Genomic DNA, 144,179 nt, shown 5'->3' with positions numbered 1-144,179 from the left:
TTAATGATTTGTTGTGTCATATAAGTTTAGACCATTGGATTAAATGAAAAACTATTTGTGAGATTGTACTAGCAGTTCTTTGAACAAATTAAGAGTTTTTATTCAAGAAGACTAACGGTGGCTCAGTGGCTAAGACACTGAGCTTGTCAATCAGAAAGGTAGGCAGTGGAGAGGAGGAGCTAATATCACGATGAGATGGTTGTGTGGTCTCAATGCTCTGAGACCACAGCCAACACTTTTGCCACTGGGTGGTCCAAACGGACCTAACCCGTCACAAAGAGACGGTGAACAGGAAGAATATGTCTTGCTGATCTCGGGGATATCGCAAAATCCTCGAAAGAAGCAAGAGAAGTTCTTCAAGCCAGTGACAAAAATCCAGCCAAGGCTGACAAAGTTGGGGCGGCTTCAAAACGGAAGGATACGGAAAGAGAAAGTGTTTCCAGCTGGTGAGGAATTTTTATTGTTTTAAAAAAGAGACTGTCTATAAAAACTCAAAAACCAATTTGAATTAAAGAATAGAAGAATCAAGCGGTGGAATTGAATCAAATGGTTTTGGACAGTGGTTATCTTACTTTTTAAATGTTATTTACATGGATCGAAAATATACAAACCTTTTGAAATGGATGGATTAAGTTTTCTTCTACTACTTTCTCTTTGTGACTCTCTGTAATTTACAGACTAAAGTTTTCCTCTTTTATTGCTTTGGATATTTTTCTAATTCATTTAAAGATTGGACCTCTTTTTCTAATTTGATATACAACAAAGATACAAAAAGAAACTCTTTAATAGTGTTTCTGCTCCGGAGGCTGGGAGGTATTGTTGATCAGAGTTTTGTGTATTCAAAATGGAATGTTTTTTCTTTCTTTTGTGGATTGCTTTGACTTGGCGCCACAAGGCTTTAATGTTTAGCTACAGACTGATAAGAGCGCACAGATGTCCCTTGAAGTATGTTTTCAACCAGAGAGAAGTCAGAGCAGTGTTCTTTGTGAATCTATGCTTTAATTTTGTTGATCTTTCAAGCTAGAGTAGCTGTGTTTGTCAGAATGACACAATCCCAAGGAAAAATAGAGGTCTTGACTTTGCAAAATATATTTTCAGAACTACAGAAATTATCAAATATAGTAGAGAAAAAACTGGAATACCTAGAATACATAACAAGAAAATAAGATGAAAAAATTGAAAATGTTCATCAAATGGAAAACAGGGTGATTGAAACTCAAAAACCCCGAAGTGGAAAATGAATATAAAGAGACTAAACCTGCTGATATCTATGGTAATTGGTTTGTTCCTGAAAATGAAAGGAATGGAATACAGAAAGAGGAATTAAATGGATAGGAAATCTATTTCAAAGGTCAAGATATAGAAGAAGATAAAATTAAAGAACCTATGGATTTAAAGAAAGAAATTCCACTAGCAAAAGTTTTGATAACACTGCTGACAATCAAAGACAAACTGAATAAGGAAACAGAAAGAGGGCATATGAGAGATCTTATAAGCAAGGAGTTGCTAAGAGAAGTCCATACAAAGCTAATCAAGAAGATGACTAGAGGATTGGTACCACAAATGGCAGAAGATATGAGATTGTTTTGTTATTGAAAAGATACAGGTTGATATAACTTAAAGCTAGTTAAACTTAGTGAAATTTAGTGATAATAGATATAGTTAAAGAAATAATTGATAATGATAATAATGTATACAATGTATAGTGTTATGATAAGTAATAATTGGATATGAATATTGAATGGTACCCATGAAAGGAAGATTAGAAATCCTTTTGGATTATATACAAAGGTTAATAAAAAAGAACTAAGTTAGATATAGCTAAGTTTTGATTACTAGGGGGAAAATGTTATGATACAGGATATAGTCAAATAAAGGAGGGATAATGATGACAACCTATATATATATGTATGGATACAATATAAGGAAACTGGATGAAAATTGCTAACAGTGATCTGGAAAGGAGGATTAGAAAAGTTTATTACTAAATATTATGGATGTTTAGCTAGAATGGGACATAAGCATTCAGTGTTATTGGAGGATTTTAGAAATATTAAATGAAATGCCAGTATGTGGTTATGTATTAAATCTTGGTATATTTTATGATGAAGGACGTTTAAACAATTATAGTCAAATAAAAATAGAGGTATAAGGGTAACGTATAAATATCAGAGTTAAAATACTATGGCAGAAGATATAAGATTGTTTTGTTATTGGAGAGATACAGGTTGATGGATGGAAGAATATAACTTAAAACTAGTTAAACTTAGTGAAATTTAGTGATAATAGATATCATTAAATAAATTAATGATAATAATGTATACAATGTGTAGTGTTATGATAAGTAATAATTGGATATGAATATTGAATGGTACCCATGAAAGGAAGATTAGAAATCCTTTTGGATTTTATACAAAGATTAATAAAAAAAGAATTAAGTTAGATTCAGTTAAGTTTTGATTATTAGGGGGAAATCTGTTATGATACAGGATATAGTCAAATAAAGGAGGGATAATGATGACAACCTATATATATGTATGAATATAATATAAGGAAACTAGATGAAAATTGCCAACAGTGATTTGGAAAGGAGGATTAGAAAAGTTTGTTATTAAATATTATGGATGTTTAGCTAGAATAGGACATAAGGATTCAGTGTTATTGGAGGATTTTAGAAATATTAAATGAAATGCCAGTAGGTGGTTATGTATTAAATCTTGGTATATTTTATGATGGACGTTTAAATAATTATAGTCAAATAAAAATTGAGGTATAAGGGTAACATGTATAAATATTTGAGTTAAAATACTTGAATTAATATGAATTATGCTTGATGACTGTGGAAGAGATGCATGAAAACCTTTTGTAACCAACTGATACACTTTCTACAGTATGTAAAGAAGGAAGATTTTATGTGTTGTGTTTATTTTGAAAATAAAAATAAATTCTATTTAAAAAGAAAAGAAAAGAAAGGTGGGCAGTTTGGCAGTTCAAATCCCTAGTGCCGCACACTTGTCCCAGTTTCTACCAACCGAGCAGTTCGAAAGCATGTAAAAAATGGAAGTAGAAAAATAGGAACCACTTTGGTGGGAAGGTAACAGTGTTCCGTGCCCCTTTGGCATTTAGTCATGCCAGCCACATGACCACGGAGATATCTTCGGACAGCGCTGGCTCAGCTTTAAAACAGAGATGAGCACTGTCCCTTAGAGTTGGGAACGTCTAGCATATGTATATATGCAAGGGGAACCTTTACCTTTTATTCAAAAAGCAAATGAACAAGCTCAAATTATCCTATTTTGGATACATTATGGCATGACCCAGCTCCCTTAAGAAAGTCGTAAGGCTTGGGCAGAGGGAAGAAAAGAGGATGACTAGAAGGAGAAAGGATGTACTTGGTTACAATTGGGGGAGGGTGAGAGAGAGAGACTTTGGAAGCCATCACCCTGGAGAGGTAGAGTTGACTGTTACCAACAATATGACATTTAACAGTCAGACTAGCTATGAGTGTATGTGTGTATCGATATATTAAAGGTGAAGTTTAGAACTTTAATTTTTCAAATGTAACTTGCTTTTTCTATAAAATCATTATTACCTCCGAGTAAATACAAAACGTCCGGGGAAGCGAAAGCAAACTTTATTGTATCTATGGAGATACTAAAACCGCATAGCTCAAGAAACAAATCTGCCATTTGCTTAGGAAATTTCTCTTTTAAAAATTCAAGTTTTTTTTAAACAAATGTTCCCTTTTGCTCTAATGCTTTGGAAATGGGCACACGGGTCGGCGACGCCTTGCAAAGGAAACCACGTCAGTAAATAAATAGAATCCGCTCGCTCGACTGTTCCCAATTTTACAGATTGAGAAAGGCGACTTGTTCTCTAGTTTCCTGGAAATATATTTATGGAGAGCAGCAAGGGTTAAAACCATGGATCAATTCAGGTTAGCTAGAGCGGTTAGCTTCTTCCGATTCTGGGCTAGAAATGATTCAATTCCTGTCGTTTCTTTTTGCAGTCCCGCCCTAAATAATTTCCAACGCAGATTCTGAGCGTCGCGAAATCCGACCTCTCCTTGTGTTTGGAGTTGGGAGGTCTCAAAATCAAGCCATCTTTGGGCGGAGAAATGAGGTCAGAAGCTGAGCGTTTGGAGGAGTGGCCAGGTGTAAAATAGCAAAGAGGGATGGGAAAGCTTTCCCATCTTGTGCATGGAAGTATACTAGTGCGATACGCTCTGCGCACTCAAGGATGGATAAAACAAAATATTAAGAACAGAGGATGCAGGGCCGTCGGATCTATTATAGCGGAGAAAAATCACCCTGCATTGAGGACGTTTAATGCGGGATTTCTCAACCTCAAAAACTTCAACTCTCGGAATTCACCAGCGCCAACGCTGGTTTGGGGAATTTGGGGGATTCGCTTCATGAGATCAACACATCATAAAGTTTTTAAAGTCGAGAAACCCTGCTTTAATACAAGAAACTCTTATCACTCCATCACACCCCAGAAACTTTTGCCATTCATCAGCTACAGTATTTCACTTAAAAATACCGGATCTGTTTTCAGAGCCTTTAAGTCGTGGCCAGGAAATCAAGCTTTTTTTAAAAATAATGTTGAGTGAGTGCAAGAATGTATTTTATCCCATCATTACAAATTTATTGTATTTATTTATTTATAATTGAATTTATATTGCCGCCTATTCGCCCTTGGTGACTCAAGATGGCTTACAAAGTATAAAACCCCATTTAAAACAGTAGAATAATAAAAAGACTCCAATAAATTAATATAATAAAATCACCTCCCACCCCACGACAGCAGATCACATGAGCCATTTAATGGGCTCCTTCCCGCTCTGGGTTCCCCAGGCCCACTGGCAGAACCAGGTCTTCAATGCCTTCTGAAAGAGAATTAGAGTGGGGGCCATTCTAATCTCTGGGAATGATGTTCCAGAGAGGGAGCCGCCACAGAGAAGGCCCTTCTTCTGGGTCCCAACAGATGTATCTCCCTGGGGGATGGGATCCCCAGCATTCCCTGGCTCCCCACTCTAATGGGTCAGGTAGATGTGACAGGCAAGAGATGGCCCCTCAGATTACCTGGTCCCAAGCCATGAAGGGCTTTAAAGGTGACAACCAGCACCTTGAATTGCACCCAGAAGCAATTTGGCAGCCAATGCAGCTCCTACAGGAGAAGTATACATGTGCACACCAGGGTCTGCACAAAACCATGTGGGCCACCGCATTTTGCACCAACAGGAACTTCCAGATGCTCTTCAAGGGCAGCCCCATGTATTGAAGGTAAATTGAAGTCCCTTCTCTCAAAGGAAATTAAGGCACAGCTTTGAAGGCAAAGATGAGGCCCAGGGCAGGTTTATGTCCAAATCCTATGACTATCACTAAGTGTTGTATCTTATGATTTATCTATTTTTATGATGACTGATCATGACTTATCACTTACAGCTTTTATATACACTGAGAGTTTATGCACCAAAGACAAGCTCCTTGTGTGTCTAATTGCATTTGACCAACAAAGAATTATATTCTATTCAGATATCCTCTGGTTAATCTATTAAATGCCAGAGCTGTTGGGAACTGCATCATCATGTTCATCCCAGATTGGGACCAGATAAGTTTCTGGATGCAAAGATGTACTGTATGCAACTTCCCTAATGAGGTGGTAGCTTGCCATCAGTTGAGCAGCCAGGAGCCTAAGTTGCTTTGGGGAATACAGGGCTAAATTAAGTACAAGTATTCCTTGACCTACAGCAATTTGGTTAGTGATTATTCAAAGATACAATAGCACTGAAAAAGTGACTTGTGACTATTTTTCACACATGACCATTGGAGCATTCCCATGGTCAACTGACTCATATTTATGATGGTTTCAGTGTTCCAGAGTCATATGATCACCTTTTGCTACCTTCTGACAAGCAAAATCAATAGGGAAGCCAGATTCACTTTACAACTGTGTTACTAAACAACTGAAGCGGTTCACTTAACAACTGTGGGGAGAAAGGTTATAAAATGGGAGAAACTTACTTAACTGTCTAAGAAAATGCTTTAAAAGGTTTACTTCTGATTCCATTTTGGTAAAGTTCAGGGAATGATATGAAACCTTCCGGTCTTGTGGTGCTTTCATCTTGACCCATTTGTGAAACTTTATGTGAGATACTTCATCCATCCTAGCCCTTCAGTGATTTCTTAACACTAATATTTTCTTTTAAAGGTAATCCACAAAGGTTTTTTTTTAATGAAATATCCATGAAGTATCCAAATTATAAATCCATTTGTAGGTAACACTTCATCTGTAAATATGTAACTCATCCTTATTCATACCTTCATTTAGGTCCAGCCTTTGATGACACTGGAAATGCACAGTCTCTGCATTGATGGAAGGATATCATGCAGGATGGATATTATGCAACCTTCCTTTTCTTTGGTAAGGTAATTTGAATTCTAAGTTTTTGAACTTGGGAAATATTAAGTGCTATTTTGAGTGATTCTTAATCCATATTGGTTTGGAAGCTTGGCTGTAGTGGAATGTGTTAAAAGGAAAGTCGTATCTTTAAAAGAAAGACATAACTAAAGCAATCAACTATTTCTGGATTTTCTCCCCTATGTATTCCTCTGGAGAGATAATGTATCTTGGGACAATTTCCTCACCCTCCTTTTATTTAGCTATTTTTGCTTTAAGATCTCCATACAGTTTTGAAATGGCTTTTTGTTTCATCCTCACAACAGTGGTTGTTAACTGATAATGATCAATTGATGTGCTATGTTGACTAGTTAAAGAAGGAATTATTGCATTACCATTGTCTTTGTCATGTATGTCAAAGGTTCTCAGATGGTATAGCATTGTGACCCCTCTAAAATAATAAATGGTTTTGTGTGGCAAACTCTCTCCACCCCAGCAATTAAAAAAATACTTAATTTCAGACTGCATTCTGATAGATCTGCCTGGACAAGCCACAGTTGTATATTGAGGCAGTGATCCAGAACTAAATATGCTAGCCAGTACATCTAATCTGGATTATTATCCGAATTTATTCTCTGGACACTTAGAGGCTTTTTACCTTCTTTCTGGGATGTGTTATAGCCTGCTGCTGAGTCTGGTCTAGGCAGTTTAAGGGTTGAATCTCTTCTACTTCTTGGACGAAGGTGATACCTGCTCAGGATGCCTAGAATGGGTGCACAGGCTCTGTGGCTAGGAATCAGCATAGTCATCCTCGCCATTTTTAGGCACAAAATGGCCTCAAAATGGCCAAAAAAGGCATGTGCCAGCTGGTCTTCGGATTTCCGGCACTCCGGCATGTGCATGTGCACTCGGTGCCAAAAACGTTTGCCATCACTGTCCTATGGAATGTACAGTTTGGGAACCACTGCAATAAAGGATGATTTTTTAAAAATAAATGGGAAGAGGTAATTGGCTAGAATTACAGAGAAGGTGAGTGGATGTGTCTGATTTAGTAAGCTATTGGCAACAGACTTTGGTATACATCTAATTTTTATAATTTGAAATTTGAAATTATGATTAATGGGCTTTCCAGTCAATCTTATGCCAATTTGGATGGCATAGAGAACCAAACCAAACCATTGTCTGCCTTAATAGTGGGTTTCGTGAGTTTTTAAAGCTGGCGGGAATGTTTGAACTTTTGAGAATGGGTCACAATGCGCTCAGAAGTTGGCAGATGTGAGTAAATTACCCATTTAGACAAAAGACAAAATAGTAACATTATTTTCTGACAGTCTGGAATATTTCTGCTATTCTCCTCCTAAGACATTTTCAACCCCATTGCCAACTAAAACTTTTGTTTATAGTTTCATAGCATTCATAAGGTGACCAGATTTTCAGATTGGTAAAGAGGGACACCTTTGACTGGGGGGGGGGGGGGGTTGATTAAAAATTTTATACAGCGGAACAAAAATTTTCATATAACGCAAAAATAGTATTGTATTGTAATTTTTTTAAATTTCAACATAATTACAATTTACAAATACAAGTTGTAACAATTGCCAAACATCAAAATTTTGATTGCGTGACCATGAGGATGCTGCAACGGTCGCTAAGTATGAAAATGGTCGCTAAGTGTGAAAAATGGTCATCAGTCACTTTTTTCAATGCCATTGTAACTTTGGTCACTAAGCCCATTATACCACCTTTCTTGCCACAGTTCTTAAGTGAATAACTGCAGCTGATAAGTTAGTAACATAAGTGAATCTGGTTTCCCCATTTGACTTTGTCAAAAGGCAATTAAAATGATCCCAGGACACTGAAACTATCATAAATACGAATCTGTTGCCAAACATCAAAATTTTGATCGCGTGACCATGAGGATGCTGCAACGGTCACTAAGTATGAAAATGGTTGCTAAGTGTGAAAAATGGTCATCAGTAACTTTTTTTTTTTGGCATTGTAACTTTGGTCACTAAGCCCATTATACCACCTTTCTTGCCACAGTTCTTAAGTGAATAACTGTAGCTGGTATTTTATGTTTTGGATAGAATCTTTTTTTAAACAGCCTAAGACAATTTAAAAAAAGAATCCACACAGAATAAATTGAAGTAAAATATTTCAAACTATTCTTTCTATGCACAATATATTTCAAAGTATTGTGCATAGAATTTTTAAAAATGGTTTTACTTCAATTTATTTTGGATAGAATCTTTTTTTAAATAGTCTAAGACAATTTAAAAGAGAATCCACATAGAATAAATTTTAAAAAATCCTATGCACAATAAATAAAATATTATTTTAAAATACATTAAAAAAAATAAAAGAAAAAAACCCAGCTCACTTACCAGCAGGCACAAGTGAGCACTCCAAGTCAATCCAGAATGATGTAGATGTTAATACAAAGAACTGAGCAAATTAAAATTGTGAAATTAGTCAGGGAAATATTTTTCAAAGAAACTTTGCCACCATTTTTTCCACACGAGCCGACCTCCAACCTCCATGCCCCTCCCCTCCGGAAAATCCAGGAAGTAACACTCACGGCTTCTCTAGCCAAGTATTTCCTGCAGCTCTATGGTACTTGGTCATTTTTTCTTATAAAATGAGGTAAAAGGGGCGCGGGGTGGTGGTGTCTGTTTTCTTGCTTTAATGTTTTAATATCTTCAATGAAAGTACTGAGATAGAGAGCCCCGGTTAGGATTTTTAAGCAAATCCACTGGGCTTTCAACATGAAGCCAGAAAATCGGGACTTTTTAAAAATGCCCCGGGACACGGGACAAATTGTTTGAAATCGGGACGTCTGGTCACCTTAAGCATTCACCCCCCTCCAAAAAAAACCCTATCACTTGGATCTCTATGCGGCCCAGAATTGACACGCATTTTGTACTATTTAATTCAGAAGTGTCAAAATCAAGGCCCGGGGCCCGGATCTGGTTCGCAGGGTGCTTAGATCTGGCCCGCAGGACTGCCCTGGAAACATAGAAGGACTGGCCCACAATGCCTCTGCCAGTGAAAACGGAGCTCAGGAGGGCTGCATGCGGTCCACCCAAACTGTTTTCGCTGGTAGAGGGTTGCAGGAGGCCGTAACAGCCGAAAACGGATCTCGTGAACCCGTTTTTCCTGGCAGAGTGCTCACGCCTCCACAGGCACCCCCAACACAAGTGACCACACCCACCCTGGCCATGCTCCCCTCCCCAGGCACCCCCTAAGATCAAATACAACCCTGATGCAGCCCTCAATGAAATCGAGTTTGACACCCCTGAATTAAATTAATTAAACATATATATTTTTTAAAAGAAAAATAGCTGGAGATAAGCTGCAGATATCATCAGGCACATCAGTGTTCACAACAATCATATTGCAGGTTCCCTGTGTAAACTGATGATATTTTTCAAGTCCAAAGTACTTTACCACTTCTTGGCAAACAGAACTGTTTTGGTGCCAGCTATTAACATTGCAAATATGCCACTCTCCCTATGTCAATAGTCTTCCTTGGTTGTCAGTTACAATGTCTAAAGTTCTACCACCTTTTGGGTACAAGCCGCCATCCAACTATAGTTAGTGGTTTGTTCTTGCTTGAAATAAATTCATTGAAATGCAATACTGTAGCATTTTATTCGTAGCATCTTATTCATGAGTAATAGAAATTGCACTGATTGTGACTAAGCATGATCCAGTCCACTGAATCAGAACACATTTTGAAGGTTAACCCTGTGACTGCATTTATACATTGACCTCGCTATTTAAATAAATCACTATTGTTGGATTTATACACATGGTTAAGCCAAATCTTTTCTGATCTGTTATCTCTTTCCCCTGCCCGGCTCCACTGGTCATTCAAGAAGATAATATTTTTTTGTTTTTCAGTTCCACCAGTTTGTGAACCAGTGGTTGAGATAATCTGGAAATCGATTCTACATCTGACAGATACTCCAGTTGAGAAAAATATCATTATCTCAGTAATTGGATTAGTAGAAGCTTAATTTGGTGAGTGATTTAATTCATTTTCTTGGTCTGCGCAATGCTGAGAGTCAAACTAACCAAATGACTCTGTCTGCTAGATCAGGTCTGCATTAGAAAGCCCATTCTGTTCAAGCTTATCATATAGGTAGTTCTTAATTACCATTTAGCAAGCATTTGAAGTTACAGCAGCGTTAAATGAATAGCACTTATGCCCAATAGCTGAAATTATGGCCCTTGCAACACCTCCACAGCAGAGGTGGGCCGTGCCTGGTTCAGATGAACTGGTAGTGGTATTTTGGCCCAGTGACGTGCAGTCAGGGGAGGCAGAGCCTCACCACTGTCATCATGAAAAGAAAAAAAATGTAAAAGGAAAAAGGCAAGAGCTGAGGTCAGGATGAGCTAGTTGCTGCCAGAGTCACAGTGAATGACTCTGCTTAACTGTTTAAAAAAGCCTCTAAAAAAGCACCCTCTACAGGAGAAGGCAGGAGACGTGCCTCATCTAGTCTGACTTTAGGCGTTTTATGATCACTCGAGCAGAGTTAAGGAAGGGCTAAAAGCCGAAAAATTCCTGACATAGATGAGGCACGTCGTTCTCCTGCCTCCTCCTGTAGAGGGCACTTTTTTAGAGGCTTTTTAAAACAGTTAAGCACTAAGCAGAGTCATCCATGATGACTCTGGCAGCAACTAGCTTAGCCTGACCACAACTCTTGCCTTTTTCCTTTTACGTTTTTTTTTTTTCTTTTCATGATGGCAGGCAAGAGCAGAGTTGAAATCCTCTCTGAAACAGCTGGAAAAAGTACGTATGGGTCAGAGAGAGGGGGAGGAATTCAAACTTCATCCTCCTGGTGCAGGGCTTTGGGCAAAGGCTGGAGGGAACTTCTCTCCCTCCCCAAGTGTAGTTTGATTGCAGGCAGAGCCACATTGTCTTTTCAAACCTGTAATCAGTGAAGCTGGGCTGGATCCTTCCGGGGCTGGGGGAAAGTGTGTATGCTCCAGTACGGTTCTTTGACTGGCTTCCTGCCTCCTCCTGTGGTCTCCTTGCCTCCGTCCAATCCAACTTCGTGTGTGTGTGTGTGTGCGTGTGTGCGTGTTTGAGAGGGGGGAGGGAGGAGGGGAAGGGAAAAGAAAAAGGAAGAAGGAAACTTATTTCACAAAGGAGAAAAACAAATGCTGTCATTTTAAATCGGAACTGAGCATGCCTGGCTGTGGAATTCTGTCTAAAAAAATTTATGTCAGTGCCTCACCAGCCATAAACCTCACCGCACGTCACTGTTTTAGCCTGGGTCGCAGAACCAGCAGCGACCCAGGCTGGCCACGCCCCTGAACCAGTTTCCCAGTCACCGTTGTTGGCATGTTGTTTAGTAGTGTGTGTGTGTGCACAGTTCACTGTAAATTTTTCTGCACATGCGTGAAGAACTGGGAGCAACTCACCTCTGCTCCACAGTCAATGATCAAAATTTGGTCACCTCGAATCCCACCACACTTACAACTGCAGGGGCACTTCAACTCACCCCTGCTACTTATTTCCCCCTGATCACTGTACTATTGGCTCCAGTGTACAGTTGTATTCTTTGACAGCAGGGGCAGTGCAGTAGAGGTCTGAGACTGCTAAAATCCCCTTGTCACGTGATAGCAAACCTATGGTACGTGTGCCTGAAGTGGCACATTGAGCCATGTTGCCTGGCACGTGCAGCATCGCCCGTTCCTCTTCTGGGTTTTTGGCCCCCATGCTTGCGCGATGATCACCTGGCTTTCGTGCGTGCGACAGTGACCGAAACTGGAAGAGCTGGTATTCCGTTTTCCAGCATGGGCATGCGTACCAGCAAGTTGATCATCACGCATGCATGCATGCCAGTAACTGGAGACTAGCTGCCCACTGCGCATACGCTCATTTGAAACCGGAAGAGTTCATTTTCCCGGCTCATGCATGCCCCCTGGGCAGCTCCTCTTCTGGGTTGGGTCCCAGACAAGCGTGTGTGCGTGCTCCCTTTTCAGCACTTGGTGCCGAAAAGGTTTGCCATCCCTGCCCTAGCCTCTACTTTAACACCAGTACCAGTATCACCACTGAGGCCAAGTGATACCAATATGCAAGGTGTCCATAAAGATAGCAATGGGAGGAGAGATGGACAGGTGTGGGGAGTTCAAAAGGAGGCAGTTCCTTCTTGCTGAGGGCTGGGAAGGGCTATCCGTGAATGCTTTGGTTCAGGTTGGATCCTTACTTAATGGCTGTTGGCTTTGATTAACAATGGTAATTGATTTCTGTCACTAAGTGATATGGTTATGTAATGTCACACTTTACAGCTACATTGTTTAGCAATGAAAATTGTGGTCCTAATTACTGTTGTTTATCAAGGACTATCTATATTTATATTATAGACTATCTATATTATAGCAAAAGCTGCTCTTAAACCAGTTATGCATGTGTACAAATCCAGAACGTAAGTGGCTATTTGCAGGCTATGTTTTCATCTAACATTAGCACTAAGTGAATTTATCTGCCTTTGCTTTCATAAGATTCCTTTTGTTTTACTGTTACTTTTGTAACTTCAGATACCTCAAGTTGGCACACTACGCTGAGCCATGTTTAAGTTTGTTTTGGGTGTAGTGCTGTCTGTAAATCAGGCAACAGTTTAGTAACCATGGTTTGTGAATTAACATTATATAGGCCACAAGGTCTGTGCAGTAAATTATGGTTAAAAGTAGGAATATGCAACACTTTTCAAGTCTAATGATTCTGATTGGAAGTGACCTCTTTCACTTATAATTTGAGCTAGTTCTATCACTCTCTGAAATGATCAACTCAACTGCTTCCTACTCAGAAAAAGGATGTTTTGAAATCAAATTTAAATGTTTGCAACTCTCTAGTTAAAATGTTTGGTGCAATCTCTGAACCACTGTCTTGTTGTAACAGATGCCAGGAGAAAATGTGAGCTACAAGTCTTCTTTGTCAGAATGATGTTAACAAGAGCAGAACTTGAGCAGATGGTGGCCGAGGGACCTCTTCTGAAACTGGAGCACGAGAGTGGGAGCTGGCAACTTCACACTGGTACTTCCTGCCAAACTGAGCCCTGTCTCCTCAAGCAAGGGCCAGCAACTATACAAGTGCATGGAGTGTGGGAAGGGCTTTGGCCAGAGTTCACACTTGATGCACCACCTGGGGACACACTCAGGAGAGAAACCTTACCAGTGTATAGATTGCCCCAAGGCCTTCACACAGTTGTCAAACCTGCAGCAGCATCAGTGAATGCACACAGTGGAACGTCCCTGTGCCTGTGATTTCTGCGGCAAATGCTTCTCCTGGAATTCCAACCTGGCTCAACACTGGTGCCTCCGTATGGGCCAAAAGCTTTATGCTTGCATACACAGTGCGGCAAACATTTTTGTGAGACTGCTCAGCTTCTGGAGCACTTAGCACTTGCTCCCAGTATTGGAAACGCTTCGGCTGCAGCTCTCACCTGATCCACCACCAGCGCCTCCCACAATGATCAGCAGCATTCTGTTGGCATCCATTGCGGCAAACGGTTCTGTAACAGCAGTCCGCTCCTGGCACATTAGAGCAGCCGTATGCCTGTCACAGTGCCAGAAACGCTTCAGCCGCAGCTGTCACTTAGCCTACCGCCGGTGCCTCCACACTGCCATTATGGAAAGACAGAGAGGAGGAGAGTTGAAGGGCTCCTCTTTCCACTTGCCCCACTCTACTCCCTGCAAGTAGGCTTTACCAATTAGTGGAAAAACCTGGTCAAATTGGGGAAGATGCTATGTAAGCATTTCCCTTTTATTCCTTAATCACTGGAACTGTGGAACCTGCAGGCAATTTCTAGTTAACCATAAGCTTTACAAGCTTTACCTTGCTTGTTGGATAACAAGCCACCCCCAGGAAGAATAAATTCAGTAGTCCGTTTTTCCCTTTCCAGTTCTGTTTCCTGATGCAAACTATTGCCTGCAAGTAATAGCCCAGGGGGAAAAACTTTCTAGAGGTGGCTAAGCAGCCAGATTATTTGAGTGCTTGCACAGGTTTACGTACTTTGCAGCTGGCAGCTTTGGAGCCCTGGGAGCAGGTCCTGAGTTAGTGAGGCAGCTAACCCATATTTGTTAAGACACAAGTTGAAAAAAGGGGGAATTCTGATATTACAATGCTTCAGGGAATCTAAAGAACAGCCTACTCTGTTAGCAAGCTGAGCCTGTTCGTTGTACAGGTGGAAGGAGATATACAAATGCACAGAAAGGGGTGAACTATGACATTTGTTAAACTCTGAAAAAGCTGCAGGAGGAAAAATGCCATTGTTGTTGCAAATCCTATAGTGTGGTCTCTGGGCCAAGGTCCTCTTATGTTACATAGGCTAGAGCAGTGATGGCAAACCTTTTCAGCACCAAATGCCCAAAGGGGAGTGCTTCGCGTGCATGCGGTGCGCGTGTGCACGTACTTGTCTAGGATGCAACCTGGAAGAGAAGCTTCCCAGGGGGCAAGCGTGCACCGGAAAATGAATTTTACGGTGCGTGCACGCACCCCAGCCAGCAAATCATCTGGTTACTGCTGTGCATGCACACATGCCACTCAGCTGGCCAGCACGCATGGACGTGCTGGAAAACAGAAGACCAGCTGTTCCAGTTTCCAGCACTGCTGCGCTCACAAAGGTCAACTGATCATCGCAAGCGCATGAGTGCCTGAACATAGAAAAGGAATGGGTGCTGCCACCCATGCCAGGCAATGTGGATCCATGTGCCACTTCGGACACGGATGCCATAGGTTTGCCATCATGGGGCTAGAGAGTTGGCAGAGATAGTGGTTTCCATAGTTGTGGTCAAGGCCCTGGGGAAGAAATGAGCACTGGTATGCTTGGAGGAAATACCCAGACAAGCATGGATCTTCTCTGTAAGGCTGGTATTTCCTGTTGACAAAGGACATAACTTGAGATATTTTTGAACATCAACCAGCCATAACACAGTTTTAAACAGTAAGTAAAGGGTACTTAAGATGAAAACAATATGGAATCCTTTTTGACTTTTGATCAAATGTTCTGCATACAGAAGGTCTGTAGGGCAGCAACCTGGTCCTCACTGTTCCCATTCATCAGACATTATAAGCTCGATGCATTTGCCTCGGCTGAGGCAGCCTTTAGCAAAAAGGTACTCCAGAAAGTGCAAACAAACCTGGGGGTCAGGACCAGAACACAGTTCATCCTTAGGACAAGCCGGCTTTGGTATGTGGATTCTCACATCAACACATCGGAGAAAGGGTGTTTGTCTTACCTGACATGCTCCTCAATGAGTTGACATGATTATCCAACCCCACTCCAGCTACCGTCTGGTCCTGAGTCCAGGGGTGGGACGGGACAACAAGAATAAGGAGTATGAGAAATCATCTGCTACGTTTTCATTAAACTGGGAGTTAGCCAGGAGAGGTGTGATAGAAAAAAGGTTAATAGATTCAGTCTCTAAAAGGAAGAAGGCGGAGTCAAACTCCCAAAACTTTAACCTTAGGCTGTCTACTGTTCACCTCGCCTCTTTCCTAAGGGGTCTGTAAGGGGAATGCATAAGCACACAACCGTGCCTTCCTTCCCCGTCCTAATATTCCCTTGTATTCGTATTCATTTCATGGATTCATAATCATGTCTATACTTACAGTATATCTGTTATCTAATTCATGTTTGACAAAATAAATAAATAAATATTAAAAGGTAAAAAAAAAATACTGATATGGGCAGCCATGGAGCGGCTGCCTGCTGAAGCAACAATTCTTCCAGTGTGTAGATATGCAGTTGGACCGAATGGGTTTGCTTTGTTCTTGTATAAATCATCCCCAAGTAAAGGAGGATGGGCTGAAAAATGGGAGGAGAGGGTGGGATTATTTTTCACTAGGGCTTCTTTTTGGGGTAGGCTTATATTAGGTTCAACCCCACAAAAAAGGCTAGGGCTTATTTTCTGGGTAGGTTGTATTTTTGGGAAAACAATATTATTATACAGTAGTATAAGTCAAAAGAGCAATATACATCTGATGTTTGATGATTTTTTAATATTGTTTTAATTATTTGTGATGTTCCATTGGCCGGGGATAATAAGTACTGCAAGCTTAACATTCCTTTTCAGTGTTCTAAGAACTAATATTATTTACAGTTTTCATGTCTGACTACACTATTTTTCGGAATATAAAATGCACTGGAGTATAAGACACAACTTAATTTTGGGGGAGCAAAACAAGAAAAAAAAATTCTGCCTCTGCCTACCAGCATCTATCAGTATTAATCTGGCTAGCATCCTTATAACCAACAGCGGGTGGAATATCCCCAGTCAGCTGTTCCAGGCTGCAGGGATTGCCATACATCATCGCCGCCTCTGTGCCTTGCATTTTTGGGTGGTTCCAGGCGGCAGGGATCCTCACTTCCACTTGGATTTTGATAACAAACTTTTCATCCATTTAAAACAAACACTGTCAGAAGGCAGCGGATCAGAACCAAAGGCGTTCCAGGCGGTGGAGATCATGGCAAATGCCTTACACCTCCTTTGCAGTGCCTGCTTCGCCAAACGAGTCCCAACCCCCTGTGCTTCCCACGGCCATTTCGGGAAGCAGCAAAGGCGTAGGTGCTGGGAAGCCTGTCAATGTGTTTATGAGATGGTTGTGTCCAGAAGGACTAAAGTGCTGTGTCTCTATTGGGCTTGCTGCAAGAAATCCAGGCTTTCAATGCCTATGGTTATAGATAGGAAGATGGGGCATCTTGGGAATGGAGCCTTCGGTGCCAAATACCTCTTCTGCCCCCATGAAAATCATACCCCACTCCACCCCAGCCCTCCAGTTAAATGCACATAGGGTGATAGGGTTTGTTTTAAATGGATAAAAACCTTATCAAAATCCAAGTGGAAGTGAGGATTCCTGCCTCCTGGAACCACTCGAAAATGCGACGTGTGGATCGGGTGGGTGGGGCCACATTCGGAGTATAAGATATACCCACATTTTCACTCTCTTTTGGAGTAAAAAGATGCGTCTTATACTCCAAAAAATATTGTTTTGGCTAAAAACATTGGAGCTCCCCCAGAGTTGCTGCTAATGTGGTAGTTTTAAATCTAAGAGAAAAACATAATAATAATAGTAATGTATGACATGCTTAATTGGATTGATGGTGGAATGGTGGCGATGATGATGGTTAACGTGGGAACACAAAAGGAGTGAACTTTTAAGACATCTTTAATAATTACCATTACAAATCACAGTATCCCATATTTACGCCTTTTAATATATTTATATTCTAATATAAATTAGAACAAAATGTGCAGTTTGGTAAGCAGAAGGAAAATGAGACTATAACAATAAAGATTTGGACATCAGGGGCAAAGTTTTTAGAAGTTAGCTTTGACTGCTGGGGGGTCAAATAATTGCATTACAATTGCAGGGTATCTCTAGTGCAGGCAAACCATCTCAGCATCATATTCTAACTTTTGCTTTTTTATGGCTTTGATAATTTCCCTTGCTTTCCCAGGCAACTTATCACTTCGTCATTTCTGATTTTGTCAACCCAACATAATATGCAACAGCTGTATAGAATTTGGAAAATGCTTTGAGACTGAAATTGTAAAATATGTAATTTAACCACTAGAGGGCACTGGGAATTGGCGTGTATAAACAAACTGCATTTGGAAGGAGAAAATAACAGTCAAGGCCCTTGTGTTTTAAACTTTGTAACTTTAAAATGTGTGGACTTCAACTCCCAGAAGCCCTCAGCCAGCATACCAGCAGAGGAATTCTGGATGTTGAAATCCACTCATCTTAAAGTTGCCAAGTTTGAAAAACAATGGTCAAAACTAAAGCTAGATGGTCCTTAGTTACTACTTACCATATTTTTCGGAGTATAAGACCCCTCCAAAAAAGATGTGAAAATCTGAGTGCATCTTATACACTGAATACAACATTTGTGGCCTCCCTAAACCCCACTCCGCGCATCTAGTTTTTCGCAAAATGGATACGCAGGGGGTTTGGTAGACATGCAAAGTGCTCCTGGGGACTGGGGAGGGCAAAAATGAGCAAAAAATTGGCCCATTTCTCACAAAAAATGGGGCTATTTTTGCCCTCCCAAGCCCCCAGGAGCACTCTGCAGGCCTTCCAAATTCTCTGCAGACCCTGTTTTTTGCACACACACAAAAGGTCCGTTTTCATGAAAAATGGGCTGTTTTTTGCTCGGTTTTTGCCCTTCCCAGCCCCCGGGAGTACTCTACACTCTACAGGCCTCCCGCACCCTCTGCATGCCCCCCCTTTTTTTTTGCAAAAACAGGCCCATTTCTCACCTCCCAAACCCCCCCCCCCAATTGCATTTTTGCCCTCCCCTGCCTCCAGGAGCACTTTGCAGGCCTCTCAAAGTCTCTGCACACCCCTTTTTTACAAAAACGGGTGTGCAGAGGATTTGGGAGGCCTGCAGAGTGCTCCTGGGGGCAGGGGAGGGCAAAAAAAATTTTTTTTTCAATTTATCTCTTTGAAATCTTGATATGTCTTATACTCCAATGTGACTTATAGTCCGAAAAATGGTAAGTACTGATGAGTCCACAGTGGAATAAACCCTGTTCACCTGCTCTACACATAGTGTGCCTCAATCTTTCTCTATCCTACTATATGAAACACTGCTTGTCATGGACCTCATACCTTACCCAATGAAAAGAGTAGCAAATTAAGAGTTCATCAAATCTGGAATACAAGGAGACTAGTGGGTGAGCAGATGCTTCTTGAAAGCTCCTTAAGAAGGTAGAAAACTTTTATCTGTTCCTAAAATTACAGCACAGGTATATGCACTGCCATGCCCCCTGTGAACACCAAAGATGCATTTACCTGTTTAATATTCATTGACAAATCCTCCATGAATTTGTTAAAACACAGCAAAAAATAAGTCTACTACATCTGTTCTGCAAAATGAAGACAGCCAGTAGATGGCAGCAAAATTATAGAACATTGTTCATATATTTGCCCAAAGTACAGTAATCCTCAATTTATGACCAATCACTTAGCAATCATTCAAGATTATGACAACTGCCCCCCATGGTCATATGATTGCATTTTGAGTGGTTAGCAAACTACGCACTTTTACAACCCTTTGCAGCATTCCATGACTGCCATGTGTACTTCTGCTCCTCTAGTTACAATTTTTTTTTGCTGGAAATTGACATTTATTCCTGGTTTTCACCCAAAAACTGCCGATTGTGGACAATGGATTTGATTAACCACAGAATTCACTAAAACCATAATGTTTACCATGTGACTGTTGTATCCGCTTAATGACTGCCACAAAAATAATCATAAAATTGGATGTGGTCATATAGTTACTTAATGACCAACCCATATTACAACTGCAATTCTAGTTTCAATTATGGATGCATATCAAGGACTATCTGTATTTGTTGTCTCAATGATTGCCTCCTAGGTCTAGAAGCTTTAGTAGCCCTAGAAATGGCTTTTCACTAAATAATATCTCAGCAATTGTAGGAAATGAAATATCAGGATGTTCTCAGCTCAGAGTGTACATATGTAACTAGAGATAAGATGCATTCATTCCCATTCCTATTCTTCAGAAGTTAACTTCTAAAGAAAGTATGGAGATTCTTAGTCATCCAGGTAATGGTTGTCCCAAAGGTGGTTTTTCAGTAGACAACTGGACTTTGTTTTTTTTCTTTGAAGACATTTTGCTTTTCATCCAAGAAGCTTCTTCAGCTCTGATTGGATGGTTGAAATGGAAGGATTTATATTCCTTACAGACAGCAGGTCATTTGCATTCTTTTAGAAAATCGGTGAGACCACCTGGAGGTTTATCTGTGTCCTCAGGATCACTGAAGTAGCATCACTACCAGATGGATTCATAACTGGCTGACCAATCGCACTCAATGTTTAATTGTTAATGGAACTGCATCTACATGGAGGGAATTATGCTGTGGGGTACACCAAGGCTATGTTTTAGGCCCAGTACTCTTCAACACTTCAACCACAATTTGGATAAGGGGATAGATGGAGAACTTATCAAATTTGCAATTGACACTAAGCTGGCAGGAATAGCCAACACTCCAGAAGATAAGCTTAAGATACAGAAGGATCTTGCCAGACTTGTACATTGGATGCTATCTAACAAAAAGAAATTCAATGGTGAAAAAAGTAAGGTTCTACATTTAGGCAAGAAAAATCAAATGCAGAGATATAGGTGGTACCTGGCTCAACAGTAGTAACCGTGAGAGAGATCTAGCGCAAAATCACTTAAATATGAGCCATCAGTGGGCTGCAGCTGCCAAATAAGCCAACACGGTTCTAGACTGCATTAACAGAGGGATAGAATCAAGATCACATGAAGTGTGAATACCACTTTATAATTACTTAATAAGGCCACACTTGGAATATCACATCTAGTTTTGGGCACCATGATGTAAAAAAGATGTTGAGACTCTAGAAAGAGTGCTGAGAAGAACAACAAAGATGATTAGGGGACTAGAGGCAAGAATGGCAGCTGGAATTGGGCATATCTAGTTTAATGAAAATAAGGACTAGGGTTGACATAATAGCAGTGTTCTAATATCTCAGGGATTGCCTACACATTTTGAATGCTCCAACACTGAAAACATTGGACAACCATTTGTCTGAAATGGTATAGAGTTTCCTGCCTGAGCAGGGGGTTGGACTAGAAGCTCTCCAAGGTCCCTTCCAAGCTATTCCGTTCCATTCTATTTCTCTTCTCCTTTCCTTTTCCTTTCCTTTCCATTTCACAAGTAGTCCTCAACCTATGACCACAATTGAGCCCAAAACTTCCATTGCTAAGCAAGGAAGTTGTAAAGTAAGTTTTGTCCCATTTTATGATCTTTTTTATCACAGTTGTTAAGCGAATCACTGCTGTTTCTAAATGAATCATGCAGTGATTCATCTTTAAGTGAATCTAGCTTCCCCATTGGTTTTGCTTGATGGAAGCCAATGTAGGGGTTCAAATAGTGATCACATGGCCCCAGGACAGAGCAACTGTCACAAATATATGGCATAATTTTAATCTCAACCCCATGGGAATGCTGCAATGGTCATAAGTGTAAAAACTGATCATAAATCACTTTTTCAGTGTCATTGTAATTTTGAATAGTCATTAAATGAATGTTATTTCCCCCCTCAAATATGCAATATTTGTCTTCATTAGGCAGCTATCCCTGGTTCTGATCATTATCTATTGATTTGCTTCCTGTTTGGCTTAAAGCATACATTAAAAATCCTGTGAGATTTCAGATGGACATAAGAAGTAAGGTATGGTTGCAAGATTATTTTCTGGTTTTAGTGGCATGATCCTACATATATACATTTCTACTCAAAATTCCCACAGAATTCAATGGAGCCATCAAGTATCAAATGTCAGCTTAAAACTGTCAGCTTAAAACTGTCAGCAATATCTTTTGGCAATGCTTAGCTGATCTCCAAACGCTAAACCGGGTCAAAACAGATTAATATTTGGGTGGGACATTATCAAGAAACCGAAGAAGTGTAGCCTAAGCTGAAAAATTGAAAACTATTATTTAAGGAGTCAGTGACAAACACTTTTGTAGAATTTCCCTTTTTTTCCAAATAATTTGGGTGGGACATTATCAAGAAACCGAAGAAGTGTAGTCTAAGCTGAAAAATTGAAAACTATTATTTAAGGAGTCAGTGACAAACATTTTTGTAGAATTTCCTTTTTTTTCCAAATAATTTTAATGAAGACTATAATTACAATAATAAAAACTGATACAAACTAAAAGAAAGATTGCAAAATAGAAAGGAGTAAGAGATGGAAAGGAAAAAAAAATAGGAATGACATAAAAATAGAAAGAAAAATAAGAACATAATAAAGAAAAAAGAGAAATATATAAATAAATTACTTCCAACCTTCATCACAACAATTATAAACAATTTTATTAACTTATCGCATTTTCTTAAAATGTAACAAAGGATCTTTTCTTCCCAAATCCCATCTTTTTCTGTAAACAAATCCATAAAGCACCATCAGTTCAGTCCTGGTATCAGCCAAAGGCTATTAAAAGTTACCAGAAATAAAAACATAACTATGTTAAGCTTGAGCAAATAAACCAACCTTATATTCCTTTTACTTCTTAAATCTTAATCTTTAGTTCAAATAATGTCATAGAATTTGATTTCATTTCTTCTTTGTCCTCTCTAATAAGATTCTTCAAAGCTTTAACGTCTCTTTTGTAAAAACCAATATAAAAAAATGATCAGGTTGTTCTCATGGTTTATTCTTTGCACGTTCTTTTTAATTATTAAAACATCAGTCAGTTTCTTTCATATGTCCAATGTATCATCTTTTTCCATTTCATTCATGTAGAATGTCATTTTAAGTCCATTTTCAATTCAGTCTTTGTCTTATCAGATAAAACTTGTTATTCTTTGATAACATCTTTTAGAGATAGTCTAATGATAGAGACATATATCATTGTCGATATTAATAACAACTTCTTTTTTGCATTTAAATTTGTATTTATAAGAATATAAAATAGAAAAGATAAAACTAATGAGAAATTAGGGGAGGAGAAAAGAGAAAAGGAGAAAGTATAGGTAGAAGGGGAAAGGGGTGGAAGGCATTGATTTCTGACTCTTTAGCACAGTAGAAGATAATATTACACCCTCAGCTTTTTACTTTTACACAGTAATATATACTAGCCATTTCTATAACAACAAGCATATCTAATCAGCAAAACCAAAACCAGTTTCATTTTTCCGATCACAAGCACAAAATTGAGAAGCAGTTTCCAAATAGAAACAATTATGTTCATTTCTTTCAATAAAGAAATGAAGTAAACTATCTCTATTTTTTCTTACTGTGGGAAATAATATATATTTCTGTTTACACTTATTAATCCTTATAGATTATTATCATTTACATTAACAGAATTTACTACACTTACAGATTCTTTAACTAAAATCAGTAAATTCTAATACACCTTCTTTTTGCCCCTATTAACATTCATATTTTCGAATTCATTTTCAATAATATTTTACAAGCATTAGGAATTACTCTAGCATCTTATATGAACAAAAGCATTTTCAAACCCATGAACACAAAACTACATTAGAGTTTTCTTTCTTTAATTAAATATATCAAACTGGAAAAATCCATCCTAACTCTGATTAACTCATTAAATTGTTGAATCGCTCTATCTCTAGTGCATTAATAGACAGTGCAGTGTCTCTAGTGCAGTAATCGACAGATCCATTTGGGGGATTCAAAGGGTTTTCCAGCAAGTGTAGGGGGATGCAAGTGGTTTTCTAGCTTGGACCAAGGCAAATGGGGGGAGAAACAAACCCCAGAGAGGAAACTCAACATGAACACTTCCTCCCTCCCTCCCTCTCTCTTTCTCCCTTCCCTTCCTCCAATTGGTTGGTGGCCAACTGTCTCCTGAGCCCAAATGCCCAGGGTAGCAATAGCAATAGCAATAGCAGTTAGACTTATATACCACTTCATAGGGCTTTGAACCCTCTCTAAGCGGTTTACAGAGTCAGCATATTGCCCCCAACAATCCGGGTCCTCATTTTACCCACCTCAGAAGGATGGAAGGCTGAGTCAACCTTGAGCCGGTGAGATTTGAACAGCCGAACTGCTGAATTGCAGTCAGCTGAAATAGCCTGCAGTGCTGCACTCTAACCACTGCGCCACCTCGGCTGAGCAGTATTTCGCCGAATGGCCCTTGACAAAAGTTGTGGGGCTGAAGAGGCTGTGGCCCATTTGCCCATTTGAACAGCTAGGGTCATTTCAACAGAGCAGAAATGGTAGGGGTTAATGGCTGTGGGCGGAACCCTGGGAACACATAAGGGGTGGCGAAGGGTATGAGACGAACAGTCCTAGACCACCTCACAAAGAACTAGTCCAATTACATCCTGTATGGAGTCAGAGATAAAGCCTAAAAGGTTAAGAACAACAAGCTAATTCAGAGTACAGAGAGTTTACCATGGGAAAATAGAACAGAATGTTTTGCAAAGCAATGCCTTCTCACAAAAGCTATAGCTTTTGACAAAAGCTATAGCTGATTTTCCTCAAGCACAATATTGAGCTCCATGCACCCCCACTAAAGTTCTTACGGCAGACTTGCTTAGCCCCCCTAAGCAGGATAAGGAAGAGGAAAAAGAGCAAAGAGCCAGGGAAACAGTTAAAGAACCTGCTAAAAAGTGGCAGTCCTCTCAGAAAAACAGTCCTTCCCCAGACAAGGCAATGAACGAGAGGGGGATGTATTAATAGAGAAGTTTCACTGGAAGCCAGTAAAGCATCTTCCCTCTAATTTCAACAATCACATTGCTTATTACAAACACAACAGATTGCTCTTTGAATCCATATGAACAGACTTAATTGTGGATGTTGGAATACCAAGAGTGCTATATTAAATTCCCTAAGCCAGCTTCTTTATTGTCACAGGGGTCTGACTGATCTCCACTGCTGTGGAGTGGAATTCCTCTCTTTTTGTGGATTTCCTTGATTTTAAGCAGACCTTTGGTTCAATATCCAAGGATACCCTCTGGGAGAAATTAAAATGCACCACTATCGATAAACGCCTCCTTTTTCTCATACAAAAATTGTATTCTACCTTGAAAGTGAGGTGTAATCCTTAAGGGACTTTAATTGGCCCAGTAAGGGTACAAAAAAGGGGCAGGGCAGGGTTGCATCATGTCCCTGTCTCTTTTTAACTTCTGTATCAACCCCCTGATCAATCTCTTACAGAACCCGGATCTGTATCCTCCTAACCTAGCACAACAAAAAATTCCAATTCTCCTATATACCGATGCTGCTGCTATTATTTCACAAACTCCTGTAGGACTGAACAGAGAAATTAGGGCAACACCTGACGATTGCAGGCAGAACAAGTTGGTCCTTAACTTCGATAAAAATTTTTTTTAGTTTTTGCTAAAAGACCTAGCCAATACTCTTGGAAAATAGAAGGACGTAGTTTAGAACAGGTTAGAACATTTAGATACCTTGGGGTGATTTTCCACTCACAAAGAACATGGAAGGTGCACCTGGATCATACATTACAAACAGCCAATAGGTCCTCAAATGCAATTAAACATTTCTTTTACACAGGCGGAGGTCAGTTAGTACCTGCTGCCTTAAAACTTTTTGAGGCCAAAACATCGAGGCCAATTCTATATGGGAAACAAACAAGAATCCTTGCAAAGAAAAACTTGCTAGAAACCATACAAACTTAATTCCTGCGAGCGATCATAGCTGCACCCAAATGAACTCAAATGCCCAATTAAGAATTGAGACAGGTATGCCTCAAATTCAGGTAAGAGCCTGGAAGATGATGATCATTTATTGGCTTAAAATGCATTTCTTTCCAGAGGGACTGTCAGTTCCTGGATTTTCAGTTTGCCTGAAGGAGCAGTTTTTCGAAGGAGACAAAATGGTCTCAAAAGAAGGCCAAAGTCAGCTGGCGAGTGTGCACATGTGCACTGGCCAGCTGACAGGGCAGCACTTTGCATGCAAGATATCTAAATGACCTGATCTTCCCAAAACAAAGAATAGCTTTCTTCAGAGCCAGATTTAACATTCTCCCCCTCAGCACTCTTCCAGGGCAGGTATAAGAGAACACCAACAGCAGAACGGGTATGTATATGTGGCAAAGGAAAAGTTGAAGATATCTCATGTTTTATTGTACTGTGAGTTATACAGAGTTTATAGGTCAGCATATATTCTCCCCTTATTAGAGAGATTGCCAGGAAGGGCAGACAATTTTTATGTAGGCTTTCTCCTCCAGGACTCAAACCCATCTACCACGCATGCAGTGGCAAAATTCTGTGTTGCTGCAATATCCACAAGAAAATAATTGGTTACAGAATTATAGCTATCAACTTGTACCAACTTTTTGGAGATAACCTCTAACAATTTTTGGAACATTTTATTTACTCACATACTTAGCAGTTTTTCACCTACGTAAACTAGGGAGTGGCCCTAACAGTTTGAAAACCTGTATTTTCTTAACAGGGATGTTATCCACTATTAATGTCAGAACTATTTTTTAAATATATTGTAAAAAATGATGTCTATTGCTGAGCTATGACCGTAATAAAGATATATACTATTCTATTCATTAAATTTAAGTCACTCTTATTCTCATGGAATAAAACCTTTCTCTTCTCTGAAACGTCTATCAAAGTATCTCTTTTCTCAAGGAATTCTCAATCTTAATATCCAGGAAGGAAAAAATCCCAAACTGGTCCTCTTTTCCTTTCGGTATAATATTTAATTTATTCAAAAAGAGTTAAAATATAAAACACCAAAATATTTAAAAGAAAAAAAGACAAAAGAATAAAAATACAATAAACAAGAAATTTTAAAAAGTGTCTTTAAAAAAGTCTAATACATATACACATAATATCCACCTTAGTTGAATGCTGATAGATATAATACAACAATGTTAATTTTCCACCCCTTGAAAACAGGCAAAAAGAATTTTACTGGACCTTTGGTCATTTGGAAGAAAGGTTTTAAAGGGTTTTGAGTGTTGAGGTGAAAGGCTGCTTGGAAAGAAGATGAGTACCTCTACATTTTAACTTTAAAAGCCTAAGAGGTGAAAGAGAGTATGTGTGTCTCTGTGTGAATGCGCTTGAGGAAAAAAATATATCTTTCTGCCACAACTGGATCTTGTTGCCTCTGTGCCCTTCCCAGCCACAGAAAGGATCTGGTCTACCAACAGAGCCTGGAAAGTATAGAAGGTCAGGACAGAGTGCAAGACCGCCTGTGAAGAAAGGGAGAGAGTGTGTGGAAAGGGGTTGAAAGGCAAGTGAGAAGTTCACTCTAGGGCAACTGGCTGAGCATCACTGAGAGCAGACCCCTATCCTGGAAAGGAGGTACCCATACTCTAAGTAATTTTGGCAGACAGAGTCCTCCAAGGCCATTTGTCTGAAAAACTGAGGGGCTGACCACAGGTTAGACGGTACCGGTGCGGGTACCGGTGGGGGTAGTGTAGTCTGAGGTTGTGAGGGATCCAAGTAAAAGAAAAGAGAGTGGAGCCCTAGACTCTTGTCGTGGACAGTGGGAAGAGCAGACCAGAAAATGGGAAGCTCAGAATCTAGGATCCCACTGAAATCTCCCCAAGGGAGACAGATGGAGGCCTGGGTCGGGACAAATTGCCCGTCCATGCAGGAATGAGGAAGACGTGCATGGACAACATATGTGAGAAATGGGCTCCATTTGATGAAGCAAGAAAAACCAATTTGGCTCAATAAAAAGAAAAGGGAAAATATATAAATGGGAACGTTGGGTTTTTTCTTTGTTTGTCTCTTTTTCTGTTTTCCATGCAAACATGTGGAATGTTTATTAACATTTGTGTCTTCCCTAATTTAATTGAGATTTATGGGGGGAATGACTCAGTGGTCATTTTCTTAGAACCTATTATGTAGGTGTGGCCTGTTTTGTGGGAGTGGCCAACTTGGAAAATTTGGTGAAACTCACTTAATAACGTCTCGCTTAGCAACCAAAATTTTGGGCTCAATTGTGGTCATAAGTACTCTTTCTTTTTCTTTCTTTTTCTTTCTTTCTTTCATCTCTTTCTCCCCCTTTCATTTTTTCTTTCTTTTTTCTTTCTTCCTTCCTTTTTTTCTTTCTCTCTCTCTATGTCTATCTGTTTCTCTATCTCTCTGTCTCTGTGTGTCTGTTCGTCTCTCTCTGATTTCCCCCCCCTCTCTCTCTCTCTCTCTCACACACACACACTTTGGTCATTTTGTTGAGTGTTCCAATCACATTTGAAACACTCAACAACTGGCCTGCATTTATGTTTTTTTGCAGCATTCTGCAGTCATAGGACCAAACTCCTTGCCTCCTGTTCCTTCTTCGGCTGCTGCACAAGCCCACGTGGCAAGCGCTACCCTCTTCTCTCTGACAGCCACCTCATTTCCAATGGAGGGGGTGGGGAATCCATGCATTTTCCTCCCTCTGCATTGATTTCCCATCCCCTATTGGTAATGAGGCAGCTGTTGGCGGAACAAGCCTGGTGCAGACAGGCAGGGCAAGTGAGTGGTGACTGGGGAGGTAGCGGGAGCGAGCAAGAGGCAGGCAATGGGAGGGATGTTCCAGTATGTGGCATCTGGAAAAATGAGTACCGGAAGGCACACTAAATTTGACCAACAGGTACACACGTACCAGTACATACCCCCTGAAACCCACTCCTGGAATGACCAGTGTGTGTGTCTGTGTGTGTGTGTGTCTAAGTCTTTTTGTGTCCTTAAGGTAATTGCAACTATTAAATGTCTCTGATCCCTAGAGATATGGATTTTAAATTATTAGAAAAGAGTTAAAAGCATTGAAAAGAAAGAAAATGACTTTACTCAGTTTGGTCTGGCCACCTTGTACTTTTAAGAAAAGCCCAAGTTTATGAGGAAACATTTTAAGTTCATTTACAAGAAAAATTTTCATTCTTGCATTTATTGTATATTTAAATGATTTCATCTGTCCATCCCTTTTCTGAAGCATGTGAATCCAGGTTTTTCCCCAATCTGTTCTGCCTCCATATTGTTGAAACCGCATTTTCTGTTTAATAACTGTAGCACTGATGTGTTTTTCTTTTCAAACTCTGCCCGCAAGCCATCTACCCACCCCTACTCCATTTCCCCATCTCTTATTCCCCTACAATGCCTTTCCTCACCCACAAATGGAAGAGGGGATCCTGTTGTCATGTCTTTCAGCTCTGTGCAGATGATTCTGCAGCTTGTGAAAGCAGAGCACATGGATCCAAATGCAGCCTTCAGAGAAAACCTTGCATTCATTGAACCAGGATTTGTGTTGGATCCAGCCCTCCACTTAAAAGCCATCACAGCAACCAGAGTGGAGCAGACCTTCCTAAGCGTAACTGATTAGCCTTAACACCAAGCATTCCATCTGGCAGACATGAAAGAAAGGACCCTGAGATGGACAAGTAAAGACCGAAAGATTCTTTTCAATCCCCAGAGGAAAGCTGGAAAGACTATGGGGGAGAGTGGAAATTAATTGTAAAGTTTTCTTTCTGTACTTCATTCATAATTGTAACTGATCAGTTAAATGGATTCTTGGAGTGATTTTATTCAGGAGTGGTTGTCACAGCAAGTTCTGAACACATTGGAGTTCTATCTGGTGGTAGGGAAATTTGTCCAGCATTTTTATATTGCCTGCATTGTCAAAGTAGCTGCATACACATGCACACACACACAGAGAGACCCCCATTCAGAATTAGACTGAGATTATTCACTTACCTCCCCACAAAGTTTCTCCTAGGTTGATTTTTGCTTGTGGCATTAAAGCACCCATTCCTCTCCTAGAAGAATGAAATAGCCTGGGAAATATTACAAAAGGCAGAATATTATATTTCCCTGGATGAGAAATGGAGAAACATGTTTTAGGCAGGAAACAGACTCACTCTTAATAGCCCCTCTACCTTTGTCAATGGGCCATTAAGGCCCGAGTCAATCTATTCTACATAACAAAGATCTACCCACTTCAGGCAGAGCCATTTCATTGTCCTTCATTGCACCACCCACCAAGTTTCAATCAAACTTAGCACACAGAAAACCTACAAAGCTAGCTATGACCCCTGACAGCAATCAATCAGGATACTCTTCCTGTGCCCCAGGGCATAAAACCCAGGGATTTTCAGCATCTCTGCCCCCCTTTTTTTTCCAAAATCTTCAAGGTATGTGATCCCCTTTTCACCAAAGAGCTCCAAGGCATGTGATCCATCTTTCCAAACAGCCTCCATGTTTCCAGTGTCTTTTACCCCACTTGGAACTGAACCCAGATGGACATTTGTTCCAACACTATCTTTCCTCTCCCAAAACAGATAAAATTATTCCTCAACTAAATCTCATAAGTCCATTTTCCATGCTTCTTCAAGTTTCTTTAAAAAGAAAAACCCACTTGCTACTTATCTGCTCAGAGAGCTCTCTGATATTGTACAGGATTGAGCGTCAGGAAGATGTATGAAGTTGACTCTGCTATTTCTAAGTCCATGTTTCTTTGAATCTTTTTCACAGATGTTGTTTCTGACTCCATATTTATTGCTTTGAAAACAAGTTCCTTCTGTGGGCTTAAAATATTTACAGTCAGCTTCTTAAAAAATGTTTTCCACAGTCTTTATGAGTTCATCAAACCTTTTAGAAAAAAATTCAGGTAAAAATTGCATGTTTGCTAGACAGTTTCTTCCCTCTCCGCTCCCCAAGTGTCAGTCTCCTCCTCCTCTCTGTAATCTGATATATCAGTGACGGCAGACCTTTTTGGCACCGAGTGCCCAAACCAGAATGTGCGTGCATATGCACGCCGGCCAGCTGGTCTTGTGGTCACTTTTTGGCCATTTTGGGGCTGTTTTTGGCCCAGAAAACAGCCTGTTTTGGGGGGCTTTTGGGGGGATGTTTTTCAGCTTTTTTCCAGCGCTCTGGCACCCACAAAGACCAGCCAAGCAACCAGAAGAGCAACTGGCAATGGTGTGTGTGCCACAGAGAGGGCTCTCCATGCCACTTCTGGCACATGTGCCACAGGTTCGCCTTCATGGTGATTCGTTGTTGCTCAGCGGAGTAGATAAGAGCAGAGAATACACAAAAAGAACAAAGGAGATATTTTCTGACTATTTTGATCCAAATACCTTTTGCAGGTTAATAAAATGCAGATTCTCTGCAGTGAATAGTCAATAATATATAATTCAAATATAAACACTTTCACCATTCAGAAGCACATGTCCTGCTTCCATACAGAAAAGCTGCCAATCATCCAAATAAGTCAAAGAGAGAGGGGCAGAAAAAACCGTGGCACGACAAAACCACGGTCCACTAAAGCACGCCCGATTAAAGCGCGTCGCTGACGTCATCAGCAGCGCGACGACAAGGACCGCAGAGAAAAAAGGGTACATAAAGGTAAGGGTTAGGTTAAGGGTTAGGGTTAGGTTTAGGGTTACATTAAGCGTTAGGGTTAGGTTTAGGGTTAGGTTAAGGGTTAGCGTTAGGTTTAGCGTTAGGTTAAGGGTTAGGGTTAGGTTTAGGGTTAGGTTAAGGGTTAGGGTTAGGGTTAGGTTTAGGGTTAGGTTTGGGGGGGTTAGGTTTAGTTTTACGCGTTAATTTTACCTTTACCGCTCACAGCGTGCTTTTTTTGTCGCACTGTGATGACGTCAGGTACGCGGTTTCGTCGAGCGCGCTTTAGACGACCGCGGTTTTGTGGTGGAACCGAAAAAACAGATAAAATCTAGCAGGGAGTTGAAATAAAACAGCACTCATCCAGTCAATTAACATTTAAAGATAAAGAACAAAAGTAAAAGTTTAAAAGGGGAAATTAAGTCCTCAGCATGTTTACAAAAACATTCTATCTATAGGAAGTGATGTAAAAAGATTATTAACTTTCCAGTGCTTCCACAAGAAGCAGCAATCTTCAAGATTCCCCTTCCTGGGTGGGTCCACAGCCATCCAAAAGTTATCTTGGATCATTCCTAAATGCTTCCATTCAAATCCAGGGGGCAAGATTACCAAAGAATCAGTTCTGGCAGCAAATGCAGCTGATTGTAAGAAGAAAAAAAAGTCCCTAACCCTTCAGCAACTACCTCGAGGAACAGTCCCAAACTTGTCCTCTTGAGAGTTGTATATTTTCTTGGAACTCAGTTGCACTGGGAGGGTTTAAATTAAAAGATACTCCACGGTTCCTTATTTTAGCAACCCTCTTCATTGTTGTTTAGCCATAAAGAAACCTCAAAAATGGCACAAGTCTTCAAAAAGGAGTAACAGGCTGTGACTAAAAAGATCCTCTTTTAGCAAATAAAGGTAATAATCCCATAAAATGGTTAAAAAAATGAAAGGCACAACTTATTGTCTATTTGAAAAATAAATTCCAAAATGACTGCTTTTTCAGCCACAATGTAATTGCAGCTCCACCCGCCAACTGAATGATTCAATAGCTGCTCTGAAACACAACTCCCAAGGCTTCCTGCAGAATATACAGATCTTGGGGGTGATTCTAGGACTTTCCCGTAATCCTACAGGATTATATAAACTAAAGGAATGCCTTCTGTTAATAAATGGAAAAAGCCACATTCCAGAGAAACAAGCTTTCCAGGGCTTGTCATCAGTCAGCCATCTCAATAGGAAGCCCATTATTAATTTCTGATCCCTTGTTTGAAAGTATCCTTCAGTATAACCTCTAACTGAATTTAGCTTTCGTTGTTTGTTTTGACCTAGTAGACTAATAAAAAAATAGGTTGCCTATTTAACAGCGGTATTTGAGCCACCTTGGAACTCCAAAGATGCTCTTCACAGAAGTGGTGGTCTCAAGTTGAGCAGAAGACACACCAGTGCACGGATCCTCACCAGTGTGCTTCCTTGGGCCTGGCTTTCTCTGTGCCACTGCCGGGCATTGCAAGGCAAGCAGGACAGAGGCTCGAGCTGGCAAGGAAGAACATGACAGCTGCAGCTTTCTAGCTGTGATGTTGGCTGGCGGGAAGGCATTGCCTTCGCCCTATCCTATTCCAGCTCCTTTCAGGTTATGGCTCTTCCATGGTGGGGGGGAGGACATTGCAGGGATTATGAGGTACCCCACATGCTCACCAAAGCTGTGATTGATAAGCAAGAGGGTGGCAGTGGTGGGGGCACACTAGCGTCCTCCACAGACAATGGTGTAGGAATCTTGGTGTAGAGAGGGGGGAGAAAAGAGAGAAAGGGGAAAGAGACAGAAAGGAATGTGTGTGTGTGTGTGTGTGTGTGAGAGAGAGAGAGGCGGGGGGGGGGAGAGGGAAGGGCCAAAAAGAAAAGAGGAAAGTTGAAATCAAACCTTTTCAACTCTGGCAATAGGCTGGACTGGCATTCTGCCCATTGGGGGATGACTTGCTGCCTGGCCACAGGGTGCAGCGGCCTCTCACTCTCTCTGTTTGGTGAGTTATCCTCTGTAGCTAATTGTCCTGTACAGGATAGTTGCCAGGGAGATTTGTCTTGCGGGGAAGCACCTGCACAAGGCACTGGGAGATATGGGGTGGGGGAAGAATCAACAGTGAAGGCACACCCATGCAGTGGGCTGGGAGCCATGGTAGGTCAGATGAGTTGAATTAGCTACATACGTTTAGTTTCATCCTAATCACTACCTAATTACATTTGTGCCCACCTTCAGTTTCATCTTTCACAAGAAGATATTGACATTTGATCTGATCCTGAAATTTCAGCCTCAGGACAGCTACCAAGAAGACTAGCTGTCTATTTTTCAGTCCTCTATTAGTTACTTTCTGGGCTACAATAGTATTGGCTTCATAGATACTTTTATACCAGAATGTAAAAGAAAGACATCTAAGCAAATATGAGTTGCAAATGAAGGTAAACTTTTGTACCAAATCAAAGTATATATCCAAACTGGGAGCTGTAGATTGTTTATGACAGCACTGGTTTCTCATCCTCATCCTTTACTATGATCCATCAGAATCATAGTAAACAGTAAAACTGGGAGAAATAAGAATTTTGCAGAGTTAACTAAAACTCTCAGGATTGGGCCATATATAGCATGCAAGGGTCATCTCTGAACTGTGAAAAGTTCCCCCCTTATTCTTAGCAAAAGTTTAACAAAAGGTGAAGGACCTCCTGTTCTTTAAAACATTGTCTTCCCCAGTCAGGTAACTAAGCAAGTAGAATTCAGCTGACATATTCAAAGATAGCTATAGTTCTCACCCTTTGTCTTCTTTGTTTGACCAGGGTTCAAAAAAGTCAACATCTCAATGCATATCTCAAAAAAGGGGAGGGCTTTGATTGCATGGCTATGACTCCCACCTTCCTTTTTGACCCCCTTTCTAACATTCCTATTTGACTTCAAAGGAGGAAGGACTGTAGATAGATTCTCCCTGCTCCCCTGAGACTTTCTTTCTCTGTAGAAAAGCCTTATCTGCTAAGTTTTCCCAGGCTTGATTCTACAAGTTGAATTTGAGTGCTTGGTTGACAGATGGTTGTTATTTTCTCCATTTTCTACCATACTCCGCCCCACTTTTAGTGAATGGTTGGCATGTCTCCAAGCCTTCCACTAGGTTTTGATATCTGTTTATCAGATAGAATTGTCTGGATCAGTTCCATAAAGAAAAAACAGAAAACCAGCAACTCGATGCTGTTTCCCTGACTAGTGTTGAATTACATTTCTGAATGGCTGTAGCATAAGGTATCAGTGAGTGAATCTCATATTAGCATTTCTCATCTTTCCAGTCAAACTAATGTTTAGCTATGATTACAGAGTTTTCACTGTTCCACAGCTAAACCTTGAGACTTTCCATTATTCACTTTGCAGCTTAAATTTCCTTTCTTTGGTGCTAGGAAAAAGAGGTTTTGAAAAAGTAAATAACTGAATGCTTCCCACCTTCAAATTCTTGCATTAGGACTGCCCCCAATTCAATATTAAGTGCAGCAACATATAAAAACAAATAGAAGATTGAAGTTTGGCCCACTTAACACGAGGTGATTAACAAAACAAAAAAAATCCAATTCTTGAAAGCCGTTTTGGCTTTCAGAATCCAAGGAACCTTGCTAGGTTTGCTTTTTGAGTTAAATATGTGATTGATTTTGTTTTTGTGGAACAAAAAGGTATAGAAGTATACACAGGCCAAAATACCTGGGAAGTTCTAGGGACCACCTTGGTTGTTGAAGATTATATCTATTTGAATGCAGGTACCTCCTCTTTTAATTTAATTTGACTAGTCATGTTGCCAAAATAAGTGGTCAGAATTACCCAGTTGGCAGAATTAATAGATAAAACAACTTCTTTGACTAGAAATAAGATTCTTTCATTATAGCAAATGTTTTTAACAAAAAGCAACGTAAATTGTATCACAGTCCAAATAGGTTTCATAATATGTACTTTTGTCCCTGCCTGGTAGGATTTTATCCATTATTCTTTAGGTGGTTACAGGAGTGCCATGATAATAAAGAGACTGAAATGTTGGAAAGGCTTTTTTTCTCTAATCAGATAACTCAACTCCAATCTTATTTGCCAGAACCCTTTGGTTAACTAGACAGATAATTGGGGCCATTTAACAGACCTTATAAAACTTCTACTCTGGAAACAGGGCGACTGTCACTATGTAGTTCAATGACACCTAAAAAAATCTTACGGTACCCTTTGCACCTTTTTCAATGTGTGTAGCTCTTTCTGGACTAAGTGAGATGTTGATTTAGATTTTGCATTACCAATGCCTGCTCTGTGTTCCACCAGGCACAAGTCTGGCTTGGTTTCCTCTAAAAACACTTCTGAGGTGGCTTTGTGTTTTAGAATGATCCTAGGACTTTTGTCTTGAAAACTTTTTTTAAAAAAATGTAACATAAGAATATATGGTCTGGTTCAAATCACCAGCATGTATGCTAAAAGAAGTTCAATTACCATATTATTTTTTGGAGTATGAGACACACTTTTTTTCCCTCAAAAAAGAGGCTGAAAATCTGGGTGATTCTTATACACTGAATACAGCATTTTTTTGCCTCTTGAAACCCCACCCCCTTCACCAAAATGGCTCTGCATAGCCTTTAGGGGGCTTTCAGAGTACTCCTGGGGCTGGAGAGGGCAGAAATGAGAAAAAAATGGGCCATTGGATATGAGAGATAGCTAACTGCAGTTTTATGGCTCTTGGTTCTACCAGCCTCCCTAAGGATAGTCCCAAAAGGGAAATGATCATGCAGAGAATTGTGGATGGTGAGCACTAATTGCCACTGCTTGTTTGGGGATTAATTAAAAAAAAGCCTCCAGATATTTCTTAGTCTGGAGTGTAAATAAGCTCTAAGGGAGGACTTTTCGTACATGCTTCCCCTTTTACTCAAGTAGCAGTTGACTAATTAACTAAACTTGGATGCTGTTAAAAAGTTAACAACTTCTGTTGACAGCATCACACAACCAGGTGCATCCCTGGAGACCCCAGAGGCAATTGGCCTTCAAGACTTGGACAGTTGCCATTGTGGCTCCTCCTCTTTATAATTAATAAAGCTTTCAAAGCAAAATTATTATGCATTGCTGAGGCATGAAAACATGAGTTAATGCCTACTGGCATTCCTTTGTGAATGGGAGCCCCACATGCTCTTCCTGAAAGACCTGATGGGATGGGCTGATATAACTGGGGAGAGGCAATTGCTTAAGTAACTAAGTGCCCATGCCAGGTAAGATCATTCTGAACATTACCAACACTTTTAATTGAACCCAAAAGCAAACTGCTAACTAACATAGCTTGTAGAGCTATATGCACTAATATAGCTTGTAGAGCTATATGCACTGATATAAGCACATAAATGCCCATGACCCACATTTTGTACTAGCTAAATATTCCAAATGATCTTCACATAAAGCACATTCCAGTAATCCATGAAAGAGGTGATCAGGCATGAGTGATTGAGCTAGAACCGTATAATCCAGAATGGGCACAATTGGCACACAAGCTTAAGCCACTAATGCCATCTGCTCATCAAGCAGGAGTCATTAGTTCAGAAGGACTCCCCCATATCATGCACTGGGTATAACCGGGGCAGTGCTCCTTTACCCAGAAAGCTGCTGAATCTTGCCAGAGTGGAGCTGAAGCCTTTGTTCTCCATCCAGATATCAACAGACTCCAGGAAATGAGACAGGACATCAACACATCACTTACTTTACCAAGAGATGGAGATATACAGCTGGGTATCATCAGCATACTGATGATACTATAGCCCATAGCTATAGATGACCGCATCCAGAAATTAAATAGGAGTAGAGGAAATACAGAACTCTATGGCAACCCACAATGTAGGGGTCAAGGGCAAGATCTCTTAAGTAACTCAAGGCAGCAAATATACATAATTCTCCTTCCTTCTATTTTGCCCACAACTACCTGTGAAGTGGGTGGGTTGAGCTGAGAGGGTGACTGGTCCCAAAACACCCAGCCCACTTTCATGACTTAAAAGTCCCCTGGTTTTTAGGCCAGCATCTCAATCCATACACACCAAACTGTCTCTCCAATGTCCCAAAGGTTTAGAAACCCTGCTCCATGCAGTCATTCAACTGCCTTTTAAAGCCATCTGAGCAACTGGTCATCTCTATTGTAACATGCCACTAAAATCCATAAGCACACACAGGCTGGGGTTGGCTTTCATCCAGGATTTGAAATAGACCAGAGGTTATATGATTATGGTAAATCACAATTGGAAACTATATGTTTTACCTATACTGACTGCAACTACCGTTCGTGCGATATATGAAATGAAACCATGTAGCTTATTTGTACTTTCATGGGTTTGTCTATGGGACATGTGCCAAAAACCAGAATTGCAAAGCCCAGGGAGCTATAAGTAAATACATCAGAAGTTGGTTAAAAAAAATCCCATGATTATGTTGCTCCCTGTTTGGTCAACAAAATAGATATATAACAAGCTATGGTTAGTGGAATGTATGAAGCAAGACATTTTTAATGGACTTGGCTGATGGTTGAAAGATCTTGGATTGCAAAGTAGGGGATGGATGGTCTGCAAAATAATATTTTCTGTATCCAGTAACATTTTATTATAGACATACTGCCTGACATATAAATCTTCTGGTAATGGAGCAGATACTCAAATGTGTTTGTTTTATTTTACTATTATAATTATCTAAGCAAAATCAAGATGCCTCCATTTGTTGAGTATGAAGCTAAGGGCACATTCTTCTCTGCCTGCTCAATCCATTGCTTCTATAACTAGCACTGAATCTGAATTTCTTTAAAAAAAAAAAACACCCACCAACCTCTCCCTGTGAGGAAAGAATGGCAAGCAGATGGTGATATGACTGGCAGAACCCAATCTGTTCATTTGGAAAAAAAACAGATTGCATTTTTCCACCCGCATGGCAGGAGTGATTCCCTAAAAAGAAGCTCTCTGCCTCTGTTTTGATTCCACAGGCATGCAAACATAAAACACTACTTAATGTCAATTAACATATAAGATGTTTGTGATATGCCCAATATCACTGAATTGCCAGCAACACAAGCTGAGGTATATTGAGATCTGCAGTTTAAAATATATATAGTTAGAAAACTTCTATTACTGATGTAGTCCAAATGCTATATCTTATCACTGCCTTCCAGGATCTCAGGTCCCCAACCTCTGCTCTTTGATATCCCAATAAGTGGATTCTTTTTTCATGCTTTTCCATGCTGTAGAGATAGTCCTCAACTTACCATCACAATTGAGCCCAAAATTTTTGTGGCTAAGCAAGAGAGTTATTAAAAGTTTTGTCCCGTGTAATAACCTCTCTTGCCACAGTTGTTAAGTGAATCACTGCAGCTGTTAAGTTGGTAATGCAGTTAGTAAATGAATTTGGCTTTCTCATTTGACTTTGTCAGTAGATCACAAAAGACAATCATGTGAATCACTGTGAATGTCATAAAAAGATGCCAGTAAACAAATGTCCATATTTTGATCACATGAATATGGGAATGCTACAACAGTCCTAAGTGTGAAAAATATCGTGTCACTTTTTCAATGCTGTTGTAATGTTAATGATCGTTATATGAATAATTGTAAATTGAAAACAACTAGCATGTGGCCTCAAAAAAAGCCACTGTTTTAAGACTCCATCTACAGCAATTTCTTCACAGTCTTACTATGCTAAAATTCAGACAGATTCACACATTGCTTTATCCTAGTTAGAAAAAGAAAACAAAATAGAAAGGTGTCACTTTCTCAACAAAATAAAACCAAACTGTCTTCAAAATACAAGTCAATAATACATTAACTGCAAACAGAGAATATTGTGCTTTAAATAGAACAGAATATCTGTAGGTCAGGATTGAACTGAAAGGGTCCTTGGTGCTCTCTTAGCTTGACTGTTTTCTTGCCCATCTGTAAGAAAACCAAGCTCAAAGAGGACCAAGGACCCCACAATGTTGTGCTTATTTGTTGCTGCAGTCATATCTATGAACTGCCTCGTTGGAACAAGGCAAGTGTTCATGAAGTGTCCCATATGTAGCCAGATATTTCTGGGAGATTATATCCCACTCCAGCACTTGTTATTCAAGTGACATATTGTCATGTATTTAAAGATTCAGCCACCATTTCCCAGTATTAAGCTATTACATTGCCTTAGAGTAGGTCAGCCTATTAGTCCAACAAGATTAATGTGGGAAGGAGAAGCCGAAGTCGCAACGACATGACGTGCGATCTCAATGCTATGAGATAGCTGTTGGTACTTTTGCCCCTGGGTGGTCCAAACGGACCTAAACCGTCTCACAGAGACGGTGAACAGGAAGAATACATTTTGCTGATCACAGGGACATCGCAAAGTCTCTGACCCAAGAGAAGCTCTTCAAGCCAGTGATAAAAAATCCAGCCAAATGGCTGATGAAGTCAGGGCGGCTCCAAAATGGAAGGATATGGAAAGAGAAAGTGTTTTCAGCTGGTGAGGAATTTTTACTGTTTTAAAAGTGACTGCCTATAAAAAAAACTAATTTAAATTGGAGAACAGAAGAAATAAGCAGCGGAATTAAATTTGGACTGGTTTTGAACAGTGGGTTATCCTACCTTTTAAATGCTATCTTTACTGATGGAATTTATGCAAGCCTCTTAAAATGAACAGATTAAGTTTCCTTCTTCTATTTTTTTTTCTTTGACTATTCTGTGTAATCTATGGACTAAAATTCTCCTCTTTCATTACCGTGGGTGTTTTTCTAACTCATTTAAGAATTGGATCTTTTTTTAAACTTGAAATACAAAAAGATACAAAAAGAAACAAAGAAATGGTAACATTGTAACATTGTAACACTGCTACTCGGAGACTAGAGGTTTGTGTATTGGAAACAAAATACTTTTTTCACTGATTATCCTGGCTTGGCACTTCAAGGACTCAAAGTTTGTTTATAGAGAGTGATAAGAAGAAGAAGAAAAGCACACAGATGTTCCTTTGAAGTAGATTTTTAACCAGAGAAAGCTGAAATGTTATTGCGATGCTTAATTCTGTTAAAATCTTCTAAGCTAGAGCAGCAGTGTCAGCTGGAAATCATGGTGCAATTTCAACACCAGAAAGAAGTTCTAAGTCTGCAAAAGATATTCTCAGAAATACAGAAATTATCAAATACAAGTGAAAGGATAGAGAAGTTGGATTACTTAGTGCATCTAACAGCAAAATATGATGGAGAAGTTGAAGATGTTCATCAAATGGAAAAAGTGGCAGTTAAAATCCAAAAAATCGAAGAGGAAAATGAATATAAAGAAATTAAAATTGTTGATATTTATGGTGATTGGTTTGTTTCTGAAAATGGAAAAAATGGAATACTGAAAGAGGAATTAAATGGAGGGGAAACCTACCCCAGATGGGAAGTTACAGAAGAGGAAAAAATAAAAGAATTTATGGATTTAAAGGGAGAAATCTTATTAGCAATAGTTTTGATAAACCACCAACAATCAAAGATAAACTGATTAAGGAAATAGAAGGGCATCAAAATTACATGAGATATTTTATAAGCAAAGAGTTGCTAAGAGGAGTCCATACAAAGTTGATTAAGGAGATTTTTAGAGGACTGACACCACAAATGGCAGAAGATATGACACTGTTTTGTTACTGGAAAGATACAGGTTGATAGATGGAAGAATATAATTTAAAACTAGCTAAACTTAGCGAAATTTAGTGATAATAAAGATAGTTAAATAAATAATTGATAATGATAATAATGTATACAATGTGTAGTATTATGATAAGTAATAACTGGATATGAATATTGAATGGTACCCATGAAAGAAGATTAGAAACCCTTTTGGATTGTATATAAAGGTTAATAATAAATAAAAAGAATTAAGTTAGATTTAGTTAAGTCTTGATTACTAGAGGGAAAATGATATGATGCAGGATATAGTCAAATAAAGGAGGGATAATGATAATAATGTATATATATGTATGGGTACAACATAAGGAAATGGGATGTAAATTGTAAACAGTGATTTGGAAAGAAGGATAGAAAACTTTGTTATTAAATATTATGGATGTTAGCTAGGACATAAGGATTTAGTGTCAATGGAGGATTTTAGAAAATAGTAAATGAAATGCCAGTATGTGGTTATGTATTAAATCTTGGTATATTTTATGATGAAGGATGTTTAAACAATTATAGTCAAATGAAAATGGAGGTATGATGACGGTAACATGTATAAATATCTGAGTTAAAATACTTGAGTTAATATGAATTATGCTTGATGACTGTGGAAGAGATGCACGAAAGTCTTTTGTAACCAACTGATACACTTTCTACAGTATGTAAAAAAGAGAAGATTTTATGTGTTGTGTTTGTTTTGAAAATAAAAAAAACTTTAAAAAAAAGATTAATGTGATCCACTTTTTCTGGAGAATCCTGTTTTGGATTCCAGTCATAGGGCATTCCCAGTCCTGCTGACACATCATTTAACTGATAAAATCAAGGATTCAACTTATGACTCCTAGCATGCAAAGCAAATGCTGTACCATTGCACTACAGGCAGACTAGAGAGAGCCATTGGACACTCTCCATCTCTGCCCTTCTACAGCAGACTGCATGGTCTGCCCGCAGTGGCACTATCCCTTGTAGAATCTACAGTGGTAGCCTCGAAGACTTTGCCTTTCTAGTTTGCAAGATACCACAGCAGATATTTTTCCAGATTAAAGGACTCAAAGTAAGCCTTGATGCCACCTATCTCCATAAGCCTCAAGGGTTGGATCAAGCAGCAAAAAAGACCCAGATGTCCTAGACAGTATGAGGCTGCATGGAGGTTTCTGAAGTAGGATCTCCTTTCCAGGCTGTAACTGAGTTTTCCCCAGTAGCTTCTCCCTTCCAGGTTACCAGACGACTTTCTGCCTGGCTCGGATCTCCTGTCTTCCAACCACTGATGGTGCTCTCAGCAGTCGGCTCCCCTGTTTTCCAGGCCACAGGAGCAGGAATGATGCTTGCCTCGGCAGCAGGAGCAACCGTGGTGGCAACATTTGCTTTTTCCTTCCAGTCAGCTGGCGAGGAGGATGTGACAAGAGCCCCGGGAGCATCTGATGGGCCCCCTTTCCAGGCAGTGTGAGTGGTCATGTGACGCTCCAGCAGAGTACGATGAGAGAAGTATTTGTTGCAGATGCAGCACTGGAAGCGTTCAGGGCGGTGGGTGCGCATGTGCACATTGAGGGAGCTCTTCTGGGTGAAGCGCTTGCAGCAGATGGAGCACTGGAAGGCACGCACGCCAGTGTGGGTCACCATGTGCTTGAGCAGATAGTCTCGCAGTGAGAAGGAACGCCAGCAAATGCTGCACTGATGGGGCTTCTCACCTAGAAAAGGAACAGCACAGAAGGTCAGTTGAGGGCCAAATTTTCATTTCTTAACAAAAAAAAATTGCTCTCCAATGGAGGAGGGAGGGGAGAAACCAACTGGCACCCCAACTGTAATGATCCCAAAGCATCCCCAGATTATGGAGGGAGGCCTGTTAAACTTTTGTTTGCTTTATCACATCTATTTTTTTTAACTTATGTCCCAGTGCAAAAGAAACACAAAAAAGACAGATTTGTTCTTTCCAAGAATTCCATTGAAATTACTGCATTACGCTTGGGAACTCAGAAAAATAAAGATTCTCCTCATAGCTATAAAGAGCTGCTTTGTCTGTTTTGCAAAGCAGAGATCCTTTCACTAAATAGAGTAACAAAGCAGGCATTGTAATTATCTCTAAGACAATGACTCACAATGTATACTGTACAGTATACAGGTTGTTCCTCTACCTATCATAATTCTGGAAGGCCCAGAATCTTGGATGTTGAATGAAGTAGTTATTAAGTGAAATGCCACATGACCACTTTGGTCAACTACTGCAATCCAGACTCTCCCAGTTGTGGTCATTAAACAGCTATGTGTGTTTTAAGTGGAGTGCTAAGAAGAGGGCTTGAGTCTCCTGGGCGCTGTGAGCTGGGAAGAGGGTTTGGGCCTCCCATCTCAGCTGGGAGGCTTGGAGAGAATGATCACAAATACGATGGAAATTGCTAGTGTTTTTGCCATATTTGAGGTCCATTCTTCTAGCATGTCAGAGAATTTATCCTCCCTGTATGGGGGAGAAAATACAACCATGCATAAAATCCTTTGGTGCACTGGGGGAACAGATCACTGTAAAACGGCATGATGTTTTACAATGGCTAGAAATGTTTCCCCATTCTAAGGTTGTTGTGACTGCAAAACATCATTAAACAACTGGTCATTACATTGAGGACTACCTGTATTGCCATCAGGTAACTTGGCTGTTAAAAAGGTACTAAATGGACAAATTTTCTTGGCAAGTGGTTGCCATTGCTTGCTTCCTAGGGCTGAGAGAGACTGGTTCAGGGACACCCATGTCTAATAGGGTTCCTCATTCTTCACCTATTAGATCAAATGGGCCCTCTTTGTTTGAACCAACCATAGTGGCTTATCTTAAAATCAAAACTAAATCCATCAACAGTAGTCACCAAAAGTTTGCCTAAAGTTAGTTAAAAATTAAATTAAATTACTACATTTAGCTGAAGTGGTAAAAAGGAGAAAATCAATTTAGGAAAGGGTTTTTAGCCAAACATTGTGTTTTATTTGGGACACATTCACTTTTTGTTTTAACTGTACCCATTTCCCTTTTGCCCCATCCCTATGTGGTTTGTTAATATGTTCCACAAAACCATGTCTGATGGCTCTCAATTTATGGAATTTCTACACAAAATAACTAGTATTGTTCATTTGGTTCCCTGCAACCCAAGCATTTAAATCCCCAGTACCAGTTTTCCAGCAGGATGTCAGTGGAGGAGGAAAATTCAAAACACTGGCAGGAAAAGACATTGCAGCAATTGCAAGAAACCAGATTTTTCTCACTCTGAAGCTTCTTGCATTTCCTCCTTTCACTCAACCTTTTTCCTTAAAACGTTTATTATCAAAACAGCCAATCCTACTGTCTTTCCATGATCATTTGTATTTCAACAGTAAGAAAAAGATTTGAGTCAGGTGTGACTTGGTCAATTTTAGTTTCTCATTTTTATTTCCTAACTTTCATCCATCTGCACATTATTATAGGCAGTCCTCAACTTACGACCACAATTAACTCAAAATTTCTATTGCTAAGCAATATAATTGAGTTTTGAACAATTGTTAAGTGAGTAACAGGGACATTAAGTGAATCTAACTTCACCATTGACTTTTGTTGTCAGGTCGTAGGTCACATGACCCCAGGACATTGCAACCATTATAAATATATGCCAGTTGCCAAGTGCACAAATGTTGATCATGCAACAAGGATGCAACAATAATTGTAAAATGGTCACTGAGTCATTTCTTGCAGTGCCATTATAACTTTGAATGGTCAGTAAAAGAATGGATCTAAGTCAAGGACTACCATATTTTTTGGAGTATAAGACGCACCAAGATTTTGAAGAGACAAATTAAAAAAAAAGTTTTTGGACTCTGCAGATCTCCCAAAAATGGCCAGTTTTTTGCAAAAATGGATAGCGGCTTATAATACACTTCTGGGGGGGGGGGGGGAATGGCTCATTATTTGCTCATTTTTGCCCTCCCCAGCCCGCAGGAGCACCCTAGAAGCCTCCTAAAGGCCATTTTTGCAAAGGGGGCGGGGTTTTGGGAGGCCAAAAATGCTGTATTCAGTGCATATAAAATGCACCCAGATTTTCAGCCTCTTTTTTGAAGGAAAAAGGTGTGTCTTATGCTCCGAAAAATACGGTACCTGTATTGGTATGAGCGTTTGGTTTTTTATAGTTATTGTTTATTGGTCTTGTATGCCGCCTACTCCCGAAGGACTCCGGGTGGCTTACAATAAAAAGGGGAAGGGGAAAAATAGACAAAACAACAATTTAAAATACACAACATTCATAGTTACCGTGAGGCTGGATACTTCAACAGCCCCCCGGCCTGCCAGAGCAGCCAGGACTTAGTGGCTTTGCAGAAGGCTGGGAGAGTAGTAAGGGTCCAGATCTCCACGGGAAGTTCGTTCCAGAGGGCTGGAGCTGCAACAGAGAAGGCTCTCCCCCGGGGAGTCACCAGCCGACATTGGCTGGCAGATGGGATCCGGAGGAGGCCTAGTCTGTGCGATCTGATCGGTCTTTGGGAGGCAATTGGCAGGAGGCGGTCTCTCAGGTACCCAGATCCGATGCCATGTAGGGCTTTATAAGTAACGACTAGCACCTTGAAGTGAGTCCGGAGACTAATGGGTAGCCAGTACAGCTCGCGGAGGATAGGTATAACGTGGGTGTACCTGGGTGCACCCACAATCGCTTGCGCGGCTGCGTTCTGGACTAGCTGAAGTCTTCGAACACTCTTTAAGGGCAGCCCCATGTAGAGCGTGTTACAGTAATGTAATTAAAACATCTGTGGCCCTATTTGTATTTTTGTGTGCATTTTTCCTAGCTGCACTTATAACTTTTATTGGAAATGAGCAGGAAATGTTCTTTCTTTCTAGTGCAATGTTTCTCATCCTGAGTAACATTAAGATTTGTGGATTTTAATTCTCAGAAATCTCCTGCCAGCTTATGACTGCTGCTGAATTCTGGAAATTAAAGTCCACAAAAATTAGCTATCCAGGTTGAGAACCATTGCTCTAGTCTGATCTCAGCTCCTTGTGTCTGCCTCCATTTACTATTCTCTCAAAATAGTAGGAAAAAAGTGACCTTGTTCAACCACCAAACAGTGATATTTTCTGAGGCTCAGCCTTGTTCTTTCCCAGCACTGACAACCCACCTCCCTGGTTTACTGATTTCATTACCAGAGTGGATGAACATATGTTTGGTGTAGTTCTTCCGAGAGCTGAACGTTTTCTGGCAGTGGCTACATTGATAGGAAGGTTCCAAGCAGCGGGACGTTCCTGGCTGTTGGCTCTGCTGCTCTCCACCATGAAGAGCACTGGTAACCATTGTGTTGGGGCTGAGCTGGACCATATTGCTGGCACCTGAGTCCTGCTGTTGCTGCTGCTGCTGCTGCTGAATACTGTAGAAGGTCTGGGCTACTCCACCAGGCTGGGGCAGGTGGAACTGGAAGATGCTGGTATTACTGGTGACGGTGCTGGTATTAGTGACTTCTGCCTTGAGCTCCCGCTGGATGCCTAGGGAGGAGACAAAGGTCAAGGCCTCAGGCCCACCACCGCTGCTTCGGGGTGGAAACCCAGAGGTGGAGCCACTTAGGTCTTGCTTGAATTCTCCTGTTAAGTTCCTCAGGTTGGAAGCCTCTACGTTGCAATCAGGATGGAATTTATCTCTATCTCGAGAGGTGGAAACTGTAGCCTCTTCCCCACTTTCTTCTCCCTGCCAGGATGGGATGAAGGACTCGGAAAAGACATCCTGGTTTCCAAAGAAATCCTGACCTTCCGGGGTGGCATAATCCAAGTGAAGGCTCTCCTTCCGGTCGGGTCCACTGCTAACCCCAGAGTCCTTTGCCTGATCACTGAAGTCAGCAGCAAAGGGGCCACTCCCACTGCATTCAGCAAAGCAGCTCAGTTTGGCCTCTCTTTCTGCCTCCGACCCCTCTGGGCCTTCCCCACTGCCTTCCTCTTCATCTTTGATGATCACTGGCATTGTCTCAGACAGCTGAAGCCTCACTGGCTGGCGCTGCTTGCGACTATGGCAACTGGGGGCAGATTCAGTGGAGTGCAGGTAGGAACCTCCTGCATCTCCTTCACTTATGGACCCCTCGCAGGCAGCTGTCCTAGCTTCTCTGTGCTGGGAGGACAGCAAGTCTCGCAATTTATAACGCACCTCTGAGGCACAAAGCAGCTTTGGGGGTTCAAGGTGGGCAGAGTCAAGGTCACCTGGTCGCGAGAGGCTGCCAATGACCTCTTTGGGTTGTTGCTCCTGGGGCTTGCCGGGCAGAACTCTGGGAAGAGATAAGGGTACCGCTGGAGCAACAGTGGGGGGTTTCGGGCTGCGATTCTGAGAGATGATCTGGGTGCATTCGTCAATGACAGTCTTGATTTGCAAGATGGAAGCAGCGGTGAGGATCTGCAGAGCTTCAGACTGGGCTACGACCAGAGAGCCACTATACATAAACTCCACCAGCTGACGCACTACCTGGCTGGGGACCACAGGGGGTACCTCAATCTCTGAATAGCCCAACAACAGTTTATCATGGAAAAAGGGGCTGCCAGCAGCCAGCACACACCGGTGAGCTCGCAGGGTGGCCTCCTGGATGTGCACTGTCACATCACAGAAATGACCACCTAGACGTTGCCCATTCAGGGTCTCCAGAAGAGACTTGCTGAAGTTCTGCAAATGAATGTAATGGACAGCTTCGGCCATTCTGTCTTGTATCCCACACTGGAATCTTTACAGCTCTAGAGCCTTCAAAATATACTCTGCATCATAAATAAGGATGCCAGGGAAGAGAATCTCTAATAGAAACCCTGCAACAACACTGGAGAGAAAGAAATGGTTAGAGATGCCTCAGAAACTAACATTAATTCGGCAATCATAAATCAAGGATAGGATGATAGCAATAGCATTTAGATTTATATACCACTTCACAATGCTTTACAGCCCTATATAAATGGTTTATAGAGCCAGCATCTTGTCCCCAACAATCTGGATCTTCATTTTACCAACCTCGGACAATCAGAAAAGGGACAGTATAGACTGCAGTTGGATAGTGAGTGGGCAAGAGATTCATAAGGGACCCTTCCTGTTTCACACACTGTAAAAGAGTCAAAGATGTGAAGAGGGAATTGTGTTAATGTAGATTTACATTAAAATAGAATTAGCTTAGTTTGTGTTATCCATGTGGTAAGGCTGACATGGTAAAACAGGATCTTGTTCTGTAATTATGGGCACAGCTTAATGCCTGAGACATTTTATCTGATCTTGAAAAGCTAAGCAATTAATATTTGGATGGCAGAAAAGTCCAGAATTATAGACTGGAATGAGAGATCGAAACAACATTCCAGAAGAACACAATATCAAGCAGCATTTGTATTTCTGCTTAGGCAAATGCATGAAGCCACCAGTCATTATTTCACTCAAAAAAGACTTCATTAACAGAGATAAATAGCTCATTGGCTTGTTGGTCACACATCCCTCACTGAGATTCTACATGCGGGAATTTCCAATTTTTTTGGGGGTGGGTGGGAGGAATTGATGATTCAGTCTGCAATGCAAAGAGGAAGTCCCAGCTTCCAACTTTAGCATCTCTAAATAAAAGAGACCAGGCAAGGAATAATGATAACGTTGCCCAAACAGTCATTAACAAAAAATTCAATTTTGCTTTTTCCAATTCTAGTTTTGCTTTGATGGGAATTTGCTAGGTTGTTCTCTCATCAATGAGGCTTTGCAGAGAGAAAAGACAGAAAGGCATCAGACCTTGCCATAACCTTGAATATCAAGTGTGGTAGAAGGTTTTTTTTTTTTTTTTTTGAAAACCTACTATTTCATTTTGTATGCAAATTTAACAAACACCCTATCATATGTAAATCTATACCCCAAAATGCACACAACAATAAAAATCTAAGAAGTTTGCACTCATGTACTGTCAGTATGGATGAAAAGTAGGGCAAATACTGCAAAATAGTTACAGTAAATAAATAATAAGTACAAACCTTCCTTCTCAAGCTTGCTATCTCCAGATGTATGAAGACAATGCAACTATAAGAAAACCTAGCAGTTGTATTTCCAACACATATTGAGGACATCCAGGCAAAACTGCAACATATAAAATCAGTTTGTTTAAAAATACAGGCAACAAGACAATTGTAGATAGAATTGTTACACAAATGTGAGAGAGTTAACTGAAATCTTATTGAGGTAAAGCATTAACCTAACTAGAGGGGCTATTATGAGATGATTTCAAGTCCAGTTAAAAATAGAGATGTCTTAAAAGTTAACCCCAGAAAAAAAAATTTGTGGGTAACTACAGTGAAATGAAGAATACTTTTCCGCCTACTTAAAAAGAAACTGATACTCTGCCTAATCTTGTCTATAGAAAAAAAGAGAGACAGTCTGCCAGGAAAGTCACCAGGAATAACTCTGAAATGCTGGGTCTAATTAAAGTCCTGACTTACTTTTTTTATGCACAGAAAGTTTCTATCTCTGGAAGCTGTGTTTGGGCCTTACTATCCTGCTTCAGCATGTGTGTGTTTGTGTGTGTGTGTGCGCGCGCCAAGGGTGGGTTCCTGCTAGTTCTAACCTCTTCTAGAGAATAAGTTCCACAAATCTACCTTGCCGTTTAGAACTGGTTCCAGCTCCATTCCCCCACCCATCCGTACCATGCTTGCCCCGCCTGCGGCACCCACTAATTAGGTGGCTCACCAATCGCCCCACCCACCTCTAAGAGTCCTATCTAAACCTTAAAGTCTTAAAGCTGTCAGGTCTGAACACCCCTGGGTTTTTTTTTCTAAAGGGTTAGTGGTGTAAGGGTTTTGTAACTTGACAGCTATTAAGACTTGCGTGCTTCAAATGCCAGAGTTTCTGAGCCAACATTTTGGTTGCTAAGCAAGAGTGTTGTTAAGTGAGTTTCACCAAATTTTACAAGTTGGCCACACCCACCCACATGACTGCCAAGCCACTCCCACTCAGTCACATGGCCGGCAAGCCACTCCCACAAAGCAGGCCACACCTACAGAAGAGGTTCTAAAAAAATTTGAAACCCACCACTGGTGTGTGTGTGTGTGTGCGTGTGTGGGCACACGCGCGCGTGCGCACCGCGCACACACACACACACACAAACAAATAAAAAATTGACATTGGCACAAAATGGTCCTGAATCTCAATGGGAGGAGTTATTGGATTTCCAGCTTTGGTTAATGACACAGTGGCTAAGATGCTGAGCTTGTTGATCAGAAAGGTCGGCGGTTCAAACCCTTAGTTGGCAAGGGGTTGGACTAGATGACCTCCAAGGTCCCTCCCAACTCAGTTACTATTAAAATATGCTCTTCGCTGACTGAGAGCTAAGCGCTTTTTTCTCATGATTGCACGAGCTCCGAGTCTGAGCTCTGCCTCCGCATCCGCCTCAGGTCTCCAACCACAACCTCTGAAGCTCTGCCGCGCCTATGTCAAGGGAAGCCAGCCGTCCGGGGTCCCGATCCCTCAGTACCTGTACCTGGGAACAGAACCGGCATGGGCTTTGGGAATAAAGAGGCGTGGCGACGACCCAGTGGGCGGGGCTTATGCTGGAGGTGGAGCCCCGCACACCTACCTTCCCGGTCTGCAGCGCGGACCATCCACTCCAACAGGCTTTCTACGGCGATCTCCTTCCGCGCACTGTACGTCGCCGCCTTCCTGGCACTTCCGCACCGTGCCGTGTTAGCGGGGCGCGTATCCGTAGAGACAAAAAAGTGTAGAGTAGACTCCCTAATCTGAGAATCTTCATTGTTGACTACAATTCCCAGCATCCATCGGCACACAACAGTTGGGATCTATGGCCGTAGAGAAAAGGAAGATAAGGCTGGCACCGCCTTAAGGCGGTGCTGCATAAAGCGCAGATTCCGCTTTTCTTTGTCAAGAAGGACAGGAAAATGCAGGTAACGCAGCAGGCGCTTCCTTTCTTCGCAAACGAGTATAAGCCGTTCCAGAAACTTTTGTCACAATAATTCTTAATCGAATGGAAATGTTAGCCCACACTGGCTTTGAAGGTACCTGCCCATGCCAGTCTTCCGGAATTTACCGCCCTCCAAATATATCGACTACTATTGCAATGATGAACTTGCCCCTGTTATTGGTGGGAATTGTAAATTAAAACCTGTGACGGGCATAATTTTATGGAAGGGTGCGAAAATAGACCGACCCTCTAGATGGGATTTCTTTTCCTGTCTCCGAGTTTGCTCAATTTTATCTCAAACTACAAACAGAATTGGGGGGGGGGGGAATTAAAATTATTTAAATAACTTCCCCAAAAGCAGAGAGAGAGACAAAACCGTTCCTTTCTTGAAACTATAAGAAACTCCTCTCCCTTCCCCAGATTAAAATATTCTTTAATCTTAATATTAAGAGAGGCAGGATTATTTCCCCAAAGGAAAAATGGAGAAACATCCTGTTAAAGGCAGAAAGCAGCCCCAGTATTTTCTAATAGCATCAAGCAAAAGGCTCAAGTCTTTAGTGATGGATACTTTGTATCTATTAAGAAAGACTCTGACAATCTATCCGTAAACAAAATGCCCTGTAACACAGCTCTCTCTTAATCTGGGATTAAAAATTTGGGATTAATCTCATGGGATTAAGAATTTACATTTCCCCACCCAAATTCTAAAGACAGGACATGATCTACAGGACATAATAGGATTAACCCATTGAAATAGTAAAAGAAACAGGGCTCGCTACATTGTGCAACCCCCCTGGAGCATCTCAATCACAAAAACTCAGAAACCTATAAAGATCCATTCTCTCATTCAGCCATTTTGTCTGCCATCCCAGAAACATTGCTGCTATCACTGAAGTTTCTGAAAACCAAATAAACCGTTCCTTGCAGTCAGTCTCCATTTTAATTCCAGTGCAATTCTTCCGTCTTGGAATGTAAGCGAACTTTTCTTCCCATAAAACAAATCTGTAAAGAAGGGGAAACCTATATTTTTTTTATTTCAAGCTACCAGATCAACTAAATAGAAAAATCCCAACATTGTGTGCTCCCACATTAAATTGTGGAAAACCTAAGACCCAAGCATTGATATCTACCATAGTTATTTGAACCGATAGTATAGCTTGGTAATCAGGCCAAGAATGTATTTATTTATTTATAAATACAGCCTTAGTCTGATTTCCAAGATACACCATCAACCCAAACAGCAACCCTATCAAATAATTTAGATTGGGAAAGAGGGGAAATCTATGTCAATCACCCTAGCGTTATCTTTTGGCCAGATAGCTGGCTATTTATTGGAAACTGGTGTGGAGAAGCCAATGTCACACAGCATCAAGAAAAAACAAAACTTTTATTTCCCTACAGAAGTAGGTCACTTCTGAGTTTCATGCCCAAGGAGCACCCAAGAAGTCAGACGCAATTATTTTTATACAATTCATTGCAGGAAACAAAAGTAAGAGAATTACTGATTGGTTTACATTTTTTACACAAAATAAAAGGTGGAAGCTGTCCCTTGGTAGTGAGGGTGGGAAAAGAGGACTGGGAGAATAGTTTGCTGCTCAATAATATCTGATTAAAATTTCAGGTTTCAGGTTTCAATCTTGTTTCATACAGGCAGCTTTATATTTCTTTCCAAATATCCAGAATTTTGATACTACAAGATACAATTTTATACCAAAAGGAAAACTATTTCAAACAAAAGGAAAATAAAACATTGGGAGGGAAGAAGAATAATTCTTTTAAATATTTTAAATGTTTTAAATATAAGAAAGAGAAACAAGAGATACAATATATTCCAAATTAAACAATACATTACGATGTACCCCTTTAAGAACAGGGGAACTGGCAATTGGCACTATATATTTTTTGTTGTGTGTGCATATATGTGTATTTCTCAGAGAGATTTTTATTAATGCTATTCAGGTCAAATATCAGTGGTCTGGGGGACAGTTCTAAAGAAGTGGTTGAAGTATTAGACTACATTAACCTGAGTCCTAGTTCTGCCTTAGGCATGAAGCCAGTTGCCTGACCTTTGGCCAATCACTTCCTCTTACACAGACAAATCACCTTTGAAAAATGGATGGATAAGGTTAGTCAATTGTCCGGAGGGGGGTAGGGAGAAGGCACACAGTAAAAAAAAAAATCATTGCAATTGAGTTTTTGTCAGCTTCTGCTTTGCTGCTGCTTCAGCTGCCATGAAACGGGAGGGGGGGGGCGTGTATGTGGGAGGGTTTTAATTGATGTGCTGGAGGTCTGCTGCAGGAATGTTCTAGGATGTTCCAGTCGTTGGGGTTTACGCATGCGTACGTGTTTCCCGCCTGCATCAACGGCCTTCACATTCCATCTTGGCCTGTCTTTTTGAAGTTATCTCACACCTGACATTTGAAGGACTTATGATTGGACTGGAGCTTTGATCCTAAGGGGGGGAACGGGCTTTGCCATATATCAATTGCTTTCGCGCCATATTATTCAGATCTTGCTTCACTACTGCTCGCTTACCATTTATAATTAGTAAAAGTACTTTGGATTTCCAACCCATGGAGTCTCTTGGTCTTCTTTCCTAATTATGGAATGGAGTGGGGCGTGACAAGAAGCAAGATCTGAATAATATCCCTTTCCAGGAGATTTACGTCTACCGAGAAGGGACATAATGTCTTCTCCGACCAGAGAAGAGGAAGGCGCCGTGGGAGGGACGGATTCCAGTGAACTGGGACCTCCCGACCTTTCTTTACACCAGCCCAGCCCGTCTGACCGACCTCTGCACGAAGATTTATTTCAACTACAAATTTCCAATCAGCCTGAGCCTTCCCCCCTACCCCGTTGGTCAACTTCAGTGGGGCAAAGAGAAATAGAGACAAGCTGGAATGCTGGACTCACCCAGAGACCACCTCAACAAACTTCGCTGGAGCCAGGGGCCGTGAGGAAACCTCAGGCGGGTGATTTCCCTGACTATTGGAGCCAAAGAGGCGATGAAGCTGGATGGAGAAATTATCAACACCAGGGCCCCGTGAGAAAACCACAGCGGAGTGAGTTACCTGATTATTGGGGTCAAACATTTTTGGAGGACAGGAGGGGGGAGGAGGAAAGAGACTGGAGAAGTTGGCAACGTCACCCACGCCAAGATTCTCCCCCACCCCCCCCTCGGCCTGTATCACCCCCTGCGGCTAGAGGTTTTGCTGATCAAAGGGGACCTCCCCCCCAGGCCCCCCCTCGACGACATCGGATGGCTAAAATTCCTCCCTTGCCTGTGCGTTTTAATGGTGCTTCAGCCACCCTTCCCTCCTTTCTTATGCAAGTCTTTAACTACATGGAAATATATGGGCGGGACTTTGAATCTGACACTTTAAGGGTCAGAATGGTCCTTTTATCTTTGGATGGTGAAGCGGCTACGTGGTCAACGGCTTTGCATATGTCTGGTTCTCCCCTCTTGGGGAATTTCAACCGTTTTATGGCGGCTTTCCGCCAACGTTTTGATGACCCGTTAACTGAGAAGCGGAACAAATTAAAGTTTTTAACATTTGACCAAGACGATAGACCAGTCGCCCAATACATCCAGGAATTTCAATGTCTGTCTCAGTACATGAGAGGCTGGGGGGAGGACGCACTTCTGGACAGATTTGCTGAAGGCTTAGACGCTGACATTTATCAACAATGTGTCAATCGTAACCTGCCGAGGCGTTTAATCACTTGGTTTGAACATGCTGCTGACGCTGAGCTTGACTTAATTCGTCTGCGTTATGCCACTGAAGAAAAAAGGAAGCGAAAAGAAAGGGCTGCCAAGTCCCTCCCCCCTCCTACTACTCAAGCGCTTTCCAAACGCCGAGGCGACGCGAGGGAGCCCCCTTCTGTCTCCTCCCGACCTTTAACATGTTTTCGCTGTGGGAAGCTTGGGCACACCGCCCCCCTCTGTCGGGCGAAATCACCCCTCTCTGCCCAACCCCCTCCCAGACGTGAGGAGAAACCTGCCAGAGGCTCTGAAAAGAAAAAGAGGGAAACGGCTTTCGCTGGGGAAACCAACCCCCCTCCTCTTCCCCAACCTTTGAAGGATGACGCGGATGCTAACTCCTCTTCTTCTGATGACTCAGATGACGACACTTCACCTCACTGGGTGAGTTCAAACAAGGGGCCCCTTCTACTCCCTATTGAATTAAAAGTTCCTCCTGAGGGGACACCTGCCACCCTCCTAGCATTACTGGATTCCGGCTGTTCCCGGTCCATGATCAACCCAGCCATGGTTGAGAAATTAGGCCTCAAATTGCGCACTTTGAAAACCCCTATTGTTTTTTGCCAGATAGACGGATCGGTTGCGGGGGGGGGGGCCCGCCCGTTTTTTTACTGAGCCTTTGGAAATGAAAATGGGTACCCACACTGAATTAATCTCTTTTGTGGTCGCACCTGGCATGGACAGACCACTTATTTTGGGCATCCCGTGGCTCCGGAAGTGGAACCCTCACATAAATTGGCGGACAGGCCGCTTGCGTATTCGCTCCAAAGTGCCTCCAGTGGGGGAGGGCTCTCCAAACCAACCTGACGTCACTAACGTTCCTGAAGTAGCCGCTAGGGGGCAGGAGAGGATTGCAGGAGAGGAGAAAATTCCGAAAGAATATTTGGATCTTAAGGAAGTCTTCAGCGAGCAATCTTCGGACATTCTGCCCCCCCACAGGCCTACTGACTGCTCCATTGACATTTTGCCCGGGGTCAAACTCCCAAAACCCCGCATTTACTCCATGTCACCCAGGGAAATGGAGGAGATGCGTTCTTTCATTGACAAAAATTTGAAACGTGGTTTCATTGAACCGGCCCGACCCAAGGTGGCGGCCCCTGTGCTGTTTCGTGAGAAGAAAGATGGGTCTCTTCGTTTATGTTGTGACTTTAGGAACCTTAACGCCATATGTTCTCAAAACCTCTACCCACTCCCATTGATGAAGGACTTATTGGCGCAACTGGGGAAGGGCCGCATCTTCACAAAATTGGACCTGCGTGAAGCGTACTATAGGGTTCGCATTAAGGAGGGGGACGAATGGAAGACCGCCTTTAACTGCCCTCTTGGTTGTTTCCAGTTCCGGGTCATGCCTTTTGGCCTACAGGGGGCTCCTGCTGTATTCATGCAGTTTATTAATGAGATCCTGCACGATCATCTCTATAAGGGCGTTATCGTATATCTGGATGATATCCTCATTTATACCCGCTCTCACGACCACCACGTCAATCTGGTGCGCACTGTTTTGAAAAAACTCCGTGCAGCCAACTTGTATGCCAATTGTCTAAGTGTGAGTTTCACCAAACTACTATTGACTATCTGGGCTACCGTATCTCCCCTCATGGAGTTGAAATGGACCCTAAGAAGGTAAAGGCCGTCACTGAATGGGACGCTCCCAAAACTCGTAAACAACTGCAACAATTTTTGGGTTTCGCTAATTTCTACCGTCAATTTATTCCCTCTTTTGCCGACATTGCTCTCCCTATTACTAATTTGCTCAAAACTAAAGGCGACCCAAAACCTAAACCCAGTAAGCCTTTGGACTGGACCATGGAATGCCAGGCGGCGTTCGAAAAGCTTAAACGCCTTTTTGCCGCTGAACCAGTTCTTAAACATCCTGACCTCAACCAACCCTTCGTTGTCCAAGCTGATGCCAGTGATGTCGCAGTTGGGGCTGTTCTGCTACAAGCCAATGACCAGGGTACCTTACAGCCTTGCGCGTACACCTCACGTAAACTCACTGACACGGAACGACGCTGGGCGGTCTGGGAGAAAGAGGCGTTTGCAGTTCGTTGGGCCCTCGCTACTTGGCGCCACTTCCTTGAAGGCTCTAAACACCCTTTTGAGGTGTGGACTGACCACAAAAATTTGGAGGCGTTGCGCACGCCTCGCCGTCTCTCCCCAAAGCAGATGCGTTGGGCCCAATATTTTAACCGTTTCAATTTCACTCTGAAGTATATCCCGGGTGGAAAGAATTTCATGGCCGATGCTTTGTCCCGGTTACCTCAGTATAATTGTTCCAAGCTTAGTATCGTCCAACCGCTCTTGGCGGCTCCGGTGCTCACACGTCACCAGACCAAGGCCCAAAAGGACGTGCCTCACGACCTGCTTTCTGACCTCAAAGCAGCTCTCCCTCAAGACGACTGGTTCCTGAACCATCGGGACGAATGCACCATGAGAGACGATCTTCCGTGGATTGGAGCTAAATTATACATCCCCGCTTCCTTACGTCTTGTGGTCCTTCGTCGCGCTCATGACTCCAGGATGGCGGGTCATTTTGGATTCGTGAAAACTTTGCACCTCGTGAAGAGACAATTCTGGTGGCCCTCTTTAAAAAAGGACATTGAACTTTATGTCTCCAGTTGCCCGGTTTGCGCTACCGCCAAAAAACCTCCGGGGAAACCACACGGACTTCTACAGTCCGTCGCCCGCCCCATTGCCCCGTGGAAGGAGATTTCTATGGACTTTATTGTGGACCTTCCCGAGAGCCAGGGGCACACGGTTATCTGGGTGGTTACTGATTTGTTCTCCAAGCAAGTTCACTTCGTGCCTTGCCACAAGATTCCTTCCGCCAAGGCCTTGGCTAAGCTCTTCCTTTCCCACATATACCGCTTGCATGGCGTTCCCGACCGTATTATCTCCGATCGTGGAGTCCAATTCACCTCCAAGTTTTGGAAGGAGTTCCTCACGCGTATTGGCTCCGCCCAGGGCCTTAGCTCCGCCTACCATCCTCAGACTAATGGCGGCTGTGAACGTACTAATTCCGTCCTTGAACAATATTTACGTTGTTTCATCAATTATCAACAGGACGATTGGGTGGACTTGTTACCACACGCTGAAGTGGCCTATAACAATTCGGTTCACTCCAGCACTGGGTTCACCCCTTTCAGGGTCGTTTATGGCCATGATTTTGTTCCTATCCCCGAACTACCTACGGCCCAGCCTCAGGTTCCTTCCGTGGCGGACTGGAGTGAACGTCTCAGTCGCCTTTGGCCCCTCACTCGTTCCACCTTGGACGCAGCCCACAAGGCTCATAAGAAGCAGGCTGATAGGAAACGCTCTCAGCCTTATGAGTACCACGTTGGTGATTTAGTGTATTTGTCTACGAAATTCTTGCATACCACACAGAAGTCTAAGAAGTTGGGTCCCAAGTATGTTGGCCCTTTCCCGATTTTGAAAGTTATCAATCCTGTTTCGGTTCGTTTGCAATTGCCCAAACATCTTAATCGGATCCATCCGGTATTCCATATCAACCTCATCAAGCCAGTACGGGTGTCTGACCTGCGGCCCGCAGATGACCCTCCGCCTGCTCCGTTGCTTGTTGATGGGGAACGTCATTTTGAAGTCCGGGACATTCTGGATTCCCGCAGGCACCGCAATCGCATCCAATACCTTGTGGCTTGGAAACATTTTCCCCCCTCCCACACGGAATGGGTTGATAAGTCCCACGTTCGTGCTCCCCGCTTGCTTCGGAAATTTTATGTTGCTTATCCCGACAAGCCTTGACTTTTCTCCTTTCCCTCTCTTGTTTCTTTGTTGTTTGTCTGTTTTGTTCTGTGTTGTCTGTTTTGTTTATTTTTTCTTCCAGGCCTGCAAGCCTTTTTCCGGGGGACGGCCGGATGTCAGCTTCTGCTTTGCTGCTGCTTCAGCTGCCATGAAACGGGAGGGGGGGGCGTGTATGTGGGAGGGTTTTAATTGATGTGCTGGAGGTCTGCTGCAGGAATGTTCTAGGATGTTCCAGTCGTTGGGGTTTACGCATGCGTACGTGTTTCCCGCCTGCATCAACGGCCTTCACATTCCATCTTGGCCTGTCTTTTTGAAGTTATCTCACACCTGACATTTGAAGGACTTATGATTGGACTGGAGCTTTGATCCTAAGGGGGGGAACGGGCTTTGCCATATATCAATTGCTTTCGCGCCATATTATTCAGATCTTGCTTCACTACTGCTCGCTTACCATTTATAATTAGTAAAAGTACTTTGGATTTCCAACCCATGGAGTCTCTTGGTCTTCTTTCCTAATTATGGAATGGAGTGGGGCGTGACAGTTTTAGGCACAAACTTTTCATAGTTCCCATCTCTTGATATTTTATGGGAATTTTTTATCCTGGCAAATAGTCCCAAAGAAAATAATACTCTTTGGGGGAAAAAATGGGAGTGCTGTGCATCTGATTTAAAGTTTTAAAAATTATTCCCGTCTTTAAAAAAAATAATGTAAGCTATCTCTAGCTCTTATGGAGTCTATCTCTGTTGCCAAGATACTTGGAAACTGCAAAATATTTCAGCCTGGTAAAGGTAGGATTTTTTGTTTTGTTTTACCATACTAAATGTAAGATTTATTTATTTATTTATCACATTTATATGGCTGCTCACCTCACAAAAAGCAATCCTTTTGACATACAACAATCTATAAAACATTAATTATGTAAAACCAAAATATTAAAAATGAAAAGCACTATAAAAATGTAAAATATATAAACCGCATGAGAAAGTGGAAAGAGATCAATCACAAAGGAACCATTTAAGAATGTTTCTGGTTTCTTGGGACCCCCAGGCCTGGTGACACAACCGGACCTTAAGGGACTTCCAAAATAATAACAGGGTTGGGGCTAACCTGACTTTGGGAGAAGAATGTTACATAGGGAACCCCTACATTGTGGGACTGTCCCTGAGAGATAATACAGATCTAATGGAGCAGGTTCATGTACCCTGGTCCCATGCCATGAAAGACTTTAAAGGTTGAAACCAGCATCTTGATTGGATCCAGAAATTGTTGGAGAAATAACCAGATCCTCCATTTCCAAATGAGGAATATTGGTTTCTAAGTTAAATAACTGCTAAATAACAACAAAACACAGCGAAATCTCAGAAAAAAACCCCACAAGAGTATTAAAATATAAGTAGGTTAATATGGATAAACAAATACATACAGCGTTCAACCTGCTTTGTTTTTATAGGAGGTATGGGCATAATACTACTTTGCCATACTTGGCAGTTAAAGCGAACCTTTAATTAAGTCAAAGTTGACTCTTGTATTTTTATTGGCTTGAAGAAGTCTGTTGTAATGCCAAACATTGCATGCTTAATCCTCATTTTGAGAAATCATGTTATATTGCTTAATCTTAATCTTTGTCTCATCCCCAAGAACTAACAAGAGGCAACTTTAGGGTTCTTATCTGTGCATGACCTTATGGTTTAAAGAGAGTCGAATGCTGTGATAAAAAAAAAGAAATAACAGGTGTTTCAGAATCAAGAACTACCATTGCCAGATTACTTCAGACATGTTTACCTAATCCTCTTGAAAGCAAGGGGAAAGAAGAGTCACTTAGTTTTCTGTTATGTTCCATAAGTATATTATCCTAGAGCAGGGCTGTCAAACTCCCGGCCTATGGGCTGGATGCATCATGCTCTGGCCACACCCAGTTTAGTGAAGGGGAAAAAAGGTTCCAATATGTGATGATACCATGATGATGTCAGTTTGATAACCCTGGTCCTACAGGTTAATTATAGGTTAATTAAAACAGCAGGTGATTCATAGATCCTATTGCATGGTAAGTAAAAAGATGGTGCCAAAAGGTTTCTGATCAAAAACATGTGCAGGTTTTTGAAGTACTGAAGAAAATATCAAAATGCATGTATGAATAAAACAAGATACAACAATTAAGATGGATAAAGGCCATTGGTGTTGGCTCTTCCAATTCTGAGATGAGCAATTCAGATCAAAATCAGGAAAGAGTGATTTCACTTTTGAAAAGTTTTATCTTGATTATCACCAATTGTGCAAGCATAATAAATCTGTTTCAATATTTATCTGAATAAGATTAAAGGGGAATATAAATCAATGCACATGTTCGAATAATTTTACAGTCCACTTGGCTCATTTCCAAAGCCCCTTGCTATTGTAAGGAGAACATGTTACCCTTTTTCAATACTAGAGCAAACATCTTCAGGTCATAAAATAGTGTGGAGGAAAACTGATTTGTATCAAAGAAAGAAGTGCATTGCCATTGTAAGGCTTTTACAAGTCTACACTAATCTGGTTAGCCTTTACCCATCTAATATTAACTTGAGGTTAGCTATTTACTGTAGCTATTTGCCCTTCAAAATAGACTAAGTCAGAAAGAGACACTGGAAGAATTCCAAGAATGATACTTTCATGTTCTTAGGTGCAATAGAGAATTTTGAAACCTGCCTAATTTTCTGTCTGTTCCATCTTACAGTAAAAAAGGATCCAGGCATGGTTATCTTGAGTTGTCTCAATCTCAGTCTCTCAATCAATTGTGTAATTGTTTCTCCAAGACCCTCCTAAATGGCTCTTTCATATATTTCTCATGGTCCAAAATACTTTACAATCCCACATACAAATGTATACTTTGCCCAAAATAGAGTCATAGCAGGGTCAAACATCTTCTGATGCTTTCAACCCACCAGGATCTTTTCTTCCCTCTGACTGCCATCATCTGGTTGCATTACTGATGAGAACACCAGAAATACCTCCATGAGAAGAAGTGGGATTTCTTCTTTGCATGATAAATCATTAGAAGCTGGGTTCGTTTAAGGAAGCTATATAGTGGAAAATTCAGAACAGGCCAGACAAAGTCCTTAGCACACCAACTGTTTTGGAACCTTGAAATATTACACTGGTGGCCATCTATTTTGTTGACTTTAAAATGGAATTAATCAAATGCAGAGAGGTTAAGACTTGATGAGAGCTATCATGGGGGCTAGAAAACCCACATTTAAAATCATAGGCTCCATCAGCCTCTAATATAGCAAAAACAAAGCAAAATCAACAAATTGCCAATTATTAAAAAAAAACAGATGCCCTAAGAATCAGGGTTTTTTTTAGGCCTCGCCACCAGAAGCAGCATATGTTCTATGCATTACTTCCAATTTTTATTTTTGGTTGAAAGACCACCTTTCCACACTCCATCTTCCTGAAGGCGTTGGAAAGCAGTTTTCAAAGTGCTCTGAGGTGAGGTCATTCTGGAAGGTCAATAGGACAGTTTTGCTTTCTCTGAATTGATTTATGGAGAATCATTTACTAGTAATAAGATTGATGTTCTTGATTTTAGAGGCAACCTTGCCTGGACTTTTTCAAGCAGAATCTCTTCTAGTTTTTTCTCCTCAGGTCTACTACTAACCCATCCAATAACAGGAAGCATTCAAAGGGGACACTTCTCTTATGAGCAATCAATTCAGAAAAAGAATATCACCATGAACAATGAATTTGGTGAATGTTATCATTCTGAAACTATCGTCCAAATGCATGAACAGGATAGAAGTACAGAATTTTAAACTATTTTCTGGGAAATAAGTAATTCGCTTCCACTATTTTTCCCAAAAGTCTTGCTGTAGCTATCAATCTACTTTTCTCCTCTCTCTTCTATCACCTTTCTCCTTTTTGGACCTGATGTCCAAACTGCTTCTCAGCTTCTCTCCCCCCACCCCACCAAGTGAACTTTCAGCTCTTTATAACATATTGACTCAGAAACATATAGAAGAGCCCAATTTTGGTTAGAAATGCAAATATATTTGATATGCATTCTCCATTATATGCCTGCTTACTCTCATGTAATCCCTTTCTCTTCAAGGAATGTAAATGATGATATCCATTTGACTCTTGGCAGTTTTATGGCTCAGATCTTTCCACATCATCTGATCTTGCACTACTTCTTTGAGTTTTTCTTTGCTGAGGTTGGTGTCCGTTTTGATGGTGTCCAGCCACTGTGTTCTTTGGCAGCCTGATTTCCTTTTAATGCTAGGTTTTCCAAACATTATTGCTTTCCAGTCCTTATTTGTTAGTCAACTTTCCTATCCAATCATGAATGTAAATATTTACAATAATTCTCTTCTTGCTAATTATCCCATTGCTGGATGGAGGATTTCAAAGGGCAGGAGATGGGGACAGCTCTACAAACACGTTTATCATGAGTTCAGTTCTATAAACCTTCTTTACTGTTTGTATTCACCTGGTTGTCTGGAATTGCATCTTTCTGATGCTATAAAGCAAAGAAACCTGAAGTAAAATCATAAGCACTGTTGCGGTCACATGATTTCCACATAATAATCATTTTACTTAAAAACCAATTATCAGAACCAATCTAAACAAAGACTAATATTAATATATCTTTTCCCTCTATTTTCAACAATCTAAATTATCTAAATATTACCATGTTAATAATTTTAATTAATAATGTACCCATTTCATTCTTTTGCAACAATGAATCAAGATTCATAACAAAATAATAAAAAGAAAAAAGAGCATGTCTTACAGGAAAAAAATCCTCTCTTCCTACAATCTCTAGCCGAGGTGGCGCAGTGGTTAGAGTGCAGTACTGCAGGCCACTTCAGCTGACTGTTATCTGCAGTTCGGGGGTTCAAATCTCACTGGCTCAAGGTTGACTCAGCCTTCCATCCTTTCGAGGTGGGTGAAATGAGGACCCAGACTGTGGGGGCAATATGCCGACTCTGTAAACCGCTTAGAGAGGGCTGAAAACCCTATGAAGCGGTATATAAGTCTAACTGCTATTGCTATTGCTACCTCTATTTAGCTACCAATACATTTTAAAAGAAGCAGACATTATGATCTCTGGAACTTTTAAAATATATTGCTCACTGAGCTTTCGTTAGCCACGGCTAACATCATCAGAGACTAAAAGCCATTAAAGCGATACCTGCCTTTATATAATGTTAATCAATTTGGCCATTGCGCCCATGATAGGCCCATCCACCTGCCTCCCACCTGTGATTAGCTTTGTCGTTTTTACATCAGGCATTTTAATCAATGCTCCTATTCCTTCCTCCTTATTGAACACAGCTTGGGCTGTTCCTCCCCAGAGGAGGATATGGGTGTGTGTGTGCCTGTGTGTCTGTGTGTGTGTGAGATGGCTTAGTGGTTAAAGACACTAAACGTGACAGCTGGAGAGCTGACATTCTGCATTCGAGATACATAAAGATATATAATATGTATATTTTGTGTGTGTGTGTGTATATATATATATATATAGCAATAGCAATAGCAGTTAGACTTATATACCGCTTCATAGGGCTTTCAGTCCTCTCTAAGCGGTTTACAGAGTCAGCATATTGCCCCCACAGTCTGGGTCCTCATTTCACCCATTTCGGAAGGATGGAAGGCTGAGTCAACCTTGAGCCGGTGAGATTTGAACCGCTGAACTGCAGATAACAGTCAGCTGAAGTGGCCTGCAGTCCTGCACCCTAACCACTGCACCACCTCGGCTCTATATGTATATCTGCACGTGTGTGTGTAATCTGTCTGTCTGTCTGTCTGTCTGTCTGTCTGTCTGTCTGTCTATCTATCTATCTATCTATCTATCTATCTATCTATCTATCTATCTATCTATCTATCTATCTATCCTGTTTCCCCCCCCCCCCAAATAAGACCTCCCTAGATAATAAGCTCAATCAGGCTTTTGAGCACATGTGCTAAAACACCATTTGTCGGCTGTGACCAGGGGGCCTTTTGCCCAGGTTCGCCTGGTGCATCAGTTGCGACCCTATCTGGACCGGGAGGCACTTCGAATGGTCACTCATGCCCTCATCACCTCAAGGCTCAATTAATGCAACATGCTCTACATGGGGCTGCCTTTGAAGAGTGTTTGGAGACTACAGTTGGTCGAGAATGCAGCCGCACGAGCGATATCGGGTATACCTCGCTACACCCATGTTATACCTATCCTCCGCGAGCTGCACTGGCTCCCTATTGGTCTCCGGACATGCTACAAGGTGCTAGTCATTACCTTTAAAGCCCTACATGGCCTTGGACCTGGATATCTGCGAGACCGCCTCCTGCTACATACCTCCCAATGGCCGATAAGAACTCACAGACTGGGCTTCCTCCGGGTGCCGTCGACTGGACAATGCCGGCTGGCGGCCCCTCGGGGGAGAGCCTTCTCTATAGCTGCTCCGCCCTGTGGAACAATCTACCCGCAGAGATCCGGACCCTTCCCACTCTTGCGGCCTTCCAAAAAGCCATCAAAACCTGGCTGTTTCAGCAGGCCTGGGGCTGTTGACCCATGAATGAAGTCCAGCCCCCAGCTAAGTTGAGTGTATGGTGTGTTCCTTTTAAATTGTTCTCGTCTTTCCCCTATTTTTTATTTTATTTTTATCTTGTATTTGTAAGCCGCCCGGAGTCCTACGGGATTGGGCGGCATATAAGATTATTAAATTACGAATTACGAATTATAAGTCCTCTCTGAAAAATATTGCAACACAACAGGAGCCATGAGGTGACTACGGTTGCTGCCTCCTGAACCTCAAAAATAATAAGACCACCCCAAAAATAAGGCCAAGCACTTATTTTGGGGGTCAAAAGAAAATAAGATCCTGTCTTATTTTTGGGGAAACACAATATGATATCTATCTATCTATCTATCTATCTATCTATCTATCTATCTATCTATCTATCTATCTCTATCCATCCATCCATCCATCCATCCATTCATTCATCCTATCTATCTATATCTGTTGTAAACCTCTAGAATTACTTAGGTGAGATGTATGGTTTAGAAATTTAATAAATAAACAGTGTGGGAAAGACTTTGTGCTTTTGGTACTAATACTTGGATAAACAATAAAGTACATTCTTGAATATAGCATCTTACCCCAGTCAGTGCAGAGAGATAAGCACCACTTAACCTCCAGGGTGTAAATGTACTCCCTACACTACAAGCTTCAACTAGTTGAGTCGGAGACACCCAAATCATTCAAATATGTGTATATCCTAAAGGTAACTCCTAAATTGTGTAGTTAACTATGTTTTAACCAGAGAATTAATATCTATTTGGAAATTCTATATATCTTTTGTTTAGGGTATTTCCTTTATTAGAAAATGCCTCAGTGATGACTGTGTAATAAAATTTTGTTCCACTTTTGACTGATCTGGAAAAAACCCAAACATATTCATCAGATAACAAATACTGTCTTTGTACTGAACCATTTTAATGGACTCTGGCTTCTCTAGGAGAAACATCCATAGGAAAGAAAACATATGTATGTATAGATTTATATTTGACTCATAGAATATATGATCAGCTTCTGAGTGCCACACTGTATGGACTTTGTTACACTTGCAACATGGTTTTTTGAGATTTCACTGATTAACTAACATGGATTTTCTTGTATTTTAATTAGCCTTATTTCTCTTTTTCTTTCAAAAGTATTTCAAATGTATTCCTTTCAAATAATTTGCCATAAGCATTCATCTTCAAGAAGAATGTAAAAAAGTTCTTTTCTTTTTAGTGTTTGATACATTGTAAATAAAATACATTTGCTTTATTTCCTTGAACAAAACAATTATTTGACCCCAGTATTGGGAAAAGCACTGTCAGTGTATGCTCATTCTGATGTTTTTCTCTTGTAAATGTTTCTTTTACTTTTATTCAGAAAACAATGCTCTTTTTATTCAGAATACAATGCGATTTTCAATTCTTATGCTGACATATTATTGGATTTTCCTAATCTAATCAGCACTTACTTTTAAATATATTTTTTGCCCAAACTATAAAAAGAAGTGTTAGTTATATTCCACGTTCTTTATCTTGTAAAAGGGAATCCTTCCAGTATACCAAGGCATGAACCTAGAACGACATTTCACCATAATCTATATAATGAAAGTAAAAGTATATGCCGTCCTAGTGACTGACAGTATATTTCTGGCATCAGTTTGACAACATTGAAGTAATATATAATAATATTACGGTAATTTGACATGATGGAATAGCTTATAATTGTATTTAATGAATTTATAGGCCGCCCAATCCCAGAGGACTCCGGGCAGCTATAATATGCTCCTTGGAAAGGAAATTTCACAATTATATATTGGGTGCTGTTAATCTTTCCTGGACTCAGGGGTATTGCACTTGATCATCCGTGTTCTTGACATTTCATCAGTTGCAATCTACATGGGGCTGCTTTTGAATGTTATCCAGAAGCTTAAACTGGAGTAATAGGCAGCCATTTGAATTGTGATGTCAGCATCTAGATTTGTCTATGTAACTTTGATACTCCAAGAGTTGCACTGCCTGCCTCTTGGCTTCTTGGTGAAATTTAAGGGTCTGGTTTTTACTCTTATAGCTTTGCATGACTCAGGGCCTGATTATCTCCAAGATCACTTCCCCCTGGAATGAATCTGCCCCTGGAATGTAAGATCTGAAGAGCAGTCCCGCTACATAAATTTCATCTTCAAGGACACCATAGTTTGGTTTTCTCAGTAGTGTCACTCCTTCTGTGGAATATTTTGTCCCCGTGTACATTGATCACCAGTTCCCTAATGAGCTTCCATAGAGAAATGAAAGACTGCTTTAGGAGACAGTATGCAGGGAATTTTAAATTTGGAGTCTGTTCCCATGTGCTGTGCTGTTATACTTTAGACATTGTTTGTTTGTTGTTTTTCTAAATCTTTCTTCCTTATGCCACTTAGTACATTTTGGGATGGTGTGATAGAAATGTCCCCAGTGAATAACTAAAAAAACATTTTAACCTTTTAAAAGGATTTAAAATTATAGCATAAAGATTTTAGCAATAAAGGACTGTAAGACAAATGCACATAGTCCTCAACTTACAGCCATTTATTTAGTGATCATTCAAAGTTATAAAATCTCTGAAAAAAATCCCTAGATCACATCTTTCAATGATCCTGGAGTACTGGGAAACTATCCGATGACTGGAAAAGGGCTGATGTGTTTCCTATCTTAAAAAAAGAAAAAAGTGGATCCAGGTGTAGGAAGTTATCACCCAGCCCTCTCACAGAAAAATGAAATATCCTAGGAAACATTGAAAAGGTAGAATATTTCTCTGGATGTGAAAAGGAAGAAACATGTTTTAAAAGACAGAATAGCTCCCTGTAGCTTCCTGCCCATCCCCACTTTGTCAATGGGCCATTAAGAAGACCAAGCTAGTCCACTTTACATAATAAAGAGTTCTCCCCTTCAGCTCCAGGGGGTGGGATTAAGGTATGATAATATTGACCCTTTACCCAACTCCCCACATGGCATCTGAGAACTCAACCAAACCTGGATTCAAAACTCAGCCTAGAGAGTTGCCCCTGCATGGCTCCATGGGAGTCTGACAACCAATCAGAACACAAGCTCAAGATCAAAGGCCAGAGAGGGCATAAAACCAGGGACTCAGCTTCTCTTCCTGGCTTCCCTTCTTTTTTTCCACCAACATTGAAGCATGTGATCACCTTTTCTGTTCAGGACTCAAGCCATGTGGTCATGTCTACCAATAAACCATCTTTCCAAGCAGCCTCTATGTCTCCAGTACTTTTTCCCCACTTGGAGCCGAACCCAGAAGGACATTTCAATGATCCTGGATCCTGGGAAACTATCCGATGACTGGAAAAGGGCTAATGTGTTTCCTATCTTCAAAAAAGAAAAAAGTGGATCCAGGAAACTACAGACTTAGCCTGACATTAATACTTATGAAGATTCTGAAAACATAATCAAGTAACGAATCTGCAAACACTGGGAGGCAACTAATGTCATAACCGGAAGTCATCATGGGTTTGTGAGAAACAGATCATCCCAGATAAATTTATTGCATTCTTTGGCAATGTGCCAAATTAGTGAACTAGTGAAATGCTGTCCATATAATTTACTTTGACTTTAATAAAGCATTTGATAAAGTAGACCACAACCTACTACTTTATAAGATAGAAAAATGTGGGTTAAACAGTATCCAACACAGATGAATTCGTAATTAGCTGACCAACTGCACTCAATATATAATCCTTATTGGCACTATGTCTACATGGAAGGAAGTATGCAGTGGGCTACCCCAAGTCTCAGGCCTAGTACTTTTCAATATCTTTATCAATGATTTAGACCATGGGATAGTAAGGGAACCCATCACATTTGCAGATGACACCAAGCTGGCAGAAATAACCAACACTCCAGAAGATACAGAAGAATCTTGAGAGACTTGAACACTGGGCCCCATATAACAAAATGAAACTCAATGGTGAAAAAAGCAGGGTTCTACATTTAGACAGGAAAAACCAATGCACAGGTATAGAATAGGTAGCACCTAGCTCAATAGTAGTAACCGAGAAGGATCTTTGTCCCAATAGACAATCAATTAAATATGAGCCAACAGTGTGCTGCAGCTGCCAAAAAGCTAGCACAGTCCTAGGCTGCCTTAACAGAGAGGTACAATGAAGATTACATGAAGTGCAAGTAGTCCTTGATTTACAACAGTTCACTTAGTGACCATTTGACGTTACAACAGCACTGAAAAAAGTGACATTTTTTATAATAACTATTGCAACATCCCCATGATCATATGATTTACATTTGGATGCTTAACAAATAACTCACATTTATGGTGGTTGCATCTGGGGTCATCTGATCACCTTTTGCAACCTTCTGGCGAAGAAGTCAACGGGGAAGCCAGATTCATTTAACAATTATGTTACTAACTTAATAACTGCAGTGATTCACTTAACAAATGTGGAAAGAAAAATTGTACCCACTTAACAAATCCATTTAACAAATCAGTCACTTAGCAACATCAATTTTGGACTCAACTGTGGTTGTAAGTTAAGGATTACCGGTATGAGTACCACTTTATAATGCCTTGATAAGACCACACTTCAAATATTGCATCCAGTTTTGATTTGTCTGAAATGGTAATGAAAGGTCGTAAAATTGGATACAGCTTACTTAACCACCTTGCTTATCAATGGAAATTCTGTTCCAAGTGTGTATTACCTGTACTTTACCTTAAAGATCACATGTGTTTTGCAAAATATATTGTTTGAATAGCATTGAAAAATAACAGAGAGCAAAACCAGTTGGAATCCACAACAGTTTGGCTTTTTGTCAAATGGAGAAGGAACTGAATGAACTTTTTTGCAATGTTGTGCTTGAAATGCATTCAAGTTTTTTGGAAAGATGTGGACAAGGAAAACTATTATGAAGGTGAATTGTTAAGATCCCCATTAATTAACCAGGACATTTTCATTCAGGCTTTGTTTTAACCCTCAGGTGAGTAGACCCATGCTATCCTCAGCAAAGAACTAGACAAGAATCCAAGAAAGCATTTGATGAGGGTTAAAATTTACTGGCAGGCACCCAAGGACGCTTCTGCAAGGGAGGAGAAGGAAGGGGGGAGGAGCAAAAAGCTCTCCCTTCATTGCTATTTGTTTTCATTCTACACAACTGCCAGCGTGTGCCTGTTGCTTCCAGAGTGCTGGATCTCACCAGTGTGTAGACATGCTTCATTTTTATACAATTTTGCTGGGGGGTTTGATCCTTGTCCCTCTCCTGGCCAATATTTTTTTGCCTTATCTTTGGCTGGACCTACGCTTTTTTTTCTCTCTCTTGTGGTCGGGATACAAATCTCAAAAGAGTTTGCAGCGTAATCCACCATTTACCTTCCTGGACTCTTTTTTACACAAGGTCCTGAAACATCCAGAGAAGCCTTTCATTCTCTTTGAAGATGAAATTTATTCCTATCATGACATTGACAAACGTAGCAATCAAATGGCTAGAGTGCTGAAGGACTATGTGAGGCTGAAAGAAGGGGAAACCATGGCTGTTTTCTTGAAGAATATCCCTGCCTATATCTGGATCTGGATGGGCTTGGAGAAGATCGGCTGCACCATGGCATGCATCAATTATAACATCCGATTAAAATCTTTGTTGCATGTGTTGAAAACCTGCAATGCCAAAGTGCTTCTGACAACCCCAGGTGAGCTAAACCAAGCAGTTATGTCTACTGGTAATGAAATGTATATTTTCACTATGGCTCAGAGGCTGCTTGATTTCAGATCTCTCAAGAGTGGGGAATCACAGTGATCTTTGATCTTCGTGTTTGCTTTAATGAGCTCCTTTGTATTATACACATATATCTGACTCAGCAGCTGCATTTGTTTCCTGATTCTGTAAAGTTGTAAAAAAAGGATTCCCATCTGAAGAATAATCAAGGGTATACAGTTCAGTTCAAAATCTCTAGGGATTCTAGAAATTGAATTCTCCTTACCGTCTGAGTTAATTCACTTTGCCTAGAATTTACTCCATCTCAGTTTTGTGACAGAAAAGATAGCAGATGAAGATGTTTTCTCTTTTACCCTGGTTTTGATCTGATTTCACCACCTACTTGTTTACTTTCAAGTTTTGTGCAGTAGGCTGCTGAATTCAAAACCTTAGTTAGCTATCAAACTATTTGCTCTTTTTCAAAAGAATGATTCAATAACTTAAAACTTGTTTCATATATATATATATATATATATATATATATATATATATATATATATATATATATATATATATATATATATATATTTGTTATATTTGTGCTGATAAATCAATAAAGGAATAAATAAAAGATATATATGTAAGTATGTATGTATGTATGTATGTATGTATGTATGTATGTATGTATGTATTTCTTCATGGGGAAAAAACAGTGAAGTTCATGGAAAGAGAAAAGAAAAAAAAATACTGTGAAAGCAATTTAGAAAACATTTTGCCTGAAAATAAAAGAGAGCAATTTAATATTTCAACTTAATGCCAAAAAAAAAAAAAAGTAGAAATGAATGTAACAGAAAGAAAGAACACTAATAATGTTTTGCAATCTCATCTGAATAGACCATTACCACAATAACATGCCTTTTCCTATTTGCAAGAAGCTATAACCAAACATGTCTGGACATTTTTCCGCTGTCAAATTCTTTTCATCTCCTGCCTGAGGGGGAGACAAGGAAGTCTTCAGGGGGATACTTACGTAACAGTACATCAGTGCTCCAAGTGTATAGATCCTTGCTATTGCTTCTGCTGATCAGACGAGCTGATGTATTTCTGGCTGGGCAGAGATATTTCAAACTTTGGATGAAGCAATTTTCCTTTTTAATCCATGATGTTTGGAAAGCCAGTTTCCTAACAGTGAGAACCACCACTCACCCACTCCCAGGTCTCTGGACTTATGTATCTAAAAGTAAATTATTCATGCAGTGACAAGATGCAAAATACCATGCTTTTCTTTTTATTTTTGATAGGTGAATGGCCCTGATGTGAGGTCCCTTATGCCAGTGGTCCCCAACCTTTTTATCGCCGCGGACCAGTCAGCCTTTGATAATTTTACCGTGGCCCGCTGAGCGCGCGCAGGGGTGGGGGGGCGTTGTTCGCGATGAAACATTGATTGTTTATATATCAGATTGTTTTGATTAAACAACTTTTATTTTATTGTATTTAAACATGCCTTACAAAATAAAATACAATTACATAAATATAAAGTGCAAGGCTACGCTACTAGCGCTGTCAATGCTAGCCCTACGTAACTGCGCAGGCGCTCTTAGGTTTTTTTCAGGAATCGGCCAGCGCTGAAGCGCTGAAAAGGAATGAGAAGGGCGGCGCTGGACACAGGGGGGCGGTGGGCCGCTGGTGACGTCAGAGTGCCACCAGCGGTCCAGTAACACCCCTTGTGCCAGTTAGCCCTAATTTGCATACAGAAAGAAACTATGGCCCCCGGCCGCTGCAGCGATCATGGCCCCTGGCCGCTGCAGCGATCATGGCCCCCGGCCGCTGCAGCGATCATGGCCCCCGGCCGCTGCGCGGCCCGGTGCCAGGTACTCCACGGCCCGGCACCGGTCCGCGGACCGGGGGTTGGGGATCACTGCCTTATGCAATGTCCCTACAGGAGATAACGATCACATCATATATACTCTTATTAGAATTAGGACTCTTCCTCATGGTCATATTAGCTTTCGTTCCTGCATTCCTTGAATAAGGAGATAAGTATGCTGACATAAAGGGTGTTGCCCTGATAGCTTAGCTCAGGGGTTTCCACAGGCACCAACAAAATGAAATGAGGGCTGTGAGGAAAGTGACTCTGAGGGGTCCTTGGTGCTCTCAGAGTTTGGTTGTTGTTTTTTCACTACCCAAATTAGGTAACATCATCAGTGCTACTAAGCATTATGGATGGCACTGATGATGTTATCTAGTTTGGGTAATAAAGCATCTGCAGAAAACAAGCAAGCTTAGGGAGCACCAGGGACCTCTCATTTGAACTCTGAGCTACAAATATTCTCCTTTATTGGTACCATTTATGGGCCTCAAACACTTCAGAAAGCACGCAAACGGGGAAAATTTGCTTGCAGGCACACTTCCACTATTGGCACTGATGAAGTTACCTAGTTTGGGTATGAAATGTTTACAAGAAAACAGCTAAGCTGAGAGAGCACCAAAGGTTTAAACTCTGAGCTACAAATATTCTCTTTACTGATTCCTTTTACATCTATTGGATACATGTTCAAAAAGGACAGAGTTTTGATCATTCCATCACATCCGCTATTTTAATGTGAGTCCTATTTCTGACCTTGTTCTGCCTCAGCGATAAGTAAGGCAACTGATAATACCCTTCAGACCTAAATCTGGAATAATCCATATTATTGGACAATTGGTCAATTGGCTTGTCTGCATTTCCTTCCCATTCCACATTACCTGCCAGTGGAAAAAACAACTCACCATTTGATGAAGTAATTTGAGTGACTTTGGACCAATGCTAAGGGTTCCTTTCAGCTTTCTCCCATAGCATTATCTGAAATGCTTCTATCTAGACAGTTTTGAAATGGCCCAAAGCAAATGTCAGAATTCACTAGTCAAAAAAGTGTCCTCACGCAGGCTTTGGCTGAGTAGTCTGGAGTAAGCGAGTAGCACCTTCTCTGCAGATTGTGCTCAACTTCTCTGATAGGCACAGCAGAAGATGTGCCACTTCAAGGAGCACAGTACTTGGTGTAATATAAGTTCCTTTCACTATAATAACTTGTAGACACAATTCTCATGTCTATGATATGAACTTTGTGGCTAATAAAATGTGTTGTCCTTATAGGTCTGAAAATGAATATTCTGAAAATGATGGCCTGTGATGGGATTTTGCTGCTTTAAGGGATTGCAGTCTGATGCTGCTGTCAATCTTATTGACAGGAAGTCAACAGATATTTCCAAATTCTCAATTTGGTCTGTCTTGACAAGACTTGGGTTCAGGTGCAGAATATGACTTTGCTAGATAATTTTTGTGTATGTGAAATAATAAGATAGAGCCACTTAAAACAGTTAATTGCCATCAATCAACATGGTTGCCCCGCTCCTTCTTTATAATGGGATTCTTTAGCCTAGCCTTCCCATATTTTGATAGACTCTTGTCTTGCATTTTTCATCCTTGAAGTTGGGCTACTGCTGATTGTTGAGAAAGCTAGCATCTCTTCCCTGAGAAAGTATGATTTCCAACTTTTCCTCAGATCCATTCATGTTCCAACACATCCTTCCCACACTCCAAAGTAACCTCAGCTTTGGAGATCAAAGTTGAAGCATGATACAACCTTAAGGATTGGTTCAGGAATGCATACTGCAGTGACATGCAGTCAGGGGAGGCAGAGCCTCACCACTGTCAACATGAAAAAAATGTAAAAGGAAAAAGGCAAGAGCTGAGGTCAGGCTGAGCTAGTTGCTGCCAGAGTCACAGTGGATGACTGCTTAGTGCTTAACTGTTTAAAAATGCCTCTAAAAAAGCGCCCTCTACAGGAAAAGGCAGGAGAATGAGGTGCCTCATCTACTCTGACTTTAGGCATTTTATGATCACACGAGCAGAGTTAAGCAAGGGTTAAAAGCCGAAAAATTCCTGACATAGATGAGGCACATCGTTCTCCTGCCTCCTCCTGTAGATGGTGCTTTTTTAGAGGCTTTTTAAAACAGTTAAGCAGAGTCATCCATGGTGACTCTGGCAGCAACTAGCTCAGCCTGACCTCAGCTTTTGCCTTTTTTCTTTTACATCTTTTTTCTTTTCATGATGGCAGGCAAGAGCAGAGTTGAAATCCTCTCTGAAACAGCTGGAAAAGGTACATGTGGGTTGGAGGCAGGGGGAGGAATTCAAACTTCATCCTCCTGGTGCAGGGCTTTGGGCAAAGGCTGGAGGGAAGTGCTCTCCCTCCCCAAGTGTAGTTTGATTGCTGGCAGAGCCACGTTGTCTTTTCAAACCTGTAATCAGTGAAGCTGGGCTGGATCCTTCCGGGGCTTGGGGAAAGTGTGTGTGCTCCAGTATGGCTCTTTGACTGGCTTCCTGCCTCCTCCTGTGGTCTCCCTGACTCCCTCCAATCCAACTTTGTGTGTGTGTTTGTGTGTGTGTTTGAGAGCGGGGAGGGAGGGAGAGAGGGAAGAAGGAGGGGAAGGGAGAAGAAAAAGAAAAAGAATGAAGGAAACTTATTTTGCAAAGGAGAAAAACAAATGCTGTTGTTTTAAATCGAAACTGAGCATGACTGGCTGTGGAATTCTGGGAGTTGAAGTCCACAAGTCTAAAAAAATTTGTGTCAGTGCCTCACCAGCCATAAACCTCACTGCACATCACTGGCATACTGTACCTACTCTAATCTTCCTTTAAATACAGGGACCTCTTTTGTTTCTTCACAAATATTATACTACTATACTTGGGTATAATAATAAGCTGCTGCCAAACTAGCCAGGTATGGCCACCTCCCTGAACGTGGGTTGGTGGTGATAGTACTGCTATGTTATAAAATATATTACAGGTGGCAGATGCATATTTGGTGCTTCCTGCAACATCTGGTTGCCCAAATCATTGTCTAAGGACTAGAAGGGCAGTTCTTTTGAATGACTGTAAATATCTAACGTAAAAAAGCTCTGAAAACTTCCTTAATTTTAGATATATTTTAAAATAATTCAAAATATAGCAACATAAAGTAAAAACTGAACTGTCTAATGCTTTTAATACAAAATTTATCTGGTAGTTGGCGAGCAAAAAACACTTTGGAGGAATGTTTTCTATACTTTGCCATCACTCGGAACCTCTACAATTACATTGACCAGAGATAATGGATTTACTGAAGTGGTGGAATTATATTTCTAGAATACTGCCATATAATCCTAATATTGTAAGAATGTAAATAGGAAAATGCACACTCCTGCAGTTGAGAAAGTTAATTATAATTCATTCTAGTGGAATGGAAGGGCATCCAGAATTAAATAAACCAATAGAGTTGATAATGTCCTTAAAAACTTTTAAGTCTTGATTCTAATTCAGTGAAACACTACAGGAAACCTCTGTGAAAAAGAGGCCTGAATCTCCTAACTCATAAAACTGCAAGAGTGATTCAGTCAAGAAGCAATTAGACATTGTGATATATGGAAAGGCAATTCAGAAAGATTTGAATTGATTTATCTATAACCAACAACTAAAACCAAGAATTTGCCCATGATTCATTCATGAGCTATGAAATAAACAAGCTCAACTCAAGTGGAATTTTAATTTATTATTGCTTGCCTATGTGCAGAATAATGTAATTAGCAAAATAAGGGTAGGAAATAAGATCTTCATTCTTCTTTTCAGATTTTAAAAATGCAATTGAAGATGTTCTGCCTGATTTAAAAGATGAAGGGTTACAAGTTTTCTATCTCAGTGATGATTCCCCCTCTGATGGTGTAGAGGCATTACTTGGACAGATTAAACTGAGTTCAGATGAACCTGTGCCTGCTTCCTACAGAGCCAATGTCACAATTAATTCTATATCTCTGTACATTTTTACTTCTGGAACCACAGGTAAGAAGAAACAATTTTGGAATGTGCTAACTGTCTGAATGACTAAAGAGAAAGTCTAGGAATCTCTGAATATCTCTCTATTTGAAGACTGGTTTGTCCATATTCAAGAAGAATGAAACAGTTGTGCATTATGTCAAGTGAAAAATAGCATTACCTTGGCAATCTGCAGTGCAGGACCATATCTGAAACTCTTTTTTGCAACTTTTAAAATAACCTCTACCTACTTGCTTTCTGTCATTCTGAGATAGGAAACACAAAAACTTGACTTCAAATAGGCTTAATATAATATAATTTATTTAAAAACTACCTGAAAAAAATCCCTCTCAAGATAAGGGAAATTCTCTGCTATAAAATCACAATCATCACCATCAACAGACTGTGGCCTTGAGTTACCCACAAAATCTTAAATGACTATATAGATGATGTTAATTAAAGCATTATCAAATCTCCTTTCAGCTAAGCTTGACCCCTGGTGATTATATGGAATCTTGCTGTTGTTTTCTTAGCAACTTACATAAGTAGTTTGCCAGGATCTTTTTGGCACATTCTAAGATTCTTTTACATCTCTGGTGGTCTCCCATTCAATTCAATTAGTAATTAGGACTTATGCATTTTAGCTTTTTGGAACGTCAAGATTGAATAGGTGCTGCTCCATAGCTAGAATGTTCCTTATGTTCCCTTCCTTTTCTTTTAAGGACTACCAAAAGCTGCTATCATCAACCAAATGAAGCTGCTCATGATATCCAATTTATTTTTCTTATGTGACATCAATGCCAAGGATATTATCTACACTCCGTTGCCACTGTACCATTCGGCTGCGCTTCTTGTTGGAATTGGAGGATGCATAGATGTTGGTATGTACCACCTATGCATCAATAAGTACATGAGCACTGTACTTATTGTACAGTGCAAGTAATACAAGTAGGGGGAAAGAAAGGAAGAGAGTTAGAATACATGAATAGTTTGTTTAACTTATTTTTAAAAAATGATTTGTAAGTTGTTTTGACTCAGAAATCTCTGATTACTGGATTGTCTAAACATGGATAATGAAAAAGAAAGAAATATGTTGTACACTTTTCATTTCATATACCTAAATACGGAATTAATAAACAAATATAGTCCAAATAGGAAAAATGGTCAAAACAGCATCAAAAATGAAGGACACCACTCACATTCTGGATCATCCCAATCAGGTTTCTTCCAGAAGTATTTAGATTACAAATTCCCAGAATCTGCAAACTAAATATCTAATCCCACAATTTGAAAAAAAAAATGAAAAAGAAAAAGAGGGGGAGAGAATTTAAATGTGAAAAAAATGTGCCTTCAGGAAAACACAATGAGTCATTTGTTCAGAGTAATCAACAAACAAAAACACAGGATTTGATTTTTCAAAAGTATTCTTTAGTGGCCATATTTTATTTGGAAGAAATAACAGCTGTCAGATCTGCAAAATGCTTATCATTCCTTCAACCCACACTGGTTTTCTAATGAAAACAATCTTCTATTTGGAATTCATTCTTCAAGATACTGTTTTTAGCACTGAGTCGAGGAGATGGTGGTTTTTCGCAGGCCTAAAATATAGGAGAAATTCCAAATCCCATACTTTAATTTAATTTGATGGTATTTAAGTCTGTTGTTCCACTTGTTCCACTTTTTGATTGGAACATATTTTTTTCTGTTGCTTCATTATATTATGACATACAACCTTATTTGTTTTGTTTTTTTTCATAAGGAGCTACATGTGTTTTAGGGTCGAAGTTCTCTGTTTCAAATTTCTGGAATGACTGCAGGCGATATCAGGTTTCTGTAATCCAATATGTGGGCGAAACAATGCGCTATTTATGTAATGCACCAAAGGTAATCAGAAAAGGCATATAAGTAAAGTAATAAATAGATTAATGAATAAATAAATTTGGTGAGTGGGATAGGAAGAAGAAGAGATGAAGAATTTCAAAGAATGAAAATGAATCATTCTGCCATTTTCCTTGTACCTTGGGAATATAACTTTATTATGCATACATAAATACTCAATTTACATATTAACTTCTGCATTCATACATTCCTGAAAACCCTGCCCTTTCTAATCTCACAACTTGGAAATTAGGCTTTAAACTACCTCCAATGACCTCAGTAGAGATTTATTTTGAAGACCTATTGTGTCTGTTATTTGTTTTGAGGAACAATCTTTCAGTCTCCAATAGCACCTTTGTTCAAAAATGCCCCTCCAGCTACCTTGAGGCCTTGACATTTCTCCCTTGATCACAATGGAGTTCTCTTTTAAAATAACATTGTACTTTACACCTACAGTTTTGGGGTGGGGGTTAGGGGATAAGGATTAGTCCTTAGGAGGGGAGGAGAACCTATGCAGCTATAAGCTTGAAGGAGTATATTTACAATTTTGCCTAAAAATATATCTTCTTTGCAGTCAGATGCTGGTATGAAAGAAGAGGGAGAGGTAGTGTTCAAATTGTGATATAAGTCACGATGGTTGTAAACTGAGTCACTATATGATTTTATGATTTTATGATCTTTTCCATAGCATTGCTAAGCAAATGGCAAACCCATGGCTTACTTTAGGACAGTTTTTGCAAGAAACTGGCAGTAAACCTTGATTTCTGGGAAAACTGTTGTAAATCATGGTCATGTAACCATGGTTTACTGCAAGCAGCCATAAATATGAACTAATAAGTCAGTGCCCAAAATTTGGTCATATGACCAAGGGGTGCAGATAATAAGTAGCTTTTGGGGAGTCTGTTGTAACTTAAAATGGTCATCAAACAACTGGTTGTAAGTGGAGGACAAGCTGTATTTTCTTTTGGCTCAGACTAAAAAATGTAGGAGGCAGGGAGAATGGGTGAGATCTTAAAGAATGGTTGGAACTTGATGGGAATCTAATAGAAAGCACAGAATTTCTCATATGCTGCATTCAAACTGCAGGCATAAGATTTTCCGGTCTTGATCTATGTCCACCAAACATCACTGCAACCATTCCAGCCAATTTAGAATTAGGGTGTGCAATATGCATGTGCAAAAAGTTACTAGCAAAGTCACCTAATATGGTGCATGTTTTTCCTATGCACCCTTACCTACCGTAATGTAGCAATCAAGCCAAGATGTTTTAGGAATAAAAAGAATAATGTTTGACTCCTATTTAGCATAGATGACAAAGAAAGTATATATTAATAAACGTTATTGAATGCTGTAAAGATTCTCTTGTTAATCCTTCTCTTGCAGAAGGACAATGATCGTGATCATAGTGTGAGACTGGCCCTAGGCAATGGCATGAGGAAAGAGGTCTGGAAAGAATTTCTGTGTCGATTTGGATGCCTGAAGATCTATGAGTTCTATGGAGCTACAGAAGGCAATCTTGGCTTTATTAACTACATTGGGAAAGTTGGAGCTATAGGAAGAATTAGCTACCTCTATAAGGTAACGAAATTAAACTGGGATGTTGCAGACATATTAATGAGAATCTAGGAAGTTGATGGATTAAAATACAATCCCAGTTACCATTGCAGCATCTTCAATTTAGAATTATTGCTTGAACTTTGATTCTTATAATTCAAGTCTCCTTGAAGATTATAAGAATTGTTTTGTCCGGAAAAGTGATATATTACTTTTCTGATGTTAGATCTGGCTGAACCCACCTTTTCAATATCTATATCAGTGTTTCTTGGCAACTTTAAGATGGATGGACTGATTGTGGAATTCTGGGAGTTGAAGTCTACCCATCTTAAAACTGCCAAGGTTAAGAAACATAGTACGTGGATGCTAAAAGAAGCTTTTAGTTTTAAATGGACAAAGTATTGTTTGAAATGCAATATACGTGACATACATGTTACGAAATATCAGTCTTGGCAACTGAAGTATTCCCAGTATGGGGCCATCTTCCTACATGATGAAATAATACTGTTGAGCATAATCATAATCTAGAGCAGTGGTTCCCAACCTTTTTTTTGGCCATGCCCCACCTAAGGATCTCTAAAATCCTGATGCCTCCCCCCCCCTCATGACCTATAATTCTTACTTTACTCAAAAAGTGAATTCTACTCATGTGGAGGAAGCCTAAAAGGCCATTAATTTGGTTTAAATAAGGTTCAAATTGCCCCCATTAAAAATTAAATTGCCCCCCTGTGGGCCGTGGGCCCTGCATTGAGGTTGTCATATTTATACACAACTAAATATAACCATCTCTCTTTTTCCAGTTATCTCTTATTTTTGGCAGGAATATTTGCAGGGCCGGATTTAGATGAAAAGAGGCCCTAGGCTATTCCACTTATGAGGCCCTTTCACCTCCCATTTTTAAGTTTGTAAATTACATGAGGGACAATAAAATATATCATTACTGTGATATATCAATATATATCAATATATATATAGCTGGCCTCCCGACGGAGGGCGGCTCTGCTCTGCGGCAAAGGCAGCGAGGCCAGCCGCCTCCCTTGCTGCGCTCAGCTGCCCGGCTCGGCCCCCTTGCCCTTACCTGCCTGGCCGCTGGTGGGCTCCACGTCAATGGGGCGGCTACTGGGAGCAGCCGCGCCTCTCGCCCGACCGCCGGTGCCAGGAACGTGGGCAGGCTCCCCAACTGCCGCGGCGCTGGAACAATTCTTAACCAATACATTTTTATGTTTGTTTATTAGTCATTTGCGTAGAATTTCTCCTTATTTTTGGTTCAGTGTTTTAGTGTTCACTGTTTTTAGAATAGTGTAATTTTAATTTTGCTAACAATTTGAATGTAGGCCCCTCTTGATCTTGAGGTCCTAAGCTGAAGCCTAGTTAGCCTATAGGAAAATCCACCCCTGAATATTTGTTTGTTTATATTTCATATAACTAAACCACCCATCTCCCTTTAAGAGGGACTCTTTATGTTAATAAGATCTTAATAGGTTAGTTTAATCTCTATAAATAATAATGATTTTTTAATAGCCCCAAATTTCCAACAACCCTGTAGCAGTATGTCAGCTTCCAGAACTGAAGTCAAGCATATTTGAAGCACAACTAAATCATTGGGATAATATATTATACCACATAATAATATTTAACATTTGTTTACACTGAAATGTGTTACTGACCCTCCATAATCACTATAACAATTCTGTAAAGGATACAATATTATTATTTCAGACAAATAGATAACAAACATGAAAAAGGAAAATGAGATTTGAATCAAACACCTTGTGATTAGTAGCTTGAGGTCTTTGAGATAATATTATATAGATCCATCAATTATGATTTCCTATTCTGGCTTCATGGCTTATCTTTGCTTCTACTTGCTTTAGTTAAATTATTTGGGCAAATGTGACAGGAGAACTGGGATACAATTATACCTACACCAGTGATAAGACCATGATTATGGAAAGGGGCACTTTGTTCCATTAAAGGAGTGACATCCCTATTTGGAAGAACCCAGAGAGAGAGTTTTTAACTCCATGATCTGAACCAATATTATTATCATATTATGTTATGGAATAAAGCCCAGCCTTCCATGAGTCATGGTGAGATTTCACACATCTTTGATACATTGTTCCACCTCCTCCTCCTCCTCCTCCTCCTCCTCCTCCTCCTCCTCCTCCTCCTCCTCCTCCTCCTCCTCCTCCTCCTCCCAAATTATTAGCCATTATAGCAGCTCTTACATTGATGTACAAGTTATTGTTAATGATCACAACCAAGATCTTTTCTGGTGTAAAGCTTCCAAACTATGATTTTTACATCTTGCTGTTTAAATATAATGTTTTAGATTTAGATTTAGATTTTAATAGCATTTATAGGCCGCCCTTTTCCCTGAGGGGACTCAGGGCGGCTTACAATAACAAGGAAGGGGAGTGAAGACAAAACATAAAAAGAAATGTGCAATAACTGAAAAATACTAAAAACACAACATTCTCTCAGCATTCGGGAGGGGCGGAAGAGTTTATCCCCAGGCCTGACGGGCTAGCCAGATCTTGAGGGCTGTACGGAAGGCCTGGACTGTGGTCAGGGTACGAATCTCCACGGGGAGATTGTTCCATAGCGTCGGAGCAGCAGCTGAGAAGGCTCTCCTCCGGGTAGTCGCCAGTCGGCACTGACTGGCGGATGGAATACGGAGGAGGCCCGCTCTATGCGATCTGATGGGACGCAGGGAGGTTATTGGCAGAAGGCGGTCTCTCAAATAGTCAGATCCACTACCATGGAGCGCTTTATGGGTGGTAAGTAAGACCTTGAATTGCACCCGGAGATCCACAGGCAGCCAGCGCAGCTCGCGGAGGATAGGTGTTATGTGGGCGAACCGAGGTGCGCCCACAATCACTCGCGCGGCCGCGTTCTGTACTAGCTGAAGTCTCCGGGTGCTCTTCAAGGGCAGCCCCATGTAGAGCACGTTGCAGTATTCCAGCTTAGAGATCACAAGGGCTCGAGTGACTGTCGTGAGAGCCTCCCGATTCAGGTAGGGCCGCAACTGGCGCACCAGGCGAACCTGGGCAAATGCCCCCCTGGTCACAGCCGATAGATGGTGATCAAAACTCAGCTGTGGATCCAGGAGGACTCCCAAGTTGCGGACCCTATCTGAGGGGTATAAATTTTGTCCCCCCAGCCTGATTGATGGTACGGTGGTCAAATTATTGGGAGGAAAACACAACAGCCACTCGGTCTTGTCTGGGTTGAGCACCAGTTTGTTTGCTCTCATCCAGTCTTTAACAGCTTCCAGACCCTGTTCCATCACGTCCACCGCTTCATTGAGTTGGCACGGGGCGGACAGATACAGTTGAGTATCGTCCGCATATTGGTGATACTTTATCCCGTGCCTCCGAATGATCTCGCCCAGCGGTTTCATGTATATGTTAAATAGGAGGGGGGACAAGACCGACCCCTGTGGCACCCCACATGTTAGGGGCCTCGGGGACGATCTCTGCCCACCCACCAACACCGACTGCGACCTGTCCGAGAGGTAGGAGGAGAACCACTGCAAAACAGTGCCGCCCACTCCCACCTCCCGCAGTCGTCGCAGAAGGATACCATGGTCGATGGTATCGAAAGCCGCTGAGAGGTCAAGGAGAACCAGGATGGACGCAAAGCCTCCATCCCTAGCTCTCCAGAGATCATCGGTCAATGCGACCAAAGCAGTTTCTGTGCTGTAACCTGGTCGGAAGCCGGACTGGAAGGGGTCAAGATAGTTTGCTTCCTCCAAGGTACGCTGAAGCTGGAGGGCCACCACTTTCTCAACAACCTTCCCCACATAGGGAAGGTTGGAGACTGGACGGTAGTTATTAAGAATAGCTGGATCCAGAGACGGTTTCTTCAGAAGGGGTCTCACCACCGCTGCCTTAAGCTCGGTGGGAAAATGCCCCTCCCGAAGAGATGCCACAGCAACCGCTTGGATCCAGCCTCGTGTCACCTCACTGCTGTTGGCAACCAGCCAGGAGGGACACGGGTCCAGTACACAAGTGGAGGTACTCACAGCTCGCATAGCCTTGTCCACATCCCCAGAGGCAACTTCCTGAAACTCAACCCAGAGATGGTTTGCCAAGTCTTTCCCCTGTGTCTCAGCTGGCTCTGCAAGAGTGGAGTCCAGGTCCGCTCGAAACCGGGCAACTTTGTCCGCCAAGAACTGAACATACTCCTCAGCCTTACCCTGTAAGGGGTCCCCCGTCTCCCTCCTATTTAGGAGGGAGCGGGTTATCCTAAACAGGGCGGCTGGGCGGGACTCGGCGGACGCTACCAAGGAGGCAATGTATGTTCTTTTTGCCGATCTTAGAGCGCGAGTATACTCCTTGGTGCATGCTGTTACAAGTGCCCGGTTCAATTCGGACCTGTCTAATCTCCACAGGTGCTCTAGGCGTTTCCTCCGGCGCTTTATCTCCCGGAGCTCCTCGGTGAACCAAGGAGGCCTCCGGGGGCCGCTGACCCGGAGGGGCCGTAGTGGCGCAATCCGGTTTAGAGACCCCGAAGCTGCCGAGTGCCAGGCAGCGACAAGGGTCTCAACCGAACTGTGGGCGAGAGTATCTGGAATAACCCCAAGCTCCGTCTGGAACCTAATGGGGTCCATCAGTCGCTTGGGGCGGAACCACCTGGTCGGTTCCTCCTCCCTACGGTGGGGGTTTGGCCTCCGGAAGTCTAGCCTCAGTAGGCAGTGGTCTGACCATGACAGGGGTATGATCTCATTACCCCTCAAACCAAGATCGTAACTCCACTGCTCCGAGAGGAATACGAGGTCGAGCGTGTGACCCGCTGAGTGGGTTGGGCCTCGAATTACCTGAGTCAAGCCCATGGCTGTCATGGAAGCCATGAACTCCTGCGCTCCGTCAGAGCGTTCACCGAGCGAAGGCAAGTTGAAATCCCCCAGAACTATAAGTCTAGGGAACTCAGCTGCCAGCTCGGCTACTGACTCGAGGAGCGAGGGGAGGGCTGCTGCAACGCAGTTGGGAGGCAGGTACGTAAGCAGCAGACCCACTTGACCCTTGAGGTCCAGCTTCACCAGCAGGGACTCACACCCGACAAGCTCCGGAGCAGGGATCCTACGAGGTACTAAAGACTCCCGGACTACAATAGCCACACCGCCACCCCTTCCCTGGGCTCTCGGCTGGTGTAGCACCTGAAATCCGGCTGGGCACATCTCTACGAGGGGGACTCCTCCCTCCGTGCCCAGCCATGTTTCAGTAATACATGCCAGGTCTGCGCCCTCATCAGTTATCAAGTCCCGGATGAGGGGGGCCTTATGAACCACAGACCTGGCATTTAGCGACAGCAGCCTGAGACCAGGGTCCTGATCACTCGCGCCATCTGACCTTGGAGTGGGACTCCTAGGGCCGGAAGGAGGGATCTCTGTAATATAGCGAACCCTCCTTCCCCAATGATGGCCTGCCCTAAAGTCCCCGCCGTATCTGCCTCTCCCTGTTATGACCGCAATGCTCCGACCCTCACCCGTGGATATAGCCCCCCCAACCACCCCAATGGTGGTTTTCCGGTTGAAGGGCAACTTTGTTCTCTCCCCGCCCCCCCCCCCAATCTTTTAACCGGTCCAGATTAGACTCTGGATTGGTTTCATTCTATCATACTGGATGTTGGTTACATCTTCCAGGTTTTTTTGTCATCAGCAGATTTGATAAACAGCTCATGAATTTGGTTAATCCAATCATTCATAAAAAAATTAACAAATATTGGCCCAAAACAGAACCCAGTAGGACCCTACCGCTTTCTGCTCTTTACATGCAAGTATGAAGCCAAGGTGGCGCAGTGGTTAAATGCAGCACTGCAGGCTACTGCTAGATCAGCAGGTCAGCGGTTCAAATCTCACCGGCTCAGGGTTGACTCAGCCTTCCATCCTTCCGAGGTGGGTAAAATGAGGACCCAGATTGTTGGGGGCAATATGCTGACTCTCTGTAAACCGCTTAGAGAGGCCTGAAAGGCCTATGAAGCGGTATATAAGTCTACTGCTATTGCTATTGCTATGAATGCTGAATCTCTGAGGTTAAGAAGACTCTGAATTGGTCTCATTCTATCATTTTGGATGTTGGTTGCATCTTCCAGTTTTTTTTGTCATCAGCAGATTTGATAAGCAGCTCATAGTTAATCCAATCATTCATAAAAAGATTGACTAATATTGGCCCAAAACAGAAAGTAGTAGGACTACCACTTTCTGTTCTTTACATGCAAATATGAATGCTGAATCTCTGAAGTTAAGAAATCAGGTAAATATATACACAACATTCTCTTTATTTTCTTTTATGAAGACATAGGACAATCATTTGTCTGAAATAATGTAGGGTTTCTTGGTTGAGCCGAGGGTTCAAGGTCCTTTCCAATTCTGTTGTTCTATTTTGTTATTTATCTGCCAATGTAATTGCTTTATTAAAGAAGAGACAATATTCTGGGGAATATCATGTTGATTCCTAGCAATCCTGACATTGTTTTCAAGATGCTTACAAAAGCCCTGTTTTATCATCTGCTCTAACAACTATTTAGATATTGTGTTAGGTCACTGGCTGATGATTATTGGAATCCTTTTTCTTGAATGAGGTGACAGAGTTCCTCTGGCGCCTTTGCAGTCCCAGGTTTTTTGCAAGTGGTTTGTCATTGCCTTTATCCTACACTTGAAAGACAATAACTGTCTGAAGTTATCCAGTTGATTTCCATTATTAAGGAATAGGTCACATATTAAAGAGTTCTCTCTTTTTTAAACTGGCCTTTCTAAAATTCATGGCATGTATTTAACTGAATATGTGCATATGTGTGTCTGTGTGTGTAATGTATATGTATATGTGTGTGTGTGTGTATGTGTGTGTGTGTGTGTGTGTATATATATATATATATATATAATTGCTAATTTTAATATATACATATATAAAATGTATATATTTAATGTATATATATGTGTGTGCGCGTGTGTGTATGTATATATATATTTGCTGATTTTAATATATACATATATAAAATATACATTTAATGTATGTGTGCGTGTATGTTTTGCATTTTTTGATGATAAATAAATGAAGGGAGATTAATATAGATCTATTACAATCTATTTAGCTCTCATCAGCTAGCCATACCCTTATCAGCTGAGCCTGGGGAATAATTAGATGTTTTGTCAAGGCACCTGGTATGCCCAAATATGGGAGGGAGCATACTGTATATATATATATACGTGTACGTGTTTGTGTACGTGTACGTGTACGTATACGTATACGTATACGTATACACATACATACATACATACATACATACATACATACATACATATATATATATATATATATATATATATATATTAGATTTTTTTTTTTTACAACCCCCGGTATGCCCAAATATGGGAGGAAGATCACTACTTCCATTCTCTGTCCTTTGGCTCGTCACAAGAGACCATCCAGGCAGAAACCCAATATTTTTACTTTTTGTTACATTTTGTTGTATTTGTGCTGATAAATAAATAAAGAGAGACTAGTATAGATCTATTTCAAGCTATTTAGCTCTCATCAGCTATCTGATCCCAGTAAGGGTATGGTTAGCTGATGAGAGCTAAATAGTTTGAAATAGATCTATACTAGTCTCCCTTTATTTATTTATCCCTTTATTTATTTATCAATATATATTTACAATATATATATCAGCAATTCTAACAAGAATTTATTTGTATTTGACAAAATTAAAACAGATGTTGAAAGGGTTTAAAAGTTTATATCATAGTCATGCCATTCTTTTTTGAAACTTCAGTTATCTGCTTTAAATCTTCATCTACCACTTGTGATTGATTTGATTATCTATAGCAGATTTCAAGTAAGCTACCCCCTCTATTAGGTTATTTTAACCCATATGTTACCATCAGGAAGTGTAACCATAAAATCAAATGTTCTACCACTGGAATTTATCCATCATATTTCCGTGATCCTTGTTATATCATATTTGATTTTGTGCCTTATGACAGTGGTCCCCAACCTTTTTATCGCCGCGGACCAGTCAGCCTGTGATAATTTTACCGTGGCCCGCTGAGCGCGCGCAGGGGTGGGGGTGGGGGTGTAAAAAAACTCCCAGCCCGGAGTACCCCTTTAAGTAATCCATATTTCAGTAAACTGATCTACCGTCAGGCTGTTGCTTGTAAACTGGACTAACTATTTCTAGTTAATTTCTAACTATTTGAATGGAAGATTATATGCTTATAGTTTCTATTCTTTTGTTAACACACAACCACATTTTTATTCTTCTACAGACACCATTTTTAATTACCAGGATAGTACACCAATGACAGCACCATGATCAGAAAATGTTAAATGTTGCATTATTTTCAATATGTATTTGTAAATATATGCCAAATAGATTGCAATCGCTTTCTGGACTTCCTTTAAATTTGCAGGTAAATGCTGCAATAGATATATAGCTCCCATCAGATTGATGATCACCCAAAAATGTTATTCATTGAATTCACTGTGAATCCTTTCTTAGTAAGTGCATTCAAGCCAGCCTACTACTAGCTGGTAGCCTCTCTGTCCATTCACCAAATTATCTGGGACAAGGGTGTCAGAGTGACATCGAAAATGTCAAGGTAATAGCCATGACTATGAAATTAAAAGCCTATTTATTCTTTTATTTGCATCACATAAAAACCAAGATGGTTCCCATCTTGAATTTTTCTAAATACATCCTACATACAACCATGATGCAGGAGTTTTCATTCAGCAAGAAAAAGGAACCGGTGACTTGAGCCAAGTCAACATCTGGAAATCTTATCCCAGTCATATCCAACCTAGCTTATTTTTTGAGATCACCTCAAGGCGAGCTGGAGCGGGACGCGCTGCGCCACGAGTTGGAGAGCTTGGAGAGGCTGAGCGCGCAACTTGGAGAGCTGCATCTCCGCCGCCTGGAGCCCGAGCTGGCCCGGCGGCAGCAGCAGCTGGAGGGGCTGTGGGCCGACTGCGCCGCTCTGGAGGCGCTGCTGGAGCAGCTCCTGGCCGAGCACGAAGGGCTGCAGGAAGCGCGCAAGCAGCGGCCAGCAGCGCTGCTGTCTGCCCCGCGCGTCCTCCGGGCAGGGCGCTCCGAGAAGCGGCAGCTGGCCTCCGACTACGCGCTGGTGGTGAGCTGGAGCTGTGCACAGAGCCTGGAGCGATACGAGGCCAAGTTGCGGGCGATGCAGGAGCTGGAAGGGGGCCGCCTGGGCCAAGAGGACCTGCGCAAGCTGCGCGCGCAGAACCAGGAGAGCCGCCGGCGCCTCGAGGAGCTGTGGCGCCGCTGCCGGGAGCTTTGCGCGCTGGGCGAGCGGCTGGAAGAGGAGCGGCTGGCGCAGCAGGAGAGCCACGGCGCCCAGCTGCAGGGATCATGGCCCCCGGCCGCTGCGCGGCCCGGTGCCAGGTACTCCGCGGCCCGGCACCGGTCCGCGGACCGGGGGTTGGGGACCACTGCCTTATGACACTCAGCTCGTTTTGCTTGTTACCTATAGAGTACTTTGTTCTTTTGTATAGAGTTATTTGAGACAATTGGATAGTCTCCCTAAGTTCAATTTCCTTTTTCCTTTGCCCCTTTATTAATCTAATCACTTTCCAATTGTTTTGCTTTGTGTTCAGTTTATTACTTGCCACTGTATTACTCATCAATGACCTTATTACTCCACCCTTTAGTTTAGTTTGAAACCCTTCAGATCGGGTTAGCCAGTTGTTTTCCAAAAACATATCATATTTTTTGCACAGTAAGATGCACTGGATCCTAAGATGCACCTACCTTTTGGTGAGGAAAACAACAACAATAAAACAATCTGCCTCCCAGCATCCATTGGTATTCATCTGGCTAGCATCCTTGCAGCAAAACAGTAAACAGCCTGGTCAGCTTCAGCACATTATTGCAGTCTGATTTAGCATGAGCAGCTGATTGGCAGTTGGATCGGCCTCCCAGAATACTGCCGATCAGCTGTTCCAGGCTATGAGGATTGCTGCTGCCCATTGCCACTGCCTTTCGTCACTTCCGTGCATCCCATTTTCGACCTCTACATGCCCCGTGTTTGGCCTCTGCATGCTCTATTGTTGGCCTCTGCACACCCAGACATACTCTGCATGTCCCATTTTAGGTCCATTCCAGCTGGTGGGGGCTACTACTGCTGCCTATCACCACCACCTATCACCAATGCCACCAATTGCTGCCGCCATCTATCGCTGGCGGCAAACGGTGGCTGCAATAGGCGGAAGCGGTGGTGATCGTGACATGATGCATCCAGCCCATGGGAGTTTGACAGCCCTGCTTTAGAAGGAAAGTAGAAGATGGAAATTAATTCAATCTTCTGAATGAGGATCTTCTTTTTTTTTCTTTTCCTGATAGTATCGCAGTTTCACAAGATATAGGAAACAATGTAAACCCATCTTTTGGGGGAAAACATGCTTTGCCTAGTCAAGGAAAATACTCCATCTTGGATGCCTTAGATTCAGCCAAAAATTGCTTATTCTCCAAATACACTTTCTTGAAAGATCTGGTGGGATAAAGATAAAAGTAATCTGATTTTTGTCAGTTATGACTTTGTCTAAAATGTTTACATAGCAGTTGCTTAATGGAAAGCAAACTCTTAATGCCGTAAAAATATCCCAGAAAGTGGTTAATGTATTAGACACTCTAGACCGCATCAGGATTGTGATCGACTTCAGGGGCCCGGGTGGGTGTGGCTGCGGCGGCCCTGGCTGTGGTGGCTATGGCCATGGTGGGCATTGGCAGTTCCCACTGCTGCTGTGTTCGCTCTCCTTGGCCAGATTGCTCTTGGTGTGTACGGGAGGGCAAAGTATGTGGGTCAGAGGGAGGCCTACTCCCTCTCCTTGTGAGGAGACCCGGCTTTGTAACCACAGCATCCTCAGTGATAGGATGGGAAACCACCAGGAGAGGTCAGGAGGAGGGGACAAGGGATGGCAAAAGGCAGGGCTGTTAGTGGCTGTGCTAAGGCAGAAGTTATCTCAGACCCTCACTCCCTCTCATTATTAGCTTCTTCTTTCCTTCCTTTTCCCCTTTTCTTCTTTTTTTCCTTTCCTCTTCATTCTCCTTTCTTTCTTCTTTCTTCCCCTCTTTTTCCTTCCTTGCTCTCTTCCCTTCTTTTTATTTGTCTACTTTGAGACCCCATCCCCACCCCCCATACCCAGGGCAGCCACAACCCTCCGCTAACTTGATTTCTAGCTCTGTTCTCCATCGCTGTGTGGAGAACAACTAAAGTAATCTGTGGGACTACGGTAAAAAAAAAAATATTGTTCAGACCTTTCAACTTATCACAAAAAAAATATATGAGAACATACAAAATCCTGCAAAAGCTTAGAGGACAGAAAGTTATCATGCCTCCAAAAATTTCATAAAAGATTATCACCAATATTACAGGGATGAGTGAGATGAGGTATATTTGCATTTTCAGGTAATCAGAGAGATGGGCAAATTTCTGAGGAACACCCCCCCCCCTGCAATCTTAGGTGGCAGGGAAAGATTATGGTGGAAGAGGATATACAATTGGACAATGTACTAGATGATAGTGACATCATCTGGCCAATATATACATGTGGGGAGGGGGGCAAATGAATTATTCTGTTGGTGTAGTAAAATGGTTGTCTTGCGGATCCTTGATCTATGTCATCCATAAAAATGAAAAAAGAAAAAAGGCTTCAAATTTATTGATCAGCAGCAGGTGGTACAAATCTCTTGTTCTCTGATCCTTGTACACCAGAAAACTAAACAATGTTTTTCACTGCTACAAAATTTCAAAAGACTATCAGTGGACAAACCAGCTCTCATTCCAGACCACCCTTGTATTGAGTTCAGATGAAGTTGCACAGTGCTATAGACAAACTCTAGCTCCAAATGCTCTCTCTTCAAAGCTTTTGAGCGTGTTTGAAGGTCCAATTTTGTCTGAGTGTCAGGAAGGATGATGTGATAAGGACTATATCTCAGGTCTCTATTTGATCCCTGTTACCCACCTATATTAATTTTAATTTTTGGATAAAAGTACAGAATATAATTATCCTATCATTTAGCAGGCATCAAATTGGAAACATTTGTTCAAGGGGCACCCTAAGAGTTGTGGGGTTCTTTGTGACCTACTGCTGAAGTTGCTTAGAATTTCTGTCTTGTGGCTCTTACCAATTTCTGTCTATTCTTCTATGCAGAAGATGACAAAATTTGAACTAATTCAATATGATATTGACCAGAATGAGGTTGTGAGGAATGAAAAAGGATACTGTGTCCCGGTGGCCCCAGGTATGTTACTAAAATTTATATTTGGCAATGAATTTGACTTTACAAAAGCAAAGTTATGGGCTACTTCCAATGATGAAACGGGTTCTCCTCTCTGTGCCAGTGGTCAGATCTTTGAGGGTTAAATCTTTGATTGTCTCCATGCCACATATGAGTTTTCCCCAGAACAGTCACTTGATCACAGCAGTGAATGAGTTGCAAGTTCAGTTTCATGGGAGTGGTTATGTGAAACATCTGGAGAAATCTGACTCATTCTACCTCCCAGCTCTTGGGATATCAACACGAAGGCTGCATTTCATGCCTGGGAAAAGAGATTAAAATATGGTATTCTGGAGATTACAGATGATAAATTTACAAAACTCAGTTTCTTCTTTTATGGAGGAAAAATGGAATTTACATATTGTGGATTTAAGCGGTGGAGAGAGAAGCCCTTGTTGCTAATCAGGCAATGATCAGCTGAATCTGTGCTCAATTATTGACTTAGACAGGGAGTGTTTTGATTTGTCATAAGTTCTCTACAAGCATTGCGAATATATAAACAACTCTGTGCACATCGAGTTGATTTTCAATAGCTGCAACAACCAAAACATCCCAGATCATTACCATATCTTTTTTTTCCATGTGAAGACTGATATTGTAGAAATTGGTTATGTTAGACTGAGATGGCGAAAGTCAGAAGGAAACTGATGTCTGAGTTTACCTTGTGGGTTCTACATAAAATAAACAGGTAAACTTTGTGCAAAACAATTAATAGACATAAGCCAAAACAAGGACAAGTGATGTCAGAGCGTTTTAATTTCCCAGGATGCTCTGTGCATCCAATGAAGTGAATTAAACTCACAATTAGAAAAGGTGCTACCAAATCTTAAATGACAGAAAGTGACTTAAGTGACAGAAAGACTGATCATCCAGCAAAGCCTTGGCTGCTTTTTAGCAATGTGTTTGGAACTAACATTACTCTTGAGCTTGGGTTTTTAATACAAAAGCCCCAGGCCAGTTGTGCACATTAGAATGTATCCTAATTTTCCCACCTATGCAGCACATAAGTTCACTTGGCCGTAATCTCAAGTCTTTCCGTGTGAAAATATAGAACTATTAAATGTATGGGAAATAAAGATGCTATTAAAATGTATAATAAATGGTCTTATTTTGTTTTCTTGATCCCCACAAAAGATCAAGTGTAGTTCAGTCCCCCCACTCCAATTGTACACTATTCATTCGTTAATATGACTCATGTGGTGACTACTAACCTGGATGGATTTAAAAGAATTGAATATGTTTATAATGTCTTTATTGCTCTTTTATTTTTCATGCCTCTGTTCACTGAAAAATAAATGATCCTTGTGGATTTTTTCCTCCACTACAGTTGGGGCAGAGAGCAAAAAATACAGGGCAGCCCTTTTGTCTCCTTTGTGAGGGCTGAGTATTATTGCTTTTACCACTGCAATGATTCATTTAACAAGTGTGGCAAGAAAGGTTGTAAAATGAGGCAAAATATTTTATCAAATCTCTCACTTAGCAGCAGAAATATTTGGGCTCAACCTTGGTCGTAAATTGAAGAGGTTTAGAGTTCATGAGTTTAACAAAGGGAATCAAGTAAGAGCTATCCTTTCAATAGAAAGGGTTGCATCAATCAATTAGAAAAAAGTTTCGTACGTTTTGAGCTATCGACAAGAAGGCTACATTAAGTTCACTTTTCTAGAACTATGCTTTTCTCCACATAAAAGCAATTGCTTGAATGTAATTTATTACTTTTGAGAATTAGAAACATTTTTCACATACATATATTATAGGTCGAATTAATATGGCAAAGTTGTTTTTATTAACTTACCAAATTAAATAAAAAAATAAATCTTTAATTGTTTTTTTTTAATTAAAAAAAAATAGAATGTTTTCTGGAAAATCCAAAGGGAAATAAGTGGAAATAAAGTGCTTGCTCGAGAATGAATATTAATTGATTAATTGATTCCTAATTGCAGGTGAAACAGGTTTGCTAGTAGGCAAGATCACTGAGAGGACTCCATTCTATGGCTATGCAGGAGATTATCAGAAAACAAGGAAGAAGATTCTCCAGGATGTCCTAGAGAAAGGAGACAGGTATTTTAATAGCGGTGACCTCATGATGCAAGACCACGATGGATTTATATACTTCCAGGACCGAGTGGGAGATACTTTCCGGTGAGTCCCATAGACACTAAAAGCTGATATCCATTCCCTGCTTGCTCTCACCTTTTTAGCATTTTTATAAATAAATCAAGATGGCGGACATACCTAAAACATCTTCCTTTTCCTCCCCCCCCAAAAAAAACCCCATGAGGAGGATTGGACTGAAAGAGAATGGCTGGCTTAAAGTGACCCAGATGACTTTCATAGTTAAGGCAGGTTTACAATGTATGGACTCCTGATTTTTGGCCTGGTGTCTTAACTTCTAGACTCTAAAACTGACCTTTTCACCTCTTTTGGGCAAATAAGACAGTGCTGACTGTCTGCTACTTTTTTATTCTGCAATATATTAAAACTTCTATTCCAACTGGCCAGTGTGTGTTTTGCCTAGGAATTAGGAGCAGCTAAAGACAGCAATGGGCAATCTTTTTTTTTTTTTTTAAATATATTTTATTCATTTTTCACATTCCATTTGCAATCACTTATATACAGGGTATTTACTATAAGAAAAGAAAAAAAAAGAAAAAGGGAATAAAACGAACAAATAAAAAGGAAACACAACTCATCATTCACAACCCCACCTAACCCTTCCATCCTCCATACACCCCATCTACCCACTCCAACTTTCCTTTCTCCCTCTAACACTCCCCTCCTACTTCCCTTTCCCCTCAAACCTTCCTTCTCCCCTTACTCCCCGGACACCCTCCTTACATTCCCCTTACTCCTTCCTTACTCCTCCCTCTTCTTTCCCTCTACCTCCCTCCTTGGTGTATTCCTTTATTCGAGTGTTGTTTGATCTGATAAAATGAACCAAGGAAAAAAAAAAGAAAAAAAAAGAAAAAAAAAAGAACCGCCGTATATAAATACATTCTTGTTCTTATTAAGACTATGTTAACACCCCCCCACCCCACCCCCCACAAATCCCCATCCCTAATCCTCCCGACTTCCCAGGGCCCACACCTGGCACTACCTTCTGTCTAAAATATCTTGTATACATATGGATTAAAAAAAATAAAAGTAATATATCAAAAGAAAGAAAAACAGAAAAAAAAGAAGAGAGAAAAGAAAAGAGAAAAGAAAAAAAAGAGAAACCACTCTTTGTGTTGATCTCAGCCCCCCATCTTTATCTATGCTTAAATAGTATAAATCATTCTATCTGTATTTTATTCTCGTCTCTTACTTCTTTGCTATTTACCCCAACCTTCTGTAGATTCTCCCGTTCCTCTTCCTAAACCTCGTGATCCCTTCCGATAAAATTTAAGCAACGTGGTTCATGCCATATATTCAGATATAACTTTACAGACGAGTAATCAAACTTTCCCTTCTAGTAAAATTTAAACAGCGTAAATGATCTTTCTTAACCCCCTTTTCAAACAGTAATTCAAAATAATCTAGCCAAGCTTCCCCTTCTTAGTAAAATTAAGCAGCGTAGATCAAATATTACTTTACACAGGAATCAATTTCTATCTTAAGATAATTCCAACCGACTTCCTCTTCTAATAGGATTTAAGTAACGTAGTTCATTCCACATGCATTTTACCCTCATCCCTTACTTGTCTGATATTTACCACTATCAAATTTATACTAGCATTTGTTTAAAATGTAGCTCAGAGCGATTTCAACCAACTTTCCCTTCAAATAAAAGTTAAATAGCATGGATCATTCCTTGTATTCAAATAATACTTTCAGCAAGAGCCAGTTAACCTTCTATTTTAAAGTAGTCCCTTCTAACAAAGTTTAAACAACATAAATCATTCCGCATTCTTTTTACACTTATCTTAAGATAATCCCAACCGGCTTTCTGTTCTAATAAGCTTTAAACAACGTAAATTTTACCCTCATCCCTTGCTTGTCTGATGTTTACCACTATCAAATTTATGCTAACATTAATTTAAAATCTAGCTCAAAGTAGTTTCACCCAGCTTTCCCTTCTGATAAAAATTAGTCCGCTTTTTCTACCGGAGAGAGGTATCAAACCCCCATTCAGTCCTCAACTTTAGCAAGCATTTTGAAATGTCTAAATTCTCGATCTCCGTTTTTCTGCTTCTCCAAGGGAGGAGGGGCTACCCCCTCCATCTTGCAGCCACATGGCCGGCCGCTTGCCTTCTCCTTCCGCTTGTCTCTCCTCTCTTCCAAGCGCGTCAGGAAGTCCCGCCTTCAGAGTCCTACAATAGAAATCTTGAGCCTCCGAAACAGAGTTAAGACGAAATCTTTGATTCTCAAATGTAACCGTGATACCGGCAGGGGCCTCCCATCTGTATTGAATCTGTTGACTCCTAAGCTCCTTAGTTAAAAAGGTGTAGTCCCTTCTTGCTTTCAGCATCTGAAAAGGAATATCTTTGAAAACAATCAGGTCCTGGCCGTCAACTCGGAGACTGTTATTATGAAACTTTTGTACAATCGCATTTCTAGATTCTTTTGTAGAGAAATGTATAATTATGTCCCTCGGGAGCTGTCGCTGTTCCGCTATCAATGAGTTCTGGCGATAGATTTTCCGAATCTGCCAATCAAAGTTAAGTCCCGGGCTTCCCAGCGCATGGCTGAAGGCTTCAGCAAAGGTCTGTTTCAAATTCTCTTGCTCCTTTTCACGGAATCCTCTGACTCTTATTGCAAATGCCTTCCTATTAAAATTTATCATCATAAGCTGTTCTTCATTGTCTCTAATTTTTTGTTGTAAAATTTGAATATTGGTAGTCAAATTAAAATTAGCCTTCTCCAGACTTTCCACTTTGTTCTCTATTTCAGCAGAGTAATCTGACAGGGCAGACACGGCTGCAAACGTATTCGCCTTCATTTGATTAACTTTAGACTTTAGATCATCATATAGTTCCAATACAAATTCCTTAATTTCTTGTTTAAAGGCATTAAACATTTTAAAGAGATATTCCTGTGTTAAAAATTCTCCAGTAGAGGGCATAGGAGACAAAGGCTGTGGTTCCAGTAAAAATTCTTTAAATTCTTTAGACACATTTGTAGCAAGACGCTTCTTTGACCTGGGTGCCATAATAAATAAACAAGTAAGCAGCGCTTCGCTCCCCTCTATTTCCAAAGAAGAAGAGTTTATTTTGTTAAGGAGCGGTCTGCAGGAAGATAAAACCGGCTAAGTACATCCACTATCAATCATCCACGGAGAGAAATCGCCATTTTGAAGTCCATTTAGACAAAGAAGTCTCTAAGACAAATGGTGCTGGTATTTAAGATAGTAATAAAAGCATAAATCTCACAGGGGTGGGACCCGCCCGTATCAACTCTAGCTTGAAAAAACTTTGTTTTGTCCTGGGGGGGGCTAGCCTGTCTGGGGCTGCCAAAAAAAAAAAAGGCAGCTGAGAAGAACTGGCTGGAGATAAAAGCTCCGCTCCGGCTGGATCTAATCTCTTTCCACAGCCCAAAAAGAGAAAAAGGCTGTGGTTTACGAATAGACCCTAGCCTACGGAACTATCCTCCCTGCCCCTTTCTTAGCCAAAAAGGGGTGCTATCTATGATCTTATTTAGATATACAGACCAGATCTCTGAGGAGCTCGATGGAGCCCTCCTTGGCAACAGGCCACGCCCCCAGGAAGTCCCAGCAATGGGCAATCTTTTGACTGCAGAACCTGCATTCCAAAGTCAGCAATGGGCAATCTTTTGACTGCATTCCATATATCTGAATATGATGTGAGAACACTAACTGTACAGAGTCACATTATATATTCCTTCCTTCCTTCCTTCCTTCCTTCCTTCCTTCCTTCCTTCCTTCCTTCCTTCCTTCCTTCCTTCCTTCCTTCCTTCCACCCTTTCATTTTATTTTGTGTGCACATGTATGTATGCTATACCCATGCAGAATTTTAGTGAGAAATAAGCAAAAAGCTTCCAAAAACCAAACTTCAGGTCAATGTGGTATCCAGATTTAGAAAGACAAAGAAATATAATAGCATTTCAAACAGGGAAAATACATCAAGAAATAACTTGTGAAGCAGAAGGTCTCCAGTTTCAATCTGCTATAAATAGGGGCCGGTATTATGAGGGAACACAGAAAGGGCTTCATCTAAGGTTTACAATCATGCTTTAGTAATAAAGTTTTTTTGGGGGGGAAATTCAGTTATAAAATGAACAAATGGTGGTTAATAACTTCTTTTTCACTTGTTATAGATGGAAAGGAGAGAATGTGGCTACTACAGAAGTTGAGACAATTCTTGTTATGCTGGAATTTATTCAAGAAGCAAATGTATATGGAGTGTCTGTGCCAGGTAGATTGAAATGTATTATTTAAGAAGTTTATGTTTAGTGTCTGTAAAAGAATAATGCCCAGAATCCTAACAGGCATTGCATGACCTATCAGTCACAATTCTTAGGGACATTGCCCCCATTGCAAATATTGGATAAGGTGTTGTTTTCTTTAATAATAATAGTGAATTCAAGTATTTTTGAAATGGTTTATAACATATGCTAGTAAAAAAAGTAATTTGTTGTAAAATGCTGACTACTTAAAAACTGAAGCTAAAAATTAGAGCATAATTTAATAACATTAACTTTATGTCTAACAAAAAAAAATTAACCAACTGCCTGAATAAGGCAGATTTTTGGGATGGTGGTGGCAGTAGTGGGCTATAGAATAGGTTTCCTGGGCATGAAGGATACAAGTTTAAAGGTGTAAAGATAAAAATATTCAGAAAGGAGACTGTATGGATGTTACATTTTGGCAGAATAATTATGAATGATTTACATGGTTATTGAATATCTATGTTTCTGGGGTGGTGTATTTAAATATACCAACACCTGATAAGATTTCAAAGTTTGATGTCTTGGTTCTTGTTTTTATTTTCAAAGGGAGACAGAAATAGAGGTTGCTACTTTAAGCATTGTTACCAATCTTTTTCTGTTGTTTTACATTTTATTATAATTCATAGTAGTTGCAAGAAAATAAAAATGCAGGGTTGTATTTGGTAGCCAGATTTTAGAGAACATTTGAGGTGGTGTGGGCGTGTGTGTGTGTGTGTGTGTGTGTGTGTTATTTTTGCAATTAGTTTTGCTAAAAATCATATTTGAACGGAATGATCAGTTTAGATATTGTCCTTTACAATTGCGTCAAGATTTATAAAGAAAACATTTGAACCAGCTTTTTACATGGACAAATCAGTTAAATATTAATTTGGGGTAATTTAGTTATTGAAACATTGATACTAACTTGAATTTTATGTAAGATTTTTTCCCAATCAAATGGGGTTATACTTACTGGATGGTAGTTGTTATCCTACACAATTCGTATTAGAACAGGTATATTATATTAGAGCAGGTATTAAATTCTTAGAACAGATATATTGAATTTGCAGTCCATGGGCTGTATTTTAGTTTTAGCTTCTCAACAACAACCTTTCGGAAAACTTGGAATGGAGTTGCCAACATTATATAATTACAATTTCTGGCAGTGAGATTTTACAGATCAACCTCTTTCCCCCCCACCCAAATGCAGCTCAGTGTGGACAGAAAGGAAGGCCTTCTGAGTGACAACAGTCTTCTTTTCACTTCAGCTCCCTGCCTAGATACCACAAAAGGTCCAAAATCACACTGCCAAAAGAAATTATTCCGGCAAATGATTCTTGCAGAAATATTTTTTTTGTTTTGTTTTCTGAGGTCTGGATTTTTTTTAAGGACAGGCATATCTCCCAAAGGTTTTGCTCACATTCACTCTTTTCTTTTTCTTTTTCTAAAAAAGCCAGTCACTTTATTCAACGCTCTTTTAACTTCAAACAGTTGCTAAACAAATTGCCATAGCTTGAGGACTTCCTGTAGTACAGTAGAATAAACAAATTGGCTTACTTTTATAGCTATCCATTATATCCATGCAATTTTACATGCTTATTTTATAGTTTGCACTATTTTATATGACACCAGAGTGAAGTTTTTGTGTATTTATTTTTTCATTTTATAATGAATTGGCTACTACTAATTCCCTAATGAGGGGTTCTGGAATTCACATGAGAAAAACATTTGGAAGGCAAAAGGTTAAGCCAACACTTTTTCTCTTGCTATTCCTCCAGTGCAAACCTGTGTCTATTTCCTGTGCGCTGCTTGGAGAATCCAAGCATGGATTAAATTCAGCCTATTAGCCTCGACACTGAGTTGAAAAAAGTCTTGGCCACATCTCTCTTGTCCTCCAGAAGCCAGATTTTTAACTCAGTCTAGTCAAAACGAGATGTATTCAAGACTTTCTTCAACTCAGTCTGTTTAAAATTAGATTAAAATTAGATTTGCAGTCATCTTGGATTCTTCAATTAAATTTATGGCATTGTATATATGGAGTTGGGAATTCGCAGGTTAGCCACAAGTGAGTGCACGGGTTTTTTCCTGGCTCGCCGGAAAGAACCGCCACCACCATTTTTATTTGGACTGATTTTATAGCTCCTAAGGATTTTTGAGTTGTGAAGCTTAAGTGGCTGGAAACTTTGCCCGACCTTTGGGCTAATCTCCATTGGTAGTAGGGAGGCGGTTGCTAACATGATGAGAGCCGGTTCACTGCTGCTGCATGACATTTCTCCCTTGCTCATTGCTTCCACGATTTCAATTGTGTGCCTGGCAATTCACACCCTTTGCTTCTGACGTTACTGTTAACTTGGCAGCGAGAGACCTGATCAATTCCTGGCGGAGCTATTTGGAGTCCGAGGTGCCTTTTCCGCTTGCCCACAGTTCCCCAGCAATTTCTGCGTTGCTTTCCCACCTGTTTCATCGCAGTCTTCTTCAGTCTTTCCATGCTGAGTACTGTGGCACTTCCAAGGACATTTACAGCCCTTGCAGAGGCTTATCCTTTGGCAGCAGTCTTCACGGAGTTTGCCTTCAGCCTAGTGTTTGTTGAGCACTCCAAGATGGCAGATTGCTTGATCTCAGGTAGTAGCGGTACAGCACTGCCATCCCCCAGCCAATCACCCTCCACTGAGGCTTCCAGCTGAAGAACTGGTAGGTCACCACAAGGGGCCCTTCCACCAGGGCCAAAGCCAGCAAAGCCAGCAAGTCTAAGTCTTGCTTCGAGAGATCAGTGGCTGATAGGGGAATGGAAGGGAGGCACAGGGCCTTGCCAACGCGGGCCTCCAGGGCCATCGTTAGAGAGTCTAACCTCCCCCCTTCACTGGTAGATGAAAGGGGATCCCCGGGTTTAAGGGCTTTTTCTCCCCCTATATGTCTTTATCACCATACAATGACTGACACCAGGGGCTTTCTGTGGCTGATGTTGGTCTAGGACCTGATCTCCCAGCCTGCATATCAGCAGCAGGTCTAGACCCTCCTCTCAGGGTAACACGTTCTGCCCCTGAGGCTACTTTCATCCCCACTGCAGCAGGGCTCCATTCAGAGGATGGTCACAGTCTGGTTCTCCAAAAGGAGCTTAGGGACCTAATTTCCATTGCCATTTCTCAGATCAAATGTAGAGGACGTGTTACATCCAAGGACTGCTCTTATGGCCCAATCAGGTCTAGCTGGGGATCCAGCTTCTCCGCAACGTTCCTTACAGAACAAGGTTTCGCTGTTGGGAGATGAGGAGATAGGGGAGCAGGAGCTGTCAGAAGATGAGGGTTTGGCCCCCGACAGGCCTTCATTCTCAGGCCTATTCCGCACAGCCTTATTTAAGTTCCTCTTGTACAAGGCCAAGGCCACTGTGAACATGGAAACATTGGAGGCTCCAACTGGGGCCACCCTAGGGTTGGACACCACTGAGCGTCTGTTTTCCAAATTAGCTCCTGAGCAAGAACTGCCTCTCCAAAACTCTTTTTGAATGTAATGCAGAGGCAATGCACCCAACCAGGGTCCTTCCCCCACAACAACACAGATAGGAAGCTTTATGGATCAGGGCAAGAATTAGAAGGTCTGCTCCAGGTTCCCTCAGTGAACGCTCCTGTCGCCGCCTTAGCTTCGCCCACCATCATCCCTTCAGAGGTGTGAGAGGGGCTTCAGGTGGATGATTACAAGACAGAGATGACTTTCCACATGACTCATCAGGTTACCACCTGGCTGATCTGCACGACTATGGCTGCGTCTTTCTTTAATCGGACTTCTTTAGTATGGCTCCATCAATTGCAGGCCAGGATTTCGTCAGAGGACATTTGTCTCCACCAGGATATTAACAAACTGGTGGCAGCCGTGGAATATTCCTCGGATACAATGCTCAATGTGACCAAGTTCACTTCCAGAGCCTTGGCTTCCATTGTTTCTTCCCATCATCTGTTGTGGCTATGCCACTGGCAGTCAGACTTGTGCTCTAAGTGGTGCCTTGCTTCCACTCCTTTCAAAGGGGGGAAGCTGTTTGGGGATGCCCTAGACCCCATATTGACCGAGAATAAGGATAAGTGCAAATTCCTGCCCACTTTACACCGATGGGCGGATCACAGATCTCAACCTTATTTTCGTAGGCAGTCCTTTCAGCCTCTTGAACATTCCTTCAATTACCAGCCATACCACCAGCCCTATTCTCAGGGATCGGATCAATTCCAGGATAGATTAGGGTTGCAAGACAGAGGTAGACAGCAGCAGTTCCATCAGCAGTATTCCTTTTGAGGATTGGGCAGTAGGCCCTTCTGTCAATATAAGTGACTCTTCAGTTTATACTTCCATTGACAGTCGGCTTCTACACTTCACCAGCCAATGGGAGTTGATCACGTCAGATGCCTGGGTTTTTCAGACTGTGGGTCTGGAGAGTTCCCAGACAATTTATCATAGGGGTCTCATGAAAACCAAGATCCAACATCTGTTGAATATCAGAGCCATCGAGCCAGTTCCATTGGACCAGGAGGGATTAGGTTTTTACTCAATCCTTGCCTTAGTTCCCAAAAGCTCAGTGGTGGTAGTGATGAACAATCCTAGACTTAAAGAGGCTCAACATCCATCTGGCGCACAAATGATTCAAGATGCAGTCCCTTCAAGCCATCTTGGGATGCATCCATCAAGGGGACCTACTAACATCTATAGACATCAATGAAGCTTATTTCCATGTTTCAATAAGATCATCTCACCAGAGGTTCCTGAGATTTTGTTTTGTTGGCTGCACTACCAGTACTGAGTCCTGCTGTTCGGCCTGTCATCAGCACCCAAGACTTTCACCAAGTTGCTTGCGGCAGTAGTGGCGCACCTCAGGTCAGTTCCAGTGAGGTTACAATGCTACCTTGATGTCATTTTAATTTTGTCAAAATGAAGGCGCACCAGGACCTCCAGACCACGATTCAGGTTCTTCAACAACACGGGTTCATGGTCAATTTCAACAAGAGTCATTTGCTCCCTTATACCAGTCTTCTACATTTGGGAGCTGTAATAAATACAATCATGTGTGATGTCTCCCTGTCCCAGGAACGATGCCTCAGCATCAAATTGATGATAGGCCAGTTACAGAGGCGATGTTTGACATCCCTTCAGTGGTTCCTGCTGCTGTATCAATGAGCCGGTGATGGCAGTTCCAACCTGCAGGTATGAGTTCCAACATGGGTCCTACGCTTGCAGCAGTGGTGGACATCCCCTGCCATTCACAAGGGCTGTCTCTTCAGGGAGCTGGGTCACAGTCACATCTGACGCCAGACTCTTTGAGTGGGGACCTCACTCCCAGAATCGGATGGCCCAAGGGCGGTGGAGCCAACAGGAGCTCGCCTAAAACATCAATTGGCTAGAGCTCTGAGCAGTATGACTAGCAGTTCAACAGTTCCAACTGTTAGTAACAGGCCACCACATGCTCATACTCACTGACAATATGGGCACGAAGGCCCACATCAACTGCCAGGGGGGGCACTCAATCCAGATCAGTCAGGATCAAGGAGGACAGGCTGGGTCAGTGGGCAGAGACTCACACCCTATCCATCAGAGGGTGGCCAATGTTCAAGCAGACTAGCTGAACAGATCGACCATGGACCATTTGGAATGGTGACTGCACCCGGATTTGTTCCAGGAGCTCTCCAGGTGCTTTGGCCGGCCAACGATGGACTTGTTTGGCCACTCAATGAACACTCAGCTCCTGAGATTTTTTTCCAGATTTCCAACCCACGGAACGAATGCTCTTCTTTGCCCATGGCCTAGGGAACTCCTATATGTCTTTCCTCCTCTACCGCTCATTCTGAGGGTCGTGCAGAAGATCCTAGCGGAAAAGGCAGAGGTACTTCTTGTGGCCCCAGACTGGCCCAGATGAACATGGTATGCCGACCTTGTCAATCTGTCCATCTCTTGCCCATGGCAGATTCCCAACAACAGGATAATCCTTAGCCAGGGGGCCCTTTTACATCCAAAGTCCCAGTGGTTGCAATTAGCCATTTGGCACTTGAAGGGGACATCCTGAAATGGGCTAATTTCTCTGGAAGGTTATTTGGACTATTCAGATGGCCAGACATCCTTCTACCAGCAGAATATACAATGCTACATGGGTGGCCTTCAACAGGTGATGCCACAGACAGAAAAAGAACCATAGTTGGTTTCAGTCCCACCGGTTCTTGAATTTCTCCAGGTTGGCATGGGTGGAGGATTAGTGCCTTCCCCCCGTGGAGGCAGGTTGCAGCGTTGTCCATGGTTCTTGAGTCAGTGGAGGAACATACCTCCATTCAACATCCCATGACCTGTAGTTTCCTTAAGGGTGCTTCAAACCTTAGTACCCTGTAGTCCATCATTATCCAACTTGGGACCTGTCCCTCATTCTGCAAGGCCTCACTTCTTTGCCATTTGAGCCATTGAGCCATCAGTCTTCGGCTGTTGACCTTGAAGGTAGTCTTCTTCATCACTATTACCTCAGCAAGGAGAGTGTCAGAGCTAGCTGCCCTATTAGTCAGACAGGAGCTCTGCATTTTTCATTTAGACAGAGTTGTTTTATGGTTGGACCCTTCGTTCATCCTGAAAGTCAACTCCTGCTTCCATTGTGGCCAAGAAATCATACTTTAAAATTTTTGTCCTACACTGTCCCATCCACTGCAATGGAAATGGCACCTGCTGGACGTCTGGAGGGCTCTCTGCTGCTACATTAAATGCATAGCATCTTTCCGGAAGTCAGATTCCCTCTTCTTCTCCTTTCAGCTGGCCACGATGGGTCATAGGGTCCCTTCTTCCACCATCAGATGTTGGATCAAAGCTTGCATCTCTTTGGCCTATGAGCAGCAATCTCAGCCATTGCCTACTGTGTTTTCCCGAAAATACAACATGTCCTGAAACTAAAGCCTTGCCACATTTTTTGGGGTGGGCAAAAATATAAGCCCCCATCCTGAAAATAAGCCCCCTGGACAACCCCCCCTCTGGTGAGGCAGAGTGCCGCTCACTGACCTAGCGGTATCCCAAAGGCACCAAGACGTGAGAGCCAGGGGGCAGAAGAAAGGCACTCATTTTGCTTGGCACCTTCAGAATACTGCTAGGTTGGGGAGTGGTGTTCTGCCTGGCTGGAGGGGGGAGTTGCCAGGTGGCTGCTCCCTTGCAAGCGGCCTCCTGAAGAGCCAGGCACAGCCTCAGGGGCGAAGCAGCCATGAGATGACCATGCTCACGAGTAGCCAACCAGCAAACCTCCTCTCCAGCTGGGCAGAGCATCATTCACTGACCTAGGGAGTATCCCTAAGGCGCCAAGCCATGTGATACTCTGCCCACCCCCCAGCTCCCGCAGCTTGGCACATTTGGGATAACCCCTAGGTCAATGCATGGAGATCTGCCAGGCTGGACAGGGAGGTTGCACAAGCGCCTGCTCCACCCCCAGCTCTCATGCCTCCCAGCCTCACCATGCCCTGGGCCAGGTGTCCTTGCAGCCGCCACCAAACTCTGAGCAAAACTTCTTGTCCGGCTTCCAACTCACTTCCAATTCTTCCAGCAGCGGCTGCTCTAGAGGTGTTTTCTATGGTTATGGGCAGCCTGCTGGACAAAGTCTTCCTCCAAAGGCATCCTTTGGGTGATGTGTATTGAAAAGGGTTCACTCAGTCTCCGGAATTCTGGACCAGGACTCTTCCCGCCCATGTGATTCTTAGCTGGGGTATATCCCATTTTGGATTCTCCAAGCAGCGCATAGGAGAAAGTCCATTGACTTACCTGAATGGCTGTTCTCTGTGCGCTGTGGGAGAATCCAATTCCGCCCTGTGTCCGGATGCTCCAGGGTGTTTGGCAGATCTATCTTCAACACATACTTACCCTCATATTGAACATTTTCTTACAGCTGCATCCCATTAAAAAACTGACTTCCAGAGGACAAGAGAGGCATGGCCAAGACTTTTTTCAACTCAGTCTCAAGGCTAATAGGCTAAATTTAACCCATGCTTGGATTCTCCCACAGCACACAGAGAATAGCCATTCAGGTAAGCCAACAGACTTTCTGAAGAGATATTTGACCATTCTGATATTTTCTAGGGCATGAAGGAAAGATTGGGATGGCAGCAATACGATTAAAGGAAGGAGAATCCTTTGATGGAAAGCAGTTATATGAACACACCAATAATTACCTGCCGAACTATGCTATACCTCACTTTATTCGCATCCAGGTGAGACTCTTCCCTGTTCCCTTGTTGTTTTACTGATAAGTTGATATAATGTAAATAAACTTTGATGGGATTTATAACAATCAAAAAACAGAAAGCTAGAATTCGTGAGTGAGGTTTTGATCCTGCTACCGCCTTGGTTGGATCTGCGTTATCTTTTGTTTATTATTATTGTTATTATTTGGTTAATCTTTGGTGAGATTCACAGCCTTTGGGGCTGGTTGGTAGCTCAACAGCTCGAGCCCTAACCAAGGACCTAGGAACTGTTAAGGTAATGCCGGACGATATAAGCTGTTCCAAGTAGGGTGTTTTTTTGTGGAATCAGAATGTTCAAGTGTGATAAATTTAAAATTTCCAAGTAGCAAGGTAGCCCTTTAGATATTGCTCCAAGGGCTCCAGTTACAATTGGGACAACACACGATTTCTTTTTCCACAGTCACTCAACTTCAATTTGCAAGTCCCAGTACTTTGTGATTTTTTCTTGCTGTTTATCTTCAATTCGTGCATCTCCAGGTATTGCAATGTCAATGAACCATACTTTTTTCTTTTCAACTATTGTTATGTCAGGTGTGTTGTGGCCAAGTGCCTGTCAGTCTGGATTCTGAAGTCCCACAAAATCTTGACTTTCTCATTCTCTAAAACCTTCTCAACTTGATGGGGTTTTTGCTGTACTCAAATCCAAACTTTTGGTGCAATTTCCAGTGAATGATCTTAGCAACATGGTCATAGTGTTGTAGGTAGTCAGTTTGTGAAATTTTGCTGCACCCACTGATCAAGTGGTTAACTGTCTCGTCTTTCTCATTACAGAAGCTATTGGTGGTAACATGTTGAATTTTTGCCTTCATGTAGTTTGTGGCTAAGGCTTGTTCTTGAGCTGCCAAAATAAAGCCTTCTGTTTCTTTTTTCAATGCTCCATCCACCTATACCATTTATCCCATATCTGGTAATGTTCTGTTTCTTCTTTTCCCTGGATTTCTTTTGTTAATTTGTCAATTTCGGCACAGTCCATAACCTTTCTTATTATTTCGTCTTCGCTTGGTATTAATTTATTTTTCCATTTCTGAGCGAAGGCAATTCTCATCGCCATAATTATATGTAAAATGAAATACTGGATTTCTTTTTTATATTTTGCAGTCATTATTCCTAGTAGAAAAACTTCTGGTTTCCAATCTATTTTGACTCCTGTTATTGCCTCTATTCAATTTTTTAATCCTTTTCCAATACATGTTTAATACATGTTTCTCAAACTTGACATCTAGATGTGGGAATTTCAACTTCCAAAATTGTGAATTGCTGAATGGGGAATTCTGGGAATTAAAGTCCACACATCTTATATTTGTCAAGAACAATGTGGCACATTACTGTTTCCTCCAGCAGCCTCTTGGCATTTTCCAGCTTCTTCTGCCTAAGGCAGCCTCTTCCTCTGCCTCCTTATAAAGCTGATATTTGTTTAATTAATTATCAAGTTGAGTGATGGAATCAGTGGTGGGGTACGGGCATACTGGTGCCTGCTGGGAGCAGCAGGCACCATTCCTATATGCGGTTCTGGAGGGCCCAACCTCCTTACCTGTATTTTAGCCGATGAGAGCTTTCGCGCATGTGCACAGAGCGTATGGTGCCTGTGCGATGCTCCACTTACCATCACAGGCGGTAAGTATGCATATGCGCACTACACATGTGCACATGTTGGATACCGGGCCCCATTGCAGCATACTGGTTGCAACGGGATCTGGAACCCACCACTGGATGGAATTCACTCTATTGCAGCAAATTGTGCCTGAATGAGGCAAAGTATATATACCAGTAAGGTGGCATAGCTACTATCAAATTAGCAGTTTTGTTGGAAAGATAATTAAATTCTATCATTTTCTAATCTAAATCAGCTTTTAGACCCCAACTGAACAATAATATCAAAGTTTATGTTGTACTTAAAAGATTGTTATTTTTTAATGACGATGATATGCTTGCTGCCTGCACTAGTAAAATGAACGTATTCCATCTTATTCACCAATCTGGTGCAAATGAAATTCTCTTCATCCATTCCATCATTCACCCCCATATAACTGATGGGCACTCTGGAAAAAGTGCAGCATGTCTTTTACAGTAATGGTGTCTTCTTCCTATGCTTTTAATTCTGCCATCTTTAGTGTGCTTTAGGAGAGCAATGGAATTATTGATTGATTTGCTCCTTTTCACCACAGGAAGCCTTAGATATCACAGGGACTTTCAAGCAGTGCAAAACCCGGATGGTAAAGGAAGAATTTGACCCTACCATCATCACAGAGCCCCTATTTTTCTTGGACAATTCAGAAAAGAACTTTGTGCCACTGACTCTGGAGATCTACCATTCTATCACAGAGAAGAAGCGGAAACTCTGAAAAGGACTTCAAACACATCATCATTCTTTTGTGGGATAGCAACCCAGGAATATAGCTTGGTGTTTCTTGACTGTAGCCTAAGAGTAGAGTAATTATCTTGGATGATTTGTTTTAATTTTCCAGGCATCTGGCAAATTAAAGATACCTGGAACAGGTATCTTGCATACCAAACTTGAGAACATTTAGAAAAGTTAATTTTATTCTTATTCTTTTTCTTTTTCCTAATAAAGACCCTTTCTGTGTCCCCATGAGATGTTTGATCTGCAGCAGAGGGAGATAAATATGTGTATGCATTACAATATGTATGAAATGGGCATCCTGTGTTGCAGCAGTGTGGCAAGCATTGTGTTCCACTTAAGTGCTTGACTTTGCATAGCAAAGCCTGTATACTTTTCCTGTGAAGGGTAACTGGAATTCATCTTACAAGAAGTTTCATACACTTCAGTACAAATACCCAGATCTTCTGCTCCATTTTCTTCTCGTGACACACACCATCGAGTTATTGTTTTATCTGTGCAAAAATTAAAAGTCTAATAGAGCTAAAGGGAAAGTGGGGAGGCTGAGGTTTGTTTTTAAAAATCAGAATTGATGTGATTATTTCTCATGGTCTATTTCTAAAATTATTGCAAGGAATCATTTCATGTCAGTTAAAAAAATATGTTATCATTTAAAGTCAGTAAATAGCTTCCAGTCTCAGAATTTTTTTTAAATTTTATCTCTTGAATGTGTAGTTCATTATATAGGGAGGAAATGTAGTATATTCTTTTAGCTTATCCATGACAGAGAAAGCCTTAACTAGAGGATAATAGAATAAATAAAATTCCTGCATTTAGTAAGGTTTGTGCATTCATTCATAGAATCCAATTCAAAAGACCAAGTTCAATGTGACCAAACAGAGGACAAGAGCTGGAAACCATACTTGATTCTACAATACTACCTGTGGCCATTCAGTTTTTCGGGGGGAGGGGGGTATTAACATTTACAGATTCTCAATCCTGTAGTCCTGAGATATGTGGACCTGTGAGGCCTAAAACCAAGAATAATAGATAATAATACTTCTAAACCAGTGATGAAATTCAGAATTTTTTTACTACTGGTTCTGTGGGCGTGGCTTGGTGGGTGTGGCAGGGGAAGGATGCTGCAAAATCCTCATTCTCTCCCCACTCTGGGGCCATCCAGAGGTAGTATTTGCCGGTTCTCTGAACTACTCAAAATTTCTGCTACCGGTTCTCCAGAACCTGTCAGAATCTGCTGAATTTCACCCCTGTTCTAAACCAAATTCTTTATTGTTTTACACTCATAAGACAAAATCTTGACAGATTGAGCTCTCCAATATCTGCACTTACAGTATACTCTGTTTAATATAAGGGAGGAGGTATCTTATAATACCATTTGTTTTGATGAACTTTTAAAGCTAGAAAACTCAATTTATCTCCCTTCTCCATTATATTAGTAATTGTGGACTAGCAATGGAATCTGTCCCTCTTTATAAACTGTGGTTGCTGAAGACCATGGTTTAGCCTTATTTGACAGCTGGCAATACAAACTACTGCTACTTGGCTGATACTATCTTGAGAAAGCTATGTATTTCAGGCTAAATCATTAAATGTATAGGTATCCCTTAGGATATAAATGGCCATTTAATGACTGTTCAAAGGCATGAATGCACCCTAAATATGTACTTATCTATCTATCGCTTGATTGCACCTGTGCGGGGGAAGATGGCTGCCGGAGCTCGCCGCTCAGGCTGGAAGAGAGAAAAAAATTGCTTGGATTGTGCTTCTGCCAAGTCCCTGACCTGCGAAGAGAGTGGAGTCGGGTGAGAAAAACCCATGACATGGATTGGTTGCTGGGAGAAATGCTTCCCAAGTGGCTTTGGACGGACTATGGACTACGGCGGTGTCAGACGGCTCTTTGGATGGCGCCCCCCTCCCTCCATGGATGGTGGCCTCAGCTGGCAGCCTTGGCTGGCAGCGTTTTTGATTGAAGTTGGGTTGGCTTTCTATTGCAGAGCGACGTTGTTCTGTCTGAAGGGCGGCACTCCCAGGCGGCTTGGACAGGCTCTGGACTCCGACGGTGTCAGATGGCTTTTTGGGTGGTGCCCCCCTCCCTCCATGGATGGCAGCCTTAGCTGGCAGCGTTTTTATCTGAAGTTCGGGTCGGCTTCTGTCTACGGAGCGGCGTTTGTTCTGCCTGAAAGGGTGGCATTTCACCGGGAGGGGCACGGCATGGCCTGATGGTTTTGGACAGCTGGATGATGTCAGGTGGGGGGCAAATGGCCCTCAGGTGGCGCCCCCCTTTTTTCTGCCTTTACTTTGGGACCTTGGGGACTTGGGAGGCCTGAGAGAGCCTGCGGTTTGGGAGAACGTGGGAGAACCCCTGGACTCTACTGACATCACTGGCCTAGTGAGGGGGTGGTTGGCCCGGATGGCGCCGAAGGAGATCGGGCGGAGTGGACTGAGTGGCTATTGATGCTCCCTCCCAAGGATGGTCCAGCTATTCCATCTCTTGGCCTGGGGGGTGAAATTATATGCCCCTCAGAGAGGGCTCACAATTTGTGAGTTCTCCTGGATATGCAGTTGACACTAGAACATCACCTGTCGGCTGTGACCAGGGGGACCTTTGCCCAGGTTCATCTGGTGCACCAATTGTGACCCTATCTGGACCGGGAGGCCCTTCGGATAGTCACTCATGCCCTCATCACCTCAAGACTGGATTACTGTAACGCGCTCTACATGGGGCTACCCCTGAAGAGTATTCGAAGACTTCAGCTAGTCCAGAATGCGGCCGCGTGAGCGATTGTGGGTGTGCCTACGTAACTCACGTTACACCTATCCTCCGCGAGCTGCACTGGCTTCCCATTGGTCTCCGGACACGCTTCAAGGTGCTAGTCGTTACTTTTAAAGCCCTACATGGTATTGGACCTGGCTACCTGAGAGACCGCCTCCTGCCAGTTACCTCCCAGAGACCTATTAGATCGCACAGACTAGGCCTCCTCCGGATTCCATCTGCCGGTCAATGTCAGCTGGTGACCCCCCGCGGGAGGCCTTCTCTGTAGATGCTCTGGCCCTATGGAACAATCTCCCTGTTGAGATCCGGACCTTTACTACCCTTCCGGCCTTCCGCAAAGTGACCAAGACCTGGCTGTTCCGGCAGGCCTGGGGCTGTTGAATCATCCAGCCCCATCCTAAGTTATGAATGTTGTTGAATTTTTAATTGTTGTTTTTTATTTTTATATCCCCCACTTCCCTTTTTATTTGTAAGCCGCCCTGAGTCTTCCGAGAGTGGGTGGCATACAAGTTAAATAAATAAATAAATAAATAAATAAATAAATAAATAAATAAATAAATAAATAAATAAATAAATAAATACTTATAATAGAGGTTAAAATTGTGAGTTTTTTTCAATTTTATTCTCCAAGTTAAAATGGAGAAAAAAGAAAACATATATAAGAATGCAATTAAAATATATATGCATAGATTGTTTCCCCTAGTTAAATACTGATAAATATGTTCGCCCTTTACAAAACAGTTACAAAAGTTACTTTGTACTTTTTTTTTTACAAAGTTTTGAATTATGACCCTAATGGACAGGCTCCATTAGGCCACACCTCGAGGCCCACACCAATAATAGATAAGGGAAAGGTTTATGTTGCTTCATAGTATTTTGAGATGTACCTGCTTACTGGTACCTGCTTGCTGTAGCATTTCCAATTGCTGTAATTGAGCTATTTTGAAAGTCTCATGATTTGTTGGGCTGAAGTCCTACTAATTATGTACACAGAGCTCCTACATTCTCATGCTATTAGGGTTGGAGCCACCTGAATCTCACAGGGCATTTTATTTTATATAGTAGGTTCTGCAAGACTCAGTCTGTGGATCTCAAAAGACGACATTCTTTAATTGAAAGTATATAAAGGACACTGACTGATCATTCTTATCAGCTAGTCAGCTAGGAGTACAGATAGTCCCTCAAATTAGACAGCATATCAAAATTGTGAGATTGATATCACTTCCTTTGCATCAGTGGTGGGATTCAAATAATTTAACAACCAGTTCTCTGCCTTAATGACCATCTTGGTAGGTAGGGCTTGGTGGTCATGTGACTGGGTGGGCATAGCCAACTCAAGGTCACTCAGGTCGATGGGCACTTCGCCTTAGCTGTTACAATGTAATAAGGGTTAACCGGAGAGGCAGTTTCTGCCTCTCCAGTTAACCCTTATTACATTGGGTTTAGGCTAGATTAGGCTAGAAACAACACCAGAATGTTTCCTTCCTGCCTCCCTTATAGGATTAGCCCTGTAAAGTGGAAAAAACAAAAGGAGATTTCTTCCAACAACCGGGTTCTCTGAACTACTTACCAACCAGTTCTCCCAAACAGGTGCGAACTGGCTGAATCCCACCACTGCTTTGCATGTAAAAATGCAATATTCATTCTCTGGCACTTACAAATAGAGCTGAGAAAACTAAGCAAACAGGAAACAAAACTTATAGTAAAATATTTTAAATGGACATTGCTAACATGCAGTTTCCTCTGAGGTCTCAGCAACTAATTGGTGCTTTATAGAAATCAATAAACTTTGGTAGTTTTTACAAGTATTTCAGGTGTTTTTGAGTCACAATTTCCATTATTCTTCCTTAGTATTGGTTGGAATCTGTGCAGATTGTATTGTGGTGGGCTTCAGTAAGCGAGAACCAGACCAGCATAGCTATAACAGCATTTATTGATTCAAAACCTGAACTGAGGAAGAGCAGGCAAATGCCTGTAAATTAAATGCCTGTAATACTCTGGGTCCACAGGGTCTTAACCAATCATAATGCTTGAAAACCCCACCCAAATATGAATGTTCAAAGTTTCTCTCCAAATGGAATGGGACTGTTCTCCTCATACCCTGCACCACCCCCTTTTTTGCCCCCAGGATCCCCCCCACAGCCATTCACCTCTACCATTTCTCCTCCGTTGAAAGGACCTAGCTGACAAAGGGTCTGGGACTAAAGAGGCTGGGTCCCAATGGCCGGTACAAACAGCTAGGGTCCTTTCAGTGGAGGAGAAATGGGAGAGGTGAATGGCTGGGGGCAGAACCCTGGGGGCAAAAAAGGGGTGGCGAAGCGTACAAGAACAGTCCTACACCCCACCCTTCAAAACAGTTGGAGCCGGCAGTGAGGGTCATCTTAAAGGTTAGTTTCACTGTAGCAGGGCTTACCCAACTATATACATACAATACATAACAGATTAGAATCTGAAAACGTGCACCTCATCTAAGTTATATGATCAACTCCACCTGAACATTTTGTCCTCCAGGACAAAACTTTGGAATCTCGCTCCCTCCTCCTCTTAAAAGTAAACAGCCTTTTTACACAGTTGATTTGTGATTTTTTTGAAACTATTGTTTTTTTCAACAAAACAACTTAAAATATTTGTTAAAATTCAATAGTGTAAACAGAAATTTGAATCCTTTGGTTTTAAGTATAATACAGATAAATATTTTAGTTGTGAATATAATGCAATATATATTTTATCCTGTTCAATCATGTCCAATTGTCAGAGAATGCTCGGACAAGTCTGTGCAGTTTTCATGGCAAAGTTGAGGTGGTTTGCTGTTACCTGCTTCTTAGGGTGGAGAATAACTGTTCCAAAGTCATTCAGTTGGCTTTGTGCCTAAGGCAGGACTAGAATATAACAATTTCCCAGGTTCTGCCTGGATGCTTTAACCACTATACGAAACTGGCTCTTGGTTAATATATGATTTAGGACTGAAATGATACCTAACCACTGAGCATGCTGGCAGCGACTAATAGGTGGTAGAATCCAACAATATTTGGAGAAGTATAGGTTCCCCACTTCTATTTCTCAGGAGCCTTACTTTACCATTAAACAGTCTTCCACAATAGCCTCCAAATGTGTTAGGTCAATTCTCAGAATTCCTATCAATGATATTGGGAATTATGAATGTTGCAGCCCATATAGCTAGTGACCACTAAATTGCAGAGAACTGCTGTAGTATAAAGTGGCACACTATAAATAGCAGCTTAAAAGAGAAGCTGATGCTTGCAAGATCCTTTGCCAAATTAGTTGAGGAAGCCTCATTCATGCACACACCTTTCCTTTATTTGTATTGTAGAATGTAACTGTCTCTACTTTCTTAATTAAATTGTGTCTTAAATGTTTGCACTGCAAGGACCAGTGACCTTTCAGATTGTTAATATTCATTCAGCATCAACTGTGTCAACAACATTTTTTTCCTCCGGACTTTGAGATATAAATTGTGGGCAAGGACAAAAGGTAGGCAGCAATGTGTATAAATACAGCCTCTTGCTGAAAATCAAGCACCTTGAGGAAGTTTAGCAACAGAATAGGAAGGTAAGGAACAAACAGCATGCTGAGATTACAGAGCTATAGCACGTCATTCAAATTTTATTGGTTGGGAAACTAAGGTGTCTTTGTTTAAGCCTTGAGAAACTGGGTGGAGTGTGAGAATTACATCTTTTTGATTATTCATGATTTCTCTTTTCTTTGCCTCCCACAAAACAGAGCTTGGATAGAGCCTGCAATAAATTGGATTCTGATCTACTTCTTCCAAGATACCAAGGCTAAATACCTATCATGCTGGATCTATATACAGCTGTGCTTGGGCTTTTGATTCTTCTGCCCATGGTGGGCAGATTTTTCTTTCCTTATTTTTGGTTGGATCTGAAAAACATTATTGCCTACCTACTAGTGGGATATCGATGCCACAGATACATGCAGGGCACTCCCCCTATCACTCTCCTAGAAATATTTTTGGCCAAAGTTAAGAAGTATTCAAACAAACCCTTGATTCTCTTTGAAGATGAGGTTTATTCCTACCAAGACATTGATAGATACAGCAATCAGATAGCCAGAGTATTGAAGGACTATGTCGGGCTGAAAGAAGAGGACACCATGGCTGTTTTCTTCAAGACCAGCCCTTCCTATCTCTCAGTTTTTATCGGCTTATCAAAGATTGGCTGTACCATGGCATGTATCAATTATAACATACGACTCAAATCTCTGATACATGCTCTGAAAACTTGCAAGGCTAAAGTTCTTCTATCAACTCCAGGTGAGAGAATCATGTAGGAAATACTTCCATAGAAAATAGTAATATGTCGTAACTACTGGAACTTTCTCTTCTTTTTGAATTGCATCCAAATATTTTTTTTCAACCCAAGGGGATGGGCAAAGTGTTACCACAATTTTGGATTTTGCATTGGTAAAGTAAGTTTGGCATATGCAAAATGATTTCTTTTATATTAGTAGTAAATAAGTAAGTAAGATCTTTATTACGGTCAAAGACCAGCAATATATATTTGTTTTTACACTATATTAAAAAAATACTAACATTAAAATATAATTAAAAAGTATTGACATTAAAAGTGGATAATAACATAATGGTCCAAAGATTGTTAAAGGTATGTGCAGATAATTGGTATAAGATGGTACCATACTTCTGTAGCCAAATTTTTTCTTATGGACATTGCAGCAGCACAGAACTTTGCCACTGCATATGTGGTAACCGGGTTAGTGTCCTGGAGGAGGAAGCCTAGATAAAAATTGTCTGCCCTCTCTGGCCATCTCTCTAATAAGGGGAGAATATATGCAGACCTACAAACTCTGTATAGCTCGCAGTGTAATAGTACATGTGAATTATCTTCCACTTCTCCTTTACCACATATACAAATGCGTTCAGCTATAGGTGTTCTCTTATACCTGCCCTGGTGGAGTGCTGAAGGAAGAATGTTAAATCTGGCTCTGAAGAAAGCTATTCTTTGTTTTGGGAAGATCAGGTCATTTAGATATCTTGCCGATTCCCATACACCCTGTTTGATTCTGTCCCTAATGTGGAGAGGCAACCTGTTTAGTTCTTCTTGAAACTCCATGTCCCTCATTCTATTGATTACTACTTGCTTTGCTTGCTCAAAGCCTAGGGACATTAAGAATAATGATGAGAGCCCATAAGAGCCCAGCTTGTGATCAACTGCTTGTTTCTAGGGGGAAGGGAAATTGTCAGTCAACACTAGTGGGGCAGTCCCTCTGGAAAGAAATGCATTTTAAGCCAATAAATGATCATCATCTTCCAGGCTCTTACTTGAATTTGAGGCATGCCTGTCTCAATTCTTAACTGGGCATTTGGAGTTCCATTGGGAGCAACTAAGATGGCTCGCAGGAATTTTGTTTGAATGGTTTCTAACAAGTCTCTCTTTGCAAGGATTCCTGTTTGTGCCCTGTAAAGAATTTGTGCCAATGTTTTGGCCTCAAAAAGTTTTAAGGCAGCAGGTACTAACTGACCTGTATAAAAGAAATGTTTGATTGCATTTGAGGACCTAATGGCTACTTGCAATGTGTGATCCAGGTGTGCCTTCCATGTCCCTAGCGAGTGGAAAACCACACCAAGGTATCTAAATGTTCTAACCTGTTCCAGACTATATTCTTCCAATTTCCATGAGTATTGGCCTGGTCTTTCAGCAAAAACTAAAATTTTTGATTTATCGAAGTTAAGGACCAGCTTGTTTTGCCTGCAATAGCTGAGTGTTGCCCTAATTGTTCTCTTCAGTCCTATGGGGGTTTGTGAAATGATAGCGGCGTCATCAGCATATAAGAGAATTGGCACTTTGCTTTGTGCTAGGTTAGGAGGATGGAAATCAGGGTTCTGTAAAAGATCAATCAGGGGATTAATATAGAAGTTGAAGAGGGAGGGGGACAGGATGCAACCCTGCCGTACTCCTTTTTGTACCCTTACTGAGCCGGTTAAACTCCCTTGGGGATTGCACCTCACTTTCAGGGTGGAGTTGGCATACAATTTTTGTATGAGGAAGAGGAGGCTTTTATCGATAGTGGTGCATTTTAACTTCTCCCAGAGGGTGATCCCGGATATTGAATTGAAGGCCTGTTCAAAATCCAGGAAGGCCACAAAAAGAGAGGATTTTTTTTTAATGTGTGTATTTTTGTACTAAATGGTGGAGTACCAAGATATGATCCACTGTCGATCTTCCTTCTCTAAAGCCAGCTTGTTCGTCTGTGATTATCCCCCCTGAAATTAGCCAATCTTGAAGTTTATAATTTAGGTGTTTGTCATACAGTTTACTAATAACACTTAGAAGACTAATGCATCTGTAGTTGCCTGGGTCATTTCTATTCCCTTTTTTATAAATTGGTATGATAATTGCTACTCCCCAATCTCTAGGCATATGGCCTGTTTTGTCTATAAATGTAAACAGTGATGCCAAAAGTGGAGCTCACCAACTGGCGTTCTTTTTAATTATTTCTGGCAGGACATTATTGGCTCCGGGTACCTTATTAGCCTTTAGGGCTACAATTAACCGGGATATCTCTTCTGGTGTAATAGGGGGCCTGTGAGGAGTGTGGTCCAAACTAGCTTGGCTCTCCTTGGTTACATAGTCAGGATCTGTATAAAGCTCCCTAAAGTACTCTTCCCAGGCATGAATTGGAACTGATTTGTTGTGGGTAGGAGAGGTTTTCCCAGTCCCCTGGTGATGTACCAAAAAAGGGATGTATTTTTTGTCCTGACTGCCGTAATTAGTCTATGCCAAGACTCCTTCTGGGCTGCACTTTTCTTTTCTTTTAGAAGGTTCTTATATTGTGCTTTCAGCTGCAGTGTGCTCCTCGGAGGGGGCACTTTTACTTTTCTTGTATTCCTCATTATATATATTTTTTAGTTGAACACAATCTCTATCAAACCATTTTTTGTTTTTTGAAACTAGCATTTTGGGGTGAGCTAGTGATCCGTTACTGAGAACCGAATTCAAATTTAAAATTAAGGTTTCAAACCCCTCTACGTAAGATTCCCCACAGTTATTTCTTAGTAGAGATGTAGGTAACTCTATGGTTTCAGGGGCTAACATCCATTTGGTAACTTCCTTAGCGTTTTTCTTGTTCCATTTAATTTTTACCTGGGTATTTGAGTCTCTAACCTGGGTAGTTAGGCTGTGCCTGCCCTTAAGAGAATTCTGGTGCAATGTGAGAGTAAGGAGTATTGTATTATGATCACTTTCCAATTGCGAGTCTACCTCCATCTTCTATAAGAACTTCAGGAGGTCATATGATATTGTCCAGTAGTCAACTGTGGATTTTCTTCCTGCTCCCCAGTAAGTATATTCTGCTGGGAAATCGCCCCATGGGGACCGGTTAAGGATACAAAGATCCAAACGTTCAGTCATTTGTCTTACACATAAGCCTGCCCGATTAGCTTTAGGGTCTTTAAATTGTCTGGCATGCAAAGATTCATCTGTTACATTTTCATCATAGTGAATCTTAAACTGCTTATATAATGCTTGATCATTTGGACCCATCCTAGCATTTAAGTCCCCCCTATAATTATTAGCTTTGGGGAGTTTGGCTGAACAGCCAAGAATACAATCTTCTTTGCTGTCCCAAATCTTGTTAATCACATTATTCTTATTAAGTGGAGGAATATAGATATTGAAAAGCAATATCTCCACCTGTTTAAATAAGAGTAATGTAGTTACAACCCATGACTGGAAAGGTGGCAGTGGTACACATTTAAAATGCAAGGATATATTAACTAATGTACAATACCCCCTTTATCTCTCCCCCCCCACCTTGCTTGGGACAGCCGGAATTGAGTTAACCCAATAGCCATTTAACTGAATCTCTGCTGAGGCCCAGGTTTCCTGCAGGAAGAGGATGTCAAATTGTGATATATAGTCAAAAAAGAGTTGGTTTTTTGATGGGACGGACCAACCTGCTATATTCCAGGTTTTAAGGGAGAGGGTCAACTTTTGGAGTTCATCAGGAAACTTGATTTATACAAAGGGAAGTTGTCTGGTTGTTACCATGGATTGAGGTGTTACCGCACACCGAATTGGTCTTCTTTAAAAATAGGGAGGACCCGTCTAGGTCATGTGTAGACTCTTGAGAAACTTATATCAGTATTCTGTCAGCATTGGATGGATTGATACTGTGAATTTATGTAGTAGGGAAGCATTCTCTCAGAGTACACCACTTGGTTTATTAAAAGTCACATTTACATTTCTCTATTAATAATCTCTCAATAGTTCCACTAACTTTAAATGTGATTGAATGAATGAACCTCTTTCTTCTTTTTCTCTTGCCTAGTACTATGACATAAATTGTCTTCTGAGATCAGGATGGTAAATCCATAAGAACTGCAAAGACCTATGCAAAGTAGCATCTTACTTCCATAGTTTTTGTGAGTCTTGTAAGTGAAATGGGCAACTATATAAATTTAAATAAATGAGTGGATCAGTCTATTGTAGTGCTCTTTTGGACACTAGTATTCAGTTAGTATTCAGTTGTAGTATGACAGAAGTGTCTTTGGGGCAGTACTTTGAGACAGATGTCTAGGGTCTTTACCACACTTTGAAGTAAGGAGGTAATATGGATTGCTATTTAATGAATATCCTAATTCTGGGCCTTTTTGATAAATCTGGATAATCCAGAGGTGTGTAGCTATACAACAATATTCAGATTTATATTACTTGCAGGCTCCCTATAGATATTTAAATGAGCATTGCTGCTGAGGGGTGGGGAGAAAGAAGGAGGAAGGGAGATATTTTTGTATGTGTGTATATGTGTGTGTGTGTGTGTGTGTGTGTGTGTGAGAGAGAGAGAGATCATCCACTAATTTGTCATTTTACATTGTTTTAAAGCATTTATTAATGTATAGGGTATTATGTATAGGGTATTAATTCATAAAATTATATACATAATGAGTTTATACATAAGAAATTTTTCCCTGGAAGCTGTGAACAATGAATCAAGGAAGATTGTGGTTGTGGTTGGAAGCAATTTGATAAGCGAAAGTTTATTAGCAACTGAGCCCTATTTAGCGGAGAAGTCAATTTCTACTTCTACTGCATTTGTGCAATGTCTTCCAGTGCAGCTGGGTTGAGAAATAAAAGATTTATCACATTCTGGTCCTAGAAGAAAATTAATCATTTTCTGAATGGCTTTCTATGATAATTTTGCAGGATACATGGAGATTTTCACATTAGACATGACATGGGATATTTCTGCATGAAATGGTGCCATTCCTACAGTGGCTTCACCCTATCTTTGTTCTCATTTTTCTTTTATGATTTCAAATGAAGTATAATTTTAGTGATGATCTTGGCTTCCTAGTAATAATATTTAGCACCATTTTTCTGAACAACCACCTGAAATGGGATTTGGAGATAATGTTTTACAGCCAAATTTTTCGAGGCTACATCATTAGAAGGTATCACCACTGTTCTGTTGTTTGGCACTTTACTCTGATTCTAAAGTATATGGATTTTATTTTATCGTGTATAATCCCACTGCTATTTGGATCAACACAATATTTTGCAAAACCTGTTTAATGTCATTGTTATTGATGATGGTATTTTATTCTCAATGATTTAGAACCATTTTTGTGCTAGCTGGACTAGTACGTTATTATTCCAATTCTTGCCTTTTTTTCCTTTGTATTATAACTTCAACATGATCTTCATGGTGTTAAAGTTACGTAGCAAGTTTTACACTTCCCCCAAAATTGATATTTCTATCTATCCATGACATATGAAAATACACTGCTCTCAGTGAAACATAGCTCCAAAAGCAATATTCTTTTCATACATTTTTCCTAATTAATTTAAAGGAAACAGTTGTATATTGTAAGTACTATAAGATAACCATCTTACTTTATTATCAGATTTTGAATTGATAGAACATTAGTTTGCCATGGGTCAGTGATGTATATGTTCAGCTTGACTATAATTATATATTGAATGTAACCATTAAAATGCCCAAAGAACTATAACACAACAATAGAAAAATAAATGTATTCAAACTTGCAGCAAATGGAATATTGATATACTTAGGGTGACCAGACGTCCCGCATTTGGCAGGACAGGCACTCTTTTTCATAATTTTTCCCGCATCCCGGGCCATTCTCAAAAGATCCCGCTTTTTAATTTTGGCGCCTTCTTCGATCGCTCGATCCCCTGCCCATCCACTGCCGCTCGCATGGGTGGGGTAGCATAGCGAGTGAGCAGGTGGATGGGCGGGGGAGCGAGCTCACCTTTTCAGCCCCACTTCCACCCGGACAAGCCATGGGAAAGTCTCCGCCTCTCCAAAAAGAGCCACCTGAGTGTGTGGCCCTCGGCGGGGTCTGGAAGCGGTGCCTTTCCGCCAAAGCATCCGTCACTCACTTCGGGGGCCAGTGGGTGAGGCGAGCACAGTGGCCGGAGACTCCTCCACGGGACTCCTTCTGGCTCCGTCTGCTTCCCAGCCTGTCCCGGTTCTCCTGACTCCCGGGGCCGCCGCTTCTCCGAACTCACCCAAAGAGAGTAAGTGATGAGCATGGGCGGGGTAGCATAGTGAGTGAGCAGGTGGATGGTGATGGGATAGCCGCCAGAAGCCTTCCTGCCCACCACCGGCTGCACTGCAGCTGACTCGCCCCGGGCGAGCTGGAAGGCTTTTGGGCGTCCGGGCAGGAAGAGCCACAAGCAGATGGTGGTGGGATCGCCGCCCGGGAGCCGCCAGCCTTCCTGCCCAACACCTACTCTCCCCGGACTTGTTTTGATGAGCGCGGGGTGACTGACAGTAGTTTGTGCTGCTCAAACTATCGTCAGTCGCCCCGTGTTATAAGATTAAGATCTCTTGAATTAGATTCCGGCTGATGCGGCGGGTGGCGCGGATTGCAGCAGGGACGGCCGCCGATTGCAGCCCGATTGCACCAGTGGCTACGCTGGCGGGGACGGGCAGGGGGGATGGGACTGGTCCTGCTAAGGGTGCGGAGGACGTGCCTCTTGTCGGTCGAGGCATTGGCTACCCTCCATTCTTCTGCCTTATCTCTCCGTCCGTCTACCTTTGTGTTGGGAAAGAGGAGCGGAGTGGGAAAGCAAGACGGATTGCCATTGTCAGTTGCCAGGCTTCCAGCAGTTTGGCTGGACACCGCCCCTATGCTCCTGCCCAATAGCAGCAGCAGCAGCAGCAGCAGGGCTGGCGCCTGAGTGTATGGCGGAGACACCCACAGCCTTCTCCGGCTCACTGATTCTCCCCAACCCCATGATTTTCCTCCTTTCCAGCTGGGTGGCGGGAGCACCTGGGATCTCCCTAGGTCAAAGCCGAGAGGAAGGGGGGAGATTCCATATGAAGGCATCCCGAGGCTCTACTTTAACCCATGCGTGAAGTTTGGGGGGGGGATGCATCTTTTCCCTGGCTTCTTCGAGCTTCATTCCTCCCACTTTCGCTCCTTCAGCTGGAGACAATTACATACACCCCCCCCCCAAAGAATCACAGGCATACAAACAAGCAGCTTCCCCACCATGGGCTTTGTTCTTAACCAACAGCAGGCAAAGGGAATAGAGAGAGGCGGCAGCGAGGCTACCTTTTGCGGGGAGAGCAGGAGCTTGGCCAACCATGGAAAGGTGCCCTGGGGCTGAGATCCAAGGCGTGCTTAACTAGGCGAGGAACTTGTGCAGATCCGCCGGGGCGTGGGAACTGAGGAAAAGAATAGAGAGGGTGGCGTGTGGAGAAGAAGAAGCGTGCCGAGCTGTCATCAGAGCAGGCCAAGCTCCTGCTCTCCCCGCAAAAGGTAGCCTCGCCGCCGCCTCTCTTTAGAGGCGGCGGCCGTCCCTGCTGCAATCCGCGCCACCCGCCGCATCAGCCGGGCTGCAATCGGTGGCCGTCCCTGCTGCAATCCGCGCCACCCGCCGCATCAGCTGGAATCTAATTCAAGAGATCTTAATCTTATAACACGGGGCGACTGACGATAGTTTGAGCGGGCGTGGCCGGCGCAAACTACCGTCAGTCACCCCGCGCTCATCAAAACAAGTCCGGGGAGAGTAGGTGTTGGGCAGGAAGGCTGGCGGCTCCCGGGCGGCGATCCCACCACCATCCGCTCGCGGCTAGGTGAAAGCCAGGGAAAAGATGCACATGCTCAGAGGCCAGGGTGACGCTTGCAAAGGAGAGATGCGAGAGGCGCTGGGATTGGTTAGAATCGGATGAAGCTTGACTTTGGAAAGGTTGGGGGGGGGGGGACAAGCGAAAGTGAAAGCCCCAGAAAGTGATGCAACCAAGAAGAGTTTTGCAGTGTTCCACGACCTTCCCCCCTCGGGAAAGGAGGGTTGGGATCACAGGCACCTGACTCTATTCGCTTTGGGTGTGCATCATAATGTTGTAAGCTGCCTGGAGTTACCTGTGTGTGAGGTGGGCTGCCCTATGCATTTGCGTGTTTGCGCTGGAGAGAGAGTGAAAAAGAGAGGGAGAAATAATTATATTTATTAGATAGATCAGTGTTTCTCCACCTTGGAGACTTGAAAGAATTCTGGGAGTTGAAGTCCATATACTTTCAAGTCTTCAAGGTGGAGAAACACTGAGGTAGATGATAATGAGATGAGGGCGGGAGAGGGAGGGAGGGAGAGAGAGAGAGAGAGAGAGAGAGAGCATAACTAGATAGACAGATAGGCAGGCAGATAGACAGATGGATAGAGAGAAAGAGAGAGAGATAGGTAGGCAGTCAGATAGACGGATGGAGAGAGAGAGGGGGAAAGAGGGAGAGGGATACCATAACTAGATAGACAGATAGGCAGGCAGATAGACAGACAGACGGATGGACGGATAGAGAGAGAGAGGATATGCATAATTAATGACCAGACGTTCCTAGCGAGGCCGCGGGCTGGCAGTAACCGCCGCAGCCTAGTTCCCCCCCCCGGTCAATGGTGTCCCTCTTTACCAATCTGAAAATCTGGTCATCTTAGATATACTCTATATTACTTGTTAACACCTGAATTAAATATTTTTCAACAAAGAAGCATGCAAAAGACATGAAAGCTATTCAATCATTCTTTTTATATTTAAAAAATAAAATAATATTCCAGACTGGCTTCTTTTTCCATTCCTCTTTCTTGCTTTCTCACTTGCTTGCTAGTCCTAGCACACAGATTTTATGTATATGTCTTCATCCAGTTTCATATAATAAAATAATCAGGACAAAAGGACTATATTATACATTTTTGCTTAGGAGTATTTAGTGTTTCTAAGAATGCAAGATTAAAGTGCTATTCTTTACATTGTCTTTGCAGAAACTTTGCCATGTTTTCCCTTTGTTCTAGTGTTTATGGAAGAGGCTCAAAAAGAGATTTCCAAAAATAAGGCAGTAAATTCAATCAAATATTTTTTTCTTTCCTTTTTCAAGATTTAAAAGATGCCATTGAAGATGTCCTGCCTACTTTAAATGATGAAGGGATATGTGTTTTCTATCTGAGTGATGATTCCCCAACTGAAGGTGTAGAGCCACTACTCAAACGGATCAAATTAAGTTCTGCTGAATCAGTGCCATTTTCCTTCAGAGCCAATGTAACAGCTAAATCTGTATGTCTATATATTTTCACCTCTGGGACCACAGGTGAGGAGCATGAAAGGTGGAATGGTTGCTGGGAGACCTAGAAGGATAACATAGGTGGATGGCTTGAAATAATCTCTGTTGACTTCTGCTTGTATGATTGCATAGTTTTTATGATATGCATAGCCTAGATTAGGGTTAGGTAATAAGTAACAAAGTTAGGTAAGAAGTCATTTTTCTTTTGTGTCTGCAAAGCTTTCTGCTCACCTGACATCATCATCATGCCCACCTGACCACCTTATATCATCATCATCATCATCATCATCATCATCATCATCATCATCATCTGATGCTGATGAATGGAAATTGGCATGTTGCAAAGCTTTAGTTCATTGATCTGTACTTTTTTTTTTTTTTTTTTTTTTTGCTAGTGAGTGCTTTTGAAATATCAAAGTCATATGATCCCTATGTCTGGTATGGAATCAAGCATACAATCATGAAATTGATTGTAAATTATCATTTCTTGCTTTTTCTCCAAATTCATTGCATCCTTTATTTTTTCCCCTCCCTTTTCACTTTCCTCCAGGACTCCCCAAAGCTGCTACCATTTCCCAGAAGAAAGCAATAATGGGGTCCCATCTGTTTTACCTGTCCGGTGTCCATAACAAAGATGTTGTTTATTGTCCACTTCCTCTGTACCACTCAGCTGGATTCCTTGGGCTTGTGGCAACCATAAACAGGGGTAGGCACAAAAGACCAGGGAGCCTGGAATACACATAGAGACCTTCACCCACAGAGTATTATCAAGAGACACAGAGCTCTTATATCAGCTTATATCTTATATATAATAGCATCCACAGAGAACATCACAGCCTGCCTCAGATACTTTCCCAGCAAGCTAATAATAACTCTTCATGAAGGAGTTAAGAAAAATAGGATGAGGCAAGCAGGAAGACGTGAAGGTTTATACTATTGTGTCAATTATTAACCAACCTTGATACAGTAATGATGTATAGATAGTCCTAATTTACAACAGTTCATTTAGTGACCATTCAAAGTTACAACACCCCTGAAAAAAGTGACATGATCATTTTTCATATGACCATTGCAGCACCCGCATGGCCACACGATCAAAATTCAAATCTGTGGCAACTGACTCATATTTATGGCAGTTACAATGTCCTGGGGGCATGTGATGAATAACCTTGTGCAAACTCCTTACAAGCAAAGTCAATAGGGAAGCCAGATTCACCTAACAACCATTTTGCTAATTTAACAACTGCAGTTTCACTTAATAACTCTGGCAAGAAAGGTCATAAAATGGGGCAACATTTTGCTTAGCAGATATTTTTAGCTCAATTGCAAGTTGAGGACTATCTGAACATTTCCAGTATTCTGACACAAAAATAATATAAATATAATCTCACAATAAATATATAATCTCACATAAATATAATCTCACAAGCATCCGGGTTCAAATCCCAGAAGGGTATGGCAAAGTGATGAGAGCTAAATAGCTTGAAATAGATCTGTACTAATTTCTCTTTATTTCTTTGTTGATAAATATAAATTTAACACAATACTACAATAAAAAATACATGTGCGAAGAACACTTTAACTAGCTCTTTGGCAGATTCAGAAGAAAACTTCTCACTCTTGGAGCAGTTTTGTAATGCAAACTTATATATTTGTAAGGCAGAAAGTGGCATGTGAATCTATGAATGTTAATGCTGGGAGGAGGAGGAGGAGGAGTAGTAGTAGTAGTAGTAGTAGTAGTAGTAGTAGTAGTAGTAGTAGTAGTTTTTCTTGTTTGAACCATAGGCCACATCAAAGTATACATGAATTTCATGGACTGATAAATATTTTAGCAGTATTCCTTTTCTACGGTTATGTCATTTATTTATTTATAATTATTTACATCCTATCTTTATAATTTTTATAAATCAGCTAAGATGAACATATCTAACATGCCAATATTTTCCTACAACAACAACTCTGTGAGATAGGCATGAGAGTAACTGACACAAAGTCACCCAGCTGGTTTTCATGGATAAGGTGAACTCACAATCTCCCTAATGGAAGGACATGAGAATTGCATCCTTTTAGTTTGCTAATTTATATACTGAAATATTTGTTGCAAGTTATTCCTAATAGGTAATTCTAGGATGGGTCACAGTATCAGTCTTATGGAACACTTAAAGTGGTGAACGCTACACAGCTAAATGAAGAAGCAGAAAACAACTTGTAAATCACTTCAATAGTGGGTGGATAGATTGGTGGATCAAATAAGTGTGTATCAAATATTTGCTGATCACAACCATATAAATTGTAAAAAATATATAAAAGAGCCGAGGTGGCGCAGTGGTTAGGGTGCAGTACTGCAGGCCACTTCAGCTGACTGTTATCTGCAGTTCGGCGGTTCAAATCTCACCGGCTCAAGGTTGACTCAGCCTTCCATCCTTCCGAGGTGGGTGAAATGAGGACCCAGACTGTGGGGGCAATATGCTGACTCTGTAAACCGCTTAGAGAGGGCTGAAAGCCCTATGAAGCGGTATATAAGTCTAACTGCTATTGCTATTGCTATATATAGACCTAAATGGCCTATTTCTTGCTAACATCCCAACCTATTTGGATATCTGATTGCAGAAGAATGACATTCACAGAAGCAGGAAACTTGCAGAGAAAAAGACACCTTAATTTATATATTTATTTATCTGATTTATATCTTGACTTTGTCCTCTTCAAATGTCCTGGAGCCAAATCATTTTAGGCCTTTTTAAGCAACTTGGGGAAGATGTCATTGAAAAGTTGCAGGGTGGAGCGTTTCAGCTCAGGGTTGTAATCTAGTGATCACATAAACTTCCAGAACTTTCTCTCTCTCTTTCTGTAAGGAGCTACATGTGTTTTGAGGCCCAAGTTCTCTGTTTCTCATTACTGGGATGACTGCAGACGTTATCATGTCACTGTAATTCAGTATGTAGGAGAAATGATGCGCTACTTGTGTAATGCACCAAAGGTAATTGATAAAATGGACTAATACTTCAAAAAACTATGTTACAAAGAAGAATAAGGGATTGCTTGCCAAATTGTACGTAGCAGTGTCCAGGAAATATAGATATAAATCTAGAAGAGAACTATGCTTGTATCATATTTTAGAGACCTAGGCCCAGTTTGTCATGAATGCTGAGCCTGTTTCTATATTCCTTTCTTCTGTATCCATTCCTTCTCCCTTCATGTAACTCAATTCCCTCCCCCGTTTCATATATATATATATATATATATATATATATATATATATATATATATATATATACATACATACATATATACATACACATACACATACACACACACACACACACACACACACATAAATACATATGTATATATAAATATTATCTATTATAGAGGTAAAAGGAAAAAAAGAATGTTAGCATTACTAATCTTTCACAGAAGAATAGTATTGTATCTTTATATGGGAATATATAGTTTAATACAGGTAGACTGATGCTATGGTGCTTGCGTCCATGTGGACGCTGCCGGGCCCATGCGCGTGCTGCTTGCATCTATGTGGACGCTGCCGGGCCCGTTCCAACCGTACCAGAACTCACCACTGCACTGTTCCTTTGTATATTCCTCATAACAAGGGTCTCAGCAGCTTGCATAACACTGAAAAAGAGCTTTGGGATATATGGAGCTAAAACAAAGAAAAGTATTCTAAGAAAGATGCCTAGGAGTTTAAAAATTGCTGTCTGATACCAGCAGGTTTAGGGTTGCTTAGCTTTGTTTTTGTATGACAAGTTTGATTTGAAACTGGCCAGTTCGAAGGCTGAAGGATTACAGGGAGTTTTCAAAAGCAGAAATATGTGTAGGGAGCTTAGTAGATGACAACAATTTATCTGTTGAGGAGCATGGATGGAATAGTCATTGTTTCAGCAACAGAAAATAACATGTTTCCTAAGAATAATTATTTGGTTATAAATGCTAGAATATGGTAGTTCCTAATATTTCTGCTAGTCTGTAGTCCCTGTTACTTGCTCAGAGATGATATTCAAGTTAATATTAAGGTATTAACCAGAATTTGAAAACCAAACCTGTTTTATTTATCTACCGGTGCCATGGATTTCTATCTGTTTAAATTAAAGGCATCATTGTTATGCAACTGTAGTCTGAAATAGATAAAATCTCCTCATAGATTTTATAGACTAATTGTAAACATTCCTTATGGACTGTCACTCCTTCCCACCATCTTGTAGGATGTTCTTCAAGCAATCTCTTAAAAAACTGGCTCACTGCCTGATCAATTGGCATGGCCACTGCTAGTACAGTATTTCTTTTGGAGAACTCTAATTTCCTTGATGTCTCACCTTGCAGAGAGATAATGACCGTGACCATAGGGTAAGACTAGCCATTGGCAATGGAATGCGGATAGAGGTTTGGAAGGAGTTCCTGAATAGATTTGGACCCATCAAAATCCGTGAAGTTTATGGAGCTACTGAAGGAAATGCTGGATTCCTTAATTATGTAGGAAAAGTTGGAGCAGTGGGAAAGTCCAATTTCTTTTATAAGGTAATGAGAAGTTCTTAGGTCTGTAAATAGATGAAGAAAATATCTGGGCCACTTCTAGCTACCTAGACCTCTAGCCTGTGTATACATAGAATATAGGGTCATAAATTACATATTTAGAAGTACTTGAAATGTAATTGGAGTATTTTAAGAAAAAGATATAAAGGCCCCAAACCCAGCACTTTCAATCTTCTCTCTGAGTTTGTGGAACTGTCTGAGGCCAAATTCTCTTCTCCCCTCAACTTTTGGTATCATTAGTCTCCAAAGGCCACATGACTATCATTGGAATGAATTAGGTTTTCTTGTTTTGGAGATCTTTTTTTTTTTTAAATAGTACATTAGGCTCCCCAGGAGTGGAATTTTTCAGAGCACATGGATTGGTCAGCTATTGGGAGAATGATGCTAGTTCTAATGTTTTACTCCAAGTATATCTCAGACAGAGGCTCTCCAGGGAGGTCTATATATGATTGCTTTTTTGCTGCAGCAACAGTAGAAAAATGTTAGGGTAGCTTCTGAAGAAACTGCTAGCTCAAAAATCCTCCTAGGCAAAAACCCCCGAGGATGCCTTAATTGGTTGGATGTAAGCAGTGGGTGTCTGTCCATCTGTCTGTCTATCATCTATTATCTCCCACCTTTATTACTTTATAGGTAATTCAAGGTGGTAAACATATCTAATATTTCTTCCTCATCCTAATTTCACCACCACAACAAACCTGTGTGGTGGGCTGGGCTGAGAGAGATACTGGCCCAAGGTTACCCAGTCAGTTTTCATGCATAAGGTGGAACTAGAATTCACAGTCTCCCAATTTCTAGCCAGCACCTTCACTACTACATCAAAAGGCAAGGGTGGGATGCCTGATGGAAGTGCATCTCCTCTTACCTATTACAAAACATCTGAGAAAACATCAATCCAAAAATACCTGATTCTCTGCCCCACTACATCACAAGATTTGTTCAGAGGATAAAGGGAAAGGCTTTAGCTTTGTAGGGTTTAGCTAGGCCTCTTTATCCAGCATGAAGTTCCTTTTACTCATTAAATCCATACAAACCTGTCATTAGTGCCTGTTTGGGGCTCATATTTCTATTTGTCTGTTCAATTTCAGAAAATGTTCAACTATGAATTTGTGCAATATGATGTGGATGCAGATCAGCCTGTGAGAGATGAGAAGGGGCTCTGTATCCCAGTGCCTACAGGTATGTTTTGAGATAGATGGATAAAATTTTTTAGACTTATTTAAGATAAACCAGACTTTTCATTGTCAAGAATTCACCCCATAGAAAGAGATATGGCCTTTAGTGTAATCTTTTCAAACCTGCGCCTCCCAATCAATTGGGCTTCAATTGATTCAAAACTTGAACCAATTGAATGGCTTCAATCAATGGCTTCAAAACTGCAATAAATCCCAGGCAACGTCAGGTATATGGCAGAGTTTCCCACCCTTTCCTGCTTTGCAGACCGGCAGGTGAGGAAGAGGGGATAGTTCTGTGTGACAGCCATAACACACATGTGCAGCCCCATGCACATGTACCCACTATTCACACAAATGGAGCACACATGCACATGCTTTCCCATTGCTCAAGCAAGTGCAGATGCCTGTGAATGTTCACCCAATGCTTCCATGGCCCATTAGCAGGTTGCAGGCTAGGAATTGGGGACCCCTGGTCTATGGTATTTAGTAATATGGTGCTATTGGTTGTTTGTTGTGAGACAATCATTTATTGATTCTACTTGATTCCCTTTTCTTGTTATAGGACAGACAGGTTTAATGGTGGTAAAAATAAGTAAGACTGTCCCATTTGAAGGCTATGCAGGAGATTATGGAAACACAGAGAAAAAAATTCTCCATAATGTCCTGAAGAAAGGAGACAGTTATTTTAATACTGGAGATCTTTTGAGGGAAGACCATGAAGGTTTTATCTATTTCCATGATCGAGTGGGAGATACTTTCCGGTGAGTCTCACTATTCATTCAGTTAGTAAATTGGATCTGTAGTTTTGCTTATGTGGAGTAAGATACCGAATGGGGCATGATTCATTTGTGTTCACTATTACTTTATGTCTTTTTATTGCAGTTAAAAATTTGTAATTTATTTGATTGAGGAAAGTACTGTCCAAAGATAGAGAACCAGTTTGGTCTAATGGTTAAGGCACCAAGTTAGTGATGAATACTTGGTTAATCCCCTCAAAACTGTGGATCCTGCAATGATGATGGTGGAGGAGGAGGAGTTCAAAGATGCTGGCTAATCCTTAGATAACTAATCTAGGATTTTGATTCAGTGAATTTGATTAATGAAATATCCAATATGAATCAAATCTCAAAGCAAAATAATCTCAAAGCAGAAACAAAGAGCTTTAAGAACCAAATTATTGTGGGTTTTTTTTTGCTATCCTACAATACACTATATCACTGTATTTACATTGTGTGAATGTGTGAACCAACTCCCAGATTTCCCCAACGAGCATACAACATAAAGTTGCTAGGGCTGAAAAATACTCTATAAATCATAATGAATGCCAAATAACAACAGAACTATAAACCTACAACCCCCTATCTATGGCACCAACACATACAGGGTACTAATGATGGCCCAAGTCTGGTAATAATTGCCTGCAAGGAAACAAGCAAGCTCAGAGACCACTAAAACCTAACATTTCAACAAGGAGCTACACGGGTGATATTCAGCCAGTTCTGACAGGTTCTGGAGAACAGGTAGCAGAAAGTTTGAGTAGTTTGGAGAACCGGCAAATAGGCTGGACCCACCCCAGCAGCCTCCCAGCTGATTTCTTTTGTTGCCCTGAACAGGAGAATGGAGCTGGAAAGCAGGTTAGTGGGGTGGGGAGGGAATGGGTATTTTGCAGTATCCCTTCCCCTGCCACGCCCACAAAGCTATGGCCACAAAAGTATACCACACCCATAAAGCCACGCCTACAGAACCAGTAGTAAAAACTTTTTGAATCCCACCACTGATGAGCTGCATATATTCTTTTCTAATGTATAATATATTTTGTTAGATTTTATGTGATGATGATCTAATCCATGTTTATATTATAATCATTCAATGGTTTGCTCCATGAACGTGGTTAACAAAGTAATTATCACTCATTTTCTTTTAACCTTCTCTCAGCCATTAAGTAATATTTTCCCTGATCATAAATCCAGAAAGAAATCTTGTGAGTGAAGCCATCTACAGGAATATCCAAATGCTAAATAATACATTATTAATACAGTCTATCAACCTATGAAAGAAATAAATCCCTCCTGTTTTGGCAGCTGGAAAGGAGAGAACGTGGCCACCACTGAGGTTGAGATGACATTGGCAGTTTTGGATATCATTGAGGAAGTCAATGTATATGGAGTACCAGTGCCAGGTGAGTTTGAAACACCTATACACTCTTCTACACACTCTTTCCAATGGACATTTAGAAATCTGATTTGCAGAAGATTCTTAATCTGGTTACTGGATTTACCCATTTAGAGGGCTTGTGTAATATCCTTCCTCATACATTCACCTTAATCCTAACCCTATTGATTTATTTGTCAACTGGTATGCCTCCTCAGCCATAGGGAGGGAGCTTATTGAACTTCCAGGTGTTCCATAGGGCTGGAACTGCAATAGAAAAGGGACACTTCTAAGGACCCATAAGGTGACAATGTTTAAAAGAAGGAACCTGGAATGTGCCTCCAAGGAAGTCTCAGGGAGAGGCAATCCTTTAGTAACCAGGCCCTGTGACAAGTAGAGCTTTAAAGGTGGTACCAGTACAATTATGCCCTGAAGGAAACTGGAAGCTAGTGGAGTTCGTGGCACGACATAACCGCGAACGTCAAAAGTGCGCCGACAAAACTGCGGCGCTAAAATCGCGATGCCAACAGCGCGCCGACAACAGCGCGCCAACAACAGCGTGCCGACAGAAGCACGATTTAAGTTAAGGTAAGGTTTAGGGTTAGGTTTAGGTTTAGGTTTAGGTTTAGGGTTAGGTTTAGGGTTAGGTTTAGGGTTAGGTTTAGGGTTAGGTTTAGGGTTAGGTTTAGGGTTAGGTTTAGGGTTAGGTTTAGGGTTAGGTTACAGTGCGCTTCTGTTGGTGCGCTGTTGTCGGCACGCTTCAGCGCTCATTCGTCTCCGCGGTTTTGACGGCGCGGTTTTGTCACCGTGCTTTAGTCACATGCGCTTTTGTCATACGCGCATTTGTGGTGGAACCAGTGGAGTTAGCATTGCAGGGCGTGTAACATAAGCAACCTTGAAGCCCAACCCAATGGTCTTCAGAACTCAATATAGAACACACTGCAGTATTGTAATCCAAACAACAAAGTGGTCAAGGCATTAGAATCTGGAACATATTAATATTTGTAATAATCTGCTCTTATTGCATTGTCTGACAACTATTTGGCACCCTTTTTTAGGGTGAATTGAGTCCTTTTAGGTAGATTGGGGGGGGGGATTCAAATGTTTCCCTTTAAGATCATTAAGAGGAATATGCTGGAATTTGTCAGACAAAATAGCTGAAAGCTGCTTTCCAGTCTTAAAGCAAATACTGCATAGGTTTTTAGGGCAAAGTCTGGGCAATTTGATCCTGTTGCACCTCAGGAATCGGCAGTTTCCTCATGACTGTGATCATATATTAAGTCCATGTCTATCCATTTCCATCACAATGGAATGTATAGTGGAGTGTTATGTAATTCTTTCCTCCTTGAGATAAAAGTTTGTCTCTTCTTGCTTTAAAGAGGTGATGGTTCAACCATTCCTCAAAAAGGCATTAGATTGAATTGTACTGGACAATGTTTGTCCAATCTCCAATCTTCCTTTTTAGGGAAGGTTGTTGAGAAGGTGGTCATTCACAGTGGTGGGATTGAATTTTTTTTACTACCGGTACTGTGGTCATAGCTTGGTGTGGCTTGGTGGGCATAGCTTATGGGCATGGCAGGGGAAGGATACTGTAAAAACTCCATTCCCACTTCACTCCGGGGGAAGGATACTGCAAAATCCCCAATCCCTCCCAATCAACTGGGACTCGGGAGGCAGAGAATTAATGGGGCCAGTCAGAGGTGGTATTTACCAGTTCTCTGAACTACTCACAATTTCCGCTATCGGTTCTCCAGAACTGGTCAGTACCTGCTGAATACCACCTCTGGTCATGCAGAAACTTTAGAAGATCATCTTTGTTTTGAATTATTGTAACATGATTTACATGGGGCTGTCCTTGAAAAGCATCTCAAAAGTTCAGTTGGTGAAAAATTTAGCTGCATGGGAAGTTATATGCACTCCATGATCAGTGCATGTTATACCTCTGATCTGCAAACTACATTAGTTGCCCATTTGCTTCTGGGTTCAACTCAAGGTGTGCTAATAACTTATAAAGCACTACATGAAATGAGATGAGGTTATTTGAGAAGCCCCTTCTCTCACACTGTATTTACTCACTGCAACAGATCTGGCAAGAGGGGCATCCTCCAGGTCCCATGAGCCAAGGAGTGTCATTTGGACCAATTATAGCTTCCATGTAGTCTTCCAAGAGTAGCCACATGCAGAGCAGTATTACAATAGTCTACACACAAGCTGACTAAGCTATTCATACTGTGAGAAGTATCTTCCAATCCAAGAAAGATGTAATTGGCACTAAAGAGAGATGTGTACAAAGCCCTTCTGGTGATAGCTGTCACCTCTTCATTGAACAGAAGTCAAATGTATGGAGTACTCTTTAAATTAGTGATGCCACCCCATCAAGAATTAAAGATAATAAATCAGTCCAACTTGCAGATGTTTAAAATGAAAATCACACAGAGTTGGCCTGTACCTCTTTCTCCCCAATCATCCTCCAAGATAGGGCCTCCACAGTTTTACTCAAATGGGTTTCTTTGCAAACTAGAGTGAGCCATAAAAAATTAACCAATGCAAATGAAGCCAAGAAGTATTTCACAGTTTAAGCATGTGATACATTCAGTCAATATACTGAAAGATTAGCACTGACAAACTGATTAGATTACTCATTACCTGTAGTCAGCTATTTCACAATAGCTTTGATTGATACAAATCCAAGGGTAGAAAAATCTAAGTTAGATAGAATTGAGAATATTTTCTTTCAGTTGGTGCCATCTTGAAGATTTACTATGCACTGCAAGTAGACCTGCAGCATTTTCCCCTTATGCAACTACTCTTTAGTTACATAATAAAAATGGATATTTTGTGATATGGGAAGTAGTATTATAAGGCTAAATCATAGCATCAGTCATGATCTGAGCATGAGATATTGTCAGCTTCATGGGGACAGAAGATAGAATGAGGGTCACCAGGCCATTTTGGTGTGGTTTCATAATGAATGAAAGTTGCTTTGCATGTAGCCTTATTGTCAATTATCCCATTCTGGTTTGTTCCAGGGCATGAAGGAAAGATTGGGATGGCAGCTATACGGCTGAAGGATGGGTGCCCATTTGATGGAAAGAAACTGTTCATACATACCAAGGATTATCTGCCTAGCTATGCCATACCCCGCTTCATTCGTATCCAGGTGAGAAATCGTTGATTTATGCTCTTGCTTACCATTAGAAAAAATAACTTAAAACCACATACCTCAGCATCTTAAAGTATAATAGAAGTGCTGATGCCAGTCATAATATTAGTGGAAAGGAAGTAAATGTAGGTTTGATTTTATTTAAAAAAAGAACAACAATAACTGGAATAAATTATAGTAAGAATTGCTAGCAATGAAAGTTATCAACTGAATCTGCATGGAGTTTCTTTGCTTTAAAAATACTTTCACTTTTTAAAAAGTAGAAGTATATTGATTATTTATGAGTTGTAGTGGTTAGAGTACAGTACTGCAGGCTACTTCTGCTGATTGCCACCTGCCTGCAATTTGGCAGTTCAAATTTCATCAGGCTCAAGGTTGACTCAGCCTTCAATCCTTCTGAGGTGGGTAAAACGAGGATCCAAATTGTTGGGGGCAATACTCTGACTTTGTAAACCATTAAGAGAGGGCTGTAAAGCACTGTGAAGCGATATATAAGCCTAAGTGCTACTATTATTAAAAAATCATAGCTAGGAATAAAAATGGAAGTGGGTTGGTACCGGTTCCCATCGGTTCGGGTGAACTGGTAGTGGCAATCATGACTGGGTTGCTGAACTGGTAGGGATGGCAGGGTGGTCATGCCCCTGAACCATGGTCGCCCATGCTGTTTGCCGGCATGTTTTTTGTCATTTCATAATGTTCTGGGTATGTGCACCACAATTTAGAGGCAACTGCACATGTGCAAGCAATGTGCAGCAGGCGTGCACATGAGCAAAGTGAGCAGCACATGCACAAATGCCACAGTAATGCCGGCAGCAACCCACCCCTGGAGTAATGAAAATAAAAAGTGTATATAAATTCACTTGAGATGAATTTTAGCAAGGCAAGGCAATGCTGAAAATGGGGAAAGCCTTGGGCAAAGGTTGAAAAAGACAATGTGATGATGCTTGTGGGGAGTGGAGGAGATGGGGGGGACAGGTGAAGATATCACAAAGGAATGCCAGAGGAGATACAGGAGACGGGATAGAGAAGATTAAGGAAGGCAGTAGCCCATAATAAGAACTGAAGAAGGCAGGAGGAAACCTGGGTAAACACAGTAAAAGCAAACAGCAAGCAGAAAACACTGAATGAAGAGTAGGAAGACTGGGAGAAACAAACTTGCATATTTTGCATTCCTGGTACAGTCAAAGATGAGCATATCTCTGTGCTCAGGTTACCTGCCTCTAAGCTTGAAGAAGGCAAGAAAGCATTCATCCCCTTTCTGCAATTCAGCATGAAAATGTCCTAGTTACTCTTTAGTATATGACATATACTAATTTTTAATTTTTAAAGATAATCTGTCCTCCATATCTGTGACCTATTAGTTGCGCAATTGGATAGGTGGTGTAAACAGCTGTTCTTAATATCCCCAACATTTGCTCATTCGTGCCTCACTACACAGTAAGAAGGCAGTGTGATGGATTTTCTCGTGGTGGAATAACACTCGTGGGGATCCATCGAACAGTTTCTTTCATTTGTCTCTCACTAGAAGAGTAAGGGAAGCAAAATTCCCTAGCTTTGTTAATGAGGCAGGGCAATACTGAAGGACAAATTCCTGTCTCTGTTTTCACTGCTGCCTTATACTTCCTGCAGGAAAAGTTGGAGATCACAGGAACTTTCAAGCAGTGCAAAACTCAGCTGGTGAGTGATGGATTCAATCCTGCCACCATCAGTGATCCCCTTTTCTTCCTGGATGACTCAGAGAAGAACTACATACCCATGACTGAGGAGATCTACTGCTCCATTTTAGAAAATAAAAGAAAACTCTGAAGGAAAATTCAAAGAGGAGCTTAGCAGTGTTACTTGAACAGCTTTAGAAGTGGCAAGATCTCTGATTGCAGCCATTCATGTTTTGATTTTGCTCAAGAAGGAAAGATATATGGCCAGAATATTAATTCTTCTTAATGTATTTGTATATTCTTGAGACATCTGTTTAATCCAGTAGCTGGGAAATTTTTGGAAATAATAATAAAATGTTGCCATTTTCTCTTGCCACAAGAAACATTTACTTTGGAGTGAAGCTTATTCTCAAGAAAGTATTTGGGAAGGTTAATTCTTTTCCTTCAGCACCATTCCACATCCTGCTTTGTATCCAATGTGGGAGAAGTTATATCAAAGGAGGCTCAAAACATCAATATATTATTAAAATTCACATCAATACATGTTCATGCACATGTCTAACATTCCCCCCTCCTTAAAAGCACTCATTTCTAAACTCAGGTCCTGTCAAAATACCCCTTTGTATATTATTATTTTAAAATATATTTTAATATCAATGTAATCTAGCAACCAATCTTGGACAAGAGAGGCCTGGATTCAAATTACCATTTGAGCTGTATGCTCACTGGATGAATTGGGCCACTTTTTCTCACCTTAATCGATCTCATAAGCCTGCAATTAAATGAGTAAAATATGGGAGGACCCTCATCACACTTTTGTATCCCATCTCAAGGAGGGAAAAAAGGGATATTGTAATCTTCACCTTGACAAACAAGATCAAAACAGCCACTTCCACAAATATTTTAGATTTTTTTAAAAAGTGAGAACTATATTGCAACAACCAGAGAAACATGATATTCAAAGCACAACTGTAGTGTGCTTTCATGCTTTTCTGCTCATCCATCTGAGAAGTATAAATCTGTTTCAAATTCAATCTGAAGTTCAAATTGAATAAAACTCAGGAGCATTCCTAGTTAGAAGTACCTCTTATGGGCAGCCTAAGCCTATAAGAGATACTCTGATGCTTTTTAGAAGTGATGGGAGAAATTCTCCCAGAACTCCTAAAAGGAGATACCATTGGAGTTTGTGCTATAAATTAAGAGATGTAGATCTATTTTTTGTAATCTAATCTAAGATTTTGACAATGCACATCTATTCTTTCTGTTCAGACTTCAATGGAAACAATAGACATATAAATATAATTTTATCATCCTGAGAGAATAATATTCATAATTCCAACAGCAATTATGTGAAGAGAATATTTGATCATGAAATCAATTTGGTAAATCAATATGTTAATCATTTATTAACATAAAATAATTTATTTCCTGCTTCTTCTATTTTTGAAACTATTGTACAGGGGATGGTCATCATATAGACAGAGCTGAGCAAACAGTAGATTGTAGCTGTGATCATAATTGCAATTGAACAGCCATAACCATTTACATAGGCATTTATCAAAAACTTACATTTCTTGAAAAGGGAAATGGGGGGGGCAGATCTTCTGAGAACCTTTCAAATTCTTCCTCTTGAAAACCGAATTAATACTTTGCCAAAGTATTGATCATGTTATAAGGAATAACTTGGGATAAAGAAAATTTACCCAGTATCAGACAATAAACTTGAGGATAAGCAAACTTGAGGGTAAGCAGCGATTTGAACTCTAGGGTAGGCCTACTTTAATATTTATATGATTTACTATCCCTTGCTTAAACACTTTTCTTTGCCAATAGCACTAAACTTTGGAACCGCTTTGCAAACTCAATAAACTCTTGGCAACATTGCTCTAATAAAATAATCAAGTCACCTGAATTGCATTATTCCAACAAGTTCTGACTTTCTTTATTGGGCACAATGAATTATGCTTTTGCGGTCAACAACCTTTCTTCATCACTTTCAGTGGTCAGAAAACACTCCCAGGAGGGAAGCCATGTGGAATGTGGCCTTGAGGCAAACCTGGTTAGGGAACAGCAGTTTGATGGCCTTGATTGAGGTCAGCAACTAAGCAGGGTTGAAACTGGCTAACATTTGGAAAGGGGGTCACCAGGAAATCTCAGGGTTGACATTGACATAATCTAGATGTCAAAGAAACATGAGAGGCAACAATGGAAAATCACTTCTGTATTATTGTCAAAAGAATTATATACCGTAGATACAGCCGCAAAGGCACAAGGAATTGAACTCAACTCAAAGGACCTTTTATTGAGGTAAACATGAGATTTCCAACAAAAGACATTTACTTTGGCATAGAAATCCTTTACGGAATACAACTTAAATCCAAAATACCTTATACTCAGTGGTGGGATTCAATTTTTTTTTACTACTGGTTCTGTGGGTATGGTTTTGTTGGTGTGGTGTGGCTTTGTGGCCATGGCTTTGTGGCCAAGGCAGGGGAAGGATACTACAAAAATCCTTCCCCACTCCTGGGGGAAGGTTACTGCAAAATCCCCATTCCCTCCCTACCCCACTAACCTGCTTTCCAGCTCTGTTCTCCTGTTCAGGGCAACAAAAGATTAGCTGGGCAGCTGGGAGTCAATGGGAGCAGGCCCACTTATTTTCTGGTTTGAACTAAGCTTAATTTTTTAATGCGTTTCAAGAAAAACCCTTTAATTTTATATTATTTTCTCTAGAAGGTTCAAAGTACCGAAACTTATAGCAATTAGTTGTTCAACTGTTCGACTATCTGAGTCAAATCTCTTTCCCTTCCTCTCTTTCTATCCTCCTGTTATGCGTGCAAGTAAGATATAATAAGTTAGAGCAGCTGCTCAGAACTAAAACTTAAAACATGTATAAAATAAAAACATGTAGAGAATAAAAATTTGATTGCATTAAATCAAATTGGGGGAAAGATCAATTGTGCTAAATTGGCTTTATCCTGTAGGAATGGCATTTCATGCAGATAACACAATTGTTGGGGACACAGTGGTCTAATGCTTAAAATGCTGGACTTATCAACCAGAAAGTTGACAGTTCAAGATCCAAGCATCACATGATAGGATGAGCTCCTATTTTTGCCCCATCTCCTGCTACCCTAGCAGTTAAAAGCATGCAAATGCAAATAGATACATGGATACCATTTCAGTGGGAAGGTAACACCATTCTGTGTGCCTTGGCATATAGTCAGGTGGGTCATATGGCCATGGAAGTGTCTTTGGATAATCTAGGCTCCCTCTGCTAGGAAACAGAGGGAAACCACTCCCTAGATTCAGACCCAACTGGACAGAGAACCTTTACCTTTAACACAATTGTTGAACATTCATTGGTTATTTATTCTTACTCAGCCTGCTCCCATGTTCATTGCTTTTTACAAGAATTCTAATGCATCTTTGCTCCACTGACCCAACTCCAACCCAACATGTCCCAGGCCAGAGATCCACTTTTTTTTGCTTTGATTTCTGACTCCATTTCAGTCCCAGCTTATGTTGAGGTAGCCTTAGGATAGCCTTAGTTGTATTATTTTCAAATTGTATTATCACTTTTCCCAACCTATTTGCTGATGTCCAAGGTGCACATCAAGATGTATTAAATCTGTAAGGCTTTGCCACCTATTGGTGTGGAGGGGAGACTGATTGCACTGACAAACAGGCAATGGAAGCAATGTGGAGAGTAAACATCATGCTGACCATACAGTACTCTGATTCATGAATGGGTGAAAAACACTTCACCTCAACAGTAGGGAAGGCTCTATGAGACAGTGACTATATCAAAGTTATTCCATAAACTTTATGGTTGCATATTGTTTAGTCAGGTTGGGAATTTTAGAAGTAATAATCCAATACACTGCAACAAACAGGGAAAGGTTGATTTTCCATCTCTAGTTTCCATGTCTGCTATATATTCTGCAGATTGTGTAGAGCTCCTAAAACCTGAAATCCCATGCTCCCAAAGCCACTCAATTTTATCAGGGTTCAGATGGAGTCTGTTGCCTCCCATCCATATCCCACTGTAATCCCGCCGATTACAGATGTATGCTAGGATCTTCCAGTCTACCAATCAAAGGCCAGACAAGGAATAATGGAATGAAACTGATCAAGAAGAGATTCAACCTAGAAATAAGGAGAAATTTTCTGACAGTGGGAACAATCAACCAATAGAACAGCTTGTCTTCAGAAGTTGTGGGAGCTTCATCACTGGAAACTTTCAAGAAGAGACTAGACTGCCACCTGTCAGAAATGGTGTGCTTGGGTGGGTGGGGGGTTGGACTAGATGCTTGGACAGGGGGTTGGACTAGATGACCTACCAAGTACCTTCCAACTCTGTTATTCTGTAAACTTCTGTAACTAAGTTGATCCTTTGTCAATCCAAAATATCAGCTTGAACCTTCTCTATATTACATAATTAATTAAATCATGATTATAGTATGTTAGTCTCAATACCTAGTTGCAAACCTTTTAAGCCTATTTAATTATATTATAATCTCACTTAGAGCTCATTTGTAGAACATACACATTGGAACATACACACTGTATATTGTACAGAAAAATACAGTGTGCTTTACCCATGGTCTTGGATCGTACTGTTTCCCAGTTGATTGATTGATAGGATTTTGGAAAGAATAAGTAAATACAGTAAATATGTCACTTTGAATAACTAAGAGAAAGGATAAACTAATCAGTCTAATTTATGCTGATTACAAGAAACCTTAATGCCTAGCATTTAGGTTGTATAAATGCTAACAATATTGATTTTATTAGTGTGAATATTTCAAAATCTTCCTAAATAATTCTAGTTGAATTTGCAGATTTGTTATTCTGTCATCAGTATTTTTATAGAAGAGAGAGGAGAGATTAGGAAAGTAAAAGAACAAGTGATTTATTTTATCTTATCATTATTTGTTATAATGAAGATGAACTATAATGAAAAGAAATTACAGATTATATGATCAGTAAGAGTGGTCTCCTAGAATGGTAATATGAATCTCAGAATGATTTTTTTATGAAGGCTGCCAGACCCTTAAATATAGGATTCCATGATTGGTTGGATTAAAATTATTTTTCATGGTAGTTACAGTGTTTAATGGAGCCCAGATTACTAAATGTTGCTGTAAACTACTGCTATTAAAAAGCAAGCTTCTGATGGCCCCAAGGTATGAAATAAATTAATCTACAAAATGTAGTTATTTCTTGACAGTTGCTTTGCTAGTATTCACATGAGTTTGATTAACTGTGTAGACGACGGTATAATCTGTAATTTCCTGTAGGATATCTGGAGATTGGCCATTGAAGGAGTAAAAGTGTTAAATATGGATATAGAAATAGAAACTACTTTGAATCAAAACTTCAAAATAGTGTAGGTTAAATAAAAGGTTAAATAAAAATAAATAAATAGACAAGTATCAATGTGCAAAGGACAATATGCAAAAATCCTGTTGATCAAAAAACCCAACTAATTTAGATTTAGTCACTAGGATTATCCATTTTCTCTGTTATAATGGGTCTGAAGCAAATAAAATGGCTACCAGATCTGATCACCAAAATATCTGAATGATCAGTAGATGGCAGAAGAGAGGCCCAAAAAACCTTTTCTTCAATATATTGAAATTCAGATTTTTGCAGCATATTACTGCTAAAAAATATCAGTAACAACTGAGGCATTGGAAGAGAAGATTTAAAAACAAATGAGCAATTATTTGATTACTAAGATTTTTTTTTACAGAAAAAATACTGTCAAAGAATAATCTCACTTAATTAGCAGAAAGCAAGATTGGCAAAATCAGTTATGATCTGCTGCACAGCTGTCAATTTTCTTAGATTGTAAGTATCTATATAATTTTCCACTTTTGGTGTTAAATAAGGGAAAATCAAACTAGGTATCTTGTCATTTACAAAATCAATATGCCAAATTATGTATTATTTATAAAAGTGTGTTAGTAAAGGGTTTTCTTAACCAATTTCCCTTTCAAAATCATTTCTGCAATTTAATCCTCATCCCCTTTTGGGATTCTAACTGTGCATAAATCCTATTTTCAATGCCAAAACTCAGTTCTG

General features: G+C 41.1%; 3 protein-coding genes across 4 annotated transcripts; 2 read left to right on the top strand and 1 right to left on the bottom strand.

Annotated features, from left to right (window-relative positions):
* Positions 1 to 41,588: 41,588 nt before the first annotated feature.
* Positions 41,589 to 50,671, bottom strand: ZBTB45 (zinc finger and BTB domain containing 45). Its single transcript, XM_032234554.1, has 4 exons — positions 50,464 to 50,671; positions 48,869 to 48,971; positions 46,055 to 47,694; positions 41,589 to 42,605 (listed from the first exon to the last, which is right to left on the bottom strand). The coding sequence occupies exons 3-4, from the start codon at positions 47,577 to 47,579 to the stop codon at positions 42,043 to 42,045; spliced, it is 2,088 nt and encodes a 695-aa protein (XP_032090445.1). The 5' UTR covers positions 47,580 to 47,694; positions 48,869 to 48,971; positions 50,464 to 50,671; the 3' UTR covers positions 41,589 to 42,042.
* A 19,312-nt stretch (positions 50,672 to 69,983) lies between these two features.
* LOC116523026 (very long-chain acyl-CoA synthetase-like) lies at positions 69,984 to 109,872 on the top strand. 2 transcript variants are annotated; one of them, XM_032238177.1, is made up of 10 exons: positions 69,984 to 70,537; positions 76,187 to 76,396; positions 77,092 to 77,250; positions 78,129 to 78,253; positions 79,631 to 79,825; positions 91,975 to 92,065; positions 94,042 to 94,240; positions 98,354 to 98,451; positions 106,535 to 106,665; positions 108,864 to 109,872. In XM_032238177.1, the coding sequence occupies exons 1-10, from the start codon at positions 70,060 to 70,062 to the stop codon at positions 109,038 to 109,040; spliced, it is 1,863 nt and encodes a 620-aa protein (XP_032094068.1). In that variant the 5' UTR covers positions 69,984 to 70,059; the 3' UTR covers positions 109,041 to 109,872. The 2 variants fall into 2 exon arrangements, with proteins under 2 accessions (XP_032094068.1, XP_032094069.1); XM_032238178.1 differs by lacking the exon at positions 76,187 to 76,396.
* A 5,420-nt stretch (positions 109,873 to 115,292) lies between these two features.
* On the top strand, positions 115,293 to 139,034 carry LOC116520384 (very long-chain acyl-CoA synthetase-like). Its single transcript, XM_032234551.1, has 11 exons — positions 115,293 to 115,400; positions 115,572 to 116,121; positions 125,221 to 125,430; positions 125,954 to 126,109; positions 128,259 to 128,383; positions 129,742 to 129,936; positions 131,037 to 131,127; positions 131,686 to 131,884; positions 133,205 to 133,302; positions 136,304 to 136,434; positions 138,067 to 139,034. The coding sequence occupies exons 2-11, from the start codon at positions 115,644 to 115,646 to the stop codon at positions 138,241 to 138,243; spliced, it is 1,860 nt and encodes a 619-aa protein (XP_032090442.1). The 5' UTR covers positions 115,293 to 115,400; positions 115,572 to 115,643; the 3' UTR covers positions 138,244 to 139,034.
* The last annotated feature ends 5,145 nt before the right edge of the window (positions 139,035 to 144,179 follow it).

Source organism: Thamnophis elegans, chromosome Z, assembly GCF_009769535.1.
Source record: "Thamnophis elegans isolate rThaEle1 chromosome Z, rThaEle1.pri, whole genome shotgun sequence".
NCBI classification, from domain to species: Eukaryota; Metazoa; Chordata; class Lepidosauria; order Squamata; family Colubridae; genus Thamnophis; species Thamnophis elegans.
This window is presented reverse-complemented; position numbering and strand designations above follow the sequence as displayed.

Coding starts and splice junctions, on each gene's coding strand:
- ZBTB45 (XM_032234554.1), bottom strand. CDS start 47,579: ATGGCCGAAGCTGTCCATTACATTCATTTGCAGAACTTCAGCAAGTCT. Junction 42,606..46,054: donor ACATATGTTCATCCACTCTG/GTAATGAAATCA, acceptor TTCCTTTTCTAG/GTGAGAAGCCCCATCAGTGC.
- LOC116523026 (XM_032238177.1), top strand. CDS start 70,060: ATGCTTCATTTTTATACAATTTTGCTGGGGGGTTTGATCCTTGTCCCT. Junction 77,251..78,128: donor TGGAGGATGCATAGATGTTG/GTATGTACCACC, acceptor TTTTTTCATAAG/GAGCTACATGTGTTTTAGGG. Junction 98,452..106,534: donor ATATGGAGTGTCTGTGCCAG/GTAGATTGAAAT, acceptor GATATTTTCTAG/GGCATGAAGGAAAGATTGGG.
- LOC116520384 (XM_032234551.1), top strand. CDS start 115,644: ATGCTGGATCTATATACAGCTGTGCTTGGGCTTTTGATTCTTCTGCCC. Junction 125,431..125,953: donor TTTCACCTCTGGGACCACAG/GTGAGGAGCATG, acceptor ACTTTCCTCCAG/GACTCCCCAAAGCTGCTACC. Junction 131,885..133,204: donor CGAGTGGGAGATACTTTCCG/GTGAGTCTCACT, acceptor CTGTTTTGGCAG/CTGGAAAGGAGAGAACGTGG.